Source organism: Alligator mississippiensis, chromosome 5 (assembly GCF_030867095.1).
Source record: "Alligator mississippiensis isolate rAllMis1 chromosome 5, rAllMis1, whole genome shotgun sequence".
Lineage (NCBI taxonomy): Eukaryota > Metazoa > Chordata > Crocodylia > Alligatoridae > Alligator > Alligator mississippiensis.
Window position 1 is genome coordinate 111,306,611 of NC_081828.1, and position 144,179 is coordinate 111,450,789.

General features: G+C 43.0%; 1 long non-coding RNA gene across 1 annotated transcript; it reads left to right on the plus strand.

Annotated features, from left to right (window-relative positions):
• The first annotated feature begins 36,109 nt into the window (after positions 1-36,109).
• On the plus strand, positions 36,110-111,569 carry LOC109282221 (uncharacterized). Its single transcript, XR_009462520.1, has 5 exons — positions 36,110-36,322; positions 95,684-95,920; positions 108,124-108,199; positions 110,219-110,475; positions 110,577-111,569. It is a non-coding gene; the product is annotated as an uncharacterized LOC109282221 (long non-coding RNA).
• Positions 111,570-144,179: the final 32,610 nt, after the last annotated feature.

Below are 144,179 nucleotides of genomic sequence, written 5' to 3' on the forward strand. Positions count from 1 at the left end.
GCCAGTGATTGTCAACAAGGCTGCCATGGTACCTTGGTGCATCATAAGATACTTCTAAGGGTGACATATAATGTTAGCATGGTGAGATTTGCAAACACTTGCACATGATTCACAAGCTAAACCCAAAGATTTGAAATAGGAATCTATAGTGTCAAAAAACTTATGATTTGTAATTTTTCTCAGTTCTTTGCAACTATAATTGCATTATAATTTTTTTCATGGTCAAAAATGAGTAAAAGCTAAGACCTGGCATTTCCAATGGGTGCCCTGATTCTAAAAAAAAATTAATAAAAAAAAATGAGAACAACTGGCATGGAGCAGTCTTAATTGATAGTTGTCGTGAGTTAGATATAGAAGGCCTGACAAAAAACCTACTGAAGTCGATAGGATCTTTAAGTTGAAAGTTGATCTTTCAGTTGATTCCAGTGGGCTTTGAAGAGGACCTATAAAATAAAAATCAATACAAGTCAGATGCTCATTTTAAATGCACTGAAAAGTTCTTATTGTGAACTATTTCCAGTACAATGCATGCCACAGTTTTGGAAGGAGAGAATGTTAGAAGCTGGAACTTACTGCAGAGGATAAATGTCTACCTACCCCTAGGTGCACGTTTTTGAACAGCTTTATTTTCATTAAACATTGTAACATCATCTTGTTACCATAGTAACAACAATACAAGAGAACCTGCACTTCAGCGATATTCCTGATGATAAATGTTGAATATATATCTTTGAAATGTTACAAAGGGTTCTTTAACATTTCCTCTGAATCTAAGAATTTGTGTTTATTTCTATATTAATTCAAATATTTTGTCATACCTTTATTTTAAATGGTCATTTATTTCTTTAACATCTTCTCACTGATAACCTGATACACAATGAGGCATCATACTCTTCAGAGCACAGATGAAGTGCAACACAACAACTCTGATCAATTTTGCAGAAAGAAAAATGATTGCCATATTAAAAGTCACATTAGGACTAACATAGTTCTATGTGGAACAAATGCAACTTTGCTGAATTCTCTGATGAAAGTATTTGCACCCCCACAAGTACTTGGGGAGTTCCTGCCATCTGCTTCAAAGCCATACCTTTTAAGTCATCTTTCACTTTTGCCAACTGACTTCACTATAGGGTGACTGAATAGTTTTCTTTGTTTTCTTTTTTTCAAACCAGTCAAAAAGCAGTGAGTTAAGAAAAACTTTAGTTCTGACAGAACTTCATAATGCACAGTCTATTAGAAGTGAGCTCTTTAGCATTTTTGACTGTAGTCAAACTCAGAATTAAATCATGAGGATTTAACTACCCTGAAAGACCTAGTGCCACATTCAATTTGTGCATAACTTGTCTTGCTGCTGCCATAGTTCTTATAGCACACCATTTCAGGCAGCCATTCAGTCCCATGCCTTTGTAGCAAAATACAGCTCCCAGCCCTCCTTTTGAAGCAACTGAGGAGAGCTTGATCTCTTTCAACAGGTCAAAGAATTGCTGCACTGGTGCTGATGTCAGTACGCTCTTGAAATCCTTGAACTTGCTTTTCAAGCTCTCACATCTATCCCTGTTCCCTGCCTTTGTACAGTAGTTTTAAGTGAGTTCAACAGGCTGCATACTTGGGTATGAACTTACTAACCTACCTTTCAGTCTTCCTGTTGAAGCTTAACCCTTTATAGCACAATCAGCCTTCAGAGTGGCTAAACCCTGATGGCTTAATTCTAAGTTTGTCTACAGTCAGAAATTGTAAAAAGGCAGAACCTTCCTGAAGATCAGAGATGTATAATGGAAATAACTTATAATGTATACAGTTCCATAAGAGAAATGCAGTGTTTTGTCCAGTTAAAAACAATGACCACCTAATCATGATGTGCTAATTTAATGTTTTCTTTTTACTATACGGTATTTGATACCTATGGTCAGGCTTGTTAAAACCATGTTTGCACATCAGGTATTCCAGAAACAGTAATAAATGATCGTGAACCATAGTTCAAAGATGGAGGATGGGTTTTGGCTAAAACTTATGCATTTCAATGTGAGATATGTAGCCCCATATACTGACAAGCAAATACTTAGCAAAAGCTAAAATCCAATTAGTATTCGCTCAAAGGCAATCATTATACAGGAAGGCCCATATTAGCACTACCAGGGGACAAAGGCTTAGTTCTATAATGTGTAAATCACTGTTAAAGCCTATGCAATATTTGTATATGTACTCTATTACTAGATATGAAGTATAGTCAATATAGTGACAAATAACTGTGATCCTGACAAAGAGATTAGACATGTCAAAAGTTTCAGGAAGATAATATGAGCATATTTCAAAAATCCATTAGCATTTGACAAAATAGTCACTGGTCAGAAATAACCATAGTAATTTAAAAGTCATGTTCAGAAGAACCTAAGGCTAAGTGCAGACATTCACAGGGGCTAAGCAGAGGTTAGATCACATTAAAAATGGCCACCTGATCTAACTTAGCTCACCCCCTGGTGAGGAACTTACACTTAGACCCTGTCTCAGTTATCAGAAATCAATCTGCACCCGTAATTGTACAGAAGTTCCATGCACATAGACAAGTCTAAAAATGCTGGAACCTTTTTCTAAGATAGACCTAGATCTATGTACTCACAAACTTAATCAATCTAAGTTAGACTGGTGCATAGAACTTCAGTACAGTTACCTGTTCAGTCCTGGGGCTGAGGGGAGATTTGCTTCTGGTCAGGCATCTACATGAGTGCTACTGCACCATTACTAATTGAGAGTAAATTTGCTACTTGCATTTGCAGGTAGCAAATTTACCCATGATTAGTGAGATTTACTGTGCAGTAAGCAGAGTTGTCCCTAGGGTATAGCAAATTAGGGTGACCTCCCTGGGCCCTGCACTTTGGGTGGAGACTCTGGATCTGGAAGGAGCAGCCACGGCCCATCCCGTTGGGCCTGCCTCGAGCTGGCAGCTCAGACCCACACTGTGGAAGAAGCACGGAGACCCTACCACCTTTGTGGGGGTACCACAGCTCCATACAGTGTTAAGGGGGCCCCACACAGGCTGATTTGATCCAGACCCCGCACCCCCATAGGTTTGGCTTTGGCAGTAAGTATGGCCATCTGTAGACACAGATGCTTAATGCACAGTAAACTATAGTACTTCATAATAAAGTGTCTCATGTAGAAGCACCCAGTTTGTAGCTAGCTATGATCTTCAGGATTTTTCTCAAGCTGGAGAAGGATCTGTTGTCCCAGCAGCCAGGGCTGGAAGAATCAGTAGGAAGGCTGATTTTTAAAAACACAGGTCTCTCAGGATGGGTGGGCTGTAGCCAGACAAGAAGATAATAAATTGTACTTGTCTTGTTTTAATGTCTTCAAACTAATAGATTTTTATGATTCTTTTCTGCTACATAATAAATCCTTTTGCTTTGTCTCCTTACTGATTTCCTGTGGAAAGAGTAATAACCCGGGATTATTGTCTAAAACATGGGTGTCCAACCTTTTTGAATGTGGGGCCAATCACAAACTTTTTATCACCCAGTGGGCCGGCGAGCCATATTCAAGACATCACAGGAAGTGGTATCATATCAGGAAGTGATGTCACGTGACCTTTGACACCAGTGAAGTTGCAGGGGTTGACATGATGCTGGTTCACATGGCACACATGCCCAGGTTGACATGGTGCTGCAGGAGCTGCTTGGCTACAACCAGGTTGACCTGGTGCTGGAGAAGCCGCGGGTCCAGGCCGGGGTTGACATGGTGCTGCAGGACCCACCTGGGCAGAACCGGGTTGGCACCAGCCAGGAAAAGCAGTATGCAGCTGAAGCCAGCTTCCCATGTGCTGCTGGGGATGGAAGGAGGCCAGCCAGGTCTGCACCGGCCAGCAGAAGCAGCGGTGGAGCTGTGTGCTGCTCAGGACTGACCGGTGCAGACTCGTCGCATCCTGAGTGGCACGTGGCTCCGCCGCCGCTTCTGCTGACCGGTGCAGACCTGGCCGGCCTCCTCCCATCCCCAGCAGCACATGAGAAGCAGCCCCCTCGGGGCCTTGTGCGTGGGCGGCTGGGCCCGGAGAGCTGCAGCGCCCAGAGGGAGACTGGACGGGGGAGCAGGCATGGGTAAGCTGGGGGGAGGGGCAGGCAGGGGGCAGAGGCTGTATGGAGAAAATGGGGAAGTGGGGGAGAAGCAAGGGATGCAGACAGCAGCTGTGGCTCTGTCCCTGACTCAGAGTGGCCCTATTCTGGACCCTCTCAGTGCTAGCCACATCCCTCTTGAAGTGCCGCACCCAAAACTGAATGCAGTACTCCAGCTGTGGCTTGACCAATGCCGCATACCTCATCATTGGCTACAGCTCTAGCCTTCAAGTTATAAGCAGTGCTGGATATGCTGATCATTTGCTCTTGACTCCGTCCAGGCTCCAGGTCCGGGTGGAACCCAGCTTCCTGCTCCAAGCCCTGACTTAGGGATGGGCACATGGGGAGTGCATCTTCTGCAGATTCTCTGCCCTGCCTGGGGGTCAAGCATGTGGTGAGGCAGGGGACAGGGGGTGCTGCCTGCTCATGGGCTCATCACCTGCCACTGGGATGGCCCGAGAGCCCACAGACCGCAAAACACTCCAGTGATTGTCACCCCAGTGAGTGTGAGGCCAGGCAAGGTCCCTGTTACAATAATCCATCCATTGGAGGTAGTAAAAGACTGTTTAAGTGGAATTGATCAATACATGTGTTTAGCCATGAAAATAATAGAGAGGTTGGTCCAAATACATTAATGGATTAAGCAGATTAATTTGGCATAATCACTCCATGATTGAGGATGCTGGATATCTACATTTATTTCTGTCTAGTTATTCAAGATATGCTTGCTTTTCTGTGTGCAGCATTTTCCCTGAAATTACTATTTTCACATATAATAATAAAATATTTTGTATCCCAGGACTTGATCATACAATTGGTATAGCATTAATAGCGTGAATGCATCCTGTTGTGTCTTATGAGATGAGTCATGTACATCTCTAAAACATATTTTCTTGTTTTAGTACTGTGCACCGTTGCATAAATTTATGGTGTCTCTATCAGATGACTAAAGTGTATAAATTGACCGTGACATTCATTATAAAATATGTGAAGCGACCAGTATTTCTTTCTTGTTTCCCTGATAAAAAGTCATATTGTCTTTATGAATCCATTATGCAGTAAAGAATGCTGCTATTAAATATACTGTTCTAAGACTGAAAGGTTGTATTTAATAAGTGTTCCTGTAGTTAAATAATCCTCTTCTTCTAAAATGGCGATAACCTGTGGAAATGTTTAGCTGACATTTATCATCTTTGCTTCTTAGAAATAACTTACACTAGTTAAGCACCTGGCTTATCTGATCTGTTTATGTCATGTCATTAGATTGGCTGGTTTAAGAAAATTCACAATAGTGGTAAGCCACAAAAAGGTAAAAAAAAAAATACAAATAAGGTTTGAAGATAAACATATCATAGTCCTTCTAGTTTTTGCATTTGAATTTCTCCCACCTCTGGAGTGGGAATTATTTCTTCTATTTATATTGTGTTATTTGGTGCTTGTGTAGTTGTAGCTGTAGTAAGCTATATGTCTCTCTGTGCAGAAGGTGATTCTAAATGGTTTTTAGGATCACAGTGTTTTCCACTCCTGTCATTTTAGCATCACTGATTATATTTTCATTATGTAGTTGCTATTTGAGAGTTTGTCTGAATAATTAAGATCAGAAAGATCCTTACCTTAGCTTACTAAATTATCATCAAGCACCAGATGTAAGCCTGGGCTTCATTTGTGTGAATGTTAAGGAACAGAAGGTTAACAATTCAATAATAATTGTGAAATGCTTACTTCTAAAGCCCTGCATTGCAATTTATAGCAGAGAGACAGAGTTGAATGGAGGGAAGAGAAAGAGAGCAATCCTTTTTTGCTAAAAATATAAGAACACTGAGATCTTTCACTGGATACTTTAACCTAACGATGCAAATGAAAATCACAAATTGTCAGTGGATGTCTAGCATAGAACCTGTAATTTTTCTTTGCATTACACATGGGAATTAAATATATTGTAGTAAATTTAAGATGAAGCAAAACAAATTTGGATCAAATCTCAGGACAAACTTCCTAGCTGTAGGAACAGATCAGGGCAGTGGAATAAGCATCTTAGAGAGATCTCCTTCATTGGAAGTTTTCAACAGAAGGTTATATAGGCATCTGCCTAGGGTGGTTTAAGGATAGCACATCCTGTCTATGTGCAGGGGGTAGATTTAGATAGTTAATGAGGTCCCTGGCAACCATATGACCTGGGTTATTCAGGTGTCTGTTATCCAAAAGAATTCATTGCAGACATTGAGGTGGGTGAAGACTGTATTTATGTGTTTCATTAGAGATCTATTATGTGTTGCTAGTCTGAGATTTTTTGGGGGAAAATAGTATAATTATTTAGTAACAGAAAATAATGGTATCTTCTCTGCTGCTGCTGGGTTATGCTAAGTTCTGTCAGAGCAGAGCTTAGTGGTTGAGTGCCTCAGCACAGTGGAACTTTCTAGCACACGGCACGGTGAGATTTTGTATGAGGGAATTTCTCGGCACGGTGGAGAACCCCGGTGTGGAAAGGTTCCCTCCACTCATATGCAAATTCATACATTATTATTGGCCGGTTCTAAATTATTCCTACGTGGTGACTAGCAATTGGCTTGCTAGCCGTATAAAAGGTTGGAGCAGTTTCCCCCCAAGTTGGAGAACTCCGTGCCCATCTCAGAGTGAACGTGGCGGACTGATCAACCGCTGACGACTCCCAGTCGCCGACCGACCCCGACGTACCCCCGTGTCCTGCATCCTCATGTTTAGAAAGATATCTCGTCTTATCAGAGCTCCTCGGTTAAACTGTAACTGAAGTTTGAAGTTAACTTTCTTCCTACGATGTACATCTCGACAGCGTAAGTAAAACCATCTTTGTTTGAACCAGTACGCGTTTGTGCCTAATTCTACTCCAGCGGTCGAAAGTACCCATCTGTACGTGCCGGGTTTGTGGCCACAACCCAGCCGACCCTTTCCCGGATCCCCCTCGGCCCCCACAAGTTCATAGTGAATTATTTCACAGTGCTTGTAGTTCTGTTTTTCATAGAGTGTGAACAAGCATTCAAGGGACTTAGCTCAGGTTTAGTCAACTTTCTGTCAGATGCCTAAACATGACTTGAGATCCATGTGTGCATGTGTTTGCCAAAGGCAAGTTTGGGGGGGGAGGGGCTGGTGGGTACATGGGGGGTTGGTGGATCTGCATTATTGTGGGTCTGCCCATTGTGGGTTGGTGGGTCCATGGGGCCTGCTGCCCAAGCCAATGGGTTGGGGGGGAGGGGTAGTCAAGGGGTAAAAATAGCCTGATCAAAGTTAAGAGGGTAAAAACAGCACAGCCCCAGGGCTGTGGAGATTGGCTGGGCTTTTCCAGCCCCAGGAAACATGTAAGCATTTGCTAGGATGGGTTAACCCTTGCTAGATTGAGTTAATCTTTGCCATTCTAAAGTTAATTCACATCGGAGGTGAATTAAGCTTTAGATTGGGTGCACTATTTTTAGGGTGACCTAAGCTCTGTGAATACTTGCTTACTGGGGCATTAACATGCTCTTAATCTTGGGACACGTGGTTTGCATAAGTGCAACAGTACTGTATTTATCAGAATACAAGAAGACCCTAAATTTAAGATGACCCACTCTCTAATAATTAGATTCCATGCACTGAGAATTCATAAATGCATTATAACATTTCATATTTGTCCCAAATGTGTCTCTACTACCACTGCAGTGGTGAAACAGTGAAAGGGGGCAGGCAGTGGGGTCAGGCAGTAGGGCCAGAAAGTGAGGGAGACAATAAGGGGGCAGGCATGAAAGACAGTAGGGGAGCTGGTGATAGGGGGTGGGCAGTGTGGAGGTCATGGATGGTCAGGCATCTTGCCCTCTGTTGCCTGTTCCCCCCTGTTAGGGGAACCATATGTGGATTTTCAGGGAGCATTGAATCTGCAGCTGAATAGAAGGCTTTACCTGTGGCCTAGCAGAGCTGTTGACCACAAGGCACAATGATAGCTAAGCCATCCATTTGCTTATGCTAAGTGACCATCTTAACTGTGTCAACCATTTTTCTGAGGAAAAAGCAGCAAGTGAATCCCTGTGAATCTGTGAGGTGACTTTTTAGGAACGTGGAAGATGGTACAACATGAGACAGAAAAAGAGACTGGAATGTGAAAAACAACATGTAATTGGTAACAGAATCCTAGATGAACATATGCAAAACGGTGAATGGTGATTGGTAAAGAAGCCCCCAAAGTCTGCCCATTGACCGAAGAAGAGATGTTAAGGTCTTAGACATGCGCTCATAACAAAAAGGCATATAAATGAGCAAAATGTTTAGGCAATTCCATGCTAATGAAGCAAACAGTAAACAGAGGTGGAGCTTGAGATGGTAGGAGAAATGGGTAGAACAAAAAGAGAAACAGAGATGGAGTGAATGTTAGTGAGTATAAACCAAGGTGTATAAATGTAGGAAAAAAATATTGTTCACTGCAGCTCCCCGGTTTGTTGGTTTTTTGGGAGCTAGTCTGAAGCTGTCTCCATTCTGAATAAAGCTGTTATGAGCAATGTGTGCTGGTGTTTGCTCCCTGCTTGCTCTGCCTAATGAGTAACAGGATCCACGGGCAATTGGATCATTGTCTGCCTAGTCATTGGGCACCGCATGGAGTTGGGGTCTAACGTACTCAACTACTTACCCCTCCTCATTGTGCCTTCTCCTCCCCCCAGAGCCTTGGGCCACTGCCCTTCATCCCCACATCTTGTGCTCTCTGCAGCCTCTGCCCCCTCTGTCCCTTCAACCCCCCACCACTTACACTTGCCAGCAGACTCCACCCTCCACTGCATCGTAGGGCAAAGAGCATGGCCCCATAGTTGTGGCAGATAGCTGGCACCACTACTACTGGACTGGGGGCATGCTCCATGGCCCAGGCTGTAGCAGATATGAAACCTGCTGGTTCAGGAGGAAGGGTAAGCTGGGGGGGGAGGGAGAGGCAGGGGGGAGAGGCTGTATGGAGAAAATGGGGAAGTGGGGGAGAGTCAAGAGATGCGGGCAGCAGCTGTGGCTCTGACCCTGACTCAGAACCACAGCAGCTGCCTGCCCCCTGTCACCTCATACTCAAATCTAAGCTCTGCCCCCATGTTAAAAAGGGAGGAAACCTTGTCTTAGAATGAAGTAAATAAGGTAATTTTCCATTCATGTTCATTTCGGATAATGAAGTATGCATCTTGCCTGTATCTACTCTAGAACCCTGTTAAAATAATTAATAATTTTTAGACTTTCCAGCCCCCCCCCCCCTTTTTTTTTTGGAATCTCAATTTTCTTCCATTTTAGTCAGTTCTTCAGGCTTAACTTTGGGTTTTTGGTTGGTTGGTTGGTTGGTTTGGCGTTATGTTGTTGTGTTGTTTTCTCTCTGACATTCCAAAGGTTTCTGATAGCCAGGGAGACGTATTGTTTTTGAGAAAGTTATGTTGGTTTTATTGTTTCTTTAAACTATAGGTTACCCTCATGATTTCTATTACTTATTTATAGATACTGCTAAACATTGTAGCATCATGTGCATCCCTTTCTTCAAGTTACCCTTCTGTTTTGCATCTAGTCTTTCTAGGCAAGAACAAAGATCTCCTACAGGTATTTCTTCTCTAAGCTTGTATCTCATTTTCAAATTAAGTTTAAGGTTGTGCATTCAAGTCTTAGTGGTGCAAAAGCTAGAGAAGATTGACTTAACTATTCTTGAATGGCCATAGATGTACTGATGAAATTTTATCCTCCAGTGAAAATGGCAAATAATTATTTTCTCAGGGGTGGATCCAGGGTGGGAGCAGTGGTGCAATTACATGTACCATTGATTCCTGGTCCACCCAAAGTTTAAAACAAATTGCCTGGCAGTGGCAGCAGCATTTCTATACAGGATTTCATAGACATTAGGGCTAGAAGGGACCTCAGGAGATCATCGAGTCCAGCCCCCTGCCCCAGGGGCAGGAAGTCAGCTGGGGTCAAAGGATCCTAGCAAAACAAACATCCAAATGTCTCTTAAAGGAGTCCAGAGGTTCTTACACTACCTCTGCAGGCAGTCTGTTCCAGGTCTTGGGGGCTCAGACAGTAAAGTATTTCTTCCTTATGTCCAGCCTGAAGTGATCTTGGAGGAGTTTGTGACCGTTTAACCTTGTCATGCCTTGGGGTGCTTTGGTGAACAGGCATCCCTCCAAACCCTGATATACACCCCTTATATACTTATAGGCAGCCACCAGGTCCCCCCTGAGCCTGCACTTTTCCAGGTTGAAGAGTCCCATAGCTCTCAGCCTCTCATCATAGGAAGCAGTGAAGGACTCACCTTGACTTCATGGCTCCTTTTTTTTAATGGTCTTGATTTTTCACTCAGCAAGCTAGCCTTTCTTTTGCAATTCTGCTGTCTTTCAGCTGCTCCTGGCACTGTATCTCCTTTCACAGCCCTGCAGACTGTATTTTAACAAGCTAAAGCATTGGTTAATGTCAACTCAGGTGTGGAATTAACTTTCAGTGATGCATTATCAAGATGCTCATAAAGGCTAGATTTTGTTTTATGAACCTGAAAGAGAGGTATAGTTAATTGTAATGACAACAGAACTAAAGAAACAATCTTTTTGCCAAGTTTGTTGTGTGCGTTATTCATATTATATGATATAGCAAATGAATGCACATACTGATAAAGTAACAGTTGCTTATGCTTCAATCCTAAGCTGAATAATATACCCCTAGGAACCTAGCATGTTAGTAAAGTTTCTGTTTTCTTTTTACCTGGAGAAAAATGTGCGTTGTGTTATAGGTGATGTTGCACCAGATCATCTGTGCCCCCACTTTTCAAAATGCTAGATCCGCCCATGTCTTTTCTGGCTGAACATTTTTCCTACCTTGATGTCTGTATTCTTGCTCCATGAGATATTTGAACTCCTTTCTAATGTAATACTATTTTAACTCCTCATGGTGCATCTCCTGGTAGTTTTATTTCCTTGGTTTCACTGTAGGTTTTAGCTTTGTTTTGATAGTTATGATATTTTGCAGGCTCCTGACTAGATTGCTATTCCAATAACACTTGCTGGTTTTTTCCCCTGCTGCTTCTCATAGAAGCACTGTGGTTTCTGTTAATTTGGTTAGGTTCATAAATAGGTTGATTGTTTCCCTTTATTTCTGAGAGGTGTTAAAGCTTTTAACTACTTGTATGAGTTTGTTTAATTTGAATTACTGAGAGGTCTCTCACTTTCTTTTTCTAAGATGTAACTAAAGTAAATCCTTTCTTCCACACCGATTTGAATTTTGCTGTGATTCATTTTTAGCTTACGCTTCCTGCATCTGGTGAGTAGTGATATTAGGTTTTTGTCATGCTCTTCTCTGGCATTGCTGTGTACTAGAATGTCATAAATGATGGCCTTGACTCTAGTCAGCCCCTCTGAATACTACATTTTTTTCTCTAGAATATCTCTCCCTTGAAACATCATCATTCAAACAACATTCAAAATTGTTAACTTGCCACTTTGTCATGTCAGCCATTTTCTTTGCCTGTATTAATGTCCAGTGTTAACATAACATTAGGCGTGTCTACATGAGACACTGTGCATTATCCTAATAACACTGCAGTAGCATGGCAGTTAAAAACAGCGCTAATACCCTACTGCACAGTGTTATTAGACTAATGTGCAGTAAGCATCACAAAAAAAACCATGTGCCAGTGCTACTGCACAATAACTCTAGTTCCTCTGCAATTAGTTAGTATTTTATTAAGCAAGTACTAAACTAAAAGCACAGTATCTAAAGCACATTAATGAACATGTAGATGTGCCCATTGTGTGTGATTAAAATGATTGTCATCTAAGGTGGGTAAGCTATATTATTCTCTTTTTTTTGCCTTAGAGATCTCAAGTCTTTGTCTATTAGAATTTAGTGAATATTTTTATTTTCCTCTGCAACTTCAGAGCCAACTGATTTTTATGGTTCCCCCACTGCTTTATTTTTACCCAGCTATATTATACACTGGAGTTCCTTCTATGGACTTTATTATTAATGGCAGTCATTACAGTGAAGGCACTACTGGCTCTGAATTTGTAGATAGCTAGATTCTACAATTCTGGTAGACATCCAATGCCTTCAAGCAGGAAATCTTTTCTTAATCTCTAATGTGATTTGTCCTTTTGTGGGCCCTACTGACGTTGGGGTTTTCATTAATCTTAATGATGTTGAGTCTTTCGGTCAGGGTAATGTTTTTTTTTTTCTGGTGTGTTTATAACAAAGAAATATAGATATTGATATTATTTTCCTCTGTACCTGCATTTAATATTGCATTTATACACCATGAAGATTGGATGCTTACCTCTCCTGCTAGCCTCTTTTATGTGGGCAAAGTGTGTATTCTTGTGTAGACTATAATAATAATAATAATAATAATAACCATTATTATTATTGTTGTTGTTGTGGTTGTTGTTGTGTTACACAAATTGCCAATTGCTCAAATCACGAGCGAGACCTTATAAAGGGGGATAAGTCAAAATGCCACGTTTATTGATTACACGAATTAGACATAGAGGTTTGGACACACCATTCATACAAACACACACAAATTATTATGCACATCATTATACACAGACACACACATATACAAAACAATCATTCCATCCATGCACATACATCAGATATAGTTACCAGCAAAAGTTGTTCAATATCAGCACGGAATGGCCAACCCTGGCTTATTGAGTATAAGATGATGTTAGAAGATAGCAGCTAGAGAAAGATCTTGGAGATGGCAGCTTGGAGACAGCAGCTTGGAACGGGGTGAACAGATGCATCTGTGCTCTGACAAAACAGCAGTAGAGAGAGAGACCCAACCCAGCTTGGCATTTTTGTAGTCTTCTTTTATAGGGATTGGCATCCTTTGTTTCAGCACTTTGGGGGTTTTCCATACCCAGCTTATGTTTTTAAGGTTGTTCTTTGTCTTTAGCTTATCTCAGCCTGAGGTCAGTTTGGTCATCAAAGTTCATATTTCAGCCTTGGAGTGTTTTTGCTGCCCATCTGGCAGGATGTGTGCATTCTTCCTCCTTGCTATCTTTTTTTTGTGCTTGGATTCTTCAGCCATTTATTAATTAGTTTACTGACTGGTAACTTACATTTGGCACTTTGTTGCTTACAGTAAACAGTTAAACAGTACAGTACAGTAAACAGTTAAATCTTCTTCTCCCATCTCTATGGCATTCTCTTACCCTTCACCCTTTCACGTCCACTCATTCAAAAAGGGCATACAGAGTTAATTCACTTATGTCAAGTAAAAGAGTACAAAAATGGAGTTTTCAAGTTACTTACAGGACAAAACTAACATGGTTACATTTCACTACTATTACATTCTATGTTAACATCAGCTACATTAGTAGCTTTCAGTAGTACATCAGTTCAGTTTATGCTACAGTTGTTCTATATCACAAATGCAGTTTACTTGTGCCTTGTGCCCTGGTATCAATTATGAATGTTATGGGTAATTCATTTAGACTTATTAAGATAACTGACTGTATTATCTTTTTTCTTATGTCATATCTTAGCCAAAAATATATTGTCCCTTGCTTGGCAGTGGAAGGTAAAATGGGAGTAGGAGACCTAGACAGTGAGCCTAAGTCCTGAAGAAAAAATAGAAGCATTTCAGATACATGTAGGGCCTTGAGCCTTGACTCTTAAAAAAGAAGCAGCTATGAAATGGATAGGCTACTTGGAAACCGGACTGTCAGAAGGTGAGGAGGGAAATGATGAAAAATCATTAGGGAATGGCCCCTGACATTCAAGGAGAAAGTCATTGAGTAAGAAGATGACATATGGGACTTTATTACTCATAGTCATTTTTATGGAAACTCTTATTTTATGTATATGTATATGTATAATCACCTGAAAAAATATGTTGTTTCTCAGGCCATCGGTTGGTTTTCCCTGTGTTTAAAAAGGCTTTCTTGAGCTCTGAGAACATCTGCCTGGTGTGATATTTTCAGGTCCCACAACCCTTTCATAAAGACATCGAAAGAGACATTTGGTTTCCTCTATCCCATCTACTCCTATCCACACAGTGGATACATCTACATGTGCACTTTACTGCACATTAGACTAACCTAATGCACAGTAAAGCATCATCATCTGCATATGCACAGCAATTACTGTGGTGCAGATTAATGTAAAGCCCCATGTTCTAGTACCAACAAATATGGGTACTAGCCAATGGCTCTTTACATTAATACCCCTAATACACGTGTAGATGCTTACCCAGCAGCAAATTGCTCCCAGATAGCAGTGGGCCACAACTGTCTCTTAGCTTAGCCCCAGGCCTGAGGGTGGGGCGGAGGGTCAGAGAGGAGCTGTCTCTGGCACCAAGGCAGCTCTGAGGAGCAGGGAGCTCAGGGCTGGGTGGACAGGGCAGAGCACTGACAGCCTGGTGTCTTGAGCTTGTGGCAGGGAGCTGTGCCCACTATTCAGTGCACCTGGCAGGCTTGTTCTTGCACTTCCCTGGGTTCCTTGGAGCATTGCATCAGGGGAAGGAGGTGTTGTGTGGTAAGCAGCCACACAACACAACTGTTTGCAAGCAGCCAGTTCAAGAGGAGGGCAAAGTTTGCCTGGCTTTCCTCCTCAGTCCCTGGGAGCAGGGCAGCCATTGCTGCCAGGGAGTAGCCTCTGCCTCTGCCTAGGTGTTTGATCCCCCTCTATACCCCAGGGTAGCAAGGGGTCTCTACTGGGGGGGTTGCTGCTTGTCCCATGACTAGAAGAGGAGACAAGAGGATTCTAGGGGGAAGTGCAGCTAGTAAAGGTGATCATGGCTCCTGAGGGGATATTGCAGGGGATGTATCCACATGCAATAGAACCAGCTTTTGGGAAATGCGCCCCATGCAATAGATCTTGCTTTGGGGGAATTAACCCCTATGCAATGGGGCTGCCTGAAGGGGTTGTCAGTGGGGGAGTGGGGTAGATCCCACTTTTCTCCATGGCTACAGGTGCCCTGACTTGTATGTGGCATCATGGCAGAGCTGGTGCCTGCAGGGCATACAGGCCAAGGCACCTTTTGGTAGATGCATACCTGGGTGCAGTTTAATGCACCTGAATTTTCCGTGCAATAAATTCAGGCACATTAGTTGCATATGTAGATATGCCCAGTTGCTAGCTAAAATTTTACTGGGGGGGAGGGGGAGGACACACAGGAAGTGGGAAGGGGAGGGGAATTTTGTACTTTCTAAATATCAGTTTTCTTTAAGGTTTTTCATCTAGAAATAGTTAATTTGAGAAGATCTTGGCCTCTTTTGCAATTCAAAGGGAAATTACTCTACTGTGTCTGTATCCTCCAGACAGGTGGGAATCACTCAGTGTACATATTACAGTAGAATGTGTGGATTAAGTCCCTTCTCCCTTTTTAACTTTATTTCCCATCTTACTTGTGTATATATACATCATTTAATAATATACAATATTTATGACATTTGGAAAAAAATGTGTGTCTAAATTACTAATCAAATGCTTCTGTCACCTGAAAAAAAAATGTCAACAAAGGTGCTGATGAGTTTTGAGCTATTCAACTTTACTAATTAGCTTAAGTTATATGAGACTTCTGTCTCCTGCTTAATTGTCTAAACAGGAAGAACAAAAATTAACAAAAAACAAAAGAAAAAAAGAAAGAAAAGGAAAAAGGGAAGAAAGATGATCACAAACTGCTGTAATATCAACTTCTGATTAAGTTAAATTCATGCAAATGTTAATGAGACTTTTATTTTCTATGAGCAAAAGGTATCACTCATAAATGTTTGAAGGAAACAAATGAAACCTATGGGATTCTTTTTTAAATAATATTCAGTAGTATCTTTTTTGGAGTATTTACACAACAAAAATCACATTTCTGTTGGTGATTGTTTATATTGTTGTTGTTTCTTTCTTTATTCAGATGATGCTTAATATGTTCTATTTATAATGAAAAAGGAATTTGATCTGTGTGCTGTTCTGGAAGTCCTATAAAATGTTGTATAAATTCCATTTAGATTTGTTACTGCTGTAATATGGGTAATGACTGTTGTGCTACAGAATCACTCCTTAGAAAGTGATTTTATGATATAATATATATTTCTGAAACAGTGGCAACTATAGAGAAAATGGGACAGAAGCTAAATAGAAAGGCAATTATTGAAGAAATTGGAAAAAAAAATTAGTTCCCAGCAGAAAAGTATGAATCATACTTTAGGGTAACAGCTGTAAAATATTGTCCAGAACCCAAAATTACAAGCTCTATGTCACAATGCTGGCAGCAAAAGCCCACAACATCATAGTAATTCACAAACAAGGGATATTTTGTTACCCAAGAGCATTAGTTTAACACTTTTTTGGTGGGAAAAGGTCAATGTGTGTTTTATAACATTCACTCCAGTTGTTTTTCTTCCTTTGACTGATGAAACCTCAAGGGGGATGTGCTGGTACCCATGTAGTTCTGATGGAATTGTTTTTCTTTTTTGCCAATGTCAGTTATAATATGATATATTGTAGGGGTTTTTTTACACGGTAGCAGGTGAGGAAATGCTGTTCAAATTATACTGAACTTATTTGATTATAAGACGAAAGCTTTTTGTTTATTCAACATGGGAAAAACCAGGGCTTGTCTTATGAGTGCATCCAACTTACCTGAAATCAGAAAATACACATGGGCTGGCAAGGTTAACGAGGAGGCAGCATGGCCAACCAAGCAGAGGGTGTCTGGGCTCCCCTCGGTGTGCAGGGTTCCTGGCTGGCCAGTTCAGGGTCACTCCAAGCTGCTGCCTGCCAGTGTGTGCTGAGTTACTTCAGCATCCTCTGGCCAGAAACTCCACATGCAGCTCAAAATGATCTGGCAGACACCATCCCTGTAGCATGTGGAGTTTCTGGCCAGCAAGTTCTGAGCCATACTGAACTGCTGCTTAAGTGGCAGGTACATAGCATGGGACCCAGCCAGGTTGAAATTGCTCCAGAGCCCACCTCCAGGGCAGAAGCTCAGAGCATCTCAGCACATACAGGCATTGACTCTGTGGGTGCTCCAGGGCTCAAGCACCCACCAAAAAAACCCAAACTGGTCCTTAGCACCTGTGAGCCATGTCAGGTGAGCCAGGTTGAAGTAACACACTCCCTCTTCTAGACATGCATGGAGCTTGGCCAGGCAACTAAAAAAAAAAAAAAAAATCATCCACCAGCAAAAAACCGAAGTTGTCATATGCTGGCCACAAACCCCACACACCTCAGGGATGATGCCTGGCTGATGCATTATGACCTACACACAAGGAGCCTGGCCAGTTCATGCTGAGTTGCCTCAGCAACTAGCAGCCAGGCAGCAGCTGGGAATGATCTGTTCTCCTGCATGCCAGGCACCCAGCATGCTGTGGGGAGGGGCTGGCAAGGCACACAGCAGGGGGGGACCCCCCAGGGGCTGGCCAGTAAATGTAGAAGGAGCAACTGTAGGGAAAGACTCCTCAAGGCCTGGCCAGCACTCAGGGAGGAGGGACCCCCAGGGGCCAGCAAGGTATCCTTTGTGTTACAGGGAAGGACCTGACTGTATTGACAAGGGACCTAGCATGTGGTGAGGGACCCAATGCATCGTGAGGCTCTGGGCAGAAGTAGGGAGGGATCCAGCATGCAGTGAGACACCTAGCAGCATCAGTATATGGCAAGGCTCCCAGTAGTGTTGGCAAGACACCCAGCATGTGGTGACGAGGGACTTGGCAGCAGTAACAAGAGACCCAAAGTATACATGCTGATGATGAGGATCCAGCATGTGATAAGGGACCCAGAAGAAGTGCCAAGGGCCCCAGCATGAGCATGCCAACGATCAAGTGCACAGCGAGACTCTAGTCAGAGGTGGCAAGGGAACGAGCATACAACAAGGCACATTGAGAGCAGCAAGGGAAGTGGCAGCAAGGCACCCAGTGGTGGAGCAGGTAGCAGGGGAGCAGCCAGCAGGGGAGCAGTGAAAGCAGCAGGTTACAGGGCCTGACTGGCCAAAATTTAAAACCGTAGAAACCTATAGTAAATTCTCCCCTCCCTGCACCCTAAAGCTGTGAGTCTCAGACAGCCTTAGGGAGAAAAGGAAATTTCTCCTGATCCTTTGCAGCCAGGATTTCCTCAGATGCTATGAGTCTGAGGCAAAACTAGTTGCAGGGGAGTTCCAGAATTTCCCTCTGCTCCCTGAGGCTGCTTGGGGCTACCCCTGAGACTCCCAGCAAGGAAGGCAAGTAGCTCTGGGCTTTTGGAGTGGAAGAATTTCCCTGAGCTCCCTGAAGCTACCCAGGGCTTGGGGACCCTGGACTGGGGTGGAGGGAAGCCCCCCAAGGTGGGGGCTCCCCAGTGGCCCCACAGTGGGCTGCACGGGCAAGCACCTGGCTGGGAGGACTCATTCTCCGTCCCTCCTGTGGAAGTGGCTGAAGCAATCAGCATCTGGGAAAGGAGATGTGTGGGGAGAGGTGGGGGGCAGGAGAATTTCCCTCAGCTCCCAGGGCTGTCTGGGCTGGGGAACCAAGGTTGGGAGTAACCTCCTGAGGGGGAGGCTCCCCTGGGGGAGAGAGACAGCAGGGGTTTTGGGAGCCATGTACTGGGGAGCCAAATGGAGACGCTTGGCTGTGCTGGCAATGGCAAGCGGGCTGGGATATGTGGTCTAGCACCCCCTGTCTACTGGCCTGGGTCAGGGCAGGCCTCACCCTGCCCTTCTCAATTGAAAACTGAGGGCACTTACACACATGTAGGGACCCTGGTCCGACACACTGGAAATCCAGCACATCAGAGCAGATTTGATTATTTGAGTCTGCTGGAGCACATATATTGATGCACTCTGGCAGCCTTGTGCATCATGCGTATCGGTGGAGCCCTGCATCACTGATGCACATGATGTGAGGGCACTTTTAATTACCACAGCTCACTAATTAAAAGCGCCCAGCACCATATCAGAAACATGTGTAAAAATGCCCTGAATTTCAGTTAAACTAGTTACTGGTGCAACCTATGCAGCTTAGAGGAAGCTGCCTAGATTGAATTGATTCTGCCTTGGGATTTTTGGCTTTCTGTACTTACCAACCTACCTGCTAGGCCAGATAGGTAATGCTCATGAGACTCTAGTCTATTTTGATATGCCAAGCAATGTCACCATCCATGAGAAAGATGCAAAATGTAAAATTATAAGAAATACAGGAAATGAAAAGTCAAAAATCAAGTGAAAAATTACAGTGATGTTAGCAATATGGGCAGATGGGATAAAATTACTACACTGTGTGATTTTGAAGTGCAAAACTCTGCCAAAAGAAAAGTTGCCATCAGGAATAGTGATAGGTGCCAAGAACAAGGATTGGTGTCAAGTGAACTGATAAATGGCTGGTTAGATGTGTGGAAACAGAGACCTGGGGCACTGCTAAAGAAAAGAGGAATGTTAGTGTTAGATTCATTCAGAGGGCATTTAACACCAGATGTGAACACACAAAAAAAATCAGTCAATGAATTGTGATCTTGTATTCATATCTGCTGGTATGACATCTCAACTCCAGGTACTGGATATCATAGTGAATAAGCCCTTTAAGGATCATTTATGGTGTCAGTACCCATACTGATTCTTGGCAGGGAACCATGTGCTAACATGGGAAGATTAAGAATCCAGCCATAGCACTACTTTGCCAATGGATTCTGAGAAGGATATCTTTAAAAAACCATTATTAAAGAAGGGTAAGGGAGAAGATGAAAACAATGAAAAGAGTGAAGTGTGAGAGAGTTGCTAGGGACAGAAGTTACACATAAACTGCTTTAAGTGATCAGAAACTGGTTTAAGCCTGTAAGAGAACATAAGTTCAGTGCACATAAACCAGTTTCAAAATAGCTGAAAATAGTTTAAGATAAATCTGGTTGAATGTAGTATCAGACTTAACTGATTTGGGTCCTACCAGTTTATGCAATGTCTGTCCCAGACCCCTTCCTGGTTTAAGTTAAACCAGAGTCCCCCAGCATCCCAGCATACTTTCCAGCCCTGGGTTGGGCTGTGCTATCTGCTCCAGAGAGCAGGGCTGTACCTGACTCTCTGCTCTCTAGCTGGAGCAGTGAGGGCTGGCTGACAAGGGGATGCAGGGGGAAAGCCCAGCTGGGAATACAGCCCAGTCTACGGGGCGGGGACTGCCCCCCCCCGAAAACTCTGGCTAGGGTCTGGGGCCAGAGAGGGGGGATAAACACCCCTTCCACCACTCAAACTTACTGCTGGCTGCAACTATGGACTACAAATCCTAGAAGCACCTAGAAGCAGGAAGAGGAAATGATGAGCAGCTCTGCAGAGTCCTGCTTCTGTAATCCTGAACTGCAAATCCCAGAGACCTCACGGGTAGCAGGAAGAGGAAATGAACAGACAGCCAGAGAGTCCATTCTAGTACCCCGCCAGCTTCTGGCCTGAGCCACTGCAGGCATGTAGCTGCATTTCCTGAATCAAAGGTAAATGTCTGTTCACTTCTGTTTCAATTTAATCTGTGCAACTTAGACTAACCTGCAAAGACTGAATCAATTTAGCCTCAGGCATTTTGACTGTCTGTACCTAGCCACTGAGGATACATGTGAAAGCAACCAATCTTAAATTGTGGAATCTAAGAAAGGAGTAGCACTCACCAGTATGACTGTGCGAAATTTTACCGGTTGTTTCAACTCTGTTTCAACTCATTTCAAGCTCCAAACAGCGAAATCAAAATGAAATGAAGGGCTTTGAAACAACCTCGAAATGAAACAAGGGCAGTTGAAATGTTTTGAAAGTTTCAAAACATTTTGAGTTTTAAAGCTGAAACTGGGCTTGCCTGCAGGGAAACAGAAAGTAAGGAAAGGAACGGGGAAGACGGAGAAGGGCTGCTTTGATATTGACTGTGACTCTTTGGCTGCCTGAGATGCTGCTGGTGTTACTGTGCTGCTTACTGGGTTATTACCTGTTGTCATTTAAAGTGGTGGACCAGATTGAGGCTGTAGGGGAGGAGGAGACCACACTGGGGCACACTACTGTGTTGTGTAGAGGCCCCAGTGATAGTGAGGGTGCACCTTAACACACACACACAGTCACACATCATGGGTTTTGCTTGTCAGAAGCTTGAGGTGCAGTTTCCCAGAAACCCCTGTAATTATAACCTTGAAATCTGGCAGGCTTCAAGCCCTTAGAAAGGGCTACCAAGCCTGTTGTTTTCACCCTTCTGTGACTTCACACTTACAAGGGACATAAATTTTGGTTTCAAGATTTGAGGTGCAGTTTCCCAGAAAGCCCTATACTTATCTCCTTGAAACTTGGCAGGCTTCATGCCCTGAGAAGGGGCTATCATCCCTGCTGTTTTCATTCAAATCTAACAAAAAATGACAAAGTTAGAGGCAGTTTTGTGCTTCCCCATTATAACCTATGGGCAAAACTTTGAAAAAGCATTGAAACAGCATCGAAACAGTGAAACAGAAGTCAAAACGAAACAGTGCTGTTTCACATAGCCCTACTAGGTTCTGGACAGAACCTAATACAGATTAAGTTAAACACATTTATATTTCAATTGAATTGAAATTAATATTGAATTTATAACTTACTGATATTGCTATAGTTTTGGGCGTCTTTTTCTCCCCCAGTATGCCTTTTTATAAAATGCCAAATACTTTTTTTTCCTTATGTGGAATCTAATCTTGGGGGAGTCATCTTAAATTCAGGGTCTTCTTAGATTTGAGTAATAAAGTGCATGTCTCTCTCTCTCACTCTCTCTCTCTCTCTCTCACACACACACACACACACGCACACACACACACACACACACACACACATCTATTTATATTTGTTTGTATGTATGTGTATATACCCTATGTTATATAATCACATGACCCTTGTCAGTCAGTCTACTAGAATCATGTTTACATAAAAATGTACTATTCTACTACTCGATGAGCACATGGAAAAAAGGTTGATACAAGAACAGCAGCAATGGCCTTCACTGTGTACCCAACAACATCTGTGCAGCCCCTATTGAGATTGTTTGGGGGAAACAGGAATGAGTATGGAATTTGGCGCACACATTTTTTTTAAAGGAACATCGAAAGGTTAACTCTGCTCTTCTCCACCCCTTCTCCTCACTTCTCTACAATTAATTTAAAGTAGTTCAATTAAGGTCTCAGTTATTTTGCTTTTTAATTATGTGAACTTTGTATCACATAAGTCATTAGGAAAAGTAATAAATAGAAAAGATTCTGGCCTGCAGAATTAGCAATTCCACAAGGCAACATAAGTAATAACTAAATAGTTCAGCATCTACAATTCATTGGGTGTTAGATTTAAGTACCTCAACTAAGTACATTTTCATTATCTTTTATGTGATGTAGTTGTATGAACATTTGAAATTACTTTTGTTTATGCAGAGACCTAGAAGTCTCCTTGATCTCAGTGTACATCTGTATTCTTGGCTCTCCCAATGGATATGAATTTATGTTGAGAAGGATACAGAACTATTTCATTTATTTTCTGAGAACACTGATTGAACTTACTGCCTTTTAGTTTTTGTAATTTAGTATTGTCCATCCCAACTACTCTAACACGCAGAATAGCCAATAAAGGGCAGGTGTTCATATGCAGGTCTGCTGGTAAATGCACTGTCATAGTCTTGAAGCAGCATCCATATTAGGGCTCAGCCTATTGTTTGGGAGAAGGACACAGGACACAATGCTCATGAATCTGTACTGGATGATAAGCAGGGTTATATGTACATCAGTGTTTTATATGTGATTGTTTCCAAATGGATTTTTTAATTCACTTGTCTCCAGATTCTGTTATCATCACCACTCACAGTGGTTACAGAAACAGACTATTTGTAATGTGTACATGATCAAAGTTGAGGAAGGTGTGGTCATGTCTTCTGTGTTAGGGCTGTGTCCAGAAGTCTGGGAAAGAGTCCAACAGATCTGTCTCTCTGTTATGCTAATGAATTATTATTCTGTCTGTTTACTGGTCATCAGCATACACACAGTAGAAACCAGAGGTAACAATGAAGGAATCTGCCAAAAATATATTGTTTAACATTCAGGGGACAGTGTACTGCCAGGACCATTTTTCTGTCACAGCCTGGCACTTCTATTGGAGCAGACCATGGTGATCTGCTGCTCAAAATCAGGGGTTTGGTTTCAGACGGCTAAGAAAAGCAGAAAATATTTTGCTTCTATCCACGTTGGTTTGTTTACTTGTTTTTTGGCCCCCAGCATTTCTAGGGATACTGAAATAAATTATCTGTTGGAGAAAAATTTTCAGCTGATTTTGAACTGGTAAAATGAATTTTCAGAAGTTAAATATTCATGGAGGTGGTTCTGAGAATAAACCATCAGTTTTGCCCATTCAGAGTTTGTCTCAAAAGTTTTGCCCTCACTTTATGCATATGAATACACAGGATTTTGCATTTTCAAAAATTTCTTATCTTTTCAGAAAGTAGATATACTGGAAGCAGATGGGTATGAAGGATGATACATTGCAAAACATTCTCTCTCCAAGAAGAAAGATACTGGTAAATGATAAAGATAGTTAAAAATGGGGACATTGACAGCAGGCTATAGAACTTTGGCACAAGGAATGAGCCAGCCTTAGTATATCAATTGTCATATCACACACTTACATGGATCCCTCAGAGTTCAGTGGGCAGTAGCATAAGGATAAATAGCCTCTCAGGAACGCAGAAAGGCTTTGGAGTCCAGCAGTAACAATATTGCATTGCAAGGAAAGGACAGTAGGTCAAGATAAGACATACTGTCATCGGCGTTGTCTCTGATACATTATGTGACTTGAACACCCCTATTGGCTCCCTATTGTGTTTCCACTCTATTTAGTGACAATCTGTGCTGCCCACTTTCATGGTTTGAGCCAATGTTGATGACCTAGATGTGTTAGTGCAGACAATATGGTACTGTGCACCACAGGGCAGTCAGCATTTTTAGAAGTAATTAGTCTCTTGAATAGTCCTGCCTAACCTCACTCTTTCTGTCTCAATGCAATTTGAAGCTAGGACATTTCAGCATGGTAATTAGTAACTTTTATGCTCAGACAAAGGACTGAAAACATAGAAAATTCCTGATTTCTGCTGAGCAAAACACCATAGGTGGAATAGCTTCTAATTAGTTGCCGCTTGCTGCTGTATTATAGGAAGTGATGACTGCAGTATAGAGTGAGGAGCTGAAAAAGGGTCATCCATTAAATAGGGATCACAGAAAGGAAAGCATCCTTTCAGGAACTTTAAAAAAGAACTCAGATCGGGGAAGTCTATTATGTAGGAACCCTATTCAATATAATTTTGTTTTAACAAGGTAGTAACTTGAGAGAGTGGGCATAGATTAGAATGTCCCTAGGTTTAGGCCCCATAATAGCATAACATATGGGAATTTGGGAATTTCAGTTTTCAGGGGAACCTTGGACAGTGCAGTTTGGGACGTAGTGTAGGAGCTAGGCAGAGAAATACATCTTTCATTCTTTTACTTGTTCTTCTCATGCCCTACCCTTACAAATTTGACTTTTGTACTATTATTTCATAGACATTATAGACATTAGGACTGGAAGGGAACTCGGAAGATCATCGAGTCCAGCCCCCTGCCCAAAGAGCAGGAAGTCAGCTGGGGTCATAGGATCCCAGCAAGATAAGCATCCAAAAACGTTTCCAGACTTGGCAAAAACGTTTCCAGACTTGGCAAAGTCTCTGTGCACAGTTCCTTCAGGAGCTACCAGATCAACATATTCTCCTTGGTTGGTATATCACCACAATCACATGTGTCCAAGTCATAACCATAACCTCACTTCTCATGTAATCTTTTGAATAAGAGTCAGAAGCTCAAAGATATTTAGAATACCTCTAGATCAACCAATCCTCCTTTGTACCTACAAAAAAGTATTTGGTGACATTGATGTGCATGTTGATGTCTTTGTTGAGTGTGCTGAACTGTGGTGTACCATTTGTCCAATTTTTACCCATTAATGATGTCTTAAGCAGTTCCACTTGGCTAGGAATCTCTTCCAGGACTTCAAATAGGAAACAGCCACATTGGGTCCATAAAATGAATGGTTGGTGTTGTCAGCTTGTTACAATCATTCCATTTTGCTTGTGACTGATATCTTGATGTTCTGTGGAAGGATTCTGGCAAGCACATTAATGGCATACATTTTTTTTTTTAGACATGCTGTAATACAGCCACAACTGTCATTCAGCAGAGGGTCCAGCTTCTTTGCATGAGCCAGCCTTTCCTTCGCTAGACATGCATGTTCAGGCAAAGACATGAAACTAAAACCTGCAGTGATTTATAGGAATGGCTGTACTACACAACTCAAGAAACGTTGTGGAGGAATAGTATTTGATTATAAAAATCAGAGAAGGAAAGAGGTCAGAGAAAAAAAGCTGTCAGTCTCCCCATAAAGAATCCTAGAAGGTTGGGAAGTTTGTGCAAGTGACAGATGAGCGTGTGGATCAGCATAAGCAGGTTAGTGAGCCTGGTGTGTTGCAGGCTGGACTTCCCCTGAGGGACTCTTCAGAGAGACCTTTAACATAAACAAACATAGTTCTTGCTCAAATAAACAAACCAGAACACCAGAAATGATAGCCCTGTTTCTCAGCAGTAGGGCCCTTTTGCTCTGGCTCTTTCCTGGTGTTGAGCTTACCTCAGTTTTAGTTTGCTTCCTGCTTGTGGATGACTTATTACCCTTCGCTCAAGCTCCCTACTCTCTACCTTTAGTTTTTAACTGCCAATGGGTACCCCTTGACTAACTAATCACCCACAGCTGGGGTTCTATCACAAGGCTGTCCGCTCCCACTTAAAGGACAAAAACACCCTTTTACAAGCATCCAGGAGGATATATGGAAAGAACCCTGAGTTGGGAACAAGGACAAAGTCAAGAAGAAAGCTACTAAAATAGTAGCCTAAGATATTTTTTTACTAGTGTTTATTAAGAGAGATTAGTTGTGGGAGATGCTGTTGGAGATATTGCAGGTGGTGTTGCCAGTTTTTCCCCTGGAGTCAGGCTATGTGTTTAAGGTTAGTGAGAACTGTAGATCTGCTAGCAAATTTAATGTTCTCCTTCAAAACTTGGGTTGATCCAAAGAATGCATGAAAGGAAAAGCTGAAGTATCCTGCAGGGAACACAGGAGACACAAGTGGAGGCTGGGTCAGTAGCTGTGAGCTGCCTGGAATGTGCCATGTTCATGTTCCTCCCGGAGAGTCGAGGTCACATCATCTGCACCAAGTATAATCTGGTGGATGCCCTATAGGATAAGATTCAGAGGTTAGAAGCACATGTATCCATGCTATATTACACCAAGGAAAACAGTGATGAATTGGACAGGAATTATGATAGGTTGGTGCCAGAGAGGCCAAATGAAAAAGAAGTGGCAGTGTATGACAACTCCTAAAAAAGGCGGAGCCCCGTAACTGAAGAGGAGCAGAGATCGAAGTCAGCAATAACTTTCAGGTACCCTGTGGTGGGACAGCTGAGGACAAGGCAGAGGAGAGGACATCTGCAAGTATGATGTAGAAGACTCAGAACTCTAGGCTGTGTACACGTGTCTAAGTCAACTTAAAATAAATTCACCTCAAAACTAAGTCAACCTAAGAAAGTCAACATAAGTTAAACCACATCAGAGCATACACATGTATAACTCCTTGACATAGTGGCAGCCATCTTGTGAGCCATCCCCTCTGGTAGCTCCTTAAAGTCAACTTAACTCATGTGACTCAAGATAATACACCTTAGAGGCATTGACACATTTAAGAGGTTGAGACATTTAAATCAACTCTTTTCCACATACGTGCGTATATTCTGACAGTTAAGTCAACTTAAAAAAATTAGGTTGACTTAACTGTGAGAAAGTTAGCATGTTTGTACAGATACCTAGAGCAAGAAGTATAGGGTCTAGTGATGACAGCTCTGGGACCACTCAAACAAGAAGGAAAAAAAGAGTGATGGTGGTCAGTGACTCTCCTCTGTGGGGGACAGAGGCACCAATTTTCACCCAGTTTTGGGGTCCTGGGAGATATTCTGTCTGCCTAAAGCCCACATCTGGGATGTCACAAAGAGACTGCCAAAACTCATCCATCCCTCAGACCACTACTCTTTCTTTCTTGTCTGTGTAGGCACCAATGATCCTGCTAGGAATTACACTGTTCAAAGGCAAGTACAAGGCTCTTGTCACGATGGTTAAGGAGTTTGAAGTACAAGTGGTATTTTTATCAGTCCTTCCCATGAAATGCAGGGGCATGGACAGGGACCATTGTATCCTCGAAGTAAACATGAGAAGAATAATATTAAATACAAATACAAAATGGGTGACACCTGACTGGGTAGCTGTATTACAGAAAAGGATCTGGGAGTCTTGGTAGATCACAGACTTAATATTGGTCTGAAGTGTGGTGTAACTGGATAAAAGGTATATGCACTTTTGGAATCGAACAATAGAAGCATTAGGTGCAAGACATTGGGGGGTGATAGTGCCTTTCTTCTAGGCACTGTTTAGGCCTCACCTAGGGTATTTTAAGCAGTTTTTGGCTCCACATTTTAAGAAGGGTGTGGAGAAGTTAGAGAGGATCCAGCAGCACGTTGACAAAAACGATAAAGGGCTTCAAAGGCAGAACACATGAGGAGAGGTTGCAGGAAATAGCCAAGTTCAGCTTGCAGAAAAGGTGCCTAAGAGATGCATGATAGCAGTCTTTAAATACTTATAGGGATGCCATAAAGAAGAGGGAAAACACCTTTTCTCTCTTGCTGCAGAGAGTAGATGCAAACCAATGGCTTTAAGTTGTAGCAAAGTAAGTTTTGACTGAATTTCAGGGAAAAAAAAAAAACTTTTCTCACTGTTAGAACAGTGAGACAGTGGAATAGGTTGTCTAGGGATGTTGTGGACTCTCCATCACTGGAGGTATAGATAGCTACTGGTCAGGGATGATCCAGGTATTGCTATGCTTGTTTCACTATGGGCATTTCCTATACTTCTGAGCTTTGCTGATTACCTAATGAGGCTGGGAGAGAATTTCACCCCCTCTCACTGCTGTTACATGTGTCTGGGGTTTTTTAAGCCTTCCCCAAAGGCGTTGGGTATTGACTACAACCAAATCTGTGGATTTTGACTGGGGTATGCCAATGATCCTGCTAGATTTTTCACTTGAAGGTCTTGCCCTTCTGCTCAGAGTCAGACCATTCACCATAGCTGGGGTCAGGAAGGAATTTTACCCCATGGTCAGACACTTGGTATGGACTTTAGCATATTTTTCCTTCCTTGGTCACCAGGAGGAAGGAGGGCACAGTCCTCTTGCTGGGACCTCAAAAGCTTATATTAACAACCTTTGAAGCAGAAGGACATTGGCTGCCATGGTCCACCTTCTTTACCTATGGCAAATTAGAAAGTTATACCTTGTGTTGTGTCAGGGATGACTATAGTTATGCTAAGGGGTTAGACAATGGATTTGAATAGGATGGTTTGGATAAAGATGATCCTGCCTCAGGGAGAGGTTTGGACTAGATGACTCCCAAAGTCTCTTCCTGCCTTTTTCCTCTATGCATAGCTAAGCTAGACTTCATAGCAATTATAGGAAAATTACAAATTTCATTTTATATTTGCTTCCTCTAAACCAGATGGATCATCCCATAGGTGTCTGTATTATCTTATATTTAGTGAGAAAGCTTTCTCAAGGAGCATTGTTCAGGGCTGGAATAGATTATTATACATGTTGAGTTTGGATTTCATGTATACTTTGCCAAATAGGATGTTTTCCCTTCCATATCCATATCATGCAAACTTTATTTCATAAGTTGATGGCTTTTAAATTGACCTTCCATCAGCAATATTCCTGCCTTTAATTTATACTTATCTAAGAGACATGGTTACCTGTGTGTTGAAGATGGGCTCAGGATCCAAGCTAGTTGACAAAATGCAAAGTTCACTTGCTAGAGGCCTAAATCTGACTCATGCTTACTTAGTTTAAGCTTCCTTGTCTGCTGCTTTTTTCTCTATAAAATTTCACCCAGCGCTCTTATTTAGTTAAAGGGAAACTCAAGTATTCATATCCTATAGAAGAGTTTAGATACAATTTTAATGTGCATGGTGGGAGAACATGGATAGATGCATTGATCAGACAGAATTTCAGTTATGATCATTTGGTATCTTTTCTATTAATTGTAGATGATATAGAGTACCCCTCCTAACGCTGATATTATATTGGAGGCTTGCTATACTAGATAAGTCAATTTTAATAAAAGTGTAAGCAAATACAGTTTGAATCAATTTTAATTAGACTATTAACTTCTAATTAGATCTTAAAATTTAACTGTAGTCAGTTAAAGTAGACTTCATGAATCTTAGTGTATATCTACATTATCTATGCTGCAAGTGCATAGTTGTGTGCAAAGTGACTTGAGATAATTTAATCTCATTTACAAATGAAAGGACCCTGAAGTTGGATTTGCTTTGAAAGGAAACTTTTTAATGCATACTCATACTAGTCATAATTCTTATGGGTATAGATAAACTTGGTGGCCAACATTTTACTTGAGATAAAGGAAATTCCTTTCCTGATTTATAAAATGCTAGTTTTCAATAAGCTAGATCCTGGAAAGGTGTGCAAGAGAAGGAGAGAATGCTCAGAGCTTTCTCTAATTCCTTCTTCTCTGCACAGCTACAGTCATTGTCCCTCTGCACACCAGGATGGCTACAGGCTGATTTTCTCAGACAAAGAATGACTACTTTCATGTCCATTCAAAGAGTTGTTTTTTTTTAAATATTGTCTCCCTGTCTTGTCACTATGATTACTTCATCCTCCTCTGCATGTCTCAACCTCTGCATCAAATAGAGATTGTGTGGGTGAAATCTTGGCTCCACTGAAGTCAATGGCAAAACGCCCGTTGACTTAAGCAAAGCCAAAAATTACAGCTTGTCTTTACCTTTCAGAATCTTCACAGACTATCTGTGCCCTACTTGCTTGTTCTTTTCACTTATGATATTCTCTGCTTCACTCCAGGAGTGTTCCTACTCTTTAACATGTACCAGTCAGGTTCTCTTTCAAGAAGCTTTGCACTTTCATCCATGCTACCTCATATGGATTTAAAAATCTTTAAATCTGCTACTTTATCCTCATATCCATATAATTCTTCCAATACCATCTAGCTTCAACTATCTAGTTTAAACCAAAACATTTACATTACAGCTTGTTTGTTTATTCACTGTTAAATCGTTCATACCCACTCAGGTCCCCTGAAGCCTGTCATTAATGAAGACTATCAGCCCTTTGGACACTTTTGTTGTGGCATCTCAAATCATTTTGAGACATTACAAGAAGCATGCTGGGAATGAAAAAATGTTCCCCATGCTAGACCCAGACTTCAGCTTCCCCTGGCTGCAGATCCAGGAGGAGCTGGACAGGGTCAGTTTGCCCCAAGTAGCACAACAAGCCCTACACCAAAGTACATGTTCAGGCACATGTGCTGAGTCACAAATCTCTGGCACAAATTTGTGCTGCTGCTATTTGAGTTGCTGCGAGTGCACATGCCTGCATGTGTGCATGCATCCTTTGGAGTCTTTGTACTTTATAAATATATCCTTTATACTTCATAATTGCATGTTGTTTAGCACAGTGGGGACCTGAGCTCTGACCAGGCCTCTAAATATTTCTTACATTAATTATTTAATTATGAACTCAGGTGAGCTATAACAAATTCATCAGGTACAGTAGCAAAGCTGATAACACCTGAGAAGTATGAGTTTGAGCCTCACTCCTCATTCTTGGCTTAAGTTGCCTGCAGAAGTTGCAACTGTAAAAAAGGTCATTTGGGCTCGGGAGTTAAAATGGCCATATTTAATGATAGCTACATCCCCTTTTGCCATTGACTATATTCATGGGCTTGATTCTTAACCTTTTCAGCCCTTCAAAAATGTTGGCTCTTTTAGCTTTCACTTTTTTTTTTTTGGACTATGGGAAAATAATAGAGCAATTATTCTTTTGCAGAAACTCAGAAGGACCACAACAGGTGAGAAATGTTTTAACACTATGGGTTCCAATTTGAAATCTCTAGGTTTATCTTGTGAAATACGTTGGTGTTTACACACCTAATAGCACTAATATTGTGGGGTTATCTTAAAAGTATCTCACAGCATCTCAAGGTGCCAGCAGTATTTTGGTTAACAATTTCTGACCTACAGTTGCCCAAGAACTTTGACTTTTATCATAGATTAATGGTTACTTACTCTTTGTAAGCTCCAACACTCTGAGCTATGTATTTACCTTAACTCAATATTCATATCTCAAATCTATCTTCTGCTCATTACCCAAATCTATTTTGTGTATCTGAGTAGAAATGTTCCATAATCTCAAATGCAGTTCAACTATTTACATAGCAGTTAAATGAATAGAGAGTAGTAGTGTGATGACACCATACTTTCTACTCCTTTGATGAAATCTAAAGGAACCATCTCCTTTCCCTACCTTAAGAAAACAGTGCTTATCCACAACTCCCACTCCAGTCTCCCTTCTGCGCTGAGAATTTCTCCCTTCTGTTTTAATCTACTTTAACTCCTTTGTCAACTATATTTTAGAGCATCTCAGCTGGAGTGAGACTGTATCTAGATCACAAGGGTGACTTCTCCATAGAAATATCACCATCCTATTCATCCAGCTTAAACTTTTTTCACACCTCAAATCAAAATCGCTCTGCACTTGTGTTTTGTTGTTTCATCCCATACCAGAGTCTAGGACACTGGAACAAAGCCATTTCTGGTGTAAGCATCCTGTAAAACCTTTGAAGAACTAGAGTCACTGATTTGTAATGTTCTTCTTTTCTTTTCTTTTCTTTTCTTTTCTTTTCTTTTCTTTTCTCCAGCAAAGATGCTTGTATTTGTAATACAAAAGTGGAGAGATCTTAAACATGACATGAGAAAAAGACCCCTGCTTACTAACACTTCCATCATTCAATCATTAGATAACAGAAAAGTGCAATGTGCATGGTACATATGTGGAATACTAATGACATTTCATTTTTCTGCTGAGCGCTAGAGAGCAAATTTCTGCTTAACTTATGGCCCTTGCAAAGTACTGCTCCAGCTGTATATTTTGGGAAGCTAGAGTTTGACTTGTTAGGGTTCTCAGAGGAAAACAAGATCAATAACTCGTCACAGCAAGAGATACTTTACTGTCTGCAGGGTGCCATAATATAGCACTGTGGATGGAAAAAAAAAAGAAAACAATTCTCAGCTTGGCTTTGTGCAATTGAGCAGGCTGCTATTAAGCAAGTTAAACAACCTTTCCCCCTTCCTCCTCCAGTAAGTTAATGCCCAGCTCATTAGGCATGAGTGTCACTTTGTAGCTACATTTTCATGTTTAAGGATACTTTTTAACCAGTTATGTAAAATGTGTCATAGGCTTTGATTTGTCTCAGGTGATGGTCTATCCATGTTCGTATGTTTATATATAGGCAATTCCTGAAGAATATACAACCTGAAGAATCTTTCATAACTAGAAAGAAATGGTACTAAAATGGTATAAAAAATACAGCTTTTAGTATGCTTATTATTCATTTCTATGTAATTACCTACACTTTTAAACTGGTTTTCTTTTCCTCAGTGATTTAATTGTGAGACCCTGATGAATCCTTTATTGTGGATAAAAATTCATTATTTTTATTATTATTAATAGTAGTAGTGATGATAATGATAATAATAATAGCAATAAAACTAGAAACACACTGATCCCACATTTGTGTAATTTAATTAAGGAAGCTACCAATTAATTGTTTTCTCTCTTTGTTTGGCAATTTAAATTAAAATTGCTAGACATGTCAGGTTTAATTGCACATTCTATTTATAAACATTGAAAGGAATTTCCCCCACATCCTTAATTTCATTATTTGTATCATTTTTGTGAGGTTTCTTATTGTTTAATTTTACTCAGACACATTCACATTTATATGAGAATAGCATTTAGAGAACAGCTAATTGATTGACTTTTACCTAAGAATACCTTCTCTTTCTATTCGTAACCACCCTTAGAAACATAAAGTGGTATCAACATTGTAGCAGTTGTGGTGTTTGAACCATTTTGATTATAACACCAGCCTTGACTCTTTATATAAGGTACAGGAAAAAAAGAACAGCAGATGATGATGAACTGGATAATGCACAATACAGGAAAAGGTACCAAGATGATAAAAATGAGATTCAAACTTTGCTAATTCTGGGAACTTCTTGTTAAAGAACTATTGGGTGTCTTTATTTTCATCCAACTTGAGTCTATATCTGGTTTTCCTTTCATGTCCTTATGAGAAGGTATTTAGCAGAATTTGCAGATTTTTTTTAAAATCTGACACGGCTACACTATATGTGTGTCTCAGCTGCCTGCGGAGGGTTTGGGATTGAGAGTATGGTCAGGGGTAGAAAGGTAAGAAATGTTTATTGACTTAAGAAAAATACAACTACGCATAGTAACAAGACAAACAATGACAGACAAGAATAATTCACATCTGCACCTTATCGGCAGTCCCTTCTGATCTCTGATATATGACAAGTTTCTCTTTCCACAAAGCTCAGTGAAGTCAGGCGTCCCAAATCAGTGCTTTCTGAGAGGTACTGGGAAGAACCCTGGTATTCAGTCCTTGGGCTCCTTGAGATCTATGGGCCCACTGAATCCAGGTCAACAGCTAATTAATCCTTTTCACAGAGCTGTATCTTTTTTCTGAATGATTTCCAGATGTTTCAGCCAAATTATAACTTCTGAATTGTGCTGATAACTTACAGCCACTCAGATTCTTTTTACTTCAACTGTCCTTAGACTGACCAATAGCAGTACAAGCCTTGCATTCTTTTGATAAGGTTAATTTTAACTATGCCACAAGGCCTTACTACTTCAAGGCTTTGCTAAATTTACTAGGCCTTACTTCATAAAAGGCCTTACTACATCTTAAACTTTAATTAGGCTCTTAGCAACAACATATAGCTTAATATCTAAACAAATGTCAGAAAAACACTTGGTCTAATCTTCATAGAGCCTTCAACAAGCACTTCTATCACACAGACAATTTTCAGCTGTCACAAGGTGCTTCTGCTGTGGCTTCAAACTTGCAACCTCTGATCTGTCAGCCATGTATCTTAGCACCCACACCATCCCAGCCCCCTTTCCAGTTGGTCTGACTCATCAGGTGTGATTGAATGACTTATTTTGGTGTATCAGTCATGATAAGTTTTGGCTGACAGGTATCCATGTTTCAAATTGGACAAACGTGATGATAGATAGAAGCAATTAGACTTAACAGTTGAGAGTCTATGAGGGGAGTTGAGCTCTCTATGTATTAATGCAATTTTAGGAGTTAATATTCATCTCACATATGTAAGAACATAAGAACATAAAAGGTGCCATACTGCATAAGATCAGTAGTCAATCTAGCCCCGTATCCTGTCTCCAACTGTGGTTGTAGTGCCTGCCTTACAGGGAATGCATATAAGGAATCTATTTTTTGCTATTCCCTCCCTGGCATCTATCATCATTGGTTTAAAAATGCCAGAGATACATCCCTAAATGTTCAGTGTGATAGCTATTAATGGATCTATCATCCATGATGATTTCTGCTTTCTCAGTCTGCTTTCCACCTCCTGCTTTCATGTATGATTCTTAGGATGGTTACCTGTGATATTATCATGTTCAGACTAGTCCATTGAAATGATCTGATCTTCATTAGGCTGCCCTTAAAATAAATAAATACTTAAGGCTTTTTTTATGGTGTCTTTTATTTCTTGAATAAACTGTATAGTTGGGAGAGTTGTTGCCCAAAGCTGCATTGCAGTTCTGGACCAACGCAGCAACAACAAAATTAAGTCTGTATGGATCTGATCTGTTACTGTGTGGTGTTTAGTGGGAGTTTATATCACCAGTACTTTGTAATTTCCACCAGCTTCCCAGTGGGTGCATCTACACATGTTATTAATTCAGAAGAATAAACTCTTGTACATATCACACTGGAGTTTATTGCTTCTAGGTACCGTGTTTCAACATGCACCTGGGACCGCAGCATGTAGAGCAGGTCTGAGCAGCCCCAGTTGGCAGGAGGCCCTGGGAGTTAGCCTGCCAGCCCAAGGCTTCTCCAGATTGGCTCAATGTGCTGAGGAGGGACTGACTTGGCCATGAGGGTGCTCCACTGTGGGGCTGGCCAGCAGGCAGCCCCCATACTGTAGTTACCCCCATGCCCCAGCCAGCCCCGTCAGCATTTACATGTGCATTGCTGCAAAGTAAAAAACTCCAACATAAGATAGTATTTGTATTTATAAGAACTAATCTATGGCAGAGTTAATTAGTTTACTCTGTCCTAATAACACTGAACATGTAGACATGCAGATATTTACTGCCAAGCTAATTAGGCAACTGTAGTAGATGTCTTGTGTGGATGCACCCAGTAATTTCAAATCTAGAAAAATCAATTAAAAAATTGGACAAAGCCAATAAAAATCTTTTGCAGCTCTCATATGTTTCTTTTAGATTTTGACCATTTTGAAGTTTTTTAACTACTTTTTAGTGTAATCAACAGATGCATTGAAGCACATATTTCATTTGGGCTAAAGGTCGCACTAGTTCCTTGTGACTGAGATTATGGAGAGTATAAATGTGGCTCCAAGTGCAAAAACGGGGGAAGCTGAGAACCAGCACACAAGTCTAGGCACAACTGAGGCACTTGCACTGACAGCCTAGGATTTAAATATGGAGGGCTAACAGCAAGCTGATCCTCTCGAAATGGGATTGTCTCTGGAACTTTCTCCCTTCCTGATTTGTTTCCTGGTACTGGCTATGGAGATACTGAAAGATCAGAAGTGAAGTGGTTATTTTCTGAGGTGTTATGCATTTTGTGAGTTGAGATCTATTAAAAAGTGTTAGTTGTTAATTTTTTTTGAATTGTTGTCTTCAGATTTGTATATTTGACATAATTGTTCCAATTTCTAGAGCTTCAGAGGAAAATTTTTAAGCAGGCTTGAATGCAAAACTACTTAATATCATTTGCTTCATTGAAAGAACTGGTGGGTAATATATTGATAACGGCCAAGGACAACAGCAAAATGCTAAATTCTGCTTCCATATTTATTTATACACTGTCACTAAGTATACTGTAACGTGCATAGCTCAGAGCAAGATTGGACTGTGAAATTCTTATAAAAACCCTAACGTAGCATCTGGGCAGAGTCCATCACAAGTTAAAATATCACCATGACTCAGAAAATAAAACCTTCCCTTGCTCAACAGAAATACAACCTTAAACAGTTTTCACAGATATGCTCCAGGTAGGAACATATGTATAATAAGAAATGTTGTTTATTAAAGTCAAAATCATGATTTTCAAGTTGAAATGAGAGTTCTAAGTCTGTAAAAATTGACTTTCACATGCTGCAAAGCACTAGGGATAGAAACAAATGTGATTTCATTTCATTTTGTATAAACCTATAAAAAATAATTTTCCCTTTTTCATGACTTGTTTTTATTCCTAGTTCTACAACAGAAATCATTAGAATTAGGAAATGGCTGCTTTACAGGATAGCATCCATTGAGTATTCAAATCCTAAAGGATGGAAAGACCAGAGAGGACTTCAACAGATTAAAAAAGAAGAAGAAATCCTGCTTGAGGGTGGAAACAAATCTTTGGAGGCAAAGGAGTGCAGATCTATTTAGATCACAGTGTAGCTACCACCAAAGGGATGTCTTATTGTGTTCTAGTCTCAGGCGGAAATGATTTAGATTTCCTGACAGCACAGCTTCAGACACCATCAGCACTGATTCAGCCCCTTAGCTGTCAGCTCTAGAATAAATGGAACTTAGTGTTGTGGTGGTCTTTTATAACAGATCTTTAAAACAAAGAGGAAAAAAAAAGGAGAGTAACTCACACTCTCCTTCTTGCAAATGGAAGGTACTGACTCCTGTTCCATATTCATGCAGAAGAGTACAAAGTCTCTTCATTCAAAGAGTATAATGTAAAGAATGGGTAAATTATCTAAAGAAGTGATTAGAAGAAAGATTTATTTGCTGTTCCATCTTCATTTCTTCTTGGCTACTTATAATTAAGCACTATATGTCTCTCTCATATGTAAGCATAATAGATTCACCTACAAAAATGGAAGCTACTTTTCAAAACAAGCCCATGGTAATTTCAGGTCAGTTCTCATAAGAGTAGTGGTTTGGTTTTTAATCCAAAGCCAAAATGCTTCCAATTATGTGGCACTGTGCCTTGTACTATTTATCTACTCTCTAACACAGACCTACATGCATAATAGGCCTGTGTGAAGCAGCTAGTATTTGCTTCGGATTTGAATTTGGCAGATTCAGGGGACAGTGATTTGATTCATTGATTCGAATCACTGTAACAAACTGATTCAGCCAAATCTGATTTGGAGATTTGGCTGCAGCTGAATCAGCTGAATCTCTGTATCAGTTCCATCCCCTGCATGCTCTCTCAGCCCTGTCAATGGCTGTCCCACCCGGCCCCAGCTGCCCACCCTTTAGAAAAAAAGCCCACAGTCACCAGCTGCTGCCAGGTGGGGGGACAATCCCTGCTGCCCCACACTGCTGCACACTGCACATCTGTCACAAGGCCCCATCCCCTGCCAACTATCTCAGCCCCAGCTCTTTAAAAAAAAAAAAGCCTACACTCACCAGCTTCTGTCAGGCGGGGGGGGGGAGCAATCCCTGCTGCACCCCGCTGCCCCGCACTGTGTGGGGGGCTCTTCCCCCAGAAGCCCTGATGGTCGTTGCAGCAGCCGGTGACTGCAGAGATTTTTTTTTTTAATTTAAAGAACAGGGAGCTGGGATGGGCATGACAGCCATGGGGGGCAGGTGCTGGAAGAGTGAGTGGGGGTCAGGGGCCTTGTGGTAGAGCTCCCCATGCAGTGTGGAGCAGCGGGGGGCAGCAGGGATTGCCCCCCCTCACCTAGCAGCAGGATTGCTCCTCTCCTTACCTGGCTCTTTTTTTTTAAAGAGCCAGGAGCTGGGGCTGGGAGGGGCAGCCATGGGGGTGGTTAGGACAATGGGCAGAGGTTGGGGGGTACTCAGAGGGGCTGGGGGTACAGGCAGGGGATGGGGCCTGACAGGGGTCCTCCCCTGGTCTCCTCCACACTCCTCCAGCCCTGCCCCCACCCCTTAGTTACCAGCACGGGGTCTGGGTCCAGCTCCCTGCAGCAGCAAGCAGAGACTGCCTGAATCTCCGAAGCTCTCTGAATCGATTCAGAAAGCTTCAAATCACTTCAGACCTTTTAATTGGTCTCCTGATTTGATTCAGATTCAGAGATTCGGCTACTGAATTAGACTGAATCTCCGCTGAATTGAATTAACACCTGAAGCTTCACACAGCCCTAATGCATAATACATACATGTGCAAGAATGTGTGTGTGCGTATGAATTGCTATGTACTAAGTGATGCAAACTAGCTCGGACAGTCACGATAGGTGGAGACTTGCAAGAGATTAGCATGTTCAGCAAAAGGTGCTATTGACATACATAAAATTACTTTGCTTCTATTCTGCTTAGTATCAGTGACTGTCAATTGCAACAGTCCCTTGTAGGAGCTCTGACTGGATTCAAAGCTTGTCTGTGCATACTTAAAAAAAAACAAAAACAACTTAGATTAAAAATAATTTGCTGGATGATTTCCTGCTGCTTAAAAGGGTACCAGAAGGGCAAATCTGTAAACACTTGTGATAGGATAAAAAGAAGCAATGTGACAGTCATATCTTAATCTGGTGAAGACAATTGACTTTTGGATACTGGCCTTTTATCTCCTGGCAACTGTAAAAGAGAGAAATTAGGTAGTCTCAGGCCTTAATGTATCCATATACAAGCCTAAATATAGAATTAACATCTGGGGCCAGTTGAATTAACATCTGGGGACCAGGCAGCAAGTAAGCTTTCTTGGCTACAGTCTACAACATCAGATGCTAAGGTCACTGTCTATATGCATAGTCTTTTGCATATAGACAGTAACCTTATCATCTGATATTGTAGACTATAGGCAAGAAAGCTTATCCCTTTCTGAACAAGTTAGTCTTTAAGGTGCCATCCTACCCTGCATTCTACCCGGCTACAAACTAAATGGCTAACTGCCTCTAGTTAGAGATGATGGTGATGCATGATTTATGGCAGGAAAATGTTAAAAAGGATAAGTAGTTGAAAAAGGTAACACATGTCTGGTTACCAGTGGCACCAAGAAGACTAAATGCACTTTAATACAGACTGATTAACCTTTATGATCCTGATTGTAAAGGTATATGCATCTATTTGGACAAAGGTTTGAATGGATGGCAAAGAAGCTACACAGAGATGCTCGAAGCATGGAAGTTTGCATCCTCCTTAGTGTGACAGGAATAACAAAGGCACTTACACAAGTTATCTACTTTTTGTGCAATCAGCAGAGTGCTTTTAAAATGGCTGATCACATGAAAAATTAATCCTTGATAAATCAGGTATTAGCTGAAGGTGCTATAGATCAGAGTGCCTAGGGAACTTTTGTTCCCTTGAGGGTTATTTTTTCACAATTTTGCAGGGCTAGGATGGTGCTTACACTGGTAATCACCAGCCCAACCCCACCCCTGGGGCTGTCAGTAGTGGAGGGAGGGAGAGAGGGAGCAGCAGGGGAGCATCATGCAGCTGCTAGCTGCACTTTGCCTGGCTGGAGCTGGAGGAGAAAAGTGAGGGAAGGTGAGAATGGGGTTCTGTTCCATTCTTCCCCCACCCCCGCTCTGGCCAAATCTAGTACTCAGGCCATATTCTGACTACCCTTGGGATAGGTACCTACTGTGGTGAGGTCAGGAAAAATATTTCCCTGACTTGTACAGGACAGGTGCAGTGAACACAGAGGATTTGTACAATATTTTCTCTTTTTATTCTTATTCCAGGAAAAAGACGGATAGGCAATTAGTAATTATACTGCAGGTGGCCTTAGGTGGCTAACAGAACATTATGAAGAAATTAAAGCCAAGGAGCAAAAGGTCTCTTTGATCAGGCCATACTCAAACACACAGATGTTTCTCTTTTGGTGTAATTCCAAAGCAGGCACTTGGGGGAAGGTAGGCTGATCCATCTGAAAGGCTAGTCAGGAAATGATTAAACTGATCTGATGCTGTGCTCTATTTCTTATGCATCATTGGATCAAGCTGTTGAGATTGCTAGGTTGTATGACAGGAGTGTCAAGTAGCATAACAGGAGACATAGCAATTACTTTTCAGTTCTTCCATGTTATTGATACACAGAGGGCATGTCTACACATGCATAGTTGTTACTGTGCAGTCATTTGGTACTTGCTTTAGCAGTCCTGGTGGCTCAGAGATTGTTTCCAAACCTACTGTGTAGTAGCAACAAGCTACTGTGCAGTAGCTCATTGCTACTGCACAATAGCATTGATGTCATGTTTTATGCCCGCCAAGGCTGTCACCCTAGCAATGAGCTACATCACCATAGCTCATCGCTACAATGACATAATAACTCATACAGATGTGCCCGGAGTGTTTTAGTTTGTTAGAGTTTATGGAAATATATCTTGCTCATTTTCTTATTTACTCTTCTTTTCTATATGAGTGTAAACCCTCAATTTCAATACTAGTGCATTTAGATGCTTCTTAATGCAATACTATTCAATTATTTTTACCACCATGCTACCTGTTCCCTCCTCTTTTGGCCGTGTGTGACACACAGAGGCTGCCTGTGCCACTTGTGGCACAGGTTGGTCACGGGTTGGCCATCCCTGATATAGTCTATATGTTTCAGAAGTTAGAAGTGGATGAAGATATACTTTAAAATAATATTAAGGAAGAAAAAGGCAAATATTTCAGGGAAGATTTCTATTTTAACTTTAATTATTTTAAAGTAGAGATAGGTCATAAAGTGAAATATTACTTCAATTTAGTTTTTTACAACATGTCAGTCTCCCTTGGATCCTTCCAAAAACTCAGTAAGAAGCATGACTAGCATCTCTCACATATCTCATTCTTCCTGCTTTTACACTTTTGGTATCCAAGGAAGGAGTTGTTTCTTGACTTTTTTTCATTGTTGGATAGTTGTGTTAACAAAGATGAGGTCAAAGAAGGGCATCAAACACTTAAGAGCTGAAACAATAAGGTTTGCGGCACAGCATATGTTCCATTCCAAAGTCTTTGAACTGTGCCTAAGAAAACTGTGGCTTTCACAAATCACTGTTGAGCACCTTGAACATTAGGCCCTGACACTCTAGATACCCATCTCTGAATCTGGTTCTGAACTACTCTACAATTCAAAGGAACTGCTGTGGTTGGGCAATAGTTCTTCCCCAAACAATTTTTTATTTTAATTTTGTTTTGTGTTCCTTTTTATAATATTGCTATTTGTTGAACACTTCATTTTTCTGATGTGATCATAGCATACCTATTGATTTAATCTAAAATATTTTTTTCTATGCATTCTTTTATTTATTACCATTGTGAGAACATTGCCATAGGTTCTTTTTAGTGACCCATAACCCTGGGATTGTAGTGAATTGCTTCTGGTTTATAAAGGCCCTGTTTAACATTAACACCTGGAAAACACATTCATTTTTACAAGCCTTTTACTAAAGAATAGCTTAGCTAAAAAGGGATTAAAATGCAGTTCAGCTTCTAGAACTTCATCTTGTGATATCTGAGTGACTGATATATGACAATAATGCAGTTGTTTGTTAAAAATATTTTTTTAATATCAGATAGACAGTAGCAGCCTGTATATTATAGAAGTTCTGAGAAAACCTAAACAATAGCTTATACTGTTCTGGTAAATAAAATATAAACAACACTTTTGCAGTAGATGCAGCTATAGTTTTCAGTCCTTAGATAAAGCACTGCTCATATCAGGCTCAAGTGAATGAATGAAGGATTGTGGGTTTTATACAAAATTGTTCCCCAATTCAACCAGAAAGCAATATAGTTCCTGATGCTGTAATTCAGATTGAATCCAGATAATCCACAATGGAATTTAAGAGAGAGGAAATCTTCTAGGTGAGAGGTTTTCAGTCTTAAGGTGCTGATATTGATTCAGAGATATTTTATTTCCTGTATAATTTTATCAATTTCACAAAACTAGAGAACTGGCAACATAAAACACAGGCTGTTGAGGTGAAAGAATGTAGTTTTGTTTGAGCTATTTAAAAAAAAAATAGCTTAAGGGCCTTGTTACACGTTACACTGTGAGCTGCTCAAATGTTGATCAGCGTTAATGCTAGCGCCATGTTGGACCAGTCACACATTCAGGTCAGCAGGGGCCTGGGAGATGGAAAGTTAAGAATCCCTCTCCCTCCCATTCTGAGCTTCCACCTGTCCCCTGCTCCCTTCCCTCCTGTCCCAGGGTCTCTCCCTTTCCCCGCTGTCCTGGGGCTCCCCCCTGCCCCACGGGATTACCCCACTACTACTTGTGGCTGCCCATGCTGTCTGCCCTGGGGGATCAGGCAGGGAAAGATTAATCTGCCTACCCAGCCCCTACTGCTGTTGCCATACTGCTGCTCTTCTCCAGGCTAAACCCAGCCTAGAAAGCTGCAGTGGTGGTGGTGGTGGCTGGACAGGTTAATCCTTCCCTGCCAGCTGCCCCAGTGCAGACATCATAGGTAGCCACAAGTAAGCAGGGGAAGGGCGCGGGAGCAGTGAGCAATGATCTAGGGTCCTGGGGAGGATTGGGGTGGGTAGTGGGCCAGAGGCAGGTGGAATATTCACACTAATGAGCTGGGTAACACAGTTCAGAGATGAACCTAGGCTGGAGTGGTCTAAATTTTAGCTGCCTAAAGAGAGTTTAAAACTAATTTCAGTTGTTAATGTGTGGACAATCCAGGGGTTGAGCTCAAGGAGCCACCTAAAACTAATGTGTAATTAGGCCTTTAGTAACTTTCAAACAATGTCTTAGACTAGAATGAGGCAAGACAAAGACAATTTTATATTTATAGGAAGTAACTTCCAGACAGTGTATGCAATTATAAGAAGGTAATACAAAATTAAAAAAAAACCTAAAAAAAACTATTTGAAAAAAACTGTTTAATTATGTAAATATAGCACTGTATGTGTGGATGTGTATATACCCTCCCTCCTCAACAAATATTTACATCTACTTCTATATCTACTTCTATACATACTACATTAATGTATTTCAGGTTGTGTTTTAATCACCCTCAGATTTTAGTTTGTGTAATCTTTCATATACACAATTCCTTTCTCTGGAAAGATCTATTCCTCAGTGTTGACACTGACACTAAGTGTAGACCTACCATTTAATATAAATACATATTATAATGTCATTAATATTATCCTAGCAATGGTCCGGTTGTTGGGTCTTTATTTCTTCTCAGAAAAAAAAAGAGGTAATAATTGAAGCACTCTAGTGTTGATTGTAATTGCATGTTCTGTTCAGTAAAATTTTATTTAGCTAAATTTCTGGAGCCTTATTTCTTATAATTGACACTCGTTTCCCATGGACAGAATCTAATTAGATTCCATGTCACTCAATAAAATCGGAAACTTCATTCAAATGTAAATCACACTAGTTTGGAGATGTGAAACTTGAATAAGCAGATGTGCCTGGTAGGGTTTTATTTTTTTTAAAGGGAAGCAAAATATAAGATACAAAACAAAGTCATTTGTATAAAATAATCCCACTGTGCTTTATAGTTGACTTCACACAAGTGAATACATTCATCTTTTTTATTTTTTTCCTCAGAATATCTTTCAGAACATGAACCTTCATTTTCAACTATTTCAGTGTTTATACAAAGGAGAAATGTATGTTTAGTGTGTTGTTTTTGCTACATTGCAAATTTATATTACTGTGACTTGTGAAATGAGTAAGAGCAAATTACTGTTTACAACCTAGAATATATATTAGAATTTATACCACGTGTCTAAATTGATTGGGGGAACTTCAGGGCAGACTTAGCATCCATCTGTCACAAATGCCAGAACCAGATTTCCTACAAATAATTTAGCATTAGAGTTTTGTGAACTTGCTGTGTACTAGATGAGGTTCTGTTTCTTTTATGTACTCCAGTTGTGACTTGAACAGAACCACCTCACTTCATACATGTTAGCTTACCTAGGCCAATTTGAGAAACAAGCAAGTACCTATCAGTCATAATGTTTGGGGGCAGATTGTGAATTAGGTATACCCAGGAAAACTACAGATGTAAAATGAAATGAAATTAGTGTTTCCTCTTCATTTTGCACCTGACATCTTGGTTGTAAGCACTTGTAAATAACTACAAGTTTTGACGTGTTCAGTATCACACATATGCAGTTGTCTTCCATCACCTTGGACATAAGTCATAACGTTTGCTTGTTTCTCACTGGATTTCTCAACATAATTAAGAAAGATGTTTATCGCTTCATCTACAAATTCAGGATAAGGGGTACTTATTCTCAGCATGTGTATTTTTTTAAATTAAAATAATCAAAGTAAAAACAGCTGTTTAAAAAGTGATTAGCAGGTACCTGATATGCTCAGGGAAGCTGGGGTGGGGGTGGGGGGGACGGGAGGAAGGTGAAAAGAAGTTTAACCAGAGTATCCATATGTTTTACCTGTGTATGTATTAACTTTCAGTTTAATCAGTTCCCGTCCCTCGTTATTGACTGTTTTACAAACTTTCAGTTGAATTTAAATAGTGATAATAATAACAACAGCATAACAACATCAACAATACACAAATAAAAAATAAAAAAAAATATTCTTATGGATAATTTTACCTTATTTGTGTTCTTTTTTTTCCCCACACAAAGTGGGAAATGTTGCATCAGTTGAAATCAATGGGAGTTTTGCTATTGATTTCACTGGAGCCAAAATTTAATCCAAAAAACCACATGTATATTTTCAATCTAAATAAATGTTTAAACAAATGAAAATGGCACAGAGAGAAAGAGGACAAATATTATTTTTTTTAGATTTACTTCAAAGCTGTTGAGGCATTAGGACATAATTCTTATTTTATTTTATAGGAATTGGAAGTTCAAACTCTCTATCTACCTTTAGAAATTTTAGATGGTCCCTCTGAAGAAAAGAACAAACTTTCTGTAGCTCCATAAGGTCTTATATGATTACTTTCCTCCAAGATTGAAAATAGACATATCTGAAGAAAGGTGCAGTACTCAGAAATTGGAATCATAGGTACTGTAATAGAGGCCCCTAACCTCTAAGATAGAAAGTGTTAGGAAGCTGTAAGCGCAGCAGTTACAAGTATCAGAGTTAAGGCACAGCAGAGCTCAGTCTGCAAACTGTAGATAGCAAGAAGACTAGATTGCTCATGCCTGTGTGCCTTGTTGTATGGCAGAAGAGGATCTGGTGACTGGGAGGAAGAAGAGTCAGTGGGCTTATAAAACTGGCTCTTAGGTTGCAAAGGCACCCTGGGCCAGAACCTAGGAGGGGAAGGAGCTCTACAAGACAACAGGTAGCCCCCATAAATAAGTGATTTTTGTTTCTTTTTTTCCCGCCTGTGTTTTAGTTGCGAGGCATGGATTGGCTATAGGGCAGAAGAGAATCCATGGTGGCATTTAATTGATTGGTTGAGCATTTGACTGTTGCGTTGAGAGCACAGAGAAGGATTGCAAGTCAGGAGGCCAGGCTGCAAGATCAAGGGAGAAGCTGACAGTCATAGCCCTAGTCTATGAATCCTGGGAAAGACTACCAGTAAGGGGTGCTAGAGAGAAAGGCCCAGAGAAAGTCAGGTAATTGGGTATGAGAAGCAGAAAACATTCCTGAGGTATACAGGGCAAAAGACAGAGTTGAGTGAAGCCAATTATAGGGGAAAAAAAGCCTTGGTCAAAGATTAAGTTAGAAGATCAGGCCAGACCAAGCCAGCCCAATGATGAGCAGAGCCGAGTGGGGCACCTCATGGCTCACTCTGATATTCTGACTGAATACCCACATTTATATTTATTTTCAAAACCATATGTGGTAGGTGAGGTATTGGAGGAGTACCCTGGCAATACTGAGTGAGAGAGCAGGACTAGAGCATCTGCTAGGAGGTGCCACAGCTGTCTCCAGAAATGGGGTCATAGTTATAGTATACATACCATTCTTTCCTTGTATCTCTGAAACTATAATTGTTGTTCATAATTTATAGGTAGGCCTTGTTAAAAGAAACACTTTTATGCAACTGTACCTGTGGGTAAACAATGCTGCTCATTGTTATTATTTATCACTACTATCTTTATTCTGTGTGTATTCAGATATTTATTGCCAGCCTTTAATAGATCCTATAGCCTGGTGGTCAATCACTCTTACTCTGGCACATCTGTTACTGCTGATCGTTCTTATCAATTATGAAAAACCCAACATTCATATTTTATAAATACCTAAGTGCAAATATAGATCTACAAATGATGACTCCAGTCTTAGAGGTTTTACTTTTTTATATCTACAGTTTTATGTATTTCACTGGAACTGTTCAAGTAATCAAAGCAATGATTAATTAGGACTCAGAAGCTATTATTTCCCTCCTTAGTGTCAGGATAACATACAAAGCTTATATTTAAAGGTGGGGAAAGTGGGAAACGTGCTTGTTTAAACTTTACTCAACCTATCTGCACTAAAGGCTAAGTGCAGATGTTTGGGGAGTTTAGATGACATTAAAAATGGCCACCTGATCCCACTCCCTCCCAACCCCACCCCCCCACGTGCCCCCAGACCCACAATTCCTGCCCCCCAGTATACTTTCCACTATCATCCTTCTGAACCTCACTGTTAGCCCGCCCCCACCTTCCTGGATTACCTTAGATCAGGCATGCAGGTTCATGGGAGGATCAGGAGGCAAGTGGGATCCATGGGGGGACTGGATGGGAAGGTGGAATCTGCAGGAGCGATCATTAGGGACCATGGAGGATTAATGGGATCTGCGAGGCAATGGCAGGATCAGGGGAGATTGGGGAGGGACTATTTTTAGTTCCTAACCCCTGCCCTGGTGAACCTACACCCCTATCCCTACCACCCCTCCCCTCACTGATACTTCCTTGACTCCCAGAATCTGCAAATGCTAATAAAACTGGTATCCAGGGCAGCTTAGGGGTGGGTGCGCTGGTTGGTCTGCAGGGCAGGGCAGAGTTATGGGAGGAAAAGGCCAGGGGGCTAAAGACTGCCTAGTGCCAGGGAAGCAGATAGAAAAAGCACAGCTCTGGGAGTGTGGCTAGTGGCTGGGCTTCCCTAGCCCTAGGGCTGCTCAGGTAACATTACTGAAGTTAGATTCACAGATCTAAACTCGATCAATTAAGTTGGAAGATACATCATAGAATCATAGAAAATTAGGTTTGGAAGAGACCTCGGGAGATCATCTAGTCCAACCCCCTGATCAAACAGCACCATCCCCAATTATATCATTCCAGACAAAGCTTTGTCTAGCCAGGTCTTTAAAACATCCGAGGATGGAGATTCTACAACCTCTCTGGATAACCTGTTCCAGTGCTTTACTACCCTCCTAGTGAGAAAATGTTTCCTAATATTTAACCTAAATATGCCTTGCTGCAACTTGAGACCATTGCTCCTTGTTGTGTCATCTGCCAACACTGAGAACAGTCTAGCTCTATCCTCCTTGGAACTACCCTTCAGGCTGCTATCAAATTCCACCTCAGTCTTCTCTTCTACAGACTAAAAAAGCCCAGTTCCCGCAGTCTCTTCTCCTAAGTCATGTCCCCCAGCCCTTTCACCATTGTCATTGCAGTTCGCTGGATTCTCTCCAAATTGTCTACATCCTTTCTGTATTGTGGGGCCCAAAACTGAACACAGTCCTCCAGATGTGGGCCACACCAGTTCTGAATAGAGGGGAATAATCCCTTCCCTTAATCTGCTGGCAACACACCTACCAATACAGCTCAATATGTCATTAGCTTTCTTTGCAACAAGGGCACATGGGTAGCTCATATTCAGATTATTGTGCAGTGTAACCCATAGGTTCTTTTCTATAGAGCTGCTGCCCAGCCAGTCAACCCCCAACCTATATTGGTGCATTGCACTGTTCCATTTTAAGTGCAGGACTTTGCATTTGTCCTTGCTGAACATCATGAAATTTCTTTTGGCCCAATCCTCCATTTTGTCTAGCCTTACCCTCCATTATATCTACTACTCCCCCAGTTTGGTTTCACCTGCGACTTGCTAAGGGTGCATTTTATGCCATCTTCCAGGTCTTTGATGAAGATATGGAACAAAACCAGGCCCAAGATCAACCCCTGGGGCAGTCCACTTGATACCAGCTGTCAACTAGATATTGAGCCATTGATTACTACCCTCTGTGCCCAATGATCCAGCCGCTTTTCTATCCACCTTGCAGTCCATTCATCCAGCCCATCCTTCTTTAGCTTGCCTGCAAGAATGTTGTGGGGGAGCATATTAAAGTCTTGCTAAAACCAAAGTATACCACATCCACTGGTCTGTAGTTCCCTGCATTCTCCTTTTTTCCTTTATTAAATATGGCCACTATATTTTCCCTTTTTCAATTGTCTGGGACCTCATGAGTTTTCAAAGATGATGGGCAGTTGCTCTGCAATCTCATCAGTCAACTCTCTCAGCTCCCCCAAGTTCATCCCATACAGCCCCATGGACTTGTATGTGTCCAGCTTTCCTAAATAATCCCTTACCTGTTCCTTCACCACTGTTGGCAGCTCACCTCCTCCTCAAACTGTACTGCCCAGTGCAGTGATCTGGGCAATGACCTTGCCTGTGAAGACAGGTGAAAAAGGCACTGAGCACTTCAGCCTTTTCTGCATCCTGTCACAGGGTTGCCTTCTGCATTCAGTAAGTGACCCATACTTTCCCTGATCCTCCTCTTGCTACTGACACAGTTCTAGAAACCCTTCTTGTTACCCTTCCCATCCCTTGCTAGCTGCAGTTTGGCCTTCCTGACTTCATCTCTGCATGCCTGAGCAATTCTCTTATACCCCTCCCTAGATATTTGTCCAACTTTCCACTCCTTATAAGCTTCCTTTTTGTGATTTAGTTTACTGAAGAGTTCCCTGCTAAGCCAAGCTGGTCTTCTGCCATACTTGCTAGTCTTCCTGCACATTGGGATGATTTGTTCCTGAACTCTCAGTAAGGCATTTTTATAGTACAGTCAGCTCTCCTGGACCTGTCTGCCCCTCAAACTGGCTTCCCTGGGGATCCTGCCTATGACTTCCCTGAGTGAGTCAAAGTCTGCTTTTCTGAATTCCAGGGTCCTTAGTCTGCTGTTCTACAATTGATTCAGGTCTATCTTAGACTGGGTTCTGCCATTTTTAGACCAGTCTTTGTGCATGGAACATCTGTATTGTTATGGGTTCATATTGATTTCTTGTTATTGAGCCTGGGTCTAAGTGTAAGGTGAAAGTAAGTTAGATTGGGTGGCCATTTTTAACGTGCTCTAATCTTCCCCTAACCCTCACAAAAGTCTGCACTTCACTAAAATGAGTTGCAGGCAATGCATTAGCAAAACCTGTGTTTAAAATATTTGCTTTTTATATGTGGATATAAGAGTAAATTATATACTTTAATATCAATGTAAAATTGTTCTTAATAAAATTATTTTAATTGTTGTGGTAAATTTGGGTTTTTATGTACTTGATTTTATCTTCATTAGATTTTAGAATATATTCTAAAATCACTTTCATGTATGCTGTTTCAGGAATAAAATCTCATGATTATATTTTATTTATTGCATTAAACAACATAAACTTGTTTTTCTCACATTCCAAGTAAATACCCTAACCTCAAGTATACTGTCAACTCTGGATGGGATTATTTCAGTCTCAATCTATTTTCAGTCTTTCATCTCATTTGCAGTAAGTAGAATCCCTGTTTCTGCTAGTATACTCATAAGTATTTTTTATGTGAAAACACTGAAACTCTCAGTTTCCTCCTAATACAAAATTCAGAAAAAACATTTGACCCACAGTCCCCCACCCTCCCTGGTGCTCCTCACTCCTGACCTGCAACCCCCCATCCCTGCCAGTATTTCTCACTCCTGACCCACAGTTCCCCACCCCCCAGTGCACCACACTCCCAATCCACAGTTCCCTGCCCCTGGCCCCCAGGCCTGCCAGAGGGGGCCCCCAGCTGCCCCCAACCCACCTGTCTCTGTGAGACCTCACAGGATGGTGGTAGGCACTATTGACACAGAGGAGATGACCTCCAGCATGAGGTACATAGAGCACACCTCATGCAGAACCATAGGCAATGGCTGGGGGACTACACACTGCCCTGTGCCTGGGACTGGGACTGGGACTAGGACTGGGGGTTGGATTTGGGCTAGAGCTAGAGCTGGAGCTAGAACTGTGGCATGGCTGGGAGGACCAGTGCCACATTCCACAGCAGCAGTGCGAAGCAGAGCATGGCTCTGGTCCAGGCCATGCTGCGGGGAACAGGAAGAGAGCAAGGGGCTCCAGGCCTCATCCTGCCTAGGCTGGACAGAGGTGGCTGTGGCTGTGGTGGCACCAAATCATGCAGGCAGTGGCAAAGCAAGTCCAGCTCTTGTCCAGGTTAGAGGGAGGGGAGGAAGAAGCCTGAGGCACCCCCTACCCTGAGCTGTAGCTCCTGGACTGTGCCAGGCATCCTGGCCTCAGCCCTGCATGAGGCAGCATCTTCTGGCCATCCTGCCCCTGTCGGGAGCATGGACACCAACCCCTGAGGCTGCTGGCCTAGTCATGCAGCTCTCCACCACCCGCAAAGGGCTCCTTGCCCCCTTCCCCTGATGGATGGTCAGGCACTTCCAGGCAGGCCCTACTGGGAACAGCATGGATCTGGGCTCACCGGTGGTACTGCCCCACTGCAGCCTAGGCACCCAGACTCCTTCCACTAGCACTGGCAGGCATCCACCCCCACTCATACACCCATCCCCTCCACACACCCCTCACACACACACACACACACACACACACACACACACACCCTGCCCCACAACCAACATTACAGCCCTCTGGACATTCGCTAAGTCCTGGACCTCCAACCCCTGCCCCCCATAGACTTACCTGCATGCAGCTGCCAGGGCTGCTTCCATCACCCTGCCTGGCTATATGCCAGCCATATGCGTGTGTGTGCACAAACACTCATGGAGCCCTCTTCCTCCAGTCATGCTTCTTGCACTCCCCCAGCCCCAAGTAGTTTCTTGCAAGCTGAAAGGCTGCCATAAACCCATGGTTTCCCATGGTTTTCTCCTTTAAAGAGGAAATTCATGCTTTTCTCCTTCAAAGGACAAAATCTCCATTTTTTTTCCTTCGAATAAAAAAAATTTGCATTTTTCCACACTTTCCCACAGCAGACAGAAAACCTGGATTCCTGCCTCTAAGGCATAGTTGCAGCCAGAGGTGACCCGAACAGGGTGTGGGTCCCAGGACAAATCAGCCCATGAGGGGCCCTGTCTCTGCTCCAGTCCCAGACCCAAAGAAGCTGCAGTAGCAGTGTGGGGCGGGGGAGGGAGGTGAGGCCGGGTAGCAAGCGGCTGAATGCAGAGCCACTGCACCGCCCAGCTACATAATGTTACTGCTCTTCCCCAGTCTGCGGGGCCCCACAAAATGCGGGGCCTGGGGCAGTTGCCCCAATACCCACCCCCCAGGGACAGCCTTGGGTGCAGCTATGGGGGAGGCAAGAAGCTGCTATGTTTGTTTGTCTATATAGATGGATAAAATTGCCTGGGGCAATTAGGCATTAGTTGGTCCCTAGCTGGAGCTTGTCAGCCTCAGTGTGACCTGCCATTATAGCAAAGTAAGTCCAGGCCAAGGATGGGCCAAGAAACACCACTCTAAGTGTTGGGAAAAACATCAGTGAGCAGTATGGAGAAGCTGGAGTGGGGCAAGTTAGCCAGCTGCAGGGGGTGTCACTACTGCCCATCAGGCTAGCCATTCCACACATCGATATATGAATAGTGTGATGTTCATGTAGCAGAATGAAATCAAATTAACTTGCTCTATCTTGGTACTAATATAACAGGCCATTTGAGTATAAAAATATTTATATTAAATTGGAAATAACTAGGTAACTGACAAAGTAAAGCAACTTTCTTATCAAATGTATAAAAACAAAAATTCCTTCTCCCAGGATTGTTAATAAGGACATTAATTTCTGAGAAAAAAATATAGTTTTAAAGACTCCCTGTATGAAGCATTTGAGGTTTTAAAGACTGCTTTAGACTGAAATATTAGGATTTGTCTCATTTGAAATAGAAATCCAACTCCTATTAAACCCTAATTGAGATGAGTATGTCAGAAAATTAATAAGAGGCTTAAACTTTAACTTTAAAGATGTTTAGTGAAAGTACCCCAGGGTGCTAAGGTGAATCGTTGACTACCCGGATGCTACAAGTTTGAGGCCATAGCAGTAGTGCTCACAGTGTGACCTGTCAAATTCCACCAAATCGGCAAATTCTGCTCAATACCTTGTCACAAGGACATGAAAAATGAAAAGAAGTGAAGGGTACCCAAACAGATGAAAGCAACATGACCAAGAAATTAAAGAAAAGGTTTGACCCTGCTACATGTGAATGATTGTTTTGCTTATGCATGAGCTATCAAGGTAATTGACAGGTGATAAAAGCTGATAATTTTGATGCTGAAAATCTTATGAAGGGATATCTCCACTTTCATCAAGACAAAGGAAGAAGAAAAATATAAAACTCTCTGAACTGAGTTCTCATCTCAGTTGAGTTTGTCTACTTTATCTTGATTAATCAAGCAAATAGTAGCAAAGGACAAAAAACAAAGAACCAAAGCTACCCTCAAGAAGAAGCCAGCTACACTCTCCAGCCCAAGTGTTTCTGAACCACTATGGCAGCCTCAAAACTTCATGACCATTGGTAAAATGATTTTTGTGAAAACATTGTCAAGGGATGACATGTGAAAGGATCTTCCATTTTAATGGAACATTTCAAAACTTTTCCTTTTAGTGGTTTGTTGAGTTTATAAGAAATATTCCTATTTCAACTAAGTAACCCTTTAAATGGTTTGTTTCAATAATCTGAGTTAAATACTTTCTTCAGTTTAAAAAAAACCAAAACAGGTTAGGATCACTTACCTCAGAGCACTTATAACAAAATAAGACAACTAGAATCACCACCTTTTACATGAACTTGGATGAGGGAGTGAAATGTACTCTGTCCAAGTTTGCAGATGACACAAAGCTATGGGGAGAAGTGGACACGCCGGAGGGCAGGGAACAGCTGCAGGCAGACCTGGATAGGTTGGACAAGTGATGCAGTTCAACAAGGAGAAATGCAAAGTGCTGCACCTAGGGAGGAAAAATGTCCAGCACACCTACAGCCTAGGGAATGACCTGCTGGGTGGCACAGAGGTGGAAAGGGATCTTGGAGTCCTAGTGGACTCCAAGATGAACATGAGCCGGCAGTGTGACGAAGCCATCAGAAAAGCCAATGGCACTTTATCGTGCATCAGCAGATGCGTGACGAATAGGTCCAGGGAGGTGATACTTCCCCTCTATAGGGCGCTGGTCAGACCGCAGTTGGAGTACTGCGTGCAATTCTGGGCGCCGCACTTCAAGAGGGATGCAGATAACATGGAGAGGTCCAGAGAAGGGCAACTCGTATGGTCAAGGGCCTGCAGACCAAGCCCTATGAGGAGAGACTAGGGAAACTGGACCTTTTCAGCCTCCGCAAGAGAAGGTTGAGAGGCGACCTTGTGACTGCCTATAAGTTCATCACGGGGGCACAGAAGGGAATTGGTGAGTATTTATTCACCAAGGCACCCCCGGGGGTTACAAGAAACAATGGCCACAAGCTAGCAGAGAGTAGATTTAGATTGGACATTAGGAAGAACTTCTTCACAGTTCGAGTGGCCAAGGTCTGGAACGGGCTCCCAAGGGAGGTGGTGCTCTCCCCTACCCTGGGGGTCTTCAAGAGGAGGTTAGATGAGTATCTAGCTGGGGTCACCTAGACCCAGCACTCTTTCCTGCTTATGCAGGGGGTCGGACTCGATGATCTATTGAGGTCCCTTCCGACCCTAACATCTATGAATCTATGAATCTATGAAATTCTCTTTCCCATCTCTGACCTTAGTTTCACCTGAAATCTACCCACAGGGGACACTGCCCCAAAACAACTATTACTTACTGTTTGCTTATGTGGGTTTTTTTGTTCACGTTGGTCTTGGTCACCATGGATCCTCTGTAGGTGTCCAAGTCTTGGCTTCTGTGGAGCTCAAATTTGAATTAAGAGCTCAAATCTTTGCCATATCATTTCTGTATAACTCAGACTGTAGAATATTACCTCTTCCTGCTGTTGAGTTAGTATTGAGGAAGAGATCATATTCATAAGATGGCCCATATGGATAATGTACTTCTATCATCACCAAATATGCATTGACAGTATTTTTGTTAACACACATCATTTTATTAACAATCACCTTGAAGTTGGCTATTAATAGTTGTCAGTTCTGGTTCTGCTCTAATTAGCGCAAACCTGCACATGTGAGGGCAGCCTCAGATATAATGGGTACTTTTCTGCATTTGCTGATTGTGTTTGAGAGACAAAATTGACATTAATTCTGACTTTGCAATCCCTGACTTCCTGTCCCCACTCAGTATAACATTCTTGTGTCAAACTGTAACCATGTCTTATTTATGGCTAACCTACAACATCTTCTTGGTCACTTTTCTGGTTATGCTTCCTGTTTCAGTGGCTGCCCATTAGGTCATGTAGGTAATGTGTAGGTAATCAATATAAACATTATTGTTATGAGTTGATGTGTGCAATAGTGCTTACTGTAAAGTCTTTCTTGCTATCACATTTTATTTAAATTATATAGAAAGAAAAGTGTGTATATTTGTATATTTTAAGTCAATTATATACATACCAACTTTATACTATCATTCCTTTGTCTTTGTATTTAGAAGATAAGGTTCAATAAGTTCTTTCACAAAGCAAGTATGCCACCTCTGGAGTAGGTCCCATCATCCAGACCTCTGAAGGAACCCACTGTGTGAGAAGGGCTCTGTTTAAGAGTACCATTCCTCTCAGTTTCAAGTCTTCAGAAAGATAGCAAATGGCAATACATGGCAGCACTACTGTAAAGTGGAATAGTGCTATGGAAGGACTAAAAATAACTGCTAAGAAATCTTTTGGGGTGCACTGCATAACATGAATATACCATTTGCTGAGAGACTATTGCCCAAGACAAAAGACAGATCGCCTAGGTGTCTCTGGTACCCTGTGGGTGCATCTAAACAAGGTGCTTTACTGTGCAGTATAGCAGCTTTACTGTGCAGTATAGCAGCTTTACTGTGCAGTCAGTGTCATAGTCTACACATGCTGACACTGACTGTGCAGTAATTTGCTACCTTGTAACTAAAAGTAGCAAATTAACTCCTGAGTAATTACTGTACAATAATGCATGCATAGACACTGACCGGGAGCAAATTTGCTCCTGGTAAGCCATACCACCAAGGGGTCATCTGAAGCCCAGGCCCAGGGCTGGGGTGGCTCTTTGCCTGGTGCCTCTGTGAAGCAGCACTGTGGCAGGGGGCTTGGGATTGCACAGTAAGCCTGGCCAAGCAGCCACAATGCATGGGGGTGTGGGGGACTGCCAGAGCCAAGACTGACCTGGGCCAGGTGGTGATTGCTGCAGTGGTGCAGTACAATGAGCAGGGTGGCCAGTAAGGACCTGGGGCACTGGACATTACTGCCAGGGCCTGGGGATGGAGCAGCCATAGTATAATGGGTGGAGGCTCTAATGACAGAGCTGCAGCATGCTTGCACAGAGCTCTGCAGGCTGCTCTGAGCCAGGAAGGCAAGTGGCCAAGGAGCAACATGGGAGCTAGTGCAGGGTGCAGAGAGCAGGAGCAGGCTGCTGCCAGGAACAGCAAATCTCTATATGTGTAGACGCTAGCCCAGGGTGCATCTCCTTGTGTAAACGCATGCTGTGAGTCCTTTTGGGATCTAATTTCCTATATATCTAAAAGGTCTTATTTCCTCCCCTAAACATTTCAGGAGCCCTGCTGCTGCAGCACATGTGTCAGTCAAATGTAGACATAGCAGTAACATTAAATGTATTTCAAGAGGATAATTAATTAGCCATTTTTTATTTGTTCCTAAGGTGGTTACATAAAATGGTTTTATGTGCATTTAGCTTCTCCAGAGAGAAATAACAGCTTTATTTTAAAAATAAATCTAGTTCTAATAAATGTAATGCACACTGGGCACATCTACACGCTATGTCACTGTAGTGATCACTCAGCACTATGGCAATGTAGTGTTGGTGGCATGAACCATGATGCCAATGCTATTGTTCAGTAGCAACAAGATACTGCACAGTAACTTGTTGCTACTGTGCAGTAGCAGCAGAAACAACCTGTATGGCACTGGGACCGTGCAGTAATGGCGGTTACTGCGCAGTCCTGCGCACATGTAGACACATCCACTGAGAACCAGTAATCAAACACCAAATAATGAACTAAATATACTTCAGTTATTTGCTGCATTTGTACTAACTTCAACATGCCTTTTTGTTATCCACCAAAACTAACTTCAGTGAGATTAAGGGAACAAATATAATCATATTGATACATGAATGAGGCACATTTTTAAGTTCTAGCAGAACAATTTGATTTGTTATGGAAGTATTTCAAAATTAAATTTGCATTTAAATGCATGTTAATAAATGATGTTAGTAGGAAAAATCCACACTATAGATTCAAAATGTGGCCAGTGAGACTTCATTCCAAAAAAGTAATTTACATAACATATAGTCATTGCAGCAGATCCATGTGAACTTGTCAATAATTTGCATCTCGTATACAGAAAAATTAGCCTTGTCTCTTTAAACTCAATCCAGGGAGCTGGATTCAGGTTGACACCACCTGCCAGAACCATTAACATGAAAAATCATGGTCATTAGTGTAGAACAAAAAGCATTGGCTCTGGGAGAAGGGTTCCTTATTGAGAAATAAGATATGAAGGTGGATTGTGAAAGGATTATTGTTTGGCCATACCTTCACAGAAAATTGTGAATGGGGTATAGGAACCACAAGCTATTTATCTAAAGCAGTGAATACAATTCCAAATGAATCTTGAACATATAAAAAGACATTTCATTGTTGTAATATCCCAGTGGAAATTATTTTTTGCATAAATACTTTTGTATTGGATTCCTGGGATTATAATGAACAGGCCATTAAAACTGAATGCCTTAGAGATCAAGAGCATCACAGACTGCAGCTGGAATGACATGGTACACTGAGGGGTAGGAAGCAAAGTGATTACTGCCTTCAGAGTTAAGTCATTTCTGACAGGCTAACAGGGCAAAGGAATGGAGGAAAAGAGGTCAGAAAAGAAGTTAGGGCAATGAGGATAGGCCTGGTTTTCATGAAACTTAAAAAATGGCTTTTTCCCTGAATGATGTTGATTGGACTTATCTTGAGTGGCTTTGGCAGAATTCCAGACTATATACATTTTACCACCTATTTTTACTGTGAGCTGATCTTTTTTGCTAAATTCTTAACAAATACTATTTATTACTGAGACTGACTTTTTAATCCCAAATAAGTTTTTTGGAGGTCTGGTCCCTGCACAGTATAACCAAGTACTAACTCAATGTGCAGTAACTTGCAGTAGCACTGGCACATGGGTTTTTTTGGATGTGAACTGCTCAGTAGCAGAACAGTACTGTAAAATAGCATGTTAACATGGGTTTTACCTGGCACACTACTATGCATTGTTATTAAGCTACTGGACAGTTAGTGTCTCATGCAGATGCACCCACTGGCATTTATTTTAGTCCTTGCGGTCAACATAGTATTGTTTTCCCCTCACTTTTGGATTTATTTTTAATTACCACTTTTATTGGCTTGAGATTTTCTTTGAGTTGATTGATTTACACCAGTGCTCTTTCTTGGTTCTAGATAGAGCAGTGAGATCACAGGTTTTTGGCAGCAATGGCAAATCCCTTCATTTGAGGATGATCTGTTCTGTGGCATATTGATGGTGACTTAAGAGTTGAATCCTTTAGCCACAGATCCATTTGCAGAAGTTGCAGATCTTTCTTCAGGGGACAGTAAGATGTAGGCTGGGATTCCTCTTCTTTTCTTTCCTTTGCTATCTCTTCTCTGCTTTGAATCACAGGTGTTATCTGGTGACAGTTACACAACATATGGAATCTGAACTCCCTGCAATGGAGTAATGCAGATGGTGGAGAAGAAGGGACAGTATGAGCTCTTATCTTAACTCACCTTAGTCTAACAGTGAAAAGGGTATGGGCACAGGAAGGCTGGGTACAGACAGTCAAAAGACCAAGGCTAAACTGATTCAGTCTTTGCAGGTTAGTCTAAAATGCACAGATTAAATTGAAACAGAAGTGTATAGGCTTTTACTTTTGATACAGGAAATACAGCCACATGTCTGCAGTGGCTCAAGCCACAAGCGGGGGTGTGGGGAAGGGGGTGCTAGAGCAGGTTCTCTGGCTGTCTGTTTACTTTCTCTTCCTGCTGCCCTTGAGGTTTCTGGGCTATTTTACAAATGGGAAAACTATATTAATAAATATTTGAATAAGCTTCATTTTAGTCAACATTAGCAAGAACTTGTGATTGTATTTACCTCAATGCAGTTTGAATTAAAAAAAAATACATAGTCACCTATACTGAAATTATTTTCAGAAACTACTAAATGTAGGATGTTGAATTTCGTTGCTGCTACGCTAATTGCATCTATGATATTTTGCAGGATTCAACCATATTAGAGATTGGGTGAGCTGGCAACTGCTTAATACCTAATATTTGCACAAAGAGTTTCTCCTTGGCAATTTCTTTTATGAACAGCATAAATATTTAGCTCTGAGATATCATAATGGGTATCATATTAGTTGGTGCTGGATAAACTCAAACTCTGAGTGTGTTGAATGACATCTAGAGGTCTTTCACTTCCTAAAAATGAAAACAGTGTGGTCTTAACACAAATTTAAAGGAAACAATTATTCAGATTTGTGGTTTCTGGAGAATTGGCATGTTTTATGAGTGATCAGCATTAGTAATAATGTTTGTATATATGAACTCTTAAGATGGAACGTATCCCAATTCTACTATCAAGCATGCAACTGCTATAGCTTTGAATATTGATATAAAAGAATAATTCCAAGGACTTTACCAGTTATAAGTATCTTAATATTTAGTATAATGAATCTAAATAGACTGCATTAATCAGAAAAATTAAGACAAAATTAATAGCACAGACAGAGGAAAAATTGATCATAATCTACTTTCATTTTTAAGTGGATCCTAAAGTCCCAAAATGAGATTTGGGTTGCATAGCACTAGGTACGCTACAAACATACAGTCTTTCCTTAAAAATGTAAAGTTTAAAAAGAGAAGACAAGAAAAGGATGGTACAATGCATGTATTTTATACACATTTGCCTAGAAAATTGAGGCACAGATATTCTGGTTTATCCACGGTCACAACTAAAGCCTGTAGCAGAACTGGGAAACAAATCCAGCTGCCTAGAGCCTTATGGCAGGGACAGAAGTGACAACTTTCACCTGATCTGGCCACAGAAAGAAATCTATAACTCTGACCAAACACAAACACATAGCTACAGACTGCTTCAAAAATGGATGATTGGGTGAAAATTGACCCTTCATTGCATGAGGTATCAGATGAAGATGTTTAAAAATGTAGCATCTTCTGTAAATTGTGTCTGTGGAGTTCCAAGCCTATCGCTGTTTTCAGAATGGGGGAAAGGGAGCAGTCTGGGGGGTTTTCAGCCTCCTCTCCCCTCTACCCCCAGAGGGTAGAGTGAGTGTATTGGAGCTCTCTCTCAGTTGTGGGACTCCAATTTACCCACCCCACCCTTCAGCACTGGCTGGGGAGCCCCAAAATGAGCTCCCTTCACTGCCTTTCTCCCTTCCCATTCTGAAAACAACCAGCACTGGCAGAGAGCCATGACTGATGCTATGGGAACCTGGCTGCAGGCTCCCAGCCCACAGCTAGATTCCCCTCTCCCCTGGAACCAACAGCAAACTTTTGTTTGGTCTGGGCTAACGTTGTAACTCAGAACAATTTGCAGAAAACATTTTGACTTGCATCTCGGAGCTGCACTTCTGTCTGAACCCAGTTAATCCCATCCCATAACATTTTAGAGCTAAAAAGAATAAAATAGTTGAAGACTTTCTTGGTGGGCGAGGGAGGAGGGAATCAAAGAAAATACTAATTAATAACAAACTGAAATGGCTTGTGGCTTTAGTTTAGGGATTGGCCATGCCCTGGTCTTTTACAGACATAAGTGCCTGCTCCTGAATCCCCTGGTTTGAGGCTTGCGGTGACTACCTATGTCCTGATCCCTTGCAGATCTGGGCTTCTTGATCTCCTGACTCTAGTATGGATACTTGCTTTCTGACCTTTCATGAATCCCTGGGGTGTGACCCTCTGGCTTCATGCCCCAACTATCCATGTCCCAATGGTGTCCCAAGACACAGGGTATCCCAAGGATTTCACATTCCTTGCTGCTAAGCCTGAAAGCCCAAGTCTCAGTTCCAACTAAAGCTCAGCATTCAGCCTCATACCTGGCTTGTGCAGGGTCTCTCATTCTTTCCATACTTCTTGCTGCTGTGCTAGGAGTTTGAAAACTTTCAGTGCTTCCAGAGTACTTTCCACAAAAAATAAGTCTTGTAAAGCCTTAAAAAATCCTTAGTTGAGACTCTTAGAATGGAGGCAACCAATTGCAGGTGCAAGAACCTAATAGCCATGAGAGTGACAGTTGAGATAGAAGTCTTGGAGATCTGGAACCAGGATCATAGGATTATAGGAAAGTAGAGCTGGAAGGGACTTCACAAGGTCATTTAGTCCAGTGCCCTGCTCAAGGCAGGAGCAGATCTGACTAAATTATCCTAGACAAGTGTCTGCCTAACCTGCTTTTGAAAAATTTCAAGCATTGAGATTCCACAGTTTCTCTTGGTAGCCAGTTTAAATGCCTGAACATGCTCATAATCAGATAGTTCCTCTTAATGTCCAACCTAAATTTCCCGTGCTATAGCTTGAGGCCATTGCTTCTGGTCCTGCCCCTACTGCCACAGCAAAAAGCCCATCTTCATCCTCTCTATAAATGCCCATCATGTATTTGAAGACTGTATTTATCAAATCACCCTGTATGTCTTCTCTTCAACAGATGAAACAAACCTAGTTCTTTCAGCCTTTTCTCATAGGTCTTGATTCTCAGACCCCTAATAATTTTTCCTGCTCTGCATTGGGCCCTTTCCAAACTCTCTGCATCCTTCTTGTGCAGCCTAAAACTGGATAGAGTACTCCTGGTGAGGCCTCACCAGTGCTGAATTGAGCAGAAGAATCACTTTCCTTGATTTGAAAATGACACTCCTGTTAATAAAACCCAGTATTATTATTTTTTTTTTTTTTGTGACACGAGCACGCTGTTGGTTTATATTTATCTTATAGTCCACTGTAACCCCCAGGTCCTTCTCTGCAGTACTGCAGTCTAGCCACTCATTTCCTGGTCTGTATTTGTTCATGCAGTTATTCCATCCCAAGTGCAGTACTTTGCAGTTATCCTTGCTGAATCTTGTATCATTGATTATGGACCATTTCTCCAGTCTATCCAAGTATATTCTGGATCTTATCCCTGTCACAACCCAAGGGTGTGATTTTTGTTTGTGTGTGCTTCGGCACTGCTAAATTATTTCCTGCCACTCGTAGCTTTCTTTGCAGGGTGCATTACTTAGGTGCAAAAGGAGAAATGCACGGTGCAAGGAGTTCCCGCCATTCATATACAAATTTGTGTCCCACTATTGGCCAGTTCTAAATTATTCCCACGTGGCAGCTAGTGATTGGCTTGCTAGCCGTATAAGAGGCTTGAACTGTTTCCGCCCAAGTTGGAGATCTCCGGAGAAGAACCCTGCGAGGGGGGACTCCGTAAACATCTTGAGGAGAACTTTAGGTGTGCTGCGGAGCCTATCGGACCCAGTGCATGTACCTTAGAGCTGGCTATAGAGGTCTGATCAACCTCTGGCCTCTCCCCGTCGCCGCCTGATCCCTCGACGTACCCTTCCCTGCGCTCAAGTTCCACGGAGCCTAGCAAACTTTGTGTGAGTGTATTCAGAGCTCTTTGCTTCGAGTTACTTTCTTCGGTTGACACGACGGGCTCGTGGTTTAGAGCTTTCAATCGGATGGGCTAGAAGGTTCACGGGAAGGAACTCTAGTCCGCCTCTCTTCTTTTCTGTCTGTAACTGCAACTCAAGCAAGTTTTCCTGCCTGCACCGCGACCATCTTCGGTGTAAGTAAAATAATCTTAAATCAACCGCTAAGCGTCCGTGCCTAATTCTAGTGTGCCGCCTGCCTTCCCCGACCCGGCGTGTCCGGGCTGCTGGCCACAGCCCGCCGCGTGAAAAAAACCCCGAGGGCCTCGGACCGCTCCCGACCCGCACAATCCCTACCCTCCTGAGTGTCCATAATTCTATTCTACCCAGTTTGGAGTCACCTGCGAATCGGCTAAGTACTTGATCCATTTATTCAAATAATTAATGAAGATATTAAACAATATCAGACCTAGGACAGAGTCTTGGGGAACCACACTTGATACCTCCTCCAAAATAGATATTGAGTCACTGGGGACTACTTGCAGAGTACAATGGTCGAACAAGTTATGTTTCCACCTTACAATAACTTCCTTTAATATTTCTTATTTTAGCTTGTTAATAAGAACGTTGTGGAAGTCAGACTCAGAAACCTTGCTAAAGTCAAGGTACATCACATTCACTCCTTCATACACAGAGCCTCATTTTATCATAGAAGAAAATTAGATTGGTCAGGCATGACTTGTTCTTGGTGAATCCATGATGACTGTTACTGATCACCTTGTTCTCTTGCAAGCTCTTCACAGTAGATTCCTTCAGGAAATACTCCATAATTTTTTCAGTTAAAGAGGTCAGGCTGACTCATCTATAGTCCCCCAGATCTCCCTTCTAGGGATCCTGTCCATAGGTCCCTAAGTTTGTTAAAATCTGCTCTTCTGAAGTCCAATATTCTTATTCTGCTGCTTTCCATCCTTTCTCCCCTTAGGATTTTAAACTCTATCATTTTGTGGTCAATTGGCATATTTACACATGCACTTTAATGCACAGTAGCCTATTTTACTGCACATTAAAGCATCACGTAAACAACCACTTGATTATGCTAATATGCAGTAAAGTAGGCTGCTGCGCTTTAAGTGTCATTTAAAAACTGTGTACATTCATTACTGTGCATTAAGGCAGCCCAATGTGCATTTATTTGAAGGTACTAAATTTAATGCAAATTAGGAAAAATGTTTTAATACATACTCAATTTAGTTTCAGAATTTTCTAAATGAAACCTTAAATTACTTCATATTTTAAATTTTTCCTTTCTCTGGGGAATTTAGAAATGTATAGTTTATTTCCTAAACAAAAGAGTATTTTTCCAAATTTTGCAGTTTCCCCATGGAACAAAAATTCTGCTTCCCTACTAGCTTATTATACAGAATTTGTTCACAGGAACCAGCAGCACCATCACCTTCAATTTTTCAGTTAAAATATCTGGGGTGTTACCAGATTTGCCCATCACCTTGGGGTGTGCTCATTTATTAGGGATACATTTCTAGGGTCTTGGTAATTCTGTCAATGTGCTGCTTGTGTTACTTGTGTTTCTATACGGAGCTGTATATCTCCTTCTGCAAGTCCTCACCCCTAATGGAGCTATCTTGCAGGAATCAGTTTCAATGGGGCTGGGTTCCTCCAGTCACCAAATCAATCACACACACACACACACACACACACACACACACACACACACACACACACACACACACAGATTAATAACCCCGCCTGACCCGGCCGGGTTGATCAGCATGGACAGGCTGACACCCTCATATGCCAAGAATCAGTTCATAAGAGCAACAATAAACTGCAGTCAGACACAAGCACACAGGTAAACAGAATCCCTCTGAATCTGGCTGGGTGTTCAGCTGACACCCTCATGGGCCAGCATTCAGTTCATAAGGGCACGTCTGAGCCAAACTGGGTCAATCAGCCTGTACAAGCTGATCCCCTTATGTGTTTCAAACTCAGCACATCCCAATCTTTGGCCTCTTGATGAGCAGACCCCACAGTAGTTTTTGGGCTTCACAGGGATCTTTAGCTTAGGTAAAAGAAGCATTGCTGCAGAGCAAGTGAGGAAGGGGAAGTAGAGAAGGAAAAATATACCCAGTTACTACCAGTTTGACTATAAAAGTTATTTATTGCTAAGTATATGAAATATATATAATGGTACTAATAGTAATAGACATGCAAAGGACAAAACAAACACAAACAATTACAATACTACCCTGGTTTCACTAAGTATTTGGGGAAACTTAGCTCAAGCTTAACTAGTACAGTTCAGGTTCAGAAATTTATGCCTAGAGAGAAAAGAGAGAGAGATCACTGGGATCTCACCAGTCCAAGGTACTTGGGTTGCAAAGCTGACAGGTAAAGTTCATAGCACAATCCTTGAAGGGAGACAATATGTTTCCTCCAGCCTCTCGAGAAGAACATTGGATGGTATCAGAGAGATTTTTTTCTTCTTGAAGCACACACATGCTGCTTTTTTACAGATTTTTATACCCTCAGTTCAGCTTCTTCAAAGCATTCTCAATAGTGTAAAACATTGTCTTTTCTATTGACAAGGGGTTATCTGGTTTGGAACATCACAAGAAACTGATTGATAATCAGGAAACACATAAGGTTAGGGAGTAACCAGATACTTGGGAGCCAGCTTGAAATTCCTATGGATAGCAGATATACTGATGGGATATCTCAGGGTTTCTTCAGGAACAATAGATAGCTTGCAGCATCAGGATTTTGGATTTTTACTTGTTGTGAACAAGCCTCAGCTTAGCCTGACTTTTCCAGATCTTACTAAAGTCTTTTAACAGACTTAAGGCAATTATTGGAGTGTTTATAACCTTTGGGCAGGACTTCCACCAGTCATCCTTGGGAAAAGTATGACAACACTTGTGGTCAGGGCTCTAATGGGCTGGACGCTGTGATGAACCCTTTACCATTGTTCAAATGTTGCCCATACCCCCTCTGACTCGGTCTCTTGCTTCAGCATTCCCTAACCTGGCAACCGAGTTTTAGTCAATCAAGTTTAAATAGGCCTCCCATAGTGGGACTGGGGAATGTACAGCCCGAGATGCCTGTTAAACTTTACTTCTACTTAGAGGTGTGTGTGGGGGGGAGGCGGGGGAAGTCCTTTTTAAATCCAGATTACAACTGGTTTGATAAATGCTGACCTGGGTGTGTGTAAACGTGGGTTGATTAGCATTTGGAGCACAGATTCCCCATCATGCAGTGCTCCCCTGCTTCTCTGATCCCAGAATTCACTGCAGTCTCTGCTTCAGGCTTTCTGTTCTCCATCTCTCATGTAACTGAATGGTCATCTGATTCCATCTCAGATGCAAATGAGACCTAAGGCAGTTGTTTCACTCTTGTCACCCTTATCTGTAGGGTTTTAGGTATGTCTCCCACTGCATCTTAATCAGTTTCATTTAGGTGGGCAGGGGAGAATTCTTTGTGAGTCAGACAGCCTGTGTCCTGTACCACAGTTCCCCAGGAACACACAGCTGAGAGGTAATGGGTTCTCTGCCCTGTGTGAAAATGTTTCCATGTACTGTTATTATGCATTAGGCATGCTCTGAACATACTGACTGGAATCCCCCCTGGCCTGGGAATTCAACATAGAAAAGCCTAGTTGGGTTGATTAGATGAGCCCTTTTTAAATTCTGTCTGGATAGTAGCTGTTCTGGGCATGCACAGATAATGAATTTAAGAAATCTAAGGAATTGTACTGGCAAGAGCTTGGGCATCTTCAGAGTTAGGCAGTGATTTTGAGGATTATGATTTTACATGTAGTTTCATAGTTTCATAGTAGCTAGGGTCAGGAGGGACCTGAACAGATCATCTAGCCTGACCCCCTGCCACAGGCAGGAATGAATGCTGGGTTCACAAGACCCCAGACAGGTGATCATCCAACCTCCTCTTGAATTTGCCCAAGGTAGGGGCGAGGACCACTTCCCTGGAAAGTTGGTTCCAGATTTTGGCCACCCTAACAGTAAAATACTGCCTTCTGATCTCTAACCTAAACCTATTCTACATCAGCTTATTACCATTGTTCCTCGTCACCCCGGGTGGTGCTGGGGAGAAAAGGGCTCTACCTATCTGCTGTTGATCTCCCCTGATGAGTTTGTAGGCAGCCACCAGGTCCCCCCTCAGCCTCCTCTTGCTGAGGTTGAACAAGTTTAGGTCCCTCAGTCTCTCCTCATAGGTCCTGACCTGCTGCCCTCTCACCAAGTGGGTGGCCCTCCTCTCAACCCTCTCCACGCTGGTCACATCCCTTTTGAAGTGCTGCGCCCAGTACTGGATGCAGTACTACTCCAACTGCAGCCTGATCAAAGTCACATAGAGGGGGAGTATCACCTCTCTGGACCGGCTTGAGATGCATCTTTGGATGCATGACAAGGTATGGCTGGCCTTGCTGGCTGTGGTCTGGCATTGGCGGCTCATGTTCATCTTGGAGTCAATAATGACTCCAAGATCCCTTTCCGCCTCTGTGCTTTCAAGAGGGAAACTCCCCAGCCTGTATGTATGCTGTGGATTCCTTCTCCCAAGGTGAAGCACCCTGCATTTATCTACGTTGAACCCTATCCTATTCTCATCTGCCCATTTTTGTAGTCTGTCTAAATCTAGTTGCAGCCTTTCTCTCCCTTCAAGTGTGTCCACCTCACCCCACATCTTAGTGTCATCAGCAAACTTGGACAGTGTGCTTTCCACCCCCTCGTCCAAGTCACTGATGAAGATGTTAAACAGTGCAGAACCGAGGACCAAGCCCTGGGGTACCCCACCGCTCACATCTCGCCAGGTTGAGTACAACCCATCCACCACTACTCTCTGGCTGTGCCCCATCAACCAATTTTTTACCCATCCAACTGTGTAGGCATCAATGCCACAGTCACTTAATTTATTGATGAGGATGGGGTGAGAGACAGTGTCAAAGGCCTTCTTAAATCTAGAAAGACTATGTTCATGGTGACACCATCATCCAAGGTTTAGTTACTTAGTCATAAAAGGCAATCAGGTTGGTCAGGCAGGACCTGCCTTTGATGAACCCATGCTGATTGCCCCTGAGCATGATCTCCCCTGCAGGCCCCCCACAGATGTGCTCCTTGATGATTCTCTCCAAGATCTTCCTGAGCACCGAGGTGAGACTTACAGGCCTATAGTTACTTGGGTCCTCCTTTCTCCCTTTCTTGAAAATTAAGACCACATTAGCCAGTTTCCAATCCCCCGGCACCGGGCCAGATGACCATGAACGCTCATACAGCTAGGCCAAACTCTCCGCGATGACCCCTGCCAGCTCCCTCAACGCCCTTGGGTGGAGGGCATCTGGACCTGCAGATTTAAAAATGTCTACCCTTCCAGAAGATCCCTAACTACATCTGCACTGACTGAAGTCCTGACAGAGCTATCCCCCTATGTAGGTGCCTAACTTTTGCCTAAATCATATTTTAGGCACTTAGGCCTTTGTGGGTCTGGGGCCAACATTATTTTTCCCCAGTTCACATGTGGGACAGGGAAGTCTCCTGAATGCCTTTGAGATCAAAAGAATGCCTAAGTGGCAACCAAGCCACTGATACATGCTAGTTTATATTCTTGTGATTAGGTACCAAGGGCCAGTGATGCTGTGTCTGTTCCCTTACTGTATAAACTTTATGAAATGGAATATATATTTGAAAATCCCTTTGGATTTTAATTATATGGGAGTCATGGAAACGGTGAGTGCAAGCTAACCTAAGGAATCTTAAAAGGTAATAACAATGATACTTGCTCTCAACTTCATTGTAATAGGTTTGAATGCACTCATTCTCTCTCTTAAGTACATGCTGAATAAACACTCCTTTTTATGAAAAAACAAAATGAGCAAGTCTCTTTGTTTTACCAATGAAAGCTCTAAAATGGTTTCATCCTTTAAAATATGTCTTCTCTCTCTCTCTCACACGCACACGCACACACACACACGCACACAAACGTGTGGGTGTGTTCAACTAGTGGAAGTAAAAATGTTATTCTAGTGTATGGCTTGGTTCAAAACAAGCACCACTTACACTAGAGTAGAAAGAAACAGTAGCAGAGCAACTCAAATGCTGTTGCTCCTTTAGCAGGAAAGAAGGCAAAAAGAAGGGTATCTGGGCCTGAAAGCTTGCAAAGAACTTTTTTCCAACTACTGAGGTTTCTTACCCAAGAAACCTTGTCTGCCTAAGAAGAGCTGGCATTTAAACAGTTGTTCTATTCCCAGGCTGGGAAAGAAGGGGATGCTATGAATTGCAGGGGCAAGGAGCAAGTTGCAGAATGGGAAGAGGGCAACTGGGAAATAGAAGAAGAGTTGAAAGCCCTTTATAAAGAGGAGGTTGGAGGAGAATAAAGAATGAGGGGAATAAAAAAGAACTGGATCACCTTCATGATGAGCAAGGTGGAGCAAGGAGCAAAGAGACCCAAATACTTTCTGTGGCCCCAGGCAAAAGTCTAATATGTTATTTTTACTACTAATTAAAGAACTAACAGCAGCTGTAAGATGGACAGCTCTTGGTCAGTCTCACAGGTAATAATGCAATGAGGACCTCTTACAAGGTTGAGGCTTCAGACAGTTTTACAGTTTGTGCTGCTCTAATGCTAGGCCTAGATGTGGAAGACATTCATCCCAGAGATGAGGTATGATAACCTGTTATGTGTTTATTTGGGGCTAAGAGAAGAATGAATCACATATATATGGGGGGAAAGGACTCAAATTATTACTGGTGGAAAGGGAGGGGAGAGGCAAAAGATTATATATTTGTGGTGTCACTGAGAATCAATAGAATTAAAGCATTGTAATGGCATAGGAAAAAGGCTAAGGCATGTGGGGAAGCGGGATAACTACAAGGAAAGACCTGAATTCTGGCAGTATCTAGAATTCATGCATTCAGAGTGCAGCTGAAAATTTCTGGTGGGGCAGTATGAAATAAGCATGTCCAAATTGCTTTTATTATGGTGACAAGATTTTCACTGATTAGAGGGTATGTGTGAGAGAGTGTTGATTTTTCTGATGTAGGAATTCAAAATGGGGCAATTAAATTGCTGCTTCTTTGTGGGAAAGGAGAGAGGAGTTAATGAAAATGTTTTCCACCTGGGCTTACTGCTTGAACAAGTAAGTTCTAAAGAATTCTGAAGTCCTGAAAATATAGCAGCTGACCTATTTTACAAACTGTATATTGTTTTCCATATACAAATAAGAATAGCAGGCAGAACAGTCCGGAAAAAAGAAAAAGACTCTTGCAGGAGGATACATATTCAAAATCTTTTGATTAAAGAATTTTCCATATCTGATGGAAAAGATTAGGCAGGACAAGATTACGCAGAACTGACTTCCACTTGTTTGTATTTGAAGGTCTGAAAATGCATGCTTTGTGACAGTATCTGTCTGCTTTGTGTAAATAAAGGGTTCTGCTGAATCTCATTCAAACACCTACAATAATAAACCCTGAGATGCTTCCATGCTGAAAGTGAACTGTTTTTTCCCTAAGTGAAATGTCAGTTCACAAATCACGTTTTGGGTTTTTGGCTTTTCATTACCTGCATATTACTTGTGGATTGACTGAAGTTCTATTCAGTATAACGTCTGTAGTCAGAGCTGAATTGTTTCCTCTATTACTTTAATATGTCTACAAAAAATAATTGGCTGCAGATGTGTATACAGATGTAAGGAGGCATATGGGTTTTGACGAAGTGGCTTCCAGACATGAGATTTGAGGGAAGGCCCGTTTTAGTTTTAGTTGGTTTTTAATTTTATCTGAAACAGTTTAGCCACCCCTATTTGTGGTCCATGTGAGATTGGATATTTACCTAAATGTAGCAGTTTGTTGTTTCCCATCATGTTTGCTGAAAAGAGTCTTTTAAAATGTCTTGCATTACACAGATTTTACTCTGTACAAATTACCTGAAATACAATCCTTTAAACTGACATGTTTAAGATAAAACTAGTACTGACATTTTTAGAGCAGGGAGAGTACTAGATATCTTCCATTAATTTCAGAGGAAGGCATGTGATTCTGTCTCCCTAGTCTGCTTCCAAACTCTCAAACCATGCACACCAGCAACAAATATGGATCAAACCACCTGATACTGCAAGTGCAGAGTACTTACTAACATAGCTAGTTTAATATACCTCAGTTTAGCTGCTTAAATTACTTTAATTTTATAATTCCTGGGTTGAATCCACTGTTTTGGGCACCGTTTGAAAATTGCTTAAAAATACACAAAGGCTAGGGACAGAAATTACACACAAACCAGTATAAATAATTGGAAAACCAGTTCAAATCTATAACACAACAGAATTCAGTGTACATAGACTGTTTTCAAAATGTCTAACATGAGTTAAACAAAAATCTAGATGGATATAGCATCAGATTTAACTGATTTAGGTTAAATCGATTTATTGAACTTCTGTCCCATATCCTGTCCATATACAAGTTAAGTAACAGTCCTCTAGCATCCATGCTTTGCACCTTCCACACAAACCCTTCCCCATCCCTCCCCCCCCTTGCAGGGTGGGTGGGCTAGCTTTGGCCCAAACTCCCTGCTATAGCCAAGCAGGGAGGCATGCTCTGGCACCCTCTGTCTTCTGGACTGGGCCTCTACATTTCTGAAATCAAAAGTAAATGTCTATTCACTTACTTATTGGTTCAACTGATACAGTTTAGACTAACCTGCAAAGATGGAATCAATTCAGCTTCAGGCTTCTCTACTGTCTGTATTTTGTCAAAAAAAAAGTTGTCCATCAATTTTGGAAGATCAGATCAAACAGCCAAGGGAGAACCTGAAAATAATAAGAATGAAGTAAGTCACTCACACAACACTCATGAGAAACTGACACTTTTACTAGCTAGTTTTACTCAACATCAACCTTGGATGTAATTTATGGAGCTCCACACTTTATTTCAGAATTGCTAGTTTGAGATGTAGGATTTAGCACTTTATGGGCATGTCCACAAATGTAAGCACGTGTGCTTGCATCAGATCAAATAGACATGGTGCAAATCTGAGCCAGGTGCTTTTTGCCTCAGGGCACGTACTCAGACAGGCACTTTGTTGTGGAGCAAATTGTGCCACTTGGGGCAAAATAACTCTGTCTGGCTCCTCCCGGATCTGCAGCCAGGAGGAACTAGAGCTCGTGGCCATCACCCGGTCTGTCCCCAGCAGTATAAAAAACTGCCCTGTCCTGGACCCATCAGTACAAACATCTGGTAAGTAGCTAACGGCTACTCACTCTCAGGAGCTTTTAGGGCCCAGTCAATTGATATGCGGGGACACTACCCCTGCCCAACCATCTGGGAAGCTATCACCTGGAAGATATTCCCAATGTGGTGGCCTGCTTTGAACTATTAAAGCATGTCCTCCTCACCCCAGTTGGCCAGGAGGTCAGCCACAGCCAGCTGGGTCCAAGGTGCCAGCTCCTAGCAGGCACGGTCCTGCCACTGGCCTCCCTAGCAGGAATTCTGGTGTTCCCTATTTGAACACTAAAAAATCCCTGATAAAAAAATCCCAAAGTTACTCTATAAAATACCCCCAAATCCATGTTCCTCCACAATTAAAACAGAAGCCCACTATATATATAGAGAGAGAGCAAGAGAGTGAGAGGCAGTGATCAGCTGGGCATGTTTTATTGATATATCTACAGTGTTAAAGCAGTTTGAAAGACTACCAGTGTCTCTATCATAATAAGCAAGTGAATTCTAAATATATGTTTCATGAATTCATAAATACATTAATATATGTTTTGCAGCTCCCCCCCCCCCCCCCACAGGGACTACAGCTCCCCAACAGGGACTATAGCCCTCCAACAGTGGCCATGCCCCCCCCCCGCAGGGCCCAAATGCCCCACCCCTGCTTGCTCTCCCAGCCCCCCAGATTGCTGCCCCACCTGGCCCCATCCCCCACCAGCTTCTGCAGCCCCCACCATGGCTGCCCCACCCAACCCCACCTCTCACTCCCCCAGAACCCCCAATGGCTGCCCTGCCCTGCCCAGCCCCAGCTCCCACTTGCACATTCAGTCCCCCGTGACTACCCCCAAGTCCCAGCCTTCAGCACTTAAAAAAATAATTAAAAAAAAAAGACTCTACTCACTGCAGGGGCTGCAGGGGCTCCAGAGCATCCTGGCAGAGTCCACCCAGGAAGCACAGGGCAGTGTGGGGCAGGAGGCCCCAGGCTGCGGCTGCTGGGGCTGTTACCCTGCCCTGCACTGTGTGGCCGTGGCCCCAGTGACCCAAATGGCAGCTAGAACTGACGGAAAGTGTGTGTGGGGGGGTTGGTTTTGTTTTTTCTCCCATGATACTGGGGTGGGAGGGCAGGGATCAGGAGTCTGGGGGGGATAGTGCCAGGCAGGGAAGGGATCGGGGGAACTCAGGGGGCAGGTGGGGGATGGGGCTGGGGCAGGGGCAGGGAAGGGAAGGGATTGGAGGGCTGGGGGAGCAGGTGGGGCTGGCAGAGGTCTCTTCCCATGCTACTCTTCCACCTCCTACAGACTCCCAACCCCGTAGTTACCGGCAGTGGAGCCTGGGTCCAGCTCCCTGCTGCTGCACGCTGCTTGCCCATGAATTTCCTGCTTCAGCACTAAGATGAGGGCTAACCATAGAGACACTCTGGCAGTCAGAGCATCTCTATGGAGGACTCAGCCTCCTGTTGCCCCACTTTTTTTCTATGTGGGTTTTTTTGACCCCTGGATATCCAGGGGTCTAATTTTGCCCCTGCAATGCAAATTTGCAGCGTGGAGAACATTTTTGTGTTCCTGCACGTGCCCCTTGCAGAATCTCAAAGGGGTTTGAGATGGTGAAAGAAGCATGTGCGGGCTCATCTGGACGTGCCCTATGGTATCAAGTTACTGGCCAGTGAAGAAAACTGATCCCAATGCATTAACATATCCACATAAATTTAATGTAAGTGTGCCCAACATTTTTAAATTTATAGTATTTTCTAATCTTTTCCATTGTTTTTTTGAAGGTTTTCTAATACTTTCCTGGAGTCCCCTGTGGTTCAGTGGTAGAATCCTTATCTACCACACGGAAGACCTGAGTTTGATTCCCAGACACTTATACAATTACAGCCATGGAGGCACCAAACATCTGGACACAGTCTGGTATTTGGATTCTGTCTCAGTGGCTGAAAGGGAGGATGGAAGGTCTGGGCAACCTCCACTCTTCCAAAAAAAAAAAAATTCCTGTCCAGGCATATGCATTAAAGGTCTGGGTGGCCCTCATGCATACACCATGATTCAGGAGGATCAATAGTTGCCACTTCTAATGGTTTCCTATACAGTTACAAGTACTAAGCAGGTATTTGGATATAGGAGTAGGAATCCAATTTGAACCCAGTTACCTATCCTTTGTTCTCCCATTCAGTTTTTGCAACGTATCTTTTAACATGTCAATGCTTTTTTAAATTGATTTAATGATGAAAATAAATGGTTTAATATTTCCACCATTCAGCTTGGTCAGTAGCTGTGATTTTAAGCATAGTGGGTGCATCTACATGTACATTAATGTGCTTTTCCTAATGTGCATTAAATTTAGTACCTCCAGTGTGAGGTACTAAATAAATGTGCATTAGACTGCCCTAATGTACAGTACCAAAAGCACATGTTTTTAAAGTGATGCTTAATGTTTAGTAGCCTATTTTACTGACATTAGTGTACTTGCATGTTTTTATGTGATGCTTGAATGTACAGCAAAATAGGCTACAGTACATTAAAGAATGTGTGTAGCCACATCCACTGAGTGACAGAGAGCAACTCAAAGCTTATTGCTCTTTTCATAGGCAGTATTTTGTTCTCGTTTCCTGACCAAAAATTATGAATTTGTATGCTGCATCACATTTTTAGAAGTTAAAATTAAAAAAACAAACAAACCAAAATTCTTATGTCAGTAAAGGGAAGGTTAACTGTATGTAGCATGGTTCATTCATGAAAAAAAATTCAGACTGACTTGAATTCTGCTGAACAGATCATAAGCTTGTGTAAGGTGTTATTTTTATGATAATGCTATCGACAAAATATTTGACAGCTTTTCCATTCTGCTCCTTAGATGTACTTCTCAGGTCCTCAGTTATCTCTCTTGAGTAGATTAATAGTACCATGGTGAGAATGAATTTATTTTCATGGATTTATAAGCATCAGTTGTCTGCCTTTGACAGCAGATACAGATGACTTTCATCCAACTAACTAACAGAACTGAAACTTGTTTCTATGTCACTAATGACATTACTGTTTCAAGATGAAAGCCAAATTGATCATGTGGTATTAAAGGAGAGGGGGCATAACTAAGCCATTTAGTGAGAAAGATATTTAAATCTGAAACACATTAAATAAATTTTACTTCAAAGTCTTCAATTCAGTATATGTAAATACAGCTTCTGTAAGGTTTCATTTGCAGCCAACATGTCTCTGATTGCAAAATATTACATTCAAATAGCATCATGGTCTATTTTACATATACACATACTAAGAAATTCAGAATTAAGTCTCTAAAACACACATTTTATAGAAATATGATGGATTTTAAAAATTTTCTTATCAATTTAGGATAAATAACTTTACAGAGGTTACCTGCTAAGTCATTAGTGATTTTATTTTTGTTTTTTTTCTCTTTTCTAATTTGGTTAGTTTTGGGTTTGGTCATAAATTTGACCAGAGATCTGAATGATGATCCACTGCAGCTGTGTGTAAAAAGGTAATCTAATTATTTTCAGCTTTAGGCTGAAAACTTGGAAGGGGATCAGGGATAAAATAATTCAGGTCTTTAGATGAAATGCAATTTATACTTCATGACAAAATTTGAAGGAGAACCCATGGAACGGGGTAGGTCAATCTGCATAATTTTTCTGTTAAAATGTGTTATATATTTTCATTCTATGCAGTTGATATGGAACCTTTATTAAGAAGTGCAAGTCAAAAGAGAACTTGCAACCACCATGCCCAATGAAAGGAAAACTGAAATAACGAAACTGATATGGCATTTACTGCTAAAACATTGTTACTTTTTCTTTTCCTATCCTAGGGCTGTCTTGTGCATTTAGAATTTAAAATCTTCAAGAAAGGGCCATACACTACTTTGTGCTTGTATAGGACCTACCACAAAGGAGCCCAGTCTCAACTGATCCCAGGGCTCTGCTGCAATAAATATTTAATAAAAATTCCCAAGTGCATTCTTTATTGTTATAGCTACACTTACTTAAAATGTTTTCTGGGTCTAAGACGTGGCAGGGAAGACAGCAGTTTGACAGATCGTGCCCTCTTCCATTTGAAGTCACAAATAGACTCCACTATTTCTTACTAAATGTAAATTGTACTAAAGCCAATAGCACAGTCAAAAATCAAACATAAACCATCTTTTGTATCCAGTGCACCAGATGAGCAGGCAGTTCTATTTACTATGTCATTTACATTTTGCTGCATTGAAGAAGAGTACATATAACATTAATATTTCATAATTTTTATCTTGGAGTTAAAAATTTCTTTAAAAGACCTGGAAGTAATGGATGAAACTCTGGCCCCTCTAAAGTCAGTAAGAAAACTGAGAGTTTTTTTGCCATTGATCATTATGAGAACAGACTTATAGATACTGTCTATGGTTGTAGGATGGAGCTGCTCAGTAGATTTAACTCAGTGCTGTTTAATGTGAATTTGTATTGCAAGTCTACCTTTCATAAACGTACATTATAACCTACATCTTACATTGGCTTGAAAGCAGTCAATGGCTACATCCAAATATTTATATACTTAATTAATCAGATTTCATTCTATCTATAGCACAAATTTAATTTCAACATGCCCAGCTGATTAAGCTGAATTTTATAACTTGATTTATTGATAAAATTATGACAAAAATGTAATTGTGATTGCTGTGGAAGCGAATAACCTCGGTGCAGTCTCATCTTCACAGCTTGCTGCTATAGACTAATAGACTGTAAGTTACAAAGTTCAGTCAAATCTAATGAAATAAGAAAAATCACAGAAGAGAAAATTGGTCCCACAGGTTCTTCTGGTTCATCAGCCAAACTCAAATTAAAGAAGACTACTTTTCTTACCACTGTCACTGGGGAGCTTCCAAAGAAAACAGAGCAGTGTAAATGCTAAAAAAAAAAGTAGTTATAATGTGAAGCAATCCTGGTACTGAAAAGAACTAGAGACTCAGCACATGACCTTAATTTTCACTGAATAGAAATTGCAGAGCCAGTGCTAGCTTAAAATATTATTTCCAGTATGTGCTTAGTAGTTACACTCCTCTATATCCAGCCCAATTTATCGGCCAATATAGAAAGGCAGATTGTAATTCTGACCTAGGAACAATGGTTTGGAATGACATAGTCAAATTTGCCATCAATCTTTAGGGAAGGGTATTATTGCAAGTTAACATGAAAACTTGTCTTAGTTTCTTAGTTGAAATAACTTCGACTGAGTACTACCCCATTTTGGAAAATTAGAAGAAATCATTTCAGACACCCTTCTGCTAGAGGGTAATTTATTCTGCATTGCTGATAATTTGTCTCTGAGAATTTATGATCCCAGGAACAAACTGCCCATTGCATAGCAAAAGGGACTTTTTGTAACTATTTTCCTTGTTTAATCGATCCCATTTAAGTTTGTATGTGTGTGTGTGTGTGTGTGTGTGTGTGTTCATAAGTGTTGTTTTTTTTAATTCTATAGCAGTAATGCTAATAACTTGTTTGGTCCCTATAGCAGTAATGCTAATAACTTGTTTGGTCCACCTAAAAGAAATAATGAGCAGTTTCTTCTACTGTCATTGAATTACAAAGTAATTTAATTTATTTTTATTTACCATATCTGCAAACTTGGGGTACTTCTTAGAAGTAAACATCTGACATGTTACCTAAACATATATTTTTTCAGCAAAAGATTAAGATCTGAGGTTCTGCCAATCTCCTTGCTTTTTTACTGTTGTTTCTTCTTTGCTTCTTAGGCTGCTTGCAGACATTAAACCTCCCCCCTCAAAAAAAAAAAAGGTTGCCTTTAAATATGTTGCACACTGTGCCAAACCCAGTATATGCCCAGAAGAGACGCATTAGTTGGACCTCGCTCCCCCAATGTCTGTATAGATCAGGCACCATGAAGCTTTTCTTGGTGCTTTTATCTTATAGCTAGAAGATAACTTGCTTTTTTGGTGCTAATATCTCATCTATAAGACACCTTATATAAGTTAAAAGCACCAAAAAAAACACACGGTGCCTGATCTATACAGACGTTGGGTGACCTGGGTCCAACTAACACACTGCCCCTTCTGGGCATGCCAAAAAGCCCCACTAAATCTCCCAATCTATACAGATGAGGCAGAGCCAGACCAAAGTAACACACTGGGCACATCCTTTGAGATGCTGCAAGAGGCACGTGCAGGAATAAGAAAATGTTCCCCATGCTGCAGATTTGCAGTGCGGGGGCAAAATTAGACCCGTAAATATCCAGGGGTCAAAAAAGTGAGAGAAAATAAGCAGGGCTGGGCACAGTCCCAGACCGTGCCCTGAGGCAGCTGGAGGCTGGATCCTCCACATAAATGCTCTGGGAGCAGCCAGGGCATCTCTATGGTTGGCCCTTGCCCTGGTGCTGAAGCACGCTGCCTGCCAGTGCAGGGCGCTGGACCTGGGCTCCACTGCAGGTAAGTAAGGGGTGGAGGGGGGCTGGAGGAGGGGGGAGGAGACCATGGGGGGACCTCTGCCAGCCCCCCTGCTCCCCCAGCCCCTCGATCCCTGCCCTGCATGGCCCCAGCCCCCCATCCCCCCAAGCACCGCGATCACTGCCCAACCCACCCCAGCATCCCAGCCATTAACCCCCCCCCACCTTGCACTCACCAGCAGTTCCAGCTGTCAGCGGAGTCACTGCCCCCCCCCCACACACAGTGTGGGGCTGGGTGACAGCCCCAGGCCAGGCCCTGTTGCCCCGTGCTGCCCGGAGGGGGGGGTGGGGGCGCTGCCAGGAGGCCCCAGAGCCCCCACCGCCCCTGCTCCAGTGGTAAGTAGAGGCTTCTTTTTTTCTTTTTTCTTTTAAGTGCCGAAGGCTGGGGGGGCAGCCATCAGGGGGCTGGGGTGCAAGCAGGGGATGGGGCTGGGCAGGACAGCTATTGGGGGCTCTGCGGGGAGTGGCTGGGGGGTAGGGCTCAGTGGAGCAGCCATTGGAGGGGCTGCAGGAGCTGGTAGGGGATGGGGCCAGGAGGGGCAGTAATCTAGGGGGCTGGGGGAACAAGTGGGGGTGGGGCATGCAGGCCCTGCAGGTGGGGTGGCAGCCCCTGCAGGGGCCATTTGGGGGGGGGCAGCAAAACATATAGTAATTTAGAATTCACTTTATTGTGATCATAGGGACACTGGTAGGCTTCCAAATTGCTTTAACACTGTAGTTATGTTAATAAAACATTGCCCAACTGATTGCTGTTTCTGTCTCTCACTCTTTCTCTATATATATAGTGATCTTTTGTTGTAATTGTGGAGGAACATGGATTTTGGGGTATTCTACAGAGTAACTGGGATTTTTTTATCAGGGATTTTTCAGCGTTCAAACAGGGAACACCAGAATTCCTGCTAGGGAGGCCAGTGGCAGGACCGTTTCTGCTCAGAGCTGACACCTTGGACCCAGGTGGTGGTAGCTGACCTCCTGGCCACTTGGGGCCAGTAGTGCCACAGAAAGGCCAGCTTAGCAGCCACAGTCCACTGGCAGCTGTCCCAGAGGGGCAGATGCCTCTATTGTCTCTGCAGTCCCTATCCAGATCTGGCAGGTATGCAGCAAGTCACACCCAGGCAGCAACCCCCACTGCCAGACTGCTGCACTGGGTAAAGGGTGCAGGGTACTCTTAGGGCTGCTTCAACAGTCCAGCTGGCACAAGGGGTAGTGTCCCCAGGTACCAATTGGCTGGGCCCCAGGAGCTCCTGGGAGCGAGTAGCTCTGAGCTACTTGCCAGAGCAGATTTTGTACTGATGGGTCCAGGACAGGGCAGCTTTTTATACTGCTGGGGATAGCACAGATGCTGGCCCAGGGTTCCAGCCCCCACTCCAGCTGTAGATCCAGGAGGAGCCAGGCAGGCTTATTTTGCCCCAAGTGGCACAATTGCCCGACACCAAAGTGCATGCCAGGCATGTGTGCTGAGGCAAAAAGCCCTGAATCAAATTTGCACCACTTCTATTTGAGCTGCTGCAAGTGCACATGCTTGCATACGTGGACGTGCCCACTGTTTCTTCTGGTAAAGTGCCTTTTTTGTTTGTTTGTTTACTTTTTTTAAACTTTTGCAAGCAGCCTGAGAGTGGAAACCATTGCTATCATTTTGCTGAAGCAGCTATCACTAGTTATTCATTTTTCTTGGGTCACTACAATGTATGCCACATAGTGGTAAACCTAAGACCATTTGAAAATTTCAGCACAGTGTAACTGTCTGTACAGGTAGGAATAGAATCTGCAATGCTCAGTCTGAGTAATACCTTTTCTGTCATCCCTAAATCACAGATTCACCTCCCACAGGTAAGTGCTAATAAACAGAAGTAAGAGCTGTAGAACTGAACACTACATACAGTTTCACATCTTCCAACCCAACTCTGTATTCTGCTTTGATTTCTAATATATTAATAGGTTTAAATTCATTGAGGCCTTTGACTAGATGTAAATCTCTGTGGACCAGAGATCAGACAGTCTTGGTACAGAACTCTGTTACTTCTCTTCTCCCAGATGGACTATGAGAAAGTGCTGTAAGGTCCATCTTGTTATTTGCACACTTTCTCTAGATTTTGCTGGGACTCAGGTTAAGATGCATCATTAAGATGCATGCATCAAGGTCAGTCTCACCTCCATCCTTGGTAAAGTCTTTGAAAAAATTATCAAGGCTCACATTTGTGAGAGCTCGGCAGGGCAAATTATGCTGAGGGGAAACCAGCATGGGTTTGTGGCGGGCAGATCATGCCTGACCAACCTAGTCTCTTTCTATGACCAGGTTACGAAATGCCTGGACACAGGAGGAGGGGTGAATGTCGTATACTTAGACTTCAGGAAGGCCTTCGATACGGTATCCCACCCCATACTGGTGAACAAGTTAAGAGGCTGTGATGTGGATGACTGCACAGTCTGGTGGGTGGCGAATTGGCTAGAGGGTCGCACCCAAAGAGTCGTGGTGGATGGGTCGGTCTCGACCTGGAAGGGTGTGGGCAGTGGGGTCCCGCAGGGCTTGGTCCTTGGACCGATACTCTTTAATGTCTTCATCAGCGACTTGGACGTGGGAGTGAAATGTACTCTGTCCAAGTTTGCAGATGACACAAAGCTATGGGGAGAAGTGGACACGCCGGAGGGCAGGGAACAGGTGCAGGCAGACCTGGATAGGTTGCACAAGTGGGCAGAAAACAACAGGATGCAGTTCAACAAGGAGAAATGCAAAGTGCTGCACCTAGGGAGGAAAAATGCACACCTACAGCCTAGGGGATGACCTGCTGGGTGGCACAGAGGTGGAAAGGGATCTTGGAGTCCTAGTGGACTCCAAGATGAACATGAGCCGGCAGTGTGACGAAGCCATCAGAAAAGCCAATGGCACTTTATCGTGCATCAGCAGATGCATGACGAATAGGTCCAGGGAGGTGATACTTCCCCTCTATAGGGCGTTGGTCAGACCGCAGTTGGAGTACTGAGTGCAATTCTGGGCGCCACACTTCAAGAAGGATGCGGATAACCTGGAGAGGGTACAGAGAAGGGCAACTCGTATGGTCAAGGGCCTGCAGACCAAGCCCTACGAGGAGAGACTAGAGAAACTGGACCTTTTCAGCCTCCGCAAGAGAAGGTTGAGAGGCAACCTTGTGGCTGCCTATAAGTTCATCACGGGGGCACAGAAGGGAATAGGTGAGGATTTATTCACCAAGGCATCCCCGGGGGTTACAAGAAATAATGGCCACAAGCTAGCAGAGAGCAGATTTAGACTGGACATTAGGAAGAACTTCTTCACAGTTCGAGTGGCCAAGGTCTGGAACGGGCTCCCAAGGGAGGTGGTGCTCTCCCCTACCCTGGGGGTCTTCAAGAGGAGGTTAGACGAGTATCTAGCTGGGGTCATCTAGACCCAGCACTCTTTCCTGTTTATGCAGGGGGTCGGACTTGATGATCTATTGAGGTCCCTTCCGACCCTAACATCTATGAATCTATGAATCTATGAATTTAAGGCTTCCTTCTTTGTCTTTTAAGTCAAAATTGAGTCTTTTTCTACATTATGTGTAGATGTGTTTTTCATGTGTCTCTTCCTTGATTTAGCATTGATTTTATAGCTCATGAGAAGTATAAATAACTACATAAATATTCCTAGAAGTATTGCACCATGGATTATCAGAAATATTTAAAACTATATGTTAAAACATGTTGAAATATGTGAACAGAGTACATTTTACAGTAAAGTTTACTAGTGCTTTTACAATGGTTGTTGATTTGCTCTATTGATTTAAGCAAGTCTCTCTCTCTCTGCATCTACTGTGATTTTGATCTCATTTGTTTCGGACTTCCTAATACTTGACAGGATGTTACACCCATCTTATAGGTTCTGAAGCAAAGTTCATTTCTTCTAGACTCAAGAAGTGCTCTTGCTTATGCCAGAACTGAATTTGTCCCACTGAAATAAAAGGAAATGCTCCTTTTGGCTTCACTGTGCTTTGCACTAGACCTGCCTGAGGAAGAAGAGCATCAGAAAAGAATCTCAAGCCTGAGAGTTCTGGGGAGTGACATAGTGTTGCTTTATAGATTCTCCAAAGGAATGTCTTTCAGTAAGTTTGAGAAAAAAAATCCTCACTGTATTTAGATGTTCCCTTCTGAATTGAAATACGTCAGATTGCATCAGACATGACAGGCATTGTAGCATTACACCTGTAACATAAAACAGCATGACTGACACTATTCACCTTAAGAGGTCAGAACTGATGTTAAATCAACCACAGCTTTCACAAAAAGGTTGACTTCAGTTGTGGCCATTGTCTGGTTTTTGTTTTTTGGAGGTTCTGCTATCAGCAAAAAGATGAAAATTAGTAAGCAATGAAAGGAATTTCTTTGAGTAACCAGGGGCACATACAGATGTGCCCAGAACCCAATCTATGATCATATGGGTTGTTTTTAGCTATGATTGAGATCAGCTCCCTGCTTGTGAAGATGTTTGATGCTGGGAAGCAAATTGGGAACAAATCTAAATTAGGGAGGGGGGAAGGGCAGGTGGGATCAGGGGGACTACCAGATCTGCATGGTGTTTGGCAGGATCAGGAGTGGCTCGTAGGTCTACATGGGGGGATTGTCTAGTGATTTGGAGAGGGAGGGGAGGTTAAGAGAGCTAAAAATAGCCCATCCAGGGGTTGCAGCAAGTCATTGGGCTTTGTCAGTCCCAGAGCTGGACTCTGAACTTGTACACACATTTGGGCACAGGTCAGCCCAATCTACACAGTGAATCTCCTCAGGTGAACTAAGTTATATTGGCCAGCTCCCTGAATGTATGTACAGTTTAGCACTTAATTCAACCCAGTTAGGTTCATCTAAATGTGATGTCTGCACATACCCAGAAGGTACTTTACAATTACTCATGAGAAAAAGCATGTTTATATGTGTGTCTGTTTTGCCATTGTCATCCATGTGTGTGAGAAGGAGGTTATAAAAAATGTAAGAATTAGACTTTTTTGAAATATGCACCATCCATAAGATGTTAATGGAAGCAATTCTTGCTGTACTCTCCAATTTTCTCTTAGAGTGTAAACTTTATAGAATGTTAAATTTCTCTTTCTTTTTTCCCCTTCCTGTTGCATAGATACAGCTGATACTATGTAAGCAATTATGCTGTTTTCTTGTTAACCCAGTTTAGCCAAATATAATCAGTCAGTCAATATTATTTGCACAGATTGAGATTTTTCATTCTATTCATTTTTACTATAGTGTTCATTTTAAAGTCTATCAGGTACTATTTAAATACAAACATTAAACATAGGCATTTACCCTCCTCTCCCCACTGGTAATTTTATTATTTATTTATTTATTTATTTATTTGCTTTTAGCTATTAAAAAAATCTAAAGAAATTGACAATGCACCACATTTAATTCTTATGGAACTGATTAAATGTTTCTTTTGCATATTCCAAAATATATAACATAAGCATTTTAGCTGTCATTCATTTTTGTAGTTCTATTATTGCCCAGCCTTGTAATTTTATCATCAATCTTATGATTTTTGTTTTGTTTCTAAAAGCCTCAGCTCTTTCAGTCCTTGGATTGCATGAAATCTCAGCTTTATTTTTTTGTTTTAAGATAAGTTTCTAGCTCATGCAGTTATGGAAAAATATTGAAAATTCAGAAAGCAAATGAAATACAATTATTATTATTTCATGATGGGAGCTTGACTCTCATTTTTAAATGCATGAAGCTTGAACTAATGCATTTTAGGATTTTTTTTTTCCCAACGCTGTAACCTTAATGCTATATTTAAGAAGGATGTTTGCATTTGAATTATTTTTGGTCTTTAGGTGTATTTTGGGGAGAAGTGAATTAGAAACAGCCTAAAACAAAAACTAGGAAGAGGATGATTTCTCAAAATGGAGTTCACATTAAGTCTGAGAAGATTTGAAGCATCAAGCAATTTCTAGACCAAGTCCTAAAGTGGGACTGTGGATTGTGTAATGTGATAAGTGGAACTGGGGGGAGATGGTGAGCTTTCTGGAGGGATCTGGATTGGTAAGAGCTTGGAAACATAGATCAGAGTTACACTGTTACTACATAAATAACAAAGGTATGTTATTATATTATGTCTGGTATGCTTAAAAATAATATTCTGTTTCCTGTAACTCTGCTTACTTAACTCATCACTTGTTTTGTCCTTAAAAAAAAAAAAAAAAAAAAAAAAAAAAAAAAAAAAAAAGATAAGGCAGGAGCACTACCTCAGCTAAATCTCTTAAAAGCCATGGCCTAATGCACAATGCTTTCAAAGTGGTTGAAAGAGTATAGCTTCCTGGAAAGAGCCTTATTATTTACTGCCACACTGGCCTACTCCCCCTGACAAATGTGAAGGAGGTGGCTTGGGTCAGTGAAAGGTATGCCTTTGGGTTTTATTTATTTTATTGAGCCTTTGGTGAATACAATCAGTAAAGCTGGGCTGTCTCTCATTCCAGCGGATATCTAGCATGTAGCAACAGAAAAGGGATGTATAAGCAATGGCCATACCCTGCTGTGCCCAAGGTTTCTTAAATGCAGATTCTGCTATTTGGGCCCAGTGGATAATTCCTTCAAGGAACTCCTCCCATTCTTAGAGGACAGATCTGTCATGTTCAACCAGTGGGGAGGCCCAGTTCAAGGTACCCTCTTTCCACCCATTTGGAGGCTTACAATGTGCATTGCCTTTAACTGATTCCTGGATTAGGTTATGGGTGGGGCTAGGAATGAAAGGCACTATTGTATAAGAACCCTCCTGAAGCAATGCCAGTCCCCATTGTACTTTGTAGGTAGTGGTAGAGGGGTATGGGACTCTGTGGGATAGGTCAATGATCTCCTCCAAGAGCTGCTGCACCATTGATATGTCACCTGGGACTAGAGAGATTGGTTCTTTGCCAGCAGCTACTCCACCTGGACTTCCAGAACTTGTCAGTGAACCAACTTGCCTCTGCCTATTTCTGTCCAACCTGTGGGTCTCCCTGAACCAAAGTAGGCAGGTGTGGGGACACTGGCATGGAATTGGGTCCCAGGCTGAGTCCTTTTGCCAATTGGGGGTGTCTGGGAAAACTATCATGCCAGAATATGGGTTGACTAGGGTCATTGTGAATAGAATATGTGGTCTAACTGGGTCAGGAAGCCCTGGATCAGTCCAAGAGAAACTAGTAGATTAATCCTTGTCTAGGAGTGAGCAAATCAAGAAGCCAAGAAATCAAATACACTGAAGTCCAGGAGGAAGCCAGGTCTAGAAACCATGATGGCAAGCACAGAGTGGAGCTAAGGAACAAGCCAGAGGGAACAGTAAAGCAGTCTTAGGTCAGGTTGAGTCCTGTTGCCAGAACAGTTCCTATTTTGGTTCAGTACTGTTGCTTCAACAGCAGCTGCTCAAGGGTGTAAGCTTTGTGACATCCTTCTGGGAGTTTTAGCTGGCTCAGAATGTGCAGTAATGGACCTTCCCTTTGGCCTGGAGATAGTGAGACACGGGAAAAGTATGTGTTGGGCTGTCTTGCCACAGCTACATCCAGGGGCACACCTGATAGAGGGAGGGGTTTGGGGAAAGGGGGAGGACTCTTTAATTAGAGAGGCACTCAGGAGCTGCTCTGATTAAAGCACCCACAATGTCTCATCTCATGTATTCAGCATCCCATGCTTCAAAATGGAGGCAGGCACTTTAACTAAAGCTCGTTCAACAAGCTTTAGTTAAAGTGCTCTCGCCACCATTTTGAAGTATGGGAACCTTGAATACATGTGATGCTGAGGCTGCTGGAGCATACTAATTACCACACTCCAGCAGACTGAATTCATTGAGGGCTGCAATGCGTTCTAATTGGAACACATCAGAGCAGGCATTGGACATGTATGTATAGGTGCCTGAGGTGTCCAGAAAGCAGCTGGAAATGGAGGTGTACTGTTGGACCCTGAGAGGCACCTTGCCACATACTTAGAAAACACATCCCTCTGCAGAGTGTGTCATCATGAGATGCAGAAAGATCACAGGGCTCTAAACAAATGCTGTGTCCTTGGCATGTTTATCCAATCAGATCCATCTCCTCTGGGTGATGGACTGCAGCTCCCATTTCTTCTATAACCTGGAGAAAAGGAGGGTTGCCAAGAAATTAATCATCTGGCAGAGGATGGCATCCCCCAAGGATCCTGAGGAGCTGTGAGCAAAGACAAAAGCCTTCTACTCAGCACTGTTCTTGCCAGTTCCAACTGATGCCAGTCTGCCAGGTCCTGTGAGAGGGACTGCTACACATCAACACTGGGAATTGGGACTGACTAGAGGGTTCTCTCACCCTGGCCAAACTATTGTAAGTCCTCCACCTGATGACCACTTAAACATGTCTGGGCATCAGTGGCTTGACTTGGAAGTTCTACCTTATATTCTGGGATGTTCTTGAGCTGGACTCAGCAGATTCATAATGCTTTGAACATCTAATGGTGAACATGACTTTTGTAGTCACGTGCTTGTAGGGGAGTGACTGACAATTTTATAATGAGACATTAGATCAGCAAACAGGACCTAGCATCTTGTCTACATCCTGGAATCATCCTAAAACATCCTAGATACTAGTCATTTATGCATGCTGCTTTCTGACCTAAAACATCTTAAATTGTTTTTGTAAAATGGAACAGCTTCAGGTAGAAACAATTAGTTGTTTTTGGATTTACTTCCTTAACAATCAGGAAGAGAAGGGGAATGGGAGGTGTGGGTTATATCTACTTGTTCATGGGGGATTACATTTTAATAGGGAAAGTCTCCCATACTGAGTTCTATAATCAAGAGTTATTGGATAAAGGGGATGGGGGGATAGCAGCACTTTTTTCAGCTGCATCTTGGAAGAAAGCAGTGACACCTACTTGGTTTTTGAAATAAAGGTCTTATGTGACTACCTTCAAAAAAGGACTCAAGACTTTGAATCCACAGTGAATTCAAGTGCCTTCTTAGGGTGTGTCCACACACGCAAGCATGTGTGCTTGCAGCAGCTCAAATAGAAGTGGTGCAAATTTGAGCCAGATCTTTTTGCTTCAGCGCACGTGTTTGGACATGCACTTTGTTATGGAGCAAATTGTGCCACTTGGGGCAAAATAACCCTGCCTGGCTCCGCCTGGATCTTCAGTCAGGGGAAGCTAGAACCCCGGGCCAGCACCTGTGCTGTCCCCAGCAGTATAAAAAGCTGCCCTGTCCTGGTTCCAGCAGTATAAAAAGCCACTCTGGCAAGTAGCTCAGGGCTACTAGCTCTCAGGAGCTTCTGTGGCCCAGTCAATTGGTACATGGGGACACTAACCCTTGTGCCAGCTAGACGGCCGAAGCAGCCCTTAGAGTTCCCTACACCCTCTACCCACTGCAGGGGTCTGGCAGTGGGGGATCCTACCTGGCTGTGACCTGCTGTGCACCTGCCAGACCCAGATGGGGACTGCAGAGCCAATAGAGGCATCTGACCCTCTGGGACAGCTGCCAGTGGACTGCGGTTGCAGGGTTGGCTTTTGTGCGGCACTACTGTCATTTGTGCCCCCTTCCCAGCCATCTGGGCAGCTATCACCCAGAAGATGTTCTGGGTGTGGTGGCCTGCTTTGAACTGTCAAAGCATGTCCTCTTGGCCCCATTTAGCCAGGAGGTCAGCCACAGCCAGCTGGCTCCAAGGTGCCAGCTCTGAGCAGGCACGGTCCTGCCACTGGCCTCCCTAGTAGGAATTCTGGTGTTCCCTATTGGAAAACTGAAAAATCCCTGATAAAAAAAATCCCAAAGTTACTCTGTAAAATACCCCCAAATCCATGTTCCTCCATAGGTAAAACAAAAGAACACTATAATGGTCATGGCAGGGGGAGGAAGGCATGGGAGGGGCTGGCCCCGGCAGGGGGAGGGGACCTCGGGGGGGTTGGCAGGGGGAAGAGCCAGCCACAGCAGTGGTTGGGGGCCTCAGGGGGGCTGGCAGGGGGAGGGGCCAGCCCTGGAAGGGTTCAGGGGCCTTGGGGGGTTGGTGGGGGGAGGGGCCAGCCCCGGCAGGGGTCGGGGACCTCAGGGGTCTGGCAGGGGGAGAGGCCAGCCCTGGCAGGGGTCCAGCGGGCTGGGAGACTGGGTGGGGATGTCGGGGTAGAGCAGGGCAGAGCCACGATCTGCAGCCTGCATGCTCCAGGCAGGGGTGCACAGGCATGGGATTGTGACTCTGCCTGTACTCCAGACCAGGCTGTCGCTGCTGCAAGGACCCAGAAGACCTGTGATGTGTAGCCTGCATGCTCTGGACAGGGATGCACAGGCAGCAGATCATGGCTCTGTCCCCAGCTGCTAGCAGTGGTGATAGCCTGGTCTGGAGCAGAAGCAGAGCCAAGACCGCTTGCCTCCGCACCCCTACCCAGAGCATGCATACTGCAGATCACAGCTGTGCCCTGGCTCGGGAGCAAACTGCCCCCATCGCAAAATCCCAGTGGCTCTAGAACAGGCCTCTGCCCTGCTGGTCTCCATGTCAACCCCAGTCTTGAGCTATCACAGCACAGCTGTGGCTGGGGCCTCTCCCGTCATACGGACAAGGGCTGCTGGGAAATGGAGTCCGGTTGTTGGCCAGATTAGCTATTTTGCCCACCCCGGTATAATAAGTCATTAAGTCACATGACTTCCTCACTGCTACCCAAATAGAAATGCTGCTGCAACTGTTAGGCAGATGATTTTAAATTCTGAGTGCACCAAGAATCAAAGGCAGAATGGAACTGTACCCTTAGCTCCCCTGGATCCACCCTTAGACATACACTTTTCTTCACCAAAAAATATTTATTTCATATAATACACATGCACACACATGCCTCTATGCCTCTATAAACCTAGTTGTGGTTCACCATGGTTCACTTGACAGTCCAAGACACATCTTTACAGTTACACCATTGTTATTCCTGTTACAATGGCTGTACCATGCTCTTCCATGCTCATGCACTTATATGTTCATCCCCTTCACCTTTATCTGTAACAGTAACACAAAGGACTACCTCTACATCTCCTTTCCCATCCACATGTGTACAGTTTGCCTATGTCTATCTTGGACAGCTCCCCTTTCAGTGTGCTACTATAGAGCATTGAGTTGCACGGCACTCTGAAATTTAATGTATAGGAAGCCTAGGAAATTAACTCAGGAAAGTTGATTGTGCTTTTGGAAGCCAGAGTCCTAAGTTTAGCTGTTTTAATGCTCAACACAGTGAGTCCTAAATCTCATGGATGTGGTGCAATGACTGTGGCCCTTTTTGTGGTTGCAGGAAATTTGTGAGTAAAGGAAACTTCAGTTCATTGCTCCATCCAAAGAATAATAGACTTTATTGTTAGTATAATTTAGCAGACATGAAATAACAGCTCCACTTTGCTGAACTCTTTTTCTGTGCCCTTGCTGAGCTATTGTGTCTTCCTGCTGTTGCAAGTCCTTGCCTGTCAGTCGAATTGTCTGCCATGCTCTGGCATGACTATTTATAGCTGGAGGAGTATCTGGTGCTTTGCATGAGGCATCACATTAGCACAAATTATTGCTAGCTAGTGGTGACATTCACCTTGGATATGTCAAATCATGCCTTCACTCACCATCTAAAGCACTTGCCACCTGTCAGAAAGTTAGTCAATGTTTGGTAACTGCTGATCCCAAAGTGATAAAATCTTCTTAACCCTAGTAAGAAGTGAACCAAACTGCCCACTGAAATTCAAACTAAAGCAAGTCTAGTTTGTTTTTTGAGGTTTCAGAAGGCATGGTTAACTCTTACTCACATGTATTTACCATGTTTTGGCCAAAAACAGTGTGGTGGTATTTTTGTGTATTTTTTTTTTTCTTTGAAGAGCTTCAATCATCCATTCTCCTCCCCTCTCTCCCAAATGAAATTGAATCAGTCTTTGAAGGGGATATTTTTTTACAATTAAAATTATTATAACTGTTCTGTGTATTTCTAAATTCTTTCAGATTGCTCAGATATATCATTTTCTCACTGAATCTCTAACTTTTTCTCTCCATTTGTTTTCCTTTAGATGAATGAGCAAAACTAGAGAGGACTGCAGCATTTCTAGCTAATTTGCATCTGTTTCATCTCATCAAATCTTTATAGATTTCCAAGGAGTTCATCCGATATCTATCTCTTCTTCTCTCCTGAAGAATATCCAACAACACTTTGTTGTGTCTTCCATTTTCTCCTGCTGGTTTGTCTTACTACAGTAACTTTTACCTAGCTCTCAGAGTTAAGTGATTCCCTATTAGAACAGTCAGCACCAATCAATTAAAGCAAATTAAGAGTGACAGGAAATGCACCAAAGAATACATGAGTAAACTATTGGCAGTTAAACCAGATTTTATAAAGAACATGAGCTAAAAGTCCACCCCAAATGAGATAAAAATGTTTTAAATATTAGGTGTAATAAAGGCATACTAATCAAATACAGAGAAAACTTTCATCCATTTTCTAGAAACTGGAAACTTACATCAGACTTTCAGCTTGCCTTTTCAGGAACAGCACCCTATAACTATGCTTTGGACTTCTGCTTGTTTGAATGTTCCAGATCCAAAAACATGCTGGTGCAATTTCTTGGGGGCATCCCTCCTGGGCTACTCCTTGAAACCTTGGTCTCCAGTGTTCTTGCAAAAGCATCAGGGAAATAACTTTGGAGTGGCATCACCAGTTTGGATTTGGTGCATGTGAGCTGGAGTATTTATAGGGATCAATACCTGAAGTTCAGCATTGATGCTGAATTTTGTGAGGTTTAGAACCTTCACAGTAACAGGAAGTCATAAAGGATGCTTCAGAACGTTGGGCAAGATCCTGTGGATATTCTGTAAAGATCATGTCCAAAGACACTATAATCTAATCTGCTCCACGTTCTAATTATACACATGATGTTGCAGTGATGCTACAATGTTCTACTCTCCTGCAGGTTTAAAAATGGCCACTAGGGTATTTTAACTAAAGTGTGTTGAATGAGTTTTAGTTGAAGCTTCCTGCAGCCATTTTTAACTGCTCAGGGGCTTAATATGCATGATACTGCAGTGTTTTAATTAGAGCGGCTCTCTAAGAACCACTCTAATTAAAACACCCTCAGTCCCACCCCCAAGCATGTGTATAGGCACCCTAGGGTTCTGCCTTCCTTTGGTTTAGTAGAGAAGCAGTTGTAAGATGACAGAGAATCCTCCATTGCTCCCTCCCCCTCCTCCTGAGATTTTTTTTTTTTTTATATTGGATGAATATTAGCCTTCTCCTGCAGACCCTCCAGTATATAGGTAAAATGAGAGAACTCTCTTAAATATACATCTTGTTTAAGGCTAACTTGTGGATGGCTTGATGGGTCTGAGTCTGTTTGTGCATGTGCGCACACATACATATACATGCACGCATTTTTCAACTACATATGCATTTGCACTTCCAGGTTCTGAATGAGACCCATGAAATATAATTAAAATGGATAGTTTTGTCTCAGTAAAGGGAGTAAGTATTTATACTAAATATTTCTCTTAAAATATTTCACTTGAAATTTACAACCCAGCTGTTTCATATCAGTAGATTTATGTGTCCAGAAATTTAGAAGGTGATCCAAATGAACCAAAACATTTCCAAACTTGCAGAGGTTTGATCATCACTTTTACTAATGTGTTGCGGAAACTAGACTGTGAAAATCCTGTATTCTTTGGTTTGTTTGGTTTGGGTGTTTTTTATTTGTTTTTTATGGGGGGGGGTGTTGTGAGTTGAGGGGAGGTTGGTCATCTTGTTTAACGTGGGTTTTTTTGTTTGTTTTTTTTAATCCATGGTACCTGAATATGTGCTGCCATTGGTCTTCATCTTTACTTCAGAAAATACTAATGATTTAAGAGGGAGACAATAACACAAGTAGGAGTGGTTGTGACCAAGGGAAGAGTATAAATAAAAAGGGCATAACTTGACCTAGTCAGAATTTTTCTGATGAAACTGAGTTTTGCTGCAAAAATACAATTTGTTCAAATTATAATGTTTTCCCCCAAACTTCTCACATCCAAGGCACTTCTGGCATATCCAAAGCAGCTTTATTGAACTCTCAAGAGTTCTGGGGTTGGGGCATGGGAAAAATTTTGTGCAGTTTCTGGGGCAGTCCCATCATTCAGACAGAAAGCCTCAGACACAAATACAGAGGTCCCCTCAAAACCAAAGATCCTGCAGTTAAACTCTCAGCCTCTTGGCTTGCAAGCTGAACACTGAGCTCACAGGGGCAGGAGCAGCATAGTTTTATCTGCAAGGAACCTGGAGCCTCCAGGAACCATAGTTCAACCTAGGGTTTCTACACTTATGAAGACCTTGAAGGGTTTGAAAGTTTCCCTAGTTCTGTGGCAGTTCAAATAACAGATAAGGATATCAATTTTATGAAGCAACTGTGGGTCCCTGGAAGCATTTTTTTTTTCTTTAGAAACACCTTGTATCAATGGTTTTATAATGAAACATCTTTTGGAATTTCCAGCTTGAGAGAAATTTCTGAATGTTGGTTTGGGCCCAGTTCAGACTGAAACCAAATTAGAAAGAATCTGATATGTATTATGAACCAAAAATCCTGACTTTCAGTTAGCAATATGTTCAGCATCTCACTTGAGTGTTAGCACAAGCTTGGAAAAACATAATAGAAAGTGTCTATGGGCCATGCAGCTATTATTCCCATGCTGTTAATGTGTTTTTAGGAGGCTGTTCATTATGTTTCCAACTGGCAGTTTAGATCAGACAAAAACTAGAGTCTATCATTGTGTATTAAATTTGTGAAGTGACTATTCTATTTCTGAAAAGTGTCACAATGCTTTTGTTTTAAACCTTTTAGAGAGCAGTGACTCTCACTGCCTTAGGATTGTGTTTTGCTACTACTGTTGAATACTACCTGGTTTTCTTGCCAATAGCTACATTAGTAGGGATTTAGGCTTGCCCTGTGAAGAGTTAATATATTACCTTAAGTCAGGGTGCATTCTGGAATTGTGATCTCAGGCAGGGCTGCTTTCAGTTATGGACACAACCATTCTCTTGCCAAACCCAGAAATGCATCACTATAGGGGTGCACCCTTCCTCACCCCATGACTGCTGTTTATCAAACCATTTGTCTCTGGCATGCTTGAAAGAGACCCTGGGATAGCTTCATTACCACACTTTTAGGACTGGAATGTTTGAACAGGAGCAGATGGGCAAAGCAAGCTCAACAGCAGTCCTTTCTGAAAACATCTGGCACATAATATAAGCATAGTCCCCTAAAAAGGCTATCCTAAGGCTTCCAGAATTCAGAAAGAAAGGCAGATAAACAACAAAGAGGATGAGTGCAAGAGTAAAGGATAAAGCAGTCCTCAAAGTAGTAGACCAAAAATGGAGTGGCCTTACCATGGTCTTTCCCTGAAGAGATCCAAGCTGAGAAGTAAACAACTTTTACAGCAATCAAAAATTATTATATTTTTTTCCTGATTTGGCCTAGTCAAATTCTGTTGTTTCCTACTGTGCATCCCTTTTCCAATGTTTGTCTCTCCCTAAGCTAGCTACTTTACAACCACAAACAAAAAGGAAAATCATGATCTAAAGCAAGAGGGAGCAAGTTAACAACAGGATATGAAGTAGTAGTAATCAAACAGGGTATTATGTGCCTCTAAAGGAGCTTGCTGTGCAAATTTATGGTGTCTTTCACCCCTCTTTGTCTCTCAGCCAACTTTCATCAATAAGAGCACATAGCTTTGTGGTAACTACTGTGGAAAGACTTAACTGCAGTAGGCTTTCATTGGTTGAGGACTTCTGGAGGAACACAGTGTATCTAAACCCAGTGGGTCCCACTACAGAGTGAACAAGGGTGGTTACACACAGTCATGTCCAACATTTAAACATGATCAATGTCCTTTTTCATGAAGATCATATTGACAATATTGAGAGAATATTAAACAATTCTGTGGACTTGTGGACATTTTGCCTATTCTGAAAGGTAAATCCAGGCACAAAAGAATCTGCTATATGATCAGCTAAAGCAGAAGGACATTATACATGGGCTTGCATACGTAATGGAAAAAATTACTCTTCTTTCCATCTAGTTGCTAGTCAAGCTCATTTCCTCTGGCCATTCTGGAAGAAAGTAATGGAGAACTGTGGTAAAGAATAAGCATTTCTGTATTAATCTTGCACTGCCTTTTAGAAGGGAGATACAATTAATACAACACAAAATAAAAGTCTCTGATTTCTGGGCTATCTGGACCAGTTTCTTTTCCAAACAAATCCTATTCCACCCTCTTTGCACTCCTCATGTGATCCTATTCTGCTCTTCTTGAGTCCCTAAAAAACATATAACACAAAAGGTAGAAAGATCCTCCTCCAGCTCACTGTTTTCTATAACTTTATTTTATGGCTAAAATGGTAGCAAGTTAGAAAAACAGGGACATCCTTTTCAGGGACTTGGGCAGAGTGGCATAGGCTCACATTTAAGCACCTAAGTTCTTTTAGGCACCTAACAGGTAGAATAGAATCTGGGTCTTTGTCTCTCTTACCTGCACTTAAGAGCTATTTACAGAGGAAGAAGGGCTGAGATTGGTGGGAAGAAAGCAATGGAGAACTATAGACAAGTGGCAGTGATCTCAGTAGGCAAATATACAGAAGTGCAGCAAAGCTTCAAACATCAAGGTAGACTGCCAGGGAAGATCTAGAATAGTGTTTTTTTGATTTGTGTTTTAAGACTAAAACTAGTAACAGACTAAGGGCCTTGTTACAAAGTAATTTAAGAGCTCATGCAGCTCTTACCCATGGATTGTTTGCACATTACACCTGCAACTGTTTTAAAGCGCTCTTTATGCATTTTAAAGTTACACCACTCCAGAACAGGAGTAACTCTGATCCTTGCTATGAAGCTCATGTTGCACTAAGGTGTTGCCCTTCTGCAGTGTAAACACCCCACCTGCCCCGCTTCCCCGGTTCAGCTCCACTGTCCTCTTCCCCTCCCTTCTCCCACTTGTGGCTACCTATGCCATCTGTCCTGGCGAGCAGGCAGGGAAGGGTTAACCTGCCTGCTCAGAAGAGCAGCATCAGTGGCCAGTCAGGCAGGTTAACCCTTCCCTGCCTGCTTCCCTTGCTAAGTAAGTAATACCCCCGGGAGCAGGCAGGAGGGAACCCCAAAGGGCAGAAGGGGAGCCCTGGGGATGGGGGGAGAACTGGAGAAGCCCCAGGGGACAGAAAGTAGGGGGGAAGTTCAGAAGGGGGTGGGGGGGGACTTCTTACATTTCAGTCCTCCAGGCCCCTTCTGGCCTTAAGTGTTACTGCTCCAAACTCAAGCTAGCTAACATGGATCAAAATGTGTGTAGTTCACAGCATAAAGTGCACAAGGCCCTGAAGCTTGCCATGAGAAATTATGAGAAAAAATTGTCTGTGAATATTTTACCTTAAATGAATATGCATTTGGAAATATTGATTACTCCCTTGTGTGCAAGATACAGATGATTAAAAAAGAATATTTGAGGAAGGTACATGAAATGTTATACAATGCCTTTTATTCGATCAGCTCTATCAGGAGCAGAACACCAGACTGATGAGATGAATCTGTACTGAGAATACACGGGGGGAAATGCAGGAGAGCAAATTCAAAATTGAAGTGACAACTTGGTGCTGTCAAAAGATTATTGTACTTGATATGGATCATCGGATGAAAGCATGGGCCAAATTCAGCCCTGCTCTAAGTAGATGGAATATCTATACTGCCCAAAGAGAAGAAAGTAGACACAGAATCATATATTCCCTCTGTACTTTGTGGCAAGAAATAGAATATGTACTGACTGTGTTATCACTGAAGCTACTGATAGCTATAAGAGATAAAAATACAGTGTGGAATGAAAACTTTACCCCCCTAAGTACTGTGGTAGAAAACCTGCAATTAACTTAAAAATGTTCTATTTTATTAAGGCTTGTTTAGTATCTTTAGCGGCATTTGTTTCAATATTTTTAGACTGACATTTTATTGTTTATTTTATTACCCCTTGCTACAGATTGCGGATATTTTGGTCTGTCTCTGTATGGTAATTCCTAATGTTCCACTGAGTCCAGGTTCTTGCCTACATGAATGATCCAGTGTAGATGCTTTGGAAGAAGACATGTTCCTGCCATAAAAGGCATCTAATTATGACCTGCTAAATAGATACAGTATTGACTATCATATAGTTACAAGCCAATTGAATTTGCTGCTGGCAGTTGAAAGAAATTGGAGAGGAGACAATGAAGCAGAGGTAAGCTTATGGAAAACCTATTTTGAGATGTAATTAGTTCCAATGCAAAATCAGTAGGAAGAGTTTAACCAGCTGGCCATCAGAGACAGGATGTTGTATAGCAGCAATCACCAGTTGAAATGCATGGAGATGTAAAAGGAGAGAGCTTTTATTCACTGTATAGAAACATAGTGAAATTCTGAAGTCAGTAGGTATTTCCAGCTTTTCAACCATGCAATATAATATCATGTATTTTGAAACAAATATATTATCCTTTGCCCATTTATTGTTTGAAATATACCTCTGAGTGCATCTTACTTTGAGATGATATGGGGTACAGATGATGCATTGGCAAATAGCATAGATCCCTTAATATGGGACAAGAGGATCACTCTAGAGTACTGCACTATGTGTAGGGAATAATAAAATACTTTGGGTTGTGTTTTCCAATCCATCAACCTCTCATTGCCTGCTGCTTTGCACTGCTCAGAGGGTGCCAAAGAGATAATCTGAGCACAGCCAACCAGCTGAAAATTCCTCTGGGGGAAGTCTCAGTTGGTGTAATCTTGTGCCAGCCATCTATCCCACTATAGAACGCATGTCCCCTGAGGGATGTTGTATTCTATCACTGCTCAGCTGGCCACTGCTCCCCATGGAGTCATATCCAACTGGTTTAAGAAATAACAATTTTGGACTATACTGACTTAGATCAGTGCTGGTCTACAGACTCAGGGACTAATTAGTGGCTTCCATGATATTTCCTCACCAGTGAATGGTTCAATCCTTTAGCTATGGTGAGTTTCATAGAATCATAGAAAAGCACGGTTGGAAGGGATTTCCAGAGGTCATCTAGTCCAAGCCCATCTGTACAAATCCTATACGAACCCTGTATAAATATGTACAAATCTATTGTCTAATCTATTAGTGAAACTATATAGTCAACCCTGACACAACTACAAAACATAACAGCCTAACCTGCCACAGATAAGGAAGGAGATAACAGCAGTGTCCTGCTGCTACAAAGATTGTTAAAATATGCACAAGAGATCCAAGGAAGAGGGTCATGGCCACAGCTACAGAGGAAGGAAGAGAGCCCCACAGCCTGGACCAGTCTGGACATGGGGTAAAATTCCTTCCTGATGCCAAATATGCTCATTGGGCTGACCCTGAGTGGAAGGAACAGATCCTCTATCCATGAGTCTCTGGTTTTAAGTCTCAGCAGGAGGATTGGCATGCCCCAGTCAAAATCCCTAACCTTGGCTGCAGCCATCATCCAATGCTTCTGAGAAAGGCAAAACATTAATCCTCATTTTCTGCCATAGTACAAAGCATAGATACCTGTGCTTCCAACCCTTCAGTCTTTTTCTCCAAGGTAGACACTAGCTTGCAGGGAGGAAGTCGAACATGCCACATGCCACAGAAGTCACAATCACTGATTTGGTTTCCATTTATGCCTCCTTTGCTCCATGGAGGACCGTAGGGTATAGAAAAAGAAAGTAAAGGGGAAAAAAGTGAGGAAATCCTCACTTCCCCTACTGTCCAGAAATACACACACCTGTGCACCATACAGAAACTTTTGCTCCATGGCTCTTTCCTGCAGTGAACTCCCAAGAAAAGTCCCTCTATTTGCTGTTCCTTTGTTTACTGTTCTCCCTGTTTGGAAGAGGCTGCCTTTTTCATATTATAAATCTTGGAAAATCTATTTTAAATGGGGCATTTACAGATTTGCATCTTGTACAGAAAAAAGGAATGAAAGACTCTTTCCAAAATAATACATGACCTATCTACCTGTATGCAGCAGCTTGACTGAGGAAAGAAATCAGACCGGCACAAAAGTTTCCAAACACATATTTTTGAAGGGAAGGGTATTTCAGAATCAAGAGCAGTACTCTAGATTCCTTAGATAATTGCATCTGTGAAATGATATCTTGCATCCAACCTTAAATGATTTAAGCTATATCAATAGAGTTATAGTCTTTTAAACAGCCAAAATAATTTAGTCAGGAGAATGTATAAGCAAAGCTTTGTGAACTGAGCAATAAGCTCATTTTAAATGCTGAGACTCTGGTGAAAATTCTCTGGGAATGTCATGAAATATTCAAATGAGTAGTATAATCAGTATCATAGGTCCCGTATTACTTATTTTGACAGTGCATTTATTTTGTGCTGTCACATGGCTACAATTTTCCCTTTGACACAGACCATAATTTTAAGGTTTTTGCATTAACAATCCATGTGAATAATTCATATGAACAGGGAGCTCATACCTGTAGGAAATTTTGTTTCAGGCTGTCTGCAAACTCACTGCATTAGTTATATTTGGATTATGTTTTCAGGGTTTCCTTTGAAGCCAGAGGGACTAAAAACACATTTAAAATAAAATTGAAGCACCTTGGTAGCACCTTGTGCATCAGTGAGTGAAATACAAAGCAAATTATATAGTTTGAAATACATTTGGCTACAAATATAAGTCTGAGAGACCAGTGCTTCTTAATGCTGATTCAGATGATCAGTAATAATACGTTTGTAATAAAATCTTGGACCCTTAGGAATAAATGGATCTATTGTCATTGGGGCCAGGATGTCATTCTATGGGGAATGGACTGGAGGTAAAGTTGTTTCCCTAGTCTCTTTCAATTGAAAATATAAAGTGTGTGCATTAAAGAAGGTGAGTTTTGCTTAAAGAAAGCTACTGGTTTTAATTTTAAGTTTATGATCCTAAGTTACTCCATTGTCAGTATATGCTGAATTGTTTCATCTGAAAGTCTGACCCACAGTCTTTACTATAAAAAGAAAAAAAAAACCCACCTTATTTAGTAACATGCTAACAGGAGTCTCTGCTCCCAGCTTGCCAGTCCTTTTCTATAAAAGAAATAACACTCTCTGTCTCTGCCTGCCTGCTGACAGAACTGCTGTGAAAGGTCTCAGTCTGAAATCATACTGAAGGTATGATTTCTCACTTTTAGTTGCATGTTTCACAGAAATGTTAGAAGGCACTTTAGAACATAGAGGTGGGAATCTCACTGGCTTGGGAAAGGCAGAGGAGATGCAGACTCTCTGTTAACAAGGGACAGAAAAGAGAAGCTACTAGAGTAATCATCTACAGGAGAAAGCTTCAGAACACCCTGATGTACCACTGTTGTGGAGTCCTAGAAATTAGAGCAAAAACCCCCTGCTAGATTAACTGGTCCATCCTAATCTGTAAAGCTGTAAAATGGTTTCTCCTGGGACAAACATAATGTCTTTTTGAAGCCTATCTAAATTAATGACCAATGTTCTGTAGTAACTAGATAGCAGCAGCCTTTAAGAAAGGCTCTTGGGAGAAGCCTCTCTCTATGTGGGAACAGATAAGATATCCAGATATGAGGTTTTGATCAGGTGTGTCAGTACATTTTCATTTTCAGTTTTATTCAAGTACCTATGGAATTCAAATTCACAGATTCAGCCTCTAGACAGTGCTTCTGAATTCAAAAAACACAGTTAATTTTTTTAACTGGCAGAGTCTCCATCTATCTTGACAGGGCATTTACAAACAGTTTTTTGCTTTAAACCAGGGCTGTCAGACATATGACCCAAGGAGTCATTTTCTCTGGCCTGTGGGTTGGTGGCAGGCTGTATAATTCAGGGGTGGGACAGCCAGGAGGCATGCCCACAGAATCCAGGGCTACACTGGGTATGCTGAGCAGTGGCAGGGGCATGAGTGAGGTGCTGTATCGATACAGCTGTAATGTGGCCAAATTGGAGCCCTGGACCCACCCAGTCCCAATCTGAGGGTCAGGAGAATTCATTTCCTGAGGCTGCAAGGAAACAAGTGCTACCTGAAGTGAGTCTGGATCAGTACCATGGCCCCAAATAGTCTTAATGAGGCAGTCAGATCAGCCAATCCGTTGAGGCCACAGGCAACAAGTCTCACCTGCTCTAGCCTTTGAAAGCTAGTCCCAGCCTGTGGTACTTTGTCTGGAACTTGCTTCTGACCTCCTCGTGCTTTCTTGTTCAACTTTTTGGATCTCTGGCCTTGATTCTTGGCTTGTCCTGACTTATCTATGGTTCCTGATTCCAGTTATGACTCTTGGCCCACACTGACCTCAGTTCTAGCTTTTAGTTGACCCTGACTCTGGCTTCTGACTCCCAGCTCCCTGGGAGCCCAGCCCGTGGATTTGTTTAACAGAACATGGAACAATGGTCTCAAGTTGCAGCAAGCAAACTTTAGGTTGGATATTGGGGGGAAAAAAATCTCACTAGGAGGGTGGTGAAGCACTAGAATGGTTACCTAGAGAGGTGGTGGAATATCCATCCTTGGAAGTTTTTAAGGCCTGGCTCAACACAGCCCTGGCTAGTTGGGGATGGTCCTGCTTTGAGCAGGGGGTTGGACTAGATAACCTTCTGGGGTCCCTTCCAACCCTAATTTACTATGACTGTATGTATCAGATGGCTTTTCCTGACCACCCATACCCTGGTTCCTAACAATAGCTCTGTTTGGCCACTGCCACTAGGTTTGATATTCTTTGAGCTGTGCATTTGTACCCCATTGCTACTTGGCTCATTGCCTCCATCACTGGCCCCACTGCTAAGGGTTAGAAAATGATATTTAGAGATTTGCTTTTAGGAATAGGCTAATAGGTAAAGTAGATATGCATTAAAAGAATGATCCAGGGAAATGGCAAGGGTTAATTGGTTTCTAAAAGTCTGTTTGTGAAGTTTCACAGCCTTCAAGGCAGACACCATGTTTGAGGCCAATGGACAAACAGGCTGGGAAACTTGCACAGTATTCCCTGAAAACCCATAACAAAGATAGACTTGGCATGTTAGCACCAAGTCATAGTGCCCAGCTGTAAAGCCCCTGGGATTTCTGGTTTTGCAGGACAGGCTAAATTAGGAGCCCAGGGTTGCCCAAATTAAGACACCATTAAATCACCAAATTAAGATATATCCATACAATCCATTTGTGGAAACAAAGGAATCTGTTGACAGGACAGAACACAGACAGTATGAAAGCCACAGGGAAACCAATCAATGTTACCCAAAAATTAAGAGTCATCTGATGAGAAAAGGAATACAAAGAAAGAAAGAAAGAAAGAAAGAAAGAAAGAAAGAAAGAAAGAAAGACTTTTGACTTTTAAGAGACCTTTATTCCCCGGAGGGTGATGACTCGGAGCCAGTCAAAAGCATGTACAAGGATGCCCGAAGCTCTGGGCCTCGTGGACAAGGCCTGGGCTCATGGCCTGCAAGGCCTGCCCGTACACTCTAGACAAAAAAAAAACCAACCAACACAACGAAACATAAGGACTATTTACAGTATTTACAGTTCTGCCAGCAGGGACACCCATGGAGGCCTCCGGGGTCGACCCGCACGAGCAAAAGTCCAGGGCCTCGGCCCGCTCGACGCGTCTCTGCGGCTTGAGCAGCCGGTGGCATCACAGAACGAGGATCAGGCGTCCCGCCTCGACCCGGCACAGCACCCCCTCGAGGGCCCAGCGCTCCTCAAAGGCGGGCACCGTCCGCCGGAGGACAGCGTGCTCAAACTCGAGCGAGAGGCGGGCCCGCACCAGCAGGCGGAAGAGCTGCAGGGCGTCGACCATCCCGGTGCCGCTGAGCTGGTTTCGCCGGCTCTTCAGGGTGGCCATCTTGGCCTGGCCCAGCAGGAAGTTGGCCAGGCTGACCGTGGCCCGCTCGGCCGCCCGGTACGGAAAGGAGTGGACGTAGGCGTCTTCGGAGAGGTCTCGGCCCAGCACCCGAAGCAGTGCGCCCAGGGCGGCAAAGAGAGGCTGCAGCCGGGGGCAGTCGAGGAAGGCGTGGAAAATGTCCTCGTCCAGCACCCCCGGGCAGAAGGGGCAGGCCGCCGAGGCCGCTGGCTCCAAGTGACGCACAAAGGTGCCGGTGGCCAGGATGCCGTGCACGAGCCGCCACTGCAGGTCGCCGGTCTTCTTGGCGATGGGCGCCTTATACAGCGTGCGCCACGCCGGGGTCCCGGGCCGCGCCAGGCGCCGCCGCCACGCGGTGTCCGGGCGGCCGGCGAGCACCTGGGCGTGCCGGGTGCGCACCACCCACATGTAGAGGCCCTTGCGGGGCAGGGTGCCAAAAGGGCAGCCCGTATTGCTGCTGGGGGGCACCGGGAGCCTGAGCAGCGTGTTGGGCCGCTCGGCCAGCTCGCCGGGTACCGCTGGGATGACGGGTAGCGGTGGGAAGGCGTCTTCTGCGGCGTCTGCGGCGGGGAGGGGCCGGCGAGTCTGGAGATGGGCTTCCAGGGCGGTCGCTGCCTCCGTCGGGAGGGCGGCCCTAACGGCCCGCAGAAGCCGCCCCGCGGTGCGGACGGAGCGCATGGCCAGCCGGGCAGCCAGGGCCTCGGGTGACAGCCAGTCCGACCGAGCGGGGTCCAGGAGGTGCTCCAGGCGGGTGGAGCGCGCCTCGACGAGAGCTGCCGTGAGGCTGGCGGAGGCCAGGCTCGGCACGACACGGTGCAGGGCCGGGTTGTGGACCAAGGGCTCTCGAAGGAGCTGCGGGAACCGCAGGTGCCTGGCCTGGGGACAGAGATGGAAGGCCGCCCGCCAGGCCCGCACCACGCTGCGGTAGAACGGGGGAAGGACCGCCCCGTTCAGGAAGGTGAGGTCCAGTTGAAACAGCTCCCGGTCAAAGCCGAGGCCCCCCACTCGCCGCAGGAATCGGCACGCCAGCTGTCGCCACGGGAGGTGGCCCTCGGTGTACAGGAGCCGCTGGAGGGCCTGCAGCCGATAGGCGGCCACCCTGCTGGCCAGATCGATCAGGCCCTGGCCCCCCTCGCCGGTGGGCAGGTAGAGGGCAGCTCGTGGGAGCCAGTGGCGTCCGTCCCACAGGAAATCGACCAGGAGCCGCTGCAGTCGCTCCAGTAGCTCCGGCGGAGGGTCCAGCACCGCGCAGCGGTGCCACAGGGTGGCCGCCGCCAGGTTATTGATGACGAGGACGCGCCCCCGGTAGGAAAGGCTGGGCAGGCGCCAGCGCCACCGCTGCAGGCGGGCCTCCACTCCCTCCTCGAGGCCGTCCCAGTTGCGCGCCATGAAGGTCGTCGGCCCCAGGAACACGCCCAAGACCTTGAGGCCCTCGCGGCGCCAGGCGAGGCCCCCCGGCAAGTCCGGCGGAGGCCTGCCAGTCCATGCGCCAAGCAGCAGAGTGTCACTCTTGCCCCAGTTGATGCGGGCGGAGGAGGCGCGCTCGTAGGCCCGCTGGCAATCTGCCAGAGCCCGCACGTCTTCCCGGGTGGCGAGGAAGACGGTGACGTCGTCCGCGTAGGCCGACAGCCGGAGACGAGGGCCAGCGGACGGGCCCGTGGCCGATGGCAGGGCCACCCCACTCAGGCGGCGGCGCAGCGCGTGTAACAGCGGCTCGATGGCCAGGGCGTAGAGCATGCCCGACAGCGGACAGCCCTGGCGAATGCCCCTGCGCGCGGGGAACGGAGCGCAAAGCACCCCGTTCACCTTGAGCAGGCTGGAAATGTCCCGGTACAAGACCCGGAGGGCCCCGGTGAAGAGGGGCCCAAAGCCAAAGGCCTCCAGCGTGCGGAAGAGGTAGGCGTGGCCCACGCGGTCAAAGGCCTTCTCCTGGTCGAGAGAGAGGAGGCCGACGTCGAGGCCAAAGAGCTCGCTAGCCGTGAGCAGGTCCCGCAGCAGGAACAGGTTGTCTTGTATGGTCCTGCCCGGCACGCAGTAGCTCTGCTCGGGCCCGGTGAGAGAGGCCATGACCGCGCGGAGGCGGGTGGCCAGCGCTTTGGCCAGAATCTTGTAGTCCGCGCACAGCAGGGAGACCGGCCGCCAGTTCTTCATGTAGCCCAGGTCTCCCTTCTTGGGCAGCAGGGTCAGCACCGCTCGGCGGCAGCTGATCGGCAAGACCTTGTCGGCGAGGCTCTCCTGGAAAACGCGCAGGAGGCTGGGGCCGAGGAGAGGCCAGAAGGTCTTGTAGAACTCGGCAGGCAGCCCGTCGAGGCCCGGGGCTTTGCCGGAGGCGAGGCCGGCCGTGGCGGCCGCCAGCTCTTCCAGGGACAAGTCCCGCTCCAGCTCGCCGGCCTCCAGGGCATCGAGACGCGGTAGGCCCTCGTGGAGTTCCCGCGTGGCCTCGGGGCACGACGGCTCGGCCGCGAACAGGTCGCGATAGAAGGCGACGGCACGTTCGCGGACTTCGCCCGGCTCTGTAATGACCCGGCCCTCAGGAGTCTTGAGATGGTCCAAGGCTTTGCTCGCTGCCCGCCGCCGCTCCAGGTCGAAAAAGAAGTGGGTCGGGGCGTCGGTTTCCACCAGCTCCTGGCAGCGGGCGCGGATCCTCGCGCCGCGGGCCGCGCTCTCCGCCAAGTCGCGCAGGCATTTCCTGCGGAGCCGGAGGCTCTCGCTCAGTGCCGCGTCGCTGCCGGCGGCCAGCAGAGCAGCCTCGAGCTCCGCCACGTCCTCCTCCAACTCCCGGACTCGGCGGCGCGTCTCGTTCGCGGCCAGCTGGGTGTACTGCTGGCAGAAGGCTCGGGTCTGGACCTTGCCCACGTCCCACCACAGCTTCCAGGAGGAGTGGCTCGGTCTCGCAGCCTCCCACCTCCGCCAAAAGTGGGCAAAGCAGTCCCGGAAATAAGAGTCCTGGAGCAGACTAATGTTCAAACACCAATACGGTGCCCGTGCACAGGCTCTCCCCGGCAGGCTCAGTTCGCTGAAGGCCAGGCCATGATCTGATAGACCCGAGGGAGCGATGCGGCTGCTGCGCAGGAGTGGCAGGTGGTGCCTGGTGATATAAAGGCGGTCGAGGCGAGCCATGGTGAGACCGCCGGCACTCGTCTTGGCCCAGGTGTACTGGCGCGCATCGGGATGCAGGGCTCGCCAGACGTCCACGAGGTCTGCCCCCTCCAGGGCAGCTTGCAGCTTGCGAGCGGAGGGCAGGTGGGGCTCAGGCCCTGTGCGGTCGAGGCGCGGGGCAGTGGTGCAATTGAAATCGCCCCCGAGGAGGAGCAGGTCATCATCCTCGCTAGCGTCGCGCAGGAGGGCAGCCAAGCTCTCAAAGAAAGCGACCCTCTCCTGGCCATCGGAGGGCGCGTAGATGTTGACGAGCAGCAGACGGTGTTGCGCGAGGGTGACGCGGACGGTCAGCAGGCGGCCGGGGACGACCTCCCGCGGCACCGCCGCGTCAAGCTGCAGCTGCGGCGATAAGAGTGTCGCGACCCCCGCGCGGAGGCTGGTGCCGTGGCTCAGGAACACCTGTCCTCGCCAGGCAGCCCGCCAGGCCGCCTGGTTGAACCTGTCAGAGTGGGTCTCTTGTAGGAAGGCGATGGCCAGCCTCTTCTGCCGCAGGAGCTCCAGGACGGCCTCGCGCTTCACCGCGTCTCGACAGCCGTTGACGTTGAAGGTGCCAATGGTTGTGGCTGCCATGGGGGTGGGTGTGGGAGAGGAGGAGCAAAGCAGAGTGCCGGTGGAAGAGCGAGCACCCAAGAGCAGAGCAAGGCAATACAGACAGGTCAGGGAAGGCCTACCGTGCCCTACTCTAGTCGAGGGACCCGCCCAGGCCCCACTCCACTCTCACCCTCTGGGCAAGCTTGTCCAGACGGTAGGCCATCTGACGTGTGCCCCGATCTTGCTTCATGAGCTTGACTGCCGCCCTGGCAGCCTTGACAAACACTTTGGGGTCCGCACACCACTGGGTGATGTGCCCCGCTACATTTTTCTGCCCCTTGGTTAGCTTCAGCAAGGACAGGAGTCCCCCATAGTCAGGAGAGACCCAGGGGGGCTCCGCCAGCTTGGGGTGGATGTTGCCCACGGAAGAGCGGCGAGGCCGCACCCCCGGCGGGAGCTCGCCCGCAACTGCAGCGTCGACCCCCTCGATGTCCAGGCACATCAGCCGCCTCTCGTCGTCCGAGTCGAGGACCGGCTCCGCGAGGACATTCCCTGTCTTCTTGGGGGGGGAGGGGCCATCCCGCTCACGACGTCTCTTGCGAGACTCCGAGAGCTGGATCTCCATCTCGCTAACGTCCCCATCTGCTCCGGTAGGCTGGGGCGTGACCAAAGGGGCAGCGGGCTCTCCCGCCACCCCCGGGGCCAGGCCACCGGAAGAGAGACATTCGCCACTATCCCTGCTGCCGCCTGACTCCGGAGGCTGGGGGACAGGCGAGGGGAGGGGGACCCCTGAAGGCCCCTCCCCCCCACCCGCTAAGTCTGCCTCGTCGGTGGCTACATCCGACGGGGCGGGTGGTGTGGCAGCCGGAACGGGGTCCGGCCCTGTAGTGGGGGGGTCCTCGGCACTGGCCGAGGAGGGGGCTGTCAGGGATGGGGTGTCCTGAGAGGCCCCCCTCATCTCCCTCTCTTTTTCGGGTGGTAGGGAGGACGCCCGAGCCCCATCATGCGATGAGGCTCCAGCACCGCAGTCCCCGGCCACCCCAGCCACTTCGGCCGGGGCAGGCAGGGGGCAAGGGGAGGCGTCCGCCTCTCCACCCGGTGGGGCTGCCGCACCGAGGGCAGGGGGCGCCACAGACGGGGGAGGGGGCGGCGGGGCCACGGTAGCAGCACCAGCCCCTCGGCTGGACGATGGCTTCCCGCTGGAGACCCCGGTCCCCTGAGATGGAATGGGGGGGGAAGGAGGTCGGGAGGAAGAGCTCCCAGCCTCCCTGGGCCTGCCGCGTGCCCCAGAGGTCGACGCGCCGTCTCTCGGCGCTGCCGCAGGCGGCGATGGTCCGGCCGCCTTGCTCCGAGGGCACTGCGCGGCCAGGTGGGAGGAGCCCCCGCACTTGAAGCACGTGGTCTCTCCCACAGACAGATAGATAATAAACCGCCGCCCCTCGAGCGTGAGGCTCAGGGAGCGAGGCAGCGACTGGGGGCCCTCCTTGAGGAGCATGAAGACCTGCCTCCGAAAGGACAGGACGTGCTTGCCCTGAGGGTTCTTGTTTCCCATCGGCAGGCGGCGAAAAGGACTCGCGGGAACCCCATAGGCCTCGAGTCCCCTGGCCAGCTCCCGATTGGAAACGTGCGGTGGGACGTTGGAAATCACCACCCTCACTGCCTGAGTCTCTAGGGGCGTGACGGGGTAGTGGATGCCCGCAATGTCCAGGCCCTCCGCACACACCCTGTCAACCAAGGCGGGCTTGCTCAAATAGATCATCGGGACCGTGTTCACGCGCCCCGCGTAGCGGATGGTACGCCATCCCAGGAGGGCGGCCAGAGCCTCCACGCAAGCCTCGAGCCCCACATGGAGAGGGGCATGAACCCTCAGGCCATGAGACAGTGGGAGGTCCTGAGAGACATCCTCATGCCAGCTGCCAGGCGTAGGAGCTGCCATTCCTCGCCAGGACAGGGTTAAACTGCGAAGCGCAGCAAAAAAAAAAAAAAAAAAAAAGCCTCAGGCTGACCCGGGGACTGGGACTGGGAGGGGGCTGAAAACGCCCCCAAATCGGCCTGAGGGGGGGCAGAGCAACCCCGCAGGGGCTCAGGGCAAGCCCCAAGGCAGGGGCAGATGGCAGGGACCAAGGGAAGGGGCCCTGGGGGAGGGAGGCAGCAGAAATCAAAGGGACAACTCAGGCGGGGGTGGGGGAGGGGCAGAGGCAAACGAGGCTGCCAGAGCCCAGGGGAAAAAGGCTCAGAAAGTGGGGGGAAGGGGCAGGGGGGGGTCCCCAGGGACAGGGGGGGGAGAGGCAAGGGTTTTTTGGGGGGGGGAGACAGGAAAAGGGGGGCAGGGAGTGCGGGGCAACGAGCTGAAAGCACCTGAGCTGGAGGAACTTAGAAGGGCTTCAGCTGTCGGCGGCCATCTTGAAAGAAAGAAAGAAAGAAAGGGATTTCAGAGTAGCAAAAAGTCCCCAAGTGGGGACTCCGAGGCCACCACAGGCAGAGGGCACATGACTGGCCCATCTCACCCCCGCCATGAGGACAGGAGACCTCGGCCCTTAACCTCCAAGACTGCTAACATTCAAGAAAGAACCACAGGGTGAAGTTTGTGTACTGGCCAGGCATGCCTTTCTTCTGTGAACCCTGGAACTGATAGATAAATAGAATCAGGGGGTTATTTTGTTTGCCTTTCCTGCATTACTCTTATCTGATATCATTGTGTATCAATACAATATCAATACTAGCATCCAAGATCAAAGATAATAAAATGTTCTTTTTCAAATATATAGGGAGGATGAAGAAGGCACCAGGAAATGTGGGGCTCCTGCAAGATACACTGGGCAATCTGGTGGTTGTGCCAGAGGAGAAGGCAGACCTCTTTAACAAATTCTTCACCTCCCTTTTCTTGTGCAGGGACCGGGACTCCCCCACTGTGATTCAAGATGGACTCGAGGGGAACGCCTCAAGACCTAAGGTTGAGGAGGACCAGGTTAGAGTGCTTCTGGAGGGGCTGGACATGTTCAAATCAGCAGGTCCAGACGCTATGGGAAACTCTCTTCTTGAGAGCACTGAGGCAGAAAGGGATCTTGGAGTCATCATTGACTCCAAGATGAACATGTGTCGACAATGCGAGGTCATGGTCGGCAGGCAAACCGGACCTTACTATGCATCCACAGGTGTATCTCAAGTAGGTCCAAGGAGGTGATCCTCCCCCTCTACGTGACACTAATCAAGCCACAGCTGGAGTACTGTGTCCAGTTCTGGGCACCCCACTTCAAGAGGGTTGTGGACAACATTGAGAGGGTCCAATGGAGGGCCACCCGCATGATTCGGGGACAGCAGGGCAGACCCTACAATGAGAGGCTACGGGACCTGAACCTGTTCAGCCTTCACAAGAGAAGGCTGAGGGGGGACCTGGTGACCATCTATAAACTCACTAGGAGAGACCAGAAGGGTTTGGGGGAGGCCTTGTTTCCCCTAGTGCCCCCTGGAATAACAAGGAATAATGGCCACAAGTTGTTGGAGAGTAGGTTTAGACTAGACATCCGTAAGAACTACTTCACTTCCAAGGGAAGTGGTGCTGGCTCCTACCCTGGGGGTCTTTAAGAAGCGGCTTGATGCCTACCTGACTGGGGTCAGCTGAGCCCAGTTTTCCTCCTGCCCAGGCAGGGGGTCGAACTTCAAGATCTACAAGGTCCCTTTCAACCCTACTTCTATGATTCTATGATTCTATGAATACCATTTGCCTGTTATCAAATGGAAGAAGTTGTGGTTATTCTGAGGGTTTGGGCTTACCTGGAATAAGTATCTGGTATCTGGGTCATAAATCTAGTGCCAACTGGTGGTGGGGTAAAGAGGAGGGGAAGGAATGTGGCACTGAGCAGGGCAAAGGGAGAACTTTTTTTACCTGCCTTGGGGACCACCACTTCCGCTGCCTCCACTGCTGATTGACCTGGCACAACTGGCTACACTGCCACCAGGTCTGTATTTGACACACGAGCAGCTCCATGTTCTGCATCCAGCATGGGGCATGAGAAGAGTTTGAGACCCCAGCTTTAAATGAACCTTAGTTGTGAGTCCCAGGGCATCTATGAATTCATTAGAGTCCTTCAAGATGAATTCTGATTTTTAAAAAGTAATCATAAAGCATATTTGATAAAAGAATGAAAAGTGTAACTGTAAAGTGCTTGGAACTACAGAAACTCATTAAATTAAATGTATGTGAGGAACTAAAAAACTGTTCTCCTTCCTTTTAAGCATGTATAGTGTTCTGTGTAAGAGTGTCCATTTCTCACACTGTCAGTGCAATGGCAGTGTGGCCCTCCAAAGCAGAGAGGAAACTTCCTGGTTTAGCATAGCTGATGCGGAGGTCCATTTTTAAATGTCTATTAAAAAATCAAGTTTTCTACCTTGCACTTTTGGGGAAAGAAAACACATTTTTAAAGACAAGAACTAGGAAGTATTCATGACAAAGATTAGAGATGCACTCCTCTTGTTCCTCTGACAGATGATCAACATGTGGTTTCTTGGAGTTGGGGATAGGAAGTTGTGTGTGTCTGAGACACTTCCTGACTGATTCACATACATGTTATATAACTATATCACTGAGGAATCAGTGTGGAAAGGAACATAGTTTAGGCCTTAAAATATCTCCATAGGCTCTTCAAATAAGAATATCAACTGTTGCTTGTTTCAGGGGTGTACTTGGTAGCCGTGTTGGTCTGAGACAAAAAGACGTACAAAAAACTAGAACGCTTGGTTCCAAAATGATACCTTTTATTAGACCAACTGGAAAATGGCAAGAAAAAGGTCTAATAAAAGGTATCATTTTGGAACCAAGCATTCTAGTTTTTTGTATGTCTTTTTGTCTCAGACCAACAAGGCTACCAAGTACACCCCTGAAACATGGAAGATGCTGAATTTTAGCCAATTTTGCATTTTAAACTTAATTGCAGAACAACAAGGACTTTTTTTTTTTGCCTCCATGCCTGCCATTTGACACTTCCAGGGAAGGAATTCTACCTGATCAACACATCGAAGAACTACTCAACACAGCTCACAAAGACACTCTCATGGACAGAGAGGGACAGCCTTCCATCTTCAGCTCCCTCTTTGCAAAAATGAAGTTTATTTCCTACCTATGGGAACTTTTTACCATCTTGTTACCATCTACACTTTTCCCAGAGCCTGACGAAGGGACTTTGATCCCAAAAGCTTGCAGAAAAGGACAATTTTCTTGCCATTTTCCAGTTGGTCTAATAAAAGGTATCATTTTAGAACCAAGAGTTCTAGTTTTTTGTATAAATGTTGCTTGTGAAATTTAATCTTTATCAATAAGTCATATTGTTTCTTCTATTCTTTTTCAGGCTTTTTTTTTCATCTTTTTTATGTTTTTGTCAACAGCATCAACTTACTTTTCTATGGTTTTCTACTGTGAATACCATGCTATTATCCTGAACAGAGAAAGTGCTTTGGCTCTGCCAGAAGTTTAACAGAAAAGGAGGATCCTGTCATCCTAACTTTCCACCCATCACAGCTTGATGTTTCTATCTGAGCTTGTTTAGTTCCAATTTTTGACCAGCTGCATCAGTTGAACTGTGAAAGGCAGACTGATTGTTTCTAATTATTGTTTCAATAGTCAGGGTAGCTTTGCTTTGTTGTCAGGACCCTCTTGTGCCTTCCTAAAGCTGTGAGATAGGACAGTGTGGTAATTAGTGGAGGTGAAACAACTTTTTTGATTGAATATTTCACAGCTGTAAACAATGCCCAGCTAGTGTCCAGTCTGTTTATTCGATTACTCCAGAAAGTGTAAACTGTGAAGATTCTATGCATGCAGAGAGATTGTTGGCCACCTGATGGGGCGAGAGAAGATAGTTATTTCTCATAATTGTGACTTGTTTGAAAAGGTAGTATAATTGAGTTACTCTGACCTACTAAAAGGAATGGAGATGATGAGAATTATTTTAATCTATAATGTTGCTTTGTAATGCGCTTGTAAGCTCTGAACTTCAAGGAGACCTTTATATTCAAGGTAAATTTCCAGTGCTCTGCCTTGTGGGAATTACCATTCATAGTTTGTGAGAGTGTATCGTGCTACTACTCTGGCAAGTCACATATTGGCTGGCATTGCATAGGTAGTAAAAACTTCCAATGGTAGTAACTACTTTTGGAGAACATTGATTGTTTGAATGCTGCAGATAAATGTGAACTGAAAAACATGTGTAATGAATTTATAGGATTATTTTTTTCCTTAATTTAATTTCTTGTGTCTGGCTTTCTCTATTCCTATGCTATTTCTAAAATTGTAACAAATTCAATGTAAAACATTTCTAATAAAACTTGTAGCTTAAGTTAGGCATCTTTAAGCATGTTGATAAAGTCAAAAGTACTTCTTTAAATTTTCTGTCATTTCTGATGAAAACCAATTCAAAATTCTGGCAATTCTGTTACCTAGAGTCTCCAGTTTTAGAGGAGGAATTAGATACCTTTTGGTCAGGATGCTATTTCACTTTGCACTCCCAAAGGCTATGTAACTTCCTTTTGTCCATTTGAAATCCTACTCTACATGCAGTGAGGATGCATAAGCACCCATATGACTACTGAGCATGGGCCATAGGCTTTGACTATTTAGAAGAGTTGGACATGTACAAGTCCATGGAGCTGGATGTAATGCACCTGAGCTTGCTGAGGAAGTTGACTTATGTGATTGCAGAGCCACTGGCCATTATCTTTGGAAACCTGTGGCAATTGAGGGATGTTTCAGATGGTTGGAAAAGGGCAAATATAGTGCCCATATTTAAGAAAGGGAAGAAGGAAGATCCAGGGAACTACAGACCAGTCAGCCTCACCTCGGTCCCTGGAAAAATCATGAAGCAGATCCCCAAGAAATCCATTTCTGAGCACTTGGAGGACAAGAAGGTGATTAGGAACAGTCAGCATGGATTCACCAAGGGCAAGTCATGCTTGACCAACCTGATTGCCTTCTATGAGATGACTGGCTCTATAGATATGGGGAAAGCAGTGGACATAATATACCTTGATTTTGGCAAGGCTTTTCATACTGTCTCCCACAGCATTCTTACAAGCAAGCTGAGGAAGTATGGGCTGAATGAATGGGTTGTAAGGTGTATAGAAAGCTACGTGGATTGTACAGGTAGTAATCAATGGCTCAATGTCTAGTTGGCAGCTGGTATGAAGTGGAATGCTCTCAGGGTCAGTCCTGCAGCTGGTTTTCTTCAACATCTTCATTAACTATCTGGAAAAAGAGATGGATTGTACCCTCAACAAGTTCATGGATGACACCAAGCTGGGCGATATAATAGATACACTGGAGGGTAGGGCTAGGATTCAGAGTGACCTAGACAAATTGGAGCATTGGGCCAAAATAAATTTCATGAGGTTCAGCAAGAAGAAGTGCAAAGTCCTGCACTTAGGATGGAAAAGTCCCATGCACTGGTATAGGCAGGGGGCTGACTAGTTAAGCAGCAGCTCTGTAGAAAAGAACCTGGGGGGGTTACAGTGGAGGAGGAGTGAATACAAGTCAACAGTGTTCCCTTGTTGCCAAGAAGGCTAACAGCATACGGGCTAAATTAGTAGGAACATGGCCAGCAGATCGAGGGAAGTAAACATTCCCCTCTATTCTGCACTGGTGAGGCCATATCTGGACTACCGTGTTCAGCTTGGGGCCCCCAGAAAAGATGTGGACAAGTTGGAGAGAGTCCATAGAAAAGCAATGAAAATGGTTAGGGGGCTGGGGCGCATGATTTCTGAGGAGAGGTTGAGGGAACTGGGTTGATTTAGTCTGCAAAAAAGAAGACTGAGGTGGGATTTGATAGCAGCCTTTAATTACCTGAAGGATGGTTCAAAAGTGGATGGAGCTAGACTGTTCTCAGTGGTAGCAGATGACAGAACAAGGAACAACTGTCTCAAGTTGCAGCAAGGGAAGTTTAGGCTGGATATTAGGAACAACTTTCTCACTAGGAGGGTGGTTAAGTACTACAACAGGCTACCTAGATAGATGGTGGAATCTCCAGCTTGACAAAGCCATGGCTGGAATGATTGAGTTGGGAATGGTCCTGCTTTAAAAGGGGGTTGGACTAGATGACCTACTAAGGTCCCTTCCAACCATAATTTTCTATGCTTCTGTGACTTTTACACATGTTCTGAGGGTGAAAGGGTGCACTTGAACTAGAGTAGTTCTGAGAGTCGCTCTAATTAAAGCACCTGCAGCATCGTGTATCAGGGTCACCACACTTCAAAATGGCAGTGGGGGCACTTTAACTAAAGCTTGTTGGGCTTTAGTTACGCTACCCCCACTGCCATTTTGTAGTGCAGGGATGATGATACATGAGATGCAGAAGGTGCTAGAGCATGCTAATTAGCATGCTCTTGCAGACTTGATTAATCGAGTCTGAGCTGATGCACTGGAATTACAGTGCTTCAGAGCAACCTCCCTGTACATCTGCAGGTACCCCAGGATATTACCAAAATGTCATCTGTAATTTTGCTGTTCCCTGAGTATCTAGGAGAAATTGGTACTGTTCCATTGGTATCAATGGGGTCATGTTAATTTACGTCAGCTGAGGAGATAACTACAGAGGTCCACACGAGTCAAAACAATGTTACTAGGTAATTTTGTAAAAGTAAAAGTCTAAGGATGGCATCCAACTTGATTGTCAAATTCATATTTTAATTAGATGCTATACATTTTCAAATGGATTTTCTGGTTGTGAAAGCTTTGTGGAAGCACCCATTTATTATCTTTAATGTTTGGGAGCTGCATCACATCACATCCAAACAAGGAAATAACAGTAATGTTATGATCAAAATACCTGCTCATTGAGTAATTTTCTTTTGTATTTTGTTTGCAGTATTGTTGCTGAATTTTGTCCAAACTCCCTTTTCCGTATTTTTTGTTGCTACTTTTCATTAGACTATTTTCTCTCTTTATCCAAATTTAACTAAATAGGTTAGAAGTTCTTTGCTGTTTATATTATGTCCCAGGACAAGCCACTAGGCACTCCCTGAATTAAAGTACTGAGATTTGATAGTGAGGTACCTAATTATTACTTGTATTGAAGGGATATGCACTTCAAAGGTAACTACAAAGCAGTGGTGTATTTTCTGAATGCTTCTTCCAGCATTCTGTGAACTCTGAAATATACTTTTCAGGGTGAAATTTCTTCTCTCTCTCAGGTATTTACTTGATCGTTATTTTAGTAATAACTAATAAGAACTTTCTTACCTCTCAGGAAGGGGTATATATTTTTATTTTGCAGATGGGAACCTTAGGGATAGAGAAACTTATATCCAGATTTTTAAAGGTATTCAAACGTCCATCCTCCATTGATGTCACTAGGAGTTAGGCAACATTTAAAATGTGTCCCAAAATGGTTTGTTCCAGTTGGTGCAAGTGGTCACAGAATTGAATTGAACTAGAGTTCCAGAGTATCAAGGGAGTACCATGTCCATGTTTGTTTGTTTGTTTTTTCTTTAAGGTTTTGAAGGGATCTTATAGCTCCCAAGCTCTTGCAGGCCTAAGCTGGAAAAAAAAAAAATAGATAAACTCCCATGACACATTCTTGCAAAACTAAATCCATAGATACTAAGTCACCAGGGACTCTCATAGAAACTGGTTGCTGTTTACCTAATGAGAATCCAATTCTATTCCACCAATTAGACTGATAGAATAAGATACTGGTTTATACTTTAATAATTAATTAAATCTAAAATAACTGAATACTTTAATTTTTAATTATTTTATCATTCTTCTGGGTGAAGTAACAGTGAGACTACAATTGCAAGCCTTGCCTGAAGTACTTCTCACATAATTTTGAAAATTCACTTTTATTTACACTTGTATCCAAATAATATAAATATTAGCCTATCCAAACCTCATTACAACTATTTTTCACCCTGTTTCCTTGCTTAGTCTTTTAATAGCTTTCTTTAGTTCTCTTATGAAGTTGATCCCTAGATTTTCCAACCCATCGCTAATTTCATTTGCTTTTCCATCCATCACTAATTTCATTTGCTTTTTCATCATGGCTTACTATACGCCTCATCAGCTACCTTCGGACACTCAGATAAGAGAATCATGGAAGACAATCAAGGGATTGCTGAAGAAGAAGAGACAATATACCTACTAGTAAGCAATTCTAATACCGAAAGGGTCCTTTCCTGAGTTCTCCAGTGCACAGCTGAAGAATGCTTACAAAACTTTTCCTTTAAAATGAACAGTTTGTTCCCTGCTACACACCTAATCAACACCACAGGCTAACATGAGAGGACAGCTCAATAAAGCCTGATGATGGTGGTTTGCTTTTACTGAAATGCAGTGAAGTTATATGGCATTTTTCTAACCAGCTGCATTCCAGATGAGTCCAATTCTGTACACTAAAGGGTGGAGACAATGGGGAAAGGGTCTTTGTCCCCTTTATACTATGCAAACAGGGACAGAATATAATGTATGTTTGTACAGGGGTGTAGGTTGTACCCATGTTGGTCTAAGGACATAGGCAGACAAGGTTCTTTGGGTGAATCTGATAGCTTTTATTAGACCATCTTAAATCATTGAAAAAAAATGTTTAGCAAGCTTTCAGGTTTAAAAGGGTTTTTAAACCTGAAAGCTTGCATTTTTTTTTTCCAGTCACGCATCTGAATGCACACCTATAGGGAACAAATTTGCTCACGTACCTGTTGCACACTCACGTACCTGTTGCAGCATCTCAAAGTAGTTTGAGACGCCACAAGAGGCACACTGGGAACAAAAAAATGTTCCCCAAACTGCACATTTGCAGTGTCAGCTTTAATTTTGATACCTGGAAATTGAAGTATCAAACCTCCCCCCCAAAAATAAATAAACAAACAAACAAAAAACAACACAGAAAAAACCAGGGCAGAGCACACTCTGTAGCATGCCCTGAAGTAACCGGAGGCTGAGTCTTCCAAAGAGACTGCAGCATGAACCAGACCCAGGTGCCACCCTAGGTAAGTAGGGGCATGGGGGTGGGGAGGATTGTGGGGTTTTGAGGGGAACTGTTTGGGAGGGGTAGATCCCCCACCTGCCCCCCACAAGGCACACAGCGTCTGTGCAGCAGCAGCAGTGGCTGTTGAGCACTCAGGGCCTCTTGTTGGCAAAGGCCCCCCTCAGCATGGCACAGCCCTGGCCGCCTTAGACCCAGCACTGCTTGTGTCACATGTTGTGGGCCTGGCCTGGCCCAGCCCGGGGGTGTGTGCCTTCAGTCAGCTCCGGTCCATGCTGGCTGCCACCTGGGGTCCCAGCACCACATGCAGGGGGCCAGGTCAGGTCCTGCCTCCAAGTATCCCATGTACTGTCGAGCTGCGCTGGCTCCATGGAGACAGGACCCAGCCCAACCCAATACGTGGCCCCCAAGTGCAGTGCTGGGACCCCAGGTGACAGCCAGAGTGGCCCAGTGCTGCCTAGAGGTGTTCAGCCCTGGACCAGGCCAAGCCAGGCCAGGCCTGTGACATGCAGCACAGGTGGCTCTGAGTCTGAGAAGGCTGGGGCCACACTGCACCAAGGAGGGGCCCTGCCAGCAGTGGGCCCTGAGTACCTGACAGCTGCACAAAACCCACACTCACCCCTCCACACCCCTTGCCTCTGAAACCCCTCAATGCCCCCCCCCCCACAAATCTCACATTTATTGTGCCCAGCTCACCCCCTGGGATGGGACGGGGGGCTGCAGCTATGGCTGCGGCTGCTCATGGGAGCTGCAGCTGCAGCTGTAGGGGCAACTGCCACACTGCAGCCCTGCCTGGTGTGCATACCAGTGCTGGGACATGTGGCCTTAGCCTGGGGGGGACTCCTGGTCCCAGGAACCACGTTGGGGGTATGATGGGCTGGGGGGAGGGGTGGAGGTGTCAGAAAGGGTGAGTGTGAGAGAGATAGAGATTGGAAGGGCAGGAGCAGGGGAGTTCTCTGGGTAGGAAAAGCTACCAGAGCCAGACTTAGAGCCCCCCCCCCCCCACTGCCTGGTCCCCTAGAACAGTCTGTGCAGGGGGAGGCTAGCCTGGAAAGGAATGGCCTAGACCAGCCCAGTCCCTGAGCCCCAGGCAAAGGGCTTCCCAGGAACAGCATGGGGATCACTGGGGCCTGGGCACAGGCACAGGGAGCAGAAGAGCAAGGGCTGACACTGCTCAGAGCCACAAAGCAGTAGGTGGGACAGCTGTAGCAGGACCCATATCCTGGTGTTAGGATGGATCTGTTGCCAGGAGGGAGCTAGTGGGGGCAGGCAGGGGCTGTGGGTCAGGAATGAGGGGCCTGGGGGCTGTGGTTTGAGAGTGAGGGGCAAGGGCAGGGGCAGTGCACTAGCATATCAGTGCTGCTCTGTGCTCTACATCGTGGTGAGTGAAGGGGTAGGGGCAGCTCTGATTTTTCTATGATAAAAAAAGCAAACGCTGAAGTGTATAGATATTTAGAAATTTTATGATGCTGATAGTGGCACTGGTAGGCTTCCAAATTGCTTTAAAATTGTAAATATATCAATAAAACATTGCTCAACTGATCTTTCTCTCTAAATAATGGTGTTACATTTTAATCACAGAAGAACACAGATTTTGGGTATTTTAATGAGAGAATTTGGGTTTTTTTATCAGGGTATTTTCAATGTGTAAACAGGGAACAAAAGGATCTCATCCTGGTGAGACAAGTGATGAGACCTTGGCAGAGGAGCCTGCCCAGGGCTACCACTGGGGACCGAGTTGGAGGGCAGACAAGGTGGATGACCTGGCTGTTTGGGGCCAGGAGAACATGCTTTGACATTTCAAAGTGGGCCATGGCAACGAGCACATCTGGGCAATAGCTGCCCAGATGCCAGAGCTGGGACACCAGAAGACATAACAGTAGTGCCACCCAAAGGCCAGCTTTGCAGCCACAGCCCACTGGCAGCTTGTGCAGAAGTGCAGGAGGCTCTGCTACTGTGTCCATGCCATAGCCCAGGCAGCTGTGCAGTCCCTGTCTGAGTGAGGCAGGCACACATGCTGGGCCACATGCTGTCATAGGTGGCTGCAAGTCATAGCCAGGCAGCAGCCCCCGCTGCCAGACTGCTGCAGTTCTGTGCTGGCCCCAATCTCTAAGGGGTGAGTGAGAGCTGTCCTGGCTGCAGGGTAGCCCCCTCCCAGCTGAGCTGTCTATTCCATCCCATATAAGAGTTTGTCTAATCTGCACTTAAATATCCATCACCTCTCTAAGTAATCTGTTAGTAATGCTTAACTATCCTCACAGTTAGAAATTCTTCCTCATACCCAGCCGGTCAGAGCCATAGCCAAACATTTTGGTCCCTGGCATAAGACATGTGCAGCGTGCTTCCCTAAGGCATATTATGTAACATTACTTCCATTTGATTTGTCACCCCCTGTGCAAGGTCTCCCAGGCCAAGGCACTGTTGGTACTGCCCTTGCTATGGTATTGTCCAAGGTAAATTCCCCCTTGTTGCAATTTAAGACAGATATATCTTACCTTGTCCCTTGTGGACACAGATAATAGTCAGTCACCATTCTTTTTAAAATCATTTAGCATTTGACTACTTGCATCAAATCTTGCCTCAGTCTTCTCTTCACTACTCTTCTAAACTTTTATTTTAACTCATGTTTCCTAGACCTTTAATTATTATTACTTTTTACTTAACTTTTTAATTTGTTCTCTCTTTTTTTTTTTAATCTGGCATTTAAAATGGGACACACTACTTCAGTTCAGGCCTCATCAGGACAGAATAAAATAGAAGAACTACTTCTTCTGCCTTGCAAATTAAATATATCCCAGTATACTATTGTCTGTTGCAACAACAGCATACTGTTGACTTGAATTCAGCTTGTGGTCCATTATAACCTCAGTTCCTTTTTTTGTATTGCTGTGACCCACCTAATCATTCCTCAGTTTGTACTTGTACAATTTTGTTACATACTAAGTACTTTACTTTGCATTTCTATTTATTTAATTTCATCTGATTTATTTTAGAGCAATTATCAAGGTCATTTTGAAAAGAATTTTAAACCTATTCTTTTAAGTGTCTACTACCTTAACAAGCATGGTAGTAGACACTTAGGAGGTTTATGAAAATGTACAAAGTATGCATTCAATTCAATCCTCCATGTCATTAATGAAGATATTGAATAGTAACTGGACCCAGGATAGTCACCTGGGAAACCATACTTGATACCTTCTTCCACTCAGATGTTAAACCACTGATTATTCCTCTGTGTGTATAATAATAGACCAGTGTTTCCCCCACTTTACAGTGAGGTCATCTAGACTGTGTTTCTTTTCCCAAATCCCTGCCCAAGGAGATAAAGAAAAAAACCTACCTGAAAATACAGTTTTGAAAACCAGGTCTGCTCAAAAACAATATCCTATCTAGCACTTGGGAATGCCTGTTAAGGGTTCATATGTAGAAGGAGTTCACTCTAGTGAAATTTTTCATTCCATTATGAAGCAAATGGAAAAAAAGCAATAGAGCACAGAAAGATAGAGAAATAGGCCAGCGGTCAGGAACTCAGTTATCATGTCAATAATAGCACGCTAGGTAATTTTGCAACACACTGTTTCCAGTACATATATAAAAACACAAGGATAAGAAGTAGGGATGGAACAATGCATTATTTACTGTAGAAAGAGCACATAGCAATCAACATGCTCTAATGTCCATGTGTCAATGAGTCCTTTCTGCATAACTTAACCTCAGGAGTTTTCTATCTTGGTTCTGTCAACTCAGACAATGCTGCCATTCCACAGAAAGTAGAAAGAAAGAAAGAAAAACAGGATTATAGAGACATTTTTTTTTTACTAATTAAACTTGTTCATTACTGACTGCATATATATAACAGTTGAGCTGAAACATTAACAGGACGTCAAGAGTAAAATGTTTATGTTGGGTATTACAATAAGATGAATGAATGGAAATCACTTACTCGGTTCTCTGTCATGAAAAAGAAAATTCTGGAAGGAATGGCTTACAATATGTTCCTGTACTCCCCCTGCTGCCCTGCAACTTTTTTGATTTTTTTGATCCATTGCCTATACCATATATTAAATACTCTAGATGAAAGGGTGTGTTCCAGTGCCACCACCTCAACTAGTTAGATGTGGGACCAAAGGCAGAAATACATCATAAGAACCTTCTTTTAAAGTATAGTGTGCTCTTTAATGAAGATGAGGATTTTTCCGTGTCTTATTAAACTTCCCAAAGTAAGAAAAAGTTTGAGAATTTCAATGCTAAAACATTTTCTCAGAACAAAAATGTATTTCCCTTACCCAACATGGTTTACTCACTCAAGCATTTCCTCCCCTTGGGTAGAGAATCCTGCACTCTGCTGGCATCTCAACATGAAAGTTAGTGTTCAGTCTAGCTACAAGTGTTCTTTTATCTGCCTTTTTCAGATGATTGCTCAGGATATCTTTGCAGCTGAGGCATCTCTATACTGGGTAAGACCAGATGATAACTTATTAAAATGGTTGTGCTTTAGGCTGGGCAGTTGATTGTTTTTGTAATATGACAATGGCTAAAGGCCTAAATTTAGGTCTGTTGTTCTATTGTGCTACATACTGTACCCATATAATAAAACAAGAGTACCCATCTTAAGTATATTACAGTATTTGATCCCAGTCCTGAAAATATTATATGGCTTTATATAAACCTGTATGTAACCACATTGATTTCAATGAGACCATTCATATGTAAAACTTAAGTATGTGTATATTTGGAGGACTGGGATACTGATACTGTGCCTAAGGTACTTTCTTGGCATTAACTCCAGCTTTTCTCAAGCAAAACTAACTAGACCAGCTCCTGAGAGTAAGGAAGTCTCATTTACTGTATAACTGCATTTTGGTTAGGTTCTCTCTTTATCTCCTTGAACAGAGATTTGGAATAAAAGGAATGCAGTCTACATGAACTCACTGGGCTCATCTACATGAAACATTATTGCAGAGCTGACTAATTAGCTCCACAGTAAAGCATCATTGTCTACACATGAGGTGCTATTAGGCTGGAGTGAGTTAATGGACTTTGCTGTAGGATAATACTGCCAAACACAATATTATCCTGTAGTGGAGTTATTTACTCTGCTGCAATGCATGTGTAGATGCTAACCAGTACTTCCTGGGGCATGAGGGTGATACAGTACAGGGTTGCCTGCTGCAGCACAAGGTGCAGCACATTGAGCTGAGTCAGAGCAGCCACAAGATGGCAGGCTCACCCCAGGCCCCCTGCCAGCTGGGTCCACTCCACCCTGGCTCAACTTGCTGTGGTCTCGGGTGCACATGTAAATGCTGCACCCAAGAATAATAAACTCCAGTGCAAACTGTGCCAGAGTTTATTGCATTAAATTAATTTCACATATATCTGCACCCACTGTAAACTGGGTGAAACATTAGTAGATCATTATGTATATAGAGTGACAATCATGTTTGACACTGATTGGAAGTGGAAGAAGCTGGAAGGTGGTATTAAGCATGGTTTTCCAAGTGCCTCCCCTGGGTCCACTACTATCATTAATATCATCAGCAATGACATGGAAGATAGAATTGGATGCAACTTCCAAGAGTAAGGCAGTCTCATTTACTATATAATTATGCATGGATCCCAGGAAGTTCATGAGAAACAATTCCCTGATCCTTTTCCCACCTTAGAATCTAGACTCTAATAATTCTCATACTTCTATAGAACAGCCCACAGAACAAGGAAAAAATACATTGTCAATGGAAGGGATCACAGGAGCACCATACTGAAGTTAGTAGCTTGTGGGGTATGAAGGAATCATGTTTCCCCAGAAGGAATAAATTGATTTTTGAACACAAGATTTTAACCATTTTTTTCTTTGCCATTTCATGTATATATAGGTATATATTTCAATTTTTCCTAAACAAAAACATTCCTAAAATCAAAGAAGCAGGTTATATGAAAACTTCATAACTTACTCTACAATTAGCTAGTCTGCTATTTTCACTTGTATTGCAAAAGTAGGTTTCAAATATTTTTATGACAGCCCTAATTAGTACATTACTAGGTGAAAGATTTAATTCTGTGCCATAATAATACTTATGTGGCTCATTGCTCTCATTAACTTTTATTCTTGTTTAAATGTATATAATATAATACCTAGAGAATAACTTCCAACTTCTGTTTGAATATGTTTTATGATATCCAAGTCCTTGAGGTCTTGGATTTTCAGTTTTTCCAGATATAGCCCAATTGTTTCATTATTTAAAAATGAACAAATAAGGCCAGCTCACTAGAATAACTGAAAACATTTAATACAAATTTGCATTTTTCGTTGGTAAAAAGGTACCCACTGTACAATTTAGTTCTTGGAGGTCAAAGCATGAAAATTTAAACAAACCTAAAATACCTTTTTGTTTAATTATATGTAAACAAGGATTGTGAAGACCTATTTGTTCATGTTAACAGGAGTGGACGTTTTATAGACAAGTAAATTTCATGGAGGGCTGGATAGATTTTCAGATGGAAAATTCCAGTCATCCATGAAATTAAAGAGAAAAGGGTTCCTTATAAAGAAAAGTTTTGCAATTACAGATCCTGTCCACCCTTCTTCATACATTATTTTTACTTACTTTTCATAGCTGTATTAATGAGTCTTTTTAATATGTTGTTTATTACTTGTATTGCCAATATAACTAAAAGTATGGAAGAATTTTTATATTAACCCCATGTGTTATTATGGGTTTATTTTTCTATCTCATTTCACTGTAAGCTGAAATTTGGCATACATCTCTCTATAAGCCAACAATCATAACAGGTATTAGCTGTGTAACCTGTGTTAAATTCAGTGGGAGTAGCATAGCTATAAGCCCATTCACTGCTTTAAAACTGAACCTCCCAAGGTCTCTCAGGGAATGTTACAGTGCTATTTTGAATTAGTTGCAACATTTTAAGTTATGTTGATACAAAGTATGTTTGTTAGCTTTGGATGTTTTATTTAAAGAAATAAGGCATTGCCTAGGTTAAATTTAGACATACACATTTGAAAAAAGTTAGGTACCAAGAGCCACAACGCCCAAATTGAATAGAAACTAGGGCTGTGCGAAACAGCTATGTTTTGGTTCGGTGTCAGATTTGGTCATTTCGAAGGACAGTGATTCATTTCAGTATTTTAGATCACTGTTCCATTTCAATTTGGTCAGATCTGTTTCAGAGTTTTGATGCTGTTTTGGTGCTGATTCACAAATTTGGATAGGCTGGGGAAAGGCAGGCACAGCTGGGTGGCTGCAGATTCCTTTGGAGCTCCTCTGGCTGTGCCTTCCTCTACCCAGGCAGGGGAAGCTGCGGGAAAACCCCCCATGGCTGCCCTGCATACAACTTGGCACCCATGCTGCAACTGTCACATCATGCGGGTGCAGTGTGGCTCAGCAGGGCACTGTGTGCTGTCTGGGATCTGGGGCAGCTCCAACAGTCAGCTGGAGCCTGGCATGGCTCAGCCCCAGTGGCCCCAGCTCTGGGGCAGCCATGGGGACTTCTCCCACAGCTCCTCCAGTTGTGCCTGCCTCTGCCATGGCAGGGGGAACCACAGGAGAAGCCTGTATGGCCACCCTGTCCATTCCCATCCACCATCCAGCCCCGCCTCCTTGCACTTTAAAAAGAGGGCTGTAGGGCTATGCCAGACTCTTCCTGGGGGCACTTCTAAAACATTCCAAACCATTCAAAACATTTCCAAGATGTTTCAGGTGGTTTGTTTTTAGGCCCCAAAATGGGCCAAAGCACCTCTGAAACAAAATGGCTGCCAAAATTTTGCACAGCCCTAGAAACTAGTACTGTTATCATTAGGCAACTTTTGTATCCATGCAGGTTTTCCAGCTATTTACTTCTAAACCATGGGCCTGTACAGAAGTTACATTTATTACATCTTAAGTGCAGAGAAAGTCTTCTAAAGCTGTAACCGACCAGATGTTCACATAGAACACTTTAGCAATGACTAAGGTAGCCCTGAATAGATGTGGTATCAGACTAAAGTGCTTTAGGTTAGAGTGTTTATTGAACTACTGTACCACATCCCATCATGAGTCAAGGTAGGTTTTATTCCACCAGCATCACAGGTGACTTAGCAGGTACCCCTGCTCTCTTTCCTTTGCATTGAGGCATGCTGGAACTCAGCTCACTCGGCTGCTCTGAGCTGTCAGCTATAGGCAGATTGTGGGGCAAGGGAGTGTCTGAATCTCTGTATTTTCCTAGCATTATACAATGTCCCTAGGCAGGGCAAGGACTGTCTACAAATGGGAGGACTGGGCCCCTCAGGAGACAGTGGCAGCAGGGCAAGGTAAGGCAGGAAAAGTGAATGAGTGGTGGCTGCAATCTGCTGTGCTCTGTGTGCAAGGGGCCCAGAGGAGCCATAGTGTGGCACTGCTGCTGCTGCTGGCTTTCTATAGGAAGTGAGGTTTGAATGGCTGGTGGGGGAATGCGTGTTTCTGTCTCCAGTCTGGCTGGGTCATGATATGGAGGATGTAGGAGGCAGAGCTGATATCTCCGCTGCTTCTGGCTGTCTGTGGGGTGCAGGGCTTGGGGGGAAGGGATGTGTGTGTGTGTGAAAGAGATCTGTGGTTGTGTCTGTCTGAATGTGAGGGGAAGAGAGAAATGTGTGTGTGTGGTTGTGTGTGGGGGGTATTTGTGTATCCAGCATGGCACTGAGGAATCTTGCCCTGCATCTCCCCCTTCCCCACCCCTGATCTGTGGCAGATACAGGCAGGAGAAGTGCCCCCATCCTCCATTGCAGTTACAGGGAGAAACCTGTGTCCAGCCTGCTTCCACTGGCACTCAACAGACAGACTCTCCCATCTGGATCCCAGGCCCTGGGCATCCCCAGCCCAGCCCAGCCCAGCCCAGAGTTCCCTTCCATCCTTGCTTCTCTCTGATTCTCTGTGATTCCTGTCACTGGTAGAGCATCAGGAAGGGGAAGGGAGTGAAGATTGGGTGATGGGGGGAGCTCCCCTACACCAGGCAGCCAATCAGGGATGGCTTGCCCATTTGACTGTGCTCAGGAGTCTCTGGTAGCCTGGGGAGCATGTGGGACATACTGGGAAGCATGCCCCATCCAGTGTAGGCAGGCTCTGAGTCCCATCCCCCTCCCACCCAAACAGTACACTTCTATTCTGTTTAGTCTCAACCTAATCTAGAATGCTTTGAGTAAAGCGTAATACTTTGAACATTTCCACCTCAGGCTCTTTGAACATCTGTATTTAGCCCCTGTTGTCACAATCAAAATTATCTGTCCAGAATGATCATTTGTGGACCAGTGTTCTCATAAATGATTCTTATTCAATAACCAAGGCCAGATTTTCACAGATATAAAATCCATGGGAAGATAACCTAGTACATAAAACATTTCTGTGAGGAATTCTTTATGAAAATTACTGGATTGGAAAGTTTGGGACATGCCTACCTTATAAAGAAGGTGGAGAAGGGAAGGTGCTAAATCTTTTTGGAAGAAAGAGAAGGTTTTAGTGTCATCTGTGTAAAAGACCTAGATCTTTGGCTCCCAGCAGCTTACTTGTGTCCCTGCTCTAATAGGTCTTCTATAATTTTATTTTTAACTAGGCTGTATACCAGTGGTTCCCAACCATTTTTTGTCATGACCCCACTGCTGAGAGCAGTGTGTGGCAGCAGAGGCAGTGGCCAACCAGGGGGATTGGGGTAGGAGGCAGGGAGCACATGGCATGCAGTACGGCTCATCCTTTGTGTGCAGCACTGCCAGCATTGCCCCCCCGTGACCCTTATTTGGGTTGCAACCCAAGGTTGGGAACTGCTGGTGTATACATTTTTAAAGGTTAATTCTATAGTGGCAAAGGGTATCTATTTTTTATTTAAAGTTTTTTTGCATTTTTGAAACAATATGCTTCTACACGGCTGTGATTTACAGTTTCCAAACTGATTATGTCTGGAAATTTTATTCTGCATGTTTTTTTCAAAATTGTGATTTTTTTTTTCATAGACAGGCAGGTTGAAACCTATTTTAAAATGTTAGAACTTCCTGAGGGGTGGAAATTCAGTTTTCGCACCAGCGCTCTCTTTCTTTTCCACTTCCCTCTTCCCCCCCAGTACCCTAATGTCAGGCCCATAACCTGTGCAGACTTTGTCACAAGAAAAGGGTTTTTCAGAGGTCTATGTCATGGTGCTGCTAGCCATTCACAAGAAAAAGGAAGATCCACATATGAAAGTCTTCCCATGCAGGGCAGGGTAAATTATTTAGATTACACAAAAATGAAGATACTTCTCTTTCTATCACATAGAGAACCTCTATGTTACAAACACACATGCAAGTAGTATGTGATCCAGTGATACAGTAAGTGATCCAGTGTACAAATCTGTATATTATGGCACTATTTTTCCTGAGTAAAAGGAGTTAACTGTCAAATTCCAGCATAGAATGTTTAATTCTGGCTCGTTTTTTTCATTTCTATTAACAGAGCTTACTTTTCATTTTCTCTATTTGAAAAGAAACAACCCCAAATATCTTACAAAATAGTTCCAAATGACTACTCTGTTTCATGCTGAAAGTTAAACTTTTTAATAGCAACAGAGTGGTTGAAGTTTGTAGTTTTTAGAGTACTTTGGGTTTATCATGTTGCGAGTCACTAAATAAAATGTAAAGCTATAACGATACTACACAACTTTAGAAAGTCCATATTTGTGAAATGTCTACTGTATCCACTGCATTACAGTATCAGTATAATATCATAATTCCATTTAAAAGTGTTGATTGCTTGTAGGAAACAACAAATTGAGTAATGTTCCTGTAATTAAAGTATTGAAGGACATCTGAAAGGAATTAAACCTTTTATGCAAAACCAGATTGGAATTTAACATATGAAAACAACAGGGTAAAGTTAATAAAAGAGCAATGTATTTGTGAAAATCTTCCTGAACCATAATATTGTAAAGTTTCCAGTTTATAAGCTTTTGGCAAATCCCAGTAGACAGTGACATAGCTTATGGATAATCATAAAAGACTTCCTTTCATGTCTACATACTCCCAGATCTTTGCACTCTCAAGGAAGCCTTTTCATGCTTTCATATCAAATTACTAGTCTCCTCAACTCTAACTTTAGATGGTTTCTGATGGTCTCTTGTCCCTTGGAATTAATAGCTACCAGAACAAATAATACTATGGGCCTGGAAATTATCCCTGTTAAGGAAGCCAGTATATAATGTTGTTAGAACTGCTTCTATATATTTTAATTCTTTGTTATGTGACCATGATTGTAAGATATATTTAAGTCAAGATAGAAGCAATGTATACATAGAATATATTTATTTTATACATGGATATTTAATTCAAACAAGGGTAAAATTTGACACAACTATTAATGGTTTTTAATATAAAATGATACCATATAATTAGTTCTGTTTTCTTAGCATCTGTTGCTTCTGTGAAATGCTTCTGGGTGTTGTACTATATGAGTGAAGCTATTTTATGGCCTTTCTGCACAATCCAGGTCAGACAGGGGAGGAAGGATAGTTCACAGTTTAAAATAGTTACAATTTTCTGCTCTGCACAAATTTCCTGTGCGACTCCTTCCAGGTTACTAGTCAAATTATTAAATGTATTTAAGTGTCCAGGTGCTTTAAAATTCTGCTATTCAATTACCCTGCTTAAATACTTTTAAAAATATGAAACTTGGTAGTTAGTAGTACTTCAGTTTTACAGGTATGGAACAAGGACACAAAAGAACTAAGGGCATAAGAGAAGTAAGTTCCATATTTTTTAAAGTATTTAAGCAGGATAATCTTTTATCTCCACAATAAGCCAGATGTTAAAGAGTATAAGACATTCAGATATGACAACAGGAGTCATATAAATAACATAGTGTAAAATTGCTTTGATTTATTCTTCAGATCTTCAAAAAAGTAATTCAGCTTTTTTTGGCACATGGCCAGAGATACCCTAATTGAGGATCTGAACCTCAGTTTTCCCACATATTCAGTACAGTATTGGGCAATGGGTAGGCCTGATGGATTCTATTGATTTCTTTTTATATATTTGTCTCATGACCATAGCTTGATCTCATTTTTAATATAAATTCTTTTACTTAGAATATATGCGTGCTTAAATAGTTCCCTTAACAGTAAGTACCTTGCATCTGATACTTTTAATTGTGAAAATATGGTTGCTAGCCTAAAATAAATGGAAAATTACAACAAATAAAGTGAAGGTGTGGACAATTACATTTTTTGAAATGCTTAGAAGGGCCAGTTGGGCAAGCCCTCTAAGACATTTTAAAAACAGTTGAAACACTGCAATATATTATCTCTTTATATGAAATGCTAATTTGCAATGTTTCATTTTTTGGTATACCTAGCTGGGGGAGAGGGAGGGGGCCAGAGGACAGCCTGCCTGCTGTCCAGGAGCTGGGTCCCATTCCAGGTCCCAGGGAGCTCCTAGCTCCCTACTTAAACTACTGCTGCCTCCTCCTGGGGCACAGTGGGGCTATACCCCTCTCTGCTCCCACTATTAGGCTCCTGACAATTATTGAGGCCCCTATTGTGGCTGGAGCCAAGCCAAACTTACCTCTCGTCTCTGGGCTCTCTGGTTTCTCCTCCTATCTACCCACTGTGCCTGTGAGCAGGGGAGAAGGGAGGAGTGCGAAGCAGAGACACCAATCACGCCAGCTTCTGCAAACTATCACACAATAAAAAGTTCCAAACAGCTATCAAGTTAGACCTCAAACATGTGTACTTATTTTATAGCTAGGGATTCAATTCGTTATTTCACAGAAAACACAGAATCAGGCATTGCCCATTAAATCCATTAATACAAAAAAATCTTATTAAAAATAGCAATCTGTGTCCCCAGTGGGACCAGCAGTATTCACGGCCACTGCAACCCAGCTGTGCAGCTTGTTGGAGGGAGGAAGAGTGGGACAGAGGGAGGGAGATTTCAGCATGCAGGGCTGCTGTCCCTTGCCACTGATTGGCTGAGAAGGCTTCCTCTCATGTGGCCCCGTCCCTCTCTACCAAATAGCAGTGAGGGGCAGGGTCACATGACAGACAGCCCTATCAATGAATCAATCATGATAAGCAGAGCCACTGGGGTCCCTTGGCTAATCAGAGACATGGGGAGGGGCAGGGCCTTCCACAATAAGCCCAAGAAAATGACAGCCAACCCTGTGATATGTCCATGAAATCAACTGCCATTTTGGGTAGGTCCTCATTTATAGATGGTTGCTATCAAGCTTTAATTTGCACATGTAGCAGGGTCAGCTGATGGGGCTCCCAGCCACAGGGGTGCACCATGCCTAGCGTAAAACACCCAAGCCCTAGGGAACATGGCAGTAGTGATACCTGGGGTCTGGGAGTTCCCTGTGCACCTGAGTCCTAGGGATTACAGGAGCCACTATCACCAGAGCCTAGGAGTTTCCTGCACCCCCAAGCCCTGCAACAGGCAATAAGGCAAGATGGGAACCTAATGTGCAATTGTGTGAATCGTGTGTTAGATCTCATTGTGCCTTCGGCTTCACTTGTACAGGGGACCTAAGGATCTGGCTTTAACTTCTTCAATTAACTTGGGTGTGCTGTGGGACCATTCCAAATCTTTTTGTTAAAATATGTAATATTCTCTGTCAAGAGATGGAAAATTAAATTCTTTTCATTGCTGTGAATAACTTCTTGCTTTCAAAATCAAGCATATTATAGTTCTCCTAAAAACCAACCTTGAGCGAAGGGCAATGTCATCTGCTTTTCCCCTGGTTGCCTTTCAAGATCCAAAGGCTGGCCATGCCTCTGCCTGTCTTTCAAGGGGGGAAAAAGACAATTGCGGTTTGGGTTTAATTAAGCAATTAAAGTCTATTGCTTTGTAGTGTGTGACGCTCTAAACAGCTGCTGTGACTGATTAAACATTGAGGCAAAGCTGAGGTGTTTGATTACTCCAAAAAGTCATTTTATGGCAAGTATGAACACAAAGATCAAGCTGTAAGATCTCTTTTTTGGTTTGTTTTTTTTTTTCTTTTGAGGGGGCATTGTTTTGTTTTTTGTGTGTGTGCCTTGTTTTTCTGGTTTTGTTTGTCTGACATTGTACATCAAGCTATAACATGGTAAAATAAAGGGATAGATTTTTTTTTAATTCCATTTTGAGGAGTATTACTGATGTCTTTTTCTGGCTTACCAGAATTACATTATTACATTCCAATTTCTAAACCATACCAAACTTTCAAATTAAATGAATCCTCCTGAGGTTTGTTCTTCATACTACTCATGTTTGAGACCACTTTATTACATTTTTTAAACTTTATTTTCAATTCAAACAGCTATTTTGCTATAAATATTCCACTATTTATCCAGGTAAACAGATAGACTTGGATAGGACCAGTGCTTTAAAGTGGAGAGCTTTAAATAGAATAAATGATCAAAAGAGGAGCATGTGAAATAAAGATAGAATCTGCAAAGCATGTTAAGAGACATAGATATGTAGACAGCAGGCAAAACCATGCAGGTATAGTAACTTGAAGTGGTATAGCACTTAGGATTTTGGACAAAACATTCAAAAAGCAATGTTACTATATCCCTATAAGAGAGTTATGCTTGATGATTTAACAGACAGCATAAGAGACTTGCCTACAGTCCCACATTAAGTATACTGCAAAGCCAAGTAGAGAGATACAAATCTCCTGATTTATGGGCTAGAAACAAACTTGTCCTGAAAGAAAATAATGTCTCCCAGGACAGAGTGTGAGCATTCAGACATCCTTGTCATGGAATAAAATTCCAAAAAAGGTTTTTTAGGGTAAGAGGTGCTAATAAGTAATCCCACAATATTACAAAATATGTCTGAACAGAGTTGTCTTGTGCTATCATCACAGGACAAGCAGGCCAGCCAGTCCTTCAGGCATTGTAAAATATATCACTTCAGCCACAGCTGTCTTGAACTGTGTGTAGCCGCTCTAGCCCTCATTACGGAACTTTGCCCAGAGGTCATTTGAGCCAGGTGACCACCCCCACTGTGACTTACCCTCAACTGTGACTTCGCAGTTATTTTGTGCTTTGCCACCCACCTGAGATCAGTACTGGAGCCTGCATTCAGTCTGCCAACCTCAAAAACCACTATCCCCCAGGCACGCCCATCCACCTAATTACCTGGTGGTTAAGGTGGTTATTGGATCCATCCAAGAACCACCAAGGCACATTTGGATTTCTTTACCCCAACATACTCTCCATCCTCGCTCTGCTATGGCCCCTCAATCAGAGTGCAGTATTGTGAACAAGCATGGCACCATCTGGACCAGATAGGAGGTAGTAGATTTCACTGTAGTCTGAGGTGAGATTGAGAACCAGTCTAGCACTCTTGTCAAGTCACTTAAAGTGGTCTGTGAATGGATTGAAAAGGAAATGTCAGTCCAGGGACATGACAAAGCCCAGTGCTGGCCCAAGTGCAACATACCAAGGCAGCAGTTCACAAGGATACAGGAAAGCAATCATCTGTCAGGCTCACAGAATGTCATAAGAAACCATCCTGAATCGTTACTGTCAATAAAATGTTCATGTCCAAAAATGCAATTAACATGGTGGCCTGCACTACCGAAGAGAATGACCGGGACTCCAGTGCGATCATGGTTGAAGACATACAGCTCTTATAGGCCAATGCAACAACCTGGCAGAATTGCACTTTGAGTCTGTGCTGGAACCACATGGCTACCCTTTGAAGATTGCCCTACTATAGATCTCCCAAGATTTAATGTAACCATCATTGTTTTTTGGAGGCACATCAACAGTCACGAAACCAGCTTTGGTGTGGGTCCCAGTTCAGTTTGACACTGTTTAAGATGTTGCCTAATTAATGCCTCATGTATCCCCCTACCAGAAATACAATATCAGTAATTCACAGCTAGAAGGGTGGTCCCCATGTCCAAATTTTGAGATGAGGCTTTCCTACCCAGATTTTCGGACAATGTACTAATTCCCCCTATTTTGCCAGCGCCTTCAGCTTTTCACTTTAGAGCTCACCTTGGAAAAATAGCTTCAGTGACCTTCACTCCCATGCAAACAACTCATTAGTGATAGATAAAGGTACTTTATTACAAGCAATGCATTGCCAGCTGATGAACAAGGAAAGAAGAAAACAAGTGGCTTTTAAATCATTAGATCAGTCACTCGGTTAGTTGGTGCCAGCTTAGAAGGGTATCTAAACACCACTATGGAAGTTTAAGTACTCCTCTAAGCAGATACAATATCAGTTGTACTTTCTTGGACTCTTCTAATTCTGCTGTTGAGCCCAAAAATGAGTCTGAGCTCTCTCTGGCTGAGGATTGTGTGTCAATTCAAGGTGAGTGTGGGGAGGAGGAAAAGAGGTAATGACAGACCTGCAAAATGTTTTTGGGGCCCCCCACCATGATCTTTAGCACACCATATACAGCTCATATGGTTGTCAGCTTTTCACAGCAACAGCTAGCTAATCTCCTCAGGTCAGGAGGGTTGGGAGAGGGGGATGCTTGTTCTATTTGCCTTCCCATCCTGTGTGTTTTGAGCAGTGTACCTGCCACCTGTCTGCAGCCTTTTTGAGTTACTGATTGGCAATTATGCTAGTCGGTATTGAGGGGTGCCAGCAGATGCTTCCTGACATTCCAGGGAAAGGCCTAATGCATTGGTGAGCCATCATAGCATGACCACCATTTCCATGAATCAAAGTGTTCAGAAGCCACCATCTCTTGCAGTAAGAGGGAAGTAAAAGCTGGTGGTCTGTCTACTACAGCAAGGAACAGGTGCCAGATCTGCTGTGGAGTCAAATGGATCAGGCCATCAGAGCATGATGACATTCCTGTTTCTGCTCAGTAACACTTCTGATTTTACAATGCTGAGCCAACAAGGTCCACAAATCAACAACTACATGTGGTTCCATAGTGGCTGATGGTGGTGGAAGCCACGGCCAACTGTGGAAGTCACAGTTAGTGGTGGCAGCACAAATGCTGTGGCTATGCAGGTGGTTGTTTAGGGGTATGAGTGGCACAATAAATTACACCAAAATCCCTCTCACAAAAATTTCACCCACCACAATTTGAACCACCAATGAGCACTTAGCTAAGTACTAGCAGAGTCAGGGAAACCTATGTACACCTGACCAATGCAAGACACGCTGGAATGCATGCTCTTTCGGTCCACGAGCTGATGGAAGAGTGGCAGTGCATTCAGACACTCTTTACATGTTATTGCAAAGGTAATGTGTGAACGTGCTAATTCTGTGACATTTCCATTTCAGGAGAAGTTATGATGCAATTGGTTCTGGGACAACAGACTGATGTATATCTGTTTACAGCCATGCTGCTGTATTTTAAAAAACAAGCTAGGCTTCATTTCTGTTTGCACCTGTATAATGTTAGCTTTATGTGAAAACACCACTTTACCAGTACAAGTATGAATTTTGAATGTGTAGGTGCATGTTTTATGCAATGATTTATTGCTATTATGACTATTGAGGTGGGGGGAATTCTTTTAGCAGCTTTTTCTCTAAGCAGCAGCTCGGGAGAGCAATTATGCTATATAATGCAGTTCTTATTTGTGGTCTATTTATTTGTGTCAGTTAATGCTTCATTCTTCTCCACTGTAATTGGGTGGGTTTTGCCCCTTATTTGCTCATAATTGTTTTCCTCACCAATCAAACACGTTAGTAAAAGAACAGAGAAGTTTAGCTTCTACACTTTAATTTCAATGTTAACTTAATTTGATTTCTCTCATAATTTATCAAGGTAGATTCACTCTCTTTCTATCCTATATTCTGGATGTGCAGTGGAAAGAGCTTAACATCTGACTCTAACACTGATTAAGAAATAAGTTTGTTTTGGTTGTTTTTTTTTTCCTCCAGGCAATGATTATTGCAATTGTAATTAAATGAAGTTTCTCAATACTAGCATCAGAGATATAACCGTTTTTCATATTCATAAAGTACTACCTAAACATCTAAGGAAAATAGTCAAATATAGTGTTTCTGACTACAGTATTTTGAAGCTCAGCAAGATGTCATGTGTTGTTTAATGACATTTTATTGAAGAAATAAATGAAAATTGATTACTTTTTGTCTTATATGAATATATGTGAATCCAAGTGTCTCCTCTTTTGCAAGTTTGTTTTCCCTCTGTTAATTAGTAAAACTTCTAAGCCTCTCCACTACTCTAAGTATACTTAAATCTTTGCCCCATTTAGGATATTTTAATTCTGATAGTATTTTTTTTATCAGCCTTGTTATCTAGTTGAATTAAATTAACACATTCTTTGAGTGATGTTATAAGTGGATTCCTTTACAACAGCTGTTCACTTATTTTATTCTTTCTGGAATAAAATAAATTCTCTTTTATGTCTTCAGAATTCTTCATGCAGAGCCAGGTGTTCCCCAAGAATTGATTATTTTAGGAGGCTCAACCACGGAGGAAAATATCTGCAAAATGTGTAGGACTGTACTAACTGCAGTGCACAGCAGGATTCTATCAAGACCGCAAAAGAGCAGCATTGAACAGCATTAGAGTTTATTCAGGAAGGGTTATTAAATAAATAAAGGGTATAATACAAAAAGGTGGAGTCCATATCATTGGTATTAGTCAGGATTGAACAGCAAGAATAGACCAATAGGACAAGCAAACCAAGTGCCATGCATCTGGTCAATATGGACAAAAGAGAGGTAGTTGTCTTAAAATAGAAGTTGCCTTAACACAGCTGTAGCTTTTCGTTTGTGCAGGTTCCTGGATAGGTAGTGGCTTCAAATGCCACTAAGTTTCAGTCTCAAATACCAGAAAATTTTAGAATGAGAACACAACCATAAAAAGATAACAGCATAGCCCACTGTTGATAACCTCACAGAGGCAAAATGAGACACTGAAGACCTAGTAGCAGGTGTGCCTTGGCCCCATGCATACTAGAGAGAGAATTATTATTGTAGCCTGAAACCTGGCAACCCAGGACATTTCATTGACTCTGTCATTGGTACCATCACAGAGAAGGATTTCTGCCAGAGTAGACTTTATCCTACTTCCATATTCTACAGGAACTGCCACTTGTTGATTATGGCAAGCCAATGACCATAAGTTGCAATGTAGTAGAGCATTTGATTGCATTCACTTGACCAAAGCTTGGGTAAAAGAACAAAAGAAATGAGCAAGTGAGAGACTATCAGAGATAATAATTTTAGAAAGTGCCAGAACAACAAGCTAAATGTTGCTCAGAGTACGCTTGCCAGTTTTATGCTAGCTTGATCCAGTCTTAATCAATAGAAGCTTACAAAGGAAATATTAATATTAGAGTAGAACCTATTACAAATATTGAAATATTTTTAGACTTATTGAGTAAAAGGTTTTGATATTAGCTAGGCAACAGAATATAAAAATCTGGCTCCACCTCTGACTTTTGGCTTTTCAGTCTTGAATGACAGTTCTTGAAGAATTGCCCACGTACAAATGTACCAAGTTAGTGCTTTTCAAAAGTTAGTTTCTGAAATCTGTACAAGAAGTCCTTTCCCCTAACAGCCTGGTCACATGTTGAAGGCTTTTTGATCACTAAGAGTTAGAAAATTTAAGAATTGCTTCTTTTATATGTAGGTAAGGTTGATATTTCTTCGAATTAATGCACATTTTATAAATTCTAATAGTTTCCTTGATGTTCCTTACCTGTACTATTTGGTCATTTACATTTTAGTTGTATTTCATTATTAAATTTGCTATTATAATTTCCCTTTATTAATGTTCATGAGTATTAGTTTTTGGTGAGACTGACTCTTCAAAGCTTTCTTAGTTCCCAGCATACCTCTGGGGGTCAGTACCTTTTTTGAAACTTAACACACATTTCCTAAAAAAAATAGTTCCATTAATAAGTTTCCAGATACTTCTATACCAGCTACCATAGATGTCATATCTCTGTATACTGACATCCCCCATGAGAGATAAACAACAAGCCACAAATAAGATAATCCCTGACAAAGACACAGCTTCTGTTTCTGTTGCACTTTCCTACTTTTTATTCTCACACAGCTATTTCAGATTTGTGGATTTCCCTTTACCTATAAATGAAAGACACTGCCATAGACATCTATATCATCCCTAATATGCCAATATCTTTATGATAGACCTCCGCAGCTGGCCTCTCATCTCCCTGTTATACCAAAGTTGTATTGATGACTTCTTCATTATATGGACACATGGGAAGGAATATCTAGAGAAATTCCACCCCTTCATCAAACTAACTCTGGAACATTATCTGGTAAATTCATTTCTTGGTCACTACTGTGAAAGTTTGCAATGGTCATATCATTACCACATAGTATCAGAAATCAGCTGACTACAGCTACTTCCGTGCCAGCAGCACTTATCCTAAGCATACGTGCTACCAACTGGGATGCACACCTTAAAGATCTGGAGCAGGGATTAAAATCCTAAAATTCAAGTCACTCAAATCAACATCGCTAGACTCTGACTCTTCTTTGACCTAATACAATGCCAACCTCAGGAAAAGGGCAACATAATTCCTTTGGCTGTCACCCACAAGCTTAAAGACATTATTCACAACCTCTCCTGGAAAATGATGACTATCTCAAGATAGTCATGGCTGACAGGCAACCCCACAACCTTAAATAGCTTCCCTCCAGCAAAGAACTATCTAACTCCTATTCTCAACAAGGCACCAAACCTTGCTCCATACCCAGATGCTAACTATTTCTCTCATCAACACAGATCATATCATCACTAACATCTGAGGGTCATTCGCCTGCATCTCTACCAATGTCATATATACCATCATCTGCTTGCAGTGCCCCTTTTGTATATGGGGTGATTCCTACATGTAAGAATGAATAAACAGTGATCTGACATCAGTCCCAGAAAGACACCAGCTGGTAGCAGACAACTTTAACCCCTCAAGACATTCCACCACTGACCTCAATGTAGCTGTTCTTACACAACAAAGGTTTGAAAATTAACTTGAATGGGAAATTGAAGGGGAAAAAAACATCCGCAGATTGTATTTTGTTAAGTGTAGCTTAAATCCAGACTATGGAGTCTTATGCCATTACCTTAATTAGTTGTTATTACTCATATGTGCCCCAAAGAGTTAACTGTTTTGTTTTGTGTCACCTACCTACTTGCCTTTCCAAGAAGTGCCCCTTCTTTTTCCCTTCCTTCCCTACCCTTTGTATTCTAAATCACTGCTTTCTATTTAGAAGCATTGTTTCCTGCAGTCCCTTCATACCATCTGGTGTAGTAAGCTGCGTCTTGCTTATACATCTCTGATTTAATTAGTCTGTAAGGTACGGTAACAAGGAACCCCTGCTGCTGTTACTGGGAGGGTTTCTGTGGGTAGAGGATGAGGGATCAGGCAGCTAATGAGGCACTTAACTGCACCTGGCACTAAGGAAAGAGTGACAAAAGTACCAATCAGGTGGCCAGGAGTGGGCTGGACTCAAGAATATAAAATCATTCCCTGAGCTGGAGGATGGTGGTAGGGTAAGATAAGTGTGTGCAAAGTAGTGTTAGAAGGTAGGTTGACTGGTGCTTGTGTGATGCTAGGGAGCTGTGAAGAACAAGCCAGAGGGAACTTGTGGGCTGTATGGAAATATTAACTCAAATTTGGGAGGATTTTGTTTGACAGGTTTGTGGTTGGTGTTCTTTTTGGCTAGATACTCAGCAGACCAGGAGTGACTATAAGGATGATTAAAAGCCACAGACAAGGGTATTTGAAGGTGTTCCTGTACAATAAGCTGTATAGGTCAGGCCCTGAGACAGAGGGGTAGGGACTATTGAGATGCAGGTGGACCCCCCCCCCCCCCTGCCTCACCACCCCGGTAAGGGAACTGCTGTGCATGCAAGACTGAATCCCAGAGGATGAGGTTTTAAACAGGAGGTCCAAGCAAAGGGTGCAGCCAGAGAGGGAAAGGGGGCTGAGGATGTGAGAACCAAGACCCTGAAAGTGTCCCAGACCCAAGGGGCTTATCCCTATGAAAGGAAAGTAATGAGAGAAGGCATAATGCCAAGATGTGGCTGATCAGGCCAGACACCTTGGCCTACCCCATGAGGTGACTACTGACCATCAAGGACATGTCCCATCAATAATAACCAACATCCAAAGCATGGGAGATGAGTATGGGAAGCAAGGCAGGGTCGGAAAGGTGCCAGCAAGTGGGGCTTACCCCTGTGGGTACTATAGGTACAAATTTACCCTTCCCTCTGCTTCCACATAGAGGGAAGCTCAACCATTCTCATTCACTAATTGACCATGCTAATTAGCTTGGTCCAGCAGCCTCAGCATTCCATGTATTTAGTATCCCCATACTTCAAAATGGTGGCAGGGGAGCTTTAACTAAAGCTCATTGAATGGAGTTTAGTTAAAATGACCCTGCCACCATTTTGAAATGTAAGACACTGAATACATGAGCCACTGTGGACGCTTTAATTAGAGCAGCTCCAGAGCTGCTCTAGTTAAAGCAGCCATCAAATGGAGCATGTGTAAAGATGCCCAATTTTGCTAAAATACTTACACATACATCAGGGGAAGGTTAATGCTTGAAAGTTAATTGAGCACTGGTAGAAGAAAAGGGGACCTATGAATCATTGCTTGCAATTTATATCATAGGTGGCCCAGAGCCTTGGAAAACTGTTCTCCCAGGGCATCACAATAGGTTGGCATCACATAAGTTGGCATCACAATAGGTTGGCTTCTGGGCACCGTGATAGGTCGAACAAGGACAAGATGTTTCTTTAGTGTCAGTGAAATGGAACACTGACCACATGCAATTTCACTACTATAGTTACAATACCGAAAAGAACTATGTAAGGCTCTTGCTACAACATCAAGGGAAGTAGGTTGGAAAACAATAGACATATCTGAGGGTTCTAAGAATGGTCATTATGTGTGTTTTTCCAACCTAGTGGTTTTCATTATAGAGCCAATAATTTTGATAACTCTAAGACTTAATAATACATTTTTTTAATAGATACTGTGTGGTTAGAACAAACTGAAAAAGGTGACTTTTATTTTTAGAGCATTGCAATCCTTTGGTTTAGCTTTCCTATTCACTAAAAGAAGAGTTAATCAGTATTTTGGTTCTGTTAAAAAATGGAAAGGGCCAGTCTAATAGTCTGTAACCTTTACAGACTATAAGGGTTTCTATGTATTGATCTGTTTTATTTAATTTTGTCTGTACCACATTTGTCTGTACCAAATCTATAGCCTGTTAGTGCAATATTGAAAAAAAGCTAGTTTACCACAAGCCTATTAAAATACTATTGAGAACTTGCAGTAATTTCCCTTAGAGTGGACAGTTCAACCCAATACGTATGATCTAATTAAAAAAAAATCAATTAGGTTTGATTTGTTTTTCAGACATTCTACACTGATCTCCCATTACTGGCAGCTGTAACACTGAAATGAAACAGAAAAGAAACTGTTTTAACAGTATTCTGAAAGAAGGCTTTAACATTTGCCGTGATGACTATTCCTGTTTTATTAGGATTATAGTTATTTTTAAAAGATTATTCTTTGAACCCCGCCTGCCTAAAAATCAATAAATATAGTGTGAGGTGAATATTTATTAAGAACACACAACCTAACAATAGTAATCCTCATAAAAGGAATATTCCAGATATTACATAAATGTAACAGTGCTAATAAATACGTAATTCAAATAAGCACTATATCCAAAATACATCTTTGGAATTGCACACTCGGTTATAATCTGAAATGTCAATTTTAATTTTAGACATAAATACACCTCAGAGGGTTACTATCTTCATTTGGATACCCATAAATTCAGGGGCTGTTATGCATCTCCGGTAGTGTGTTTGATCTCACACACTGATATAAATCACAATGTTATGTTATTGTAAACTTGGATATTTAATAAGAAAAGAATCTGAAGTATTCTACAAAATTAGGCTGAAATTCTTGTGGGGAAAATAAAATCTCACTTTGATTTAACACAAGTACAGTGTTTGTTGTAGGGTCTGACCTCCTGTGTGCGCTGAGCAACCCTACCATCTACCTTAGGACTGAACTTGATCCCTGTGAACCCTCAGTATCTGTTGGTCCCTGAGCTAGGGTGGGGCCTGGGTTCTGATGACTTCTGAACAAAACTTTTGCCTTCTTGGGATTTAAGCATGACCTCTAAACCCTGAACAAACCTTATACCTTGTCTAGCCTGCATTTTATCTCTAGTAGCCACTAAGTATACCTCCTACCTGCAATTAGTGACTCTCCTACCACACCGGAGATGGGCCTGACTGATCAGCTCAAGATGAATGTCTTGTTTTTTGAATGTGAGCATGACTTCCAGTGACCCCTGAAAAACTTTCCTCAGTCCTTCAGCCTGAACAAAACCACTGATGACCCCTGAGAACAGTAATAGGTAAGGTCCTCATATCCATACATATTATAAATTGCTATCACTATAATCAGGTGGCTACTTTAAGGAAGTGGAGGGGGAAGGGTCTATTTTAGGAATAGTATGTTGATTGCATTTTTGAGAAAGCTTTAACACAATTAGTAACCCAAGGAAAGGCCAGTTTGGAAGACTGATGGAGTGTTACATTTTTACACATCAGCTCCTAATATCAGGGAACTGAGAGGCATATGTTACCCACTGCCAGGAAATTATGAAGCTTTTTTTCTCAATCTTTGTTGTCAGAACTCATGCCTCAATAAATAGTTTTGTAGGCTTTTTGTTAGAAGTAAACTTAAGTAGTGATACTGCTTGCAGGCAATAGCTTGTAAACATCTAGATATATTATTATTATTCCTGTAGTATAAATGGAAATTTGATTCCATTAAATATTCAAACGTATAGGTTAAAATTCACTGTTAGTAAATATGTGCCAGATAATATTGACCTCTTAGATGTTTATAAACATCAGGGACAAGAATGTTGCCAACGTGAGTGAAAATAAGTTTTCAAATTCAAACTAATATCCTTGGAACAATAAATTAACCTATTCAAAAACATTTAATTATGAAAATGTTATCACAGTTACTCCCTGTATTTTTCAGGCACCACTGAATTGCAGAACAATATGGGAGGAGGGTATCTTAAGACATCATTTAGTTCAACTTTAATCAGGTCTGTTTAAGCCACCCCGAATAAATTTTTGTTCAAACTTCACTTGTCAGCTTCCAAGGATGGAGATTTCACAAGATGTGTATGTAATCTATTGCAATGTTTAACTATCCTCAAAATTAGGAAGTATTCCTCAATAATAGCAACATAAATCTCACTTATCATTTGGACTTACTGCCTCTTGTCCTGTATTCAGTGGACATAAAGAGCACTTGATCATCATCCCCCTTCAGGCTGTGTACAGATTCAAATCTGGGAGATTTTATCCAGGTTTGTTTTCTGAGTGGAACAGACATTTGAAGGCTAAGGCCCAGTGCTAATGCTGTGTAGCCAGGTGGGGCCCTGTGCAGATGTCTCAGGGGAGTACTACACTCAAGGAGCTCTGCTGGCTCCCTTATTCTGCCTGGTGACAGATAACAGCACTACATAGAGCATCCCTGATTGGCTAATGCAGATTGCTGATTCTGTTTGTGCCTTCCTGAAGCACAAATGTGGGATTGTGAAAACAGATTTTTTTTTTCTCTGCTTGATTGGAGCAGTAGAGTTCAGTGTATGAAATAGTGTTTCAGGGGGCAGGGTTAGGGGGCAGGATCGAACCCTTGGGCTGCTGGAGGACAGTGCTGTAGCTTCTCTCAGAAAAGAAAATATATAATTATTTTCTCTCTCAGAAGAAACTCTCCCAGGTGTTATATTAACTTGGTTGCTCCTGTGTTATTTTTCTCCCACACAGCCATTTTTTCCTCTGGAAAAAAAAAATCCTGAAATCCATATATTCATCATTTCTCATAGAAGAACAGTGCTCTTCCAGGAGACACTAAACATATGTAGGTGGCCCCAGGTCTTCTCCTCTCTAGCTTAAAACCAGGTCTTCTAACTTTTTTTCCTTGTATGTCATGTTTTCAAAACTAAATTATTTTCCTTCTGATTATTTCCTATTTTTCCACATTTTTAATAAACTAGGGTATCTAAAACAAAACACAGCATGGAAGATAAGAACTCACTAGATAATTCTAGAATATTTTTATTTAAGTCTGTCTTAGCCTTTCAGTTACCATGGCTATGGCATAGAAGTTTCTATAGCAGATGGAAACACAGAAGGAAGTAATGTGACTGCCTTTGACCCCACAGCCTGAATGACAAAAGTATTAAGCCTAGTTTATTTGAGGGAAGCTGTCACCTCAAGTCAGGAGCAAGCTTTGGATTCATGACCCTGGAGCTCTAGCAAGATGCCTTAACTAATTGCCACTATACTTGCCAAATGAATGGCAACCATTGGAAAATATTGACTTTTCATAGCTATAATTATTCCTCTTAGGTTTTCCTTTATTTCCATCAATTCTCATGGAAGCAGAAATGGCAAAAGGAACCCCAGTTGTTTTTCCCTTTTTGTTGTTGTTGTTGTTCTTAAACTTCTTAACATATACAGGGTGGGATACATGGTTTAATGCAGCATCTCTTCCTATTCAGATGTGATAATTGAATTTACTGGACATCCTGTACATTAGTAGAAAGCCTTAACAACAGAACTGTCTTATTTGAAATGGAAGTGTTTCTCCATTAGAATGAAAAAATAAAGAGAAGAGGGGGTCATCTCTCAATTATTTATGCCTTATTTTATTGATCACAGACCATCTAGTCATTTTTTTCACATCATGTTTTGAGATTGGAAACTTGAAGAGTTCATCAAAGGTTTCTTTTGAAAAGGTAGATGAGACTTTTCACTGACTGCACTGGATAGAAAAAGATGATGGGTATACTTGAGGAAAGCGTCTTCCTTTTCACAGCATAATTGATCATAAATAATTATATTAAAACTGTGAATGAAGAGGCAGTTAGTTGGTAGAAGAAATGAATGTTGTCCCACTTCTGATATCCTAAAAAAACATATTTTAAGATAAGGTATCTTATAGAGACTTTTTTAAAGTCTAAGTTAACAGCAGAGAAGAATGCTGTGTACAAACCATGTCAGGAGGATGCTCAAAATTTGAGCTAACTGTGAAGAAGAAAACCACAATCAAACACGTACATTTAAAATCATCAATCCATTATATAATACTAGGCAGGTGTAATTATGCATTCTGAAACAGCTGCAAGTGACAGACAGCTTGCTGGCAGTCCTGCTAAGAGAAAATTATGATAATCAAGCCTTGTGGTCACAAGGGCATATGCTGCTGTTTCCAGGCTTCACAATAAATAAGGGCATGAGTTGCATAAACTGTGAATGCAGAAGAAATACCCTTTGAACTACAGACAACATGTGACATTCCACAGAAAAAAAATTATTAACCTAACTCGTTGCTTCTAAATAAGACTATTTGAAGGAAGTGAATCTACTCGTAACACAAGCAGAACTTGTGATTTCTTATAATTTAAGAGGGGCGTATAGGTGATATCACCCGAGAGTCGGATCTGAACTTGCAGTACCCCTAAGCCCATTTCTATACAGTTGCCTAATTTGGAGGTTAAATTGCCGAGTGAATGGTTTGAGGCAAGGTCAATCATTAATTGATCTCACAATGACTATAGCACCATCATGATGTAAAATTGATACATCACCACAAATGTACTACTGTATTTTAGGAATAAATAGGATAACTGGATGACAGCTATGGATTAACTACCAACTTCCTTTGTCACCAAAAGACAATCCTCCAATCAATTATATCCAAAGTTGCTCAGGATGTTTACCTCTGTCAAAGGAAATTAGACTATTGCCAAATGCAATCAGTTTTGTTTCCACTTTCTTTAGACAAGTCCATGAAGTAAAATACAGCCCCTGCCTGGAACTTCAGCTTCAAGATCAGTGAAATGCCTCTTAGCAGAATAGAATCTTTCAAAGCCTTCCACATAGGCTGCCTGGCCACCAACTCATGGATACTTAAGTCTACTATATTAGGTGCCTCTAAAGTATGTTATGGGCATGGTATTTGATC